Genomic DNA, 110,193 nt, shown 5'->3' with positions numbered 1-110,193 from the left:
CCGAAAATTTCACAAAAACTGGTTGAAACGATATGATAGTATTCGTAACAATTTCATGAAACTGTTTCTTAAAAATATGTATATATATACAAAATGTTGGTGAAAAATAAAGGAAATCTATCGCATAGTGGACTTGACAATTAGTTTAATGAAAACAGAGTTATTTCCCTTGGATTGAATGTTTTGAAATATATAATTGATTATTCATATATAACTTATAATAGAATTTTGAAATATTTTATGGTTAACAAGATTATTTACAATAACTATTGAAAAAAGACTCCAACAAAATTCATGTTTCTGTCATGCATAAATCTTATTAAATCATTGACTTTGCAAAATCTTATGACGTCACAGGAGGGAGGAAATACCTACTTTTAAAAAAGGCCACTCCCGAACCCTTGTCTCGTAAAGTTGCCCCCCCCCCCTTACTCCAATTTCAGGATCCATCCTTGTCTAATATATACATTTTGCTAATTTAGTCATTTTCTAAGCATATGTCATAGAAGTGAACAGATTTGTAACCTGTAATTTGGAAGAACTAGGAGATTGATTTTAATACTCGTTCGATTTACTTCGAACATGAAATGAGTAGATTCTCCCCCCATGAAAGACCAGAAATATTATTAGTTTCTTTGATCTAATAAATATCTGAAATAAAAGCAGTAAAATATTTAATGACCTCATAAATTTATTTTCTCCATGCGATTTTAATTACACCTACACCAGCAAACTTCACGAAGCGTGTAATTTGGAAGGCACAAACAATAGAATTGATTATGTTCACATACATTTCCAATGAAGTTTGCTGGCGTAAAGCATCGCCCTAATGTATTTTTAAAATGTATGAATAATTATAATAATGTAAAATTGGAATTTTACAATAATATATTGAACTAGAGCAAAGCTCGTTGCAAAGCAACGAGAGGTCTTCCGTCGGAGCTGTATGGCATAAAAACCTTGAACTTGACCATGTGTCCTTGGGTCAGGTCCTAATGCAGCCTGAGTTAACTTGAAAATCTGTTGTAAGTATGAAATCTAAATGTTTTTTCGTTACTTGATATGGCCAGGACAGGGTTTGTATTTTCTAAAAAGTGAACTTGACAATGTGACCATGGGTCAAGGCCAGGACATATTCTTTGATCATATGGAAACTTTTAATCAGCATTAATTAAAAAAAAATGCCATTAGTAAGATATATTAAGACTCTAATAAATTTTTAATTTTTAGACCTTTAGAAATGGTGCAAATGACCTTACATCAAGAATATTCATGTTATGGTCATTAATAATCTTTATGTGAAGAATGAGCTTACGGTGTATTTTTAAAAGTTGTGGTTTGGGCACATTTGCACGGATAGACGGACTTGGCGATATCTCAAACTTTATTTGCTGGGATATAATTAGTGTTCGGTAATATTGTTGTCTGTTCTTCCAGCTCGAAGAGGCAGTCTCATTTGTTAGATTGTCAGATATTACACTTTTGTAATTCGCTGTAATGGGAAGGCTTTATAAAAAGTAGTGTTTTATATTGTAGATGTCATAAAAACATTGCTTTTCCGTAAGGGGCAATGGGCAATAACGGTGACGATTTTCCATTGAATTACAATGCCTGTTTTTGGACCGATAAAATGCTGAAAATTGTAACTGATGATGTTTTTCATCCTTGTGTGGAAATATGTAACATCATCCCCCCTCCCCTCGACAAAAATGGTTATCCAGCTTTCCCATAGCATCCACAGATACAGAGCATAAGTTAATATTAGTTTATTTCAGACCATACTTCGATGCTTCGAGTCAAAGCACCTTATCCTCCTGGTATTTTTTTTTTTTTTTTTTTTTTTTTTTTTTTTTGCCCTCACTTGGACCAGGAGTTCTGAATCAATGTTTATTCAAAGTCATTGTTTTTAAACAATAAAACAACAAATCATTTGAAATGAGACTGGTCGGCCATGGGTTTCTGAATATTATATACGCATGTTTAGATTTGGTTTAATCATGATTATAAACTATTGATTTCAAAACATGTTCAGAAATAATTCGTTATTTTGTAAAATGTATCCATTTTCTTTTTCACAACGAAAAATTTGAGTAAAGCTTGTGTGTTCAATCTCCGATATTAAACACACATTCAATTAGACATGATTGAGAAACGAACTGTATATTAAATTGCAGATTTTAAAATTGATGCCTGACTCAATGCTCTAGAGTTTTGAATTTAAAACAAATCAAACGTAAGACCAGGGACGTATAAACAAGTATATACATCCCCGGAAAGACTGAATTATTCGAAAAATCCAATATGATCAAAAACATAACATTCTGTGTTATATTTAGGACGACAATGTTTACTTTGTGTACATGCCCTGGTTCACACACGATGGTTCCTCGAGGGGGTTACATAATTGTAAACCAAAACAAACCCCGCGGTGTCTGTAAGATGCCTGTAGTTAATGACTGAGTTATTTTATGCTTGAAGGTTTGTTTCTTCAATTAAATATATCGTTGTTTTAATAACAAACGTAGAAGAGATAACCTTTTCCTCTTTTTATCTTTGGAACGATTGTTTATATTAAAGCTACTAAAAAATAAAAAAGAAAGTTGTCGATAGATGATTTTTAAAGGAACCATAGATCACGTTAAAACATTATTTTAAAAGAATATTAGCATTTCATGAAGTCATGTTTATCAATTAAAACAAGTTTATTTACATGTAAGTTATACGCATATTTTCCCCCCTTCACCTACCTAATGATACGGTTACCTGTTTGCGGGTCAAGCTTTTTACTCATATATAACACAATACTCGAGCAAAATATCACGTTTATGAGATCAATAAGATGTTAAAGAACAACTTTTCCAGCCAAAGCCATATCGAAATATTTACCGTTTTAAGTTATAAAGCGAAAACTTTGAAGATCCCCAGATCCCTAATTTAAGGGGTCAGCCCCTTTTTAGGGATCTCAAAAGAAAGCTCTTAACATTTTGCACAACTTTTGTTCTACACGTCTTAACAAAATATTTTTAGTTTAAAAGATACAAAGGAAAATATGTGTAATTTTTTGTTCCTTTAGGCGTCCTAATTTTTAAATCCTGTTAACCACCATTTCGAACGTTGTAATCAAAAAACAAAAAAACGATGTGCACAACTACAATGCTCCTACTTTTCATTTTCAATGCATTTTCTGCTCAAGCTTATACAGTCTCGGAGCCTTTGTCTGGAAACCAAAGCTCCCAAAATTTCATTCAAAGGGGAATAACTCGTGAACAGAAGGGGTTTTCTGAAATGTAGTACATGATTTTAAAATTGTTCTGTAAAGTTTATAAACCCTGAAAATTTGAGCAAAATCCATGCAGAAATGAGCGAGATATGAGGCTTCAAAGTTAGCGTCTAGGAAAAAAAAGGGGGGGGAGAGAATAATAAGAATAATCTTAACCAGCACAATCAGTAGAAGGTCTTCCGTTGTTACGGAAGACCTTAATAAACTACTAACAATAATAAGGAAAAGGACTTATGCTAATTAGAAAAGGCAGAATGCGAAACGAGATTTTCCAGATGTTCAAACACAAGATAAACTGGTCTACTTTTTCTGAATAGGACTTTGTTTTACATTATCACTCATTTAGATGTGGCGAGGGAACGCACTGTATGATATCCCTACGTAGGGCTAGTCAAGATGTTCGTGCAATTTCATAGCACTATCTCGCCACTACGATATTTAACACAGCCCATGTAGGAATAGCCTAGTCTAGCTAGCAGCTATAGGCTAGGTCTATTAAACGCGCTGTATGAAATAACGTTATATCTACGTAGGGCTAGCCAAGATGTGCGTACAATTTCATAGCCCTATCTAGCCATTACGTAACCGCTATACGATCGTTAACGCAGCCCAGGGCTCAGGCTAGCCGCTACGATCTTGAACGCAGTCCAGCTGTAGGTGAAGTGCTATAAATTTAGACCTATACTTAGCACTCATGACCGTAGCAGGGAGAGTTTTTCTTAACGTGCTAACGCTTGCCGCGACACACCGTGTAGATTTTCTTCCTTCTAACGGAAACACACGAGCGTCAAATCAGAAAAAGGTTTCTTATCAGTTGTTGAATGATTGATTGATTGTATCTTGTTTTACGTCTCTCTCGAGAATTTTTCACTCATAGGGGAAACATCGCCAAGACTGGTGAAGGGCTTCAAATCTAGGAGCTGTGAGGGTTCTTTATAGTAGGTGTATGCCACATGCACCCACTGTGACACGGGGCATCCGTTTTTAAGGTCATCTCCCAGGACCCGTGACATTCACACCTGATGCCGAACGTTTGACGATGGAACTGTCACTCATTACTTTAACGACTCAAGTCTGTCGCGGCCGGGATTCGAACCCCGGCCTTCCGCATGCGGGCCGGGGCGAACGCTCTAACCTCTAGACCACCATGGGGAATGTGCTACGTAACAAATGTGCCCAGGAGCCTTGTCATTGAAATTAGCATCGTGGCCAAATGAAATAAAAGTGTTAGGAGAAAATGGTGATTGGTTTGATTTTTAAAAATGTTAAGGAAATTTTTTACAAATCATGAAGATTTTAATGAAGATTCATCTGACCCAGAGGATGAAGATTTGTTGCTGTTGAACCAGAGAACTCTCCCTTAATAGCTATTTGAGCCTTGCACATCTTTTGATGATGAAGATTTATCTAACAATGCAGAAATTGCCCAGTCAGACAGAATACACAGCACAGATTGGTGAAGAATAGTTTAATTCTCTTACAATTGGTATTTTAATGGATAATAGGAATCGTGGAAATAAAATTCACGGACCAGAGTGTCAGGAGGGCCCCTCAGACCATTTTCTCTTGAATCTAATAAAGACACTTACATTTTGGTACAAGATTTGTTTGGGTTTTTTTCTTTAATGGAGGGACACTCCATCTAATCTTCTACCTCTCTTTGTTTCACTGTGATCACCAGCTGATGACATGTTTACTTGCATGCAGTGTAAAGCGACAGAGACTGCCGCTGCAGTTATTCACATTTGTGACATCACACAGCCGACAGTTGATCACATTTGTGACATCACACAGCCGACAGTTGATCACAATTGTGACATCACACAGCCGACAGTTGTTCACATTTGTGACATCACACAGCCGACAGTTGTTTACATTTGTGACATCACACAGCCGACAGTTGATCACAATTGTGACATCACACAGCCGACAGTTGTTCACATTTGTGACATCACACAGCCGACAGTTGATCACAATTGTGACATCACACAGCCGACAGTTGATCACAATTGTGACATCACACAGCCGATAGTTGTTCACATTTGTGACATCACACAGTCGACAGTTGATCACAATTGTGACATCACACAGCCGACTGACAGTTGATCACAATTGTGACATCACACAGCCGACAGTTGATCACATTTGTGACATCACACAGCTAACAGTTGATCAAATTTGTGACATCACACATCCGGTAACAGCGGAAACTACCGAGCATCAAGTTGCTTGCACTGGGGTTTAACATTTTAATTAATTTTAGCTTAACCACGAATCGAACAAACTTGATTTGTACAGGACTGGATTTTTCATGATTAGATAAGTATTTTTAAAAAATTATCCAATACAAAGGATTTCTTATTGGAATACAAATAAACAAATTAATTACTACAAATAAAACATTACAAAATACAAATAAAAAATATGTATTACAAATGATGATTTATACAATACAAAACAGTGGCGGATTTAGACGGCGCCCCCGCACCCCCCCCCCCTAAAATTTTCAAATTTAAGGTAAATCGCGGTATCTTGTTTCGGAAAATGTACTAAACGATAAAACAAACAATAATTTCTCCCACTCCCGGAGAAATCACAGGGGCTAAGCCCATTTTGACCCGAAACTCATTGTAACCATAAATATAGATGGTTACAATGAGTTTCGGGTCAAAACGGGCTTTGCCCCTGTGGGAGAAATAAATGACAAAATCTTTTGATTTCTTGAATTACTTTATTGGGAGAACTTAATTTTTTCCAAAAAAAAACAAAACACCCTTAATATTTGGGTCATTTTATTAATTTCACTTTATTAGAATGATAGAAAATAGTACAAATGACTAAATAGGAGAAATATTTCAAGCCCCATAAAATCTGTAAAATCCAGGAGCTTTCGGGGGCTTCGCCCTGGACCCACTGCCTCATAAAGTGGCGCCCCCGTAACCGCAATTCCTGAATCCGCCCCTGCAAAAGAAAATATACTACACAAAATTTTTTACAATATAAATAATTTTTTATAATTCAAAGTAACAATTATAAATACAAATTGAAAAAAATATATACAATACAGGGGGGGGGGGGGGGTGTGGGGATAAAATACTACAAGGAAATAAAATGGAGTTGAGAAAACAGAAAGTTAGAATTGATAGATTAATAAATTCTTGATTAATAATATCAAGAAATAAAAATATTGAAATAAAACTGGGAAAATAAGACGTAAGAATGAAAATAAGAAAAAAATAGAAATGTTAAAATCAAACTATGGCACTAATATCCCTCCATATTGGCTTGCGTTGTACCGAATACATTTATCGGGAGGCAGGAAAGGACATTCTAGAAATGGCGAAGCCACTTGTTTTCGTAACGCGAGTCCCTCCTCCACAGGGAATGAAATTAATAGAGGACAGCTGCACGACGCGAGCAATGAGGGAGGATCGATTCATTACGCGGGAGGAGATGTTGGAAGGCGTGGTTGGTGTGGAGGGCATTTTGTGTCATCCTCCCGACAAAGTTGACAAAGTAGTGCTTGACGCTGCAGGTATGATTACACATTTATATTTACATTTATGTATGGCACGCCATTATGTACAAAAATGAATGAAAGTCTAGTTTAGAGGTCCATCATCTCTGACGCATATTGCTAACTAGTATATAATACGTTGTCGCTCTGTCTCTGTCTCTCTCTCTCTCTCTCTCTCTCTCTCTCTCGTCAGGAAAGCTATGTAGAAGCATAGATGACTGATAAAACATTTGTATTGTACGTATAGTATTGTTACTCATTACAAACAAGTTGCTATCCTAGTTGTTTGGTCCGAATTAAAAAAATAATTCCCACCATTTACAAACGCTGCAACATCATCGCACACATATATTTCCGAGACTGTTTTCAAAATGCAATAGTCACTCGGCCAAATCTAATGCATGAATCCCGTATCTAGAGACGTATCCAGGCTTTCAGAGAAAAGAGAGCGGCATCGGTGACATTATCTGCTGATCTGTGGAAAACTGTATATTTTGTTGCTACGGTACCCGCGCTTAAAGTTAAAGAGAAATAAAAATATCAAATACATTAATTAATTTGCACCTATTAGTAATTCGTTGTTGTACGCTCTTTCACAACTGATTAAAATCAGCTCCTCGATCCATTCCTTTCTCTCTTTTTTAGCTCACTTGGCTTTCGATGACGTCAAAACCATTATCGTGAGGAATGAGGAGTACTTGTGTTATTTTAGTAATAATTATAGAATATAGTACAGACTATGTGTATATGTACATGTATTTTATAAAATGCATTCTTTTTTCAACCCAGGACCATCTTTAAAAGGTGTCAGTACCATGTCCGTCGGTCTCGAGCATATCGATCTGACTGAGTGCAGAAAGCGAGGTATTAGTGTTGGTTACACGCCCAATGTACTGACAGATGCAACGGCGGAGACGACCGTCTCTCTTCTGCTGGCTACATCACGTCGATTGAAAGAGGGTAGGTTCAGTTTTATTTTAAAAACTACAAAAAGTGAGAGAGAAATAAAAACATTGAAACTTCTAAAATAAATTCTCAAAATTTTGTGATTGTAGCTTGATATCAATAAACCCCAAAGAATATCTAGATATACCCTTGATATGAAAGGTATGCAGACGTTCGGAGGGTCTGCTGAGGTGCGGGGAGGGATGGGTAGGTATGAGACCAAAACAGGAAACTTTCCCTCATGTTATGTGTCTTGGTTTGAAAAAGCCGTGCATGACTGCATGTGTATTTCTTTTGTAACAGTAGAGGCAATTTTAAAGAAAACTTGAACAAGTTTAATTATACCCGCACTTTCTAAAAAAAAGTTCGGGTATATTGTTGTTACCCTCGTCTGTCTGTCACATTTTTTACATCAAACTCCTCTTAAATTATTTCAAGCAGTAGCCGATTAATCTTTTGTAATATGATAGGTGGTGTCCTGTATATGGACAATAAGATTTTCAAATTTTCAATTTTACCCTTGGGGCAAAATTGGGGTCGAGAAACCTTTTTTTTTTTCAAAAATGGTTCACAGAACTCCTCATATATTACTCCGTAGCTAAATCTTGGTTTGGAAGGTAATTTGTGGTGTCCTGTGGATGTCAAATAGGGTTTCAGAATTTTCATTTTCACCCGGGAAGGGGGGGGGGGACTGGCAATTGGGGTTTCAAAAACGATATTTTTCTAAAGAAAAGCCTAGTTCCCAGAACTCCTCTTACATTTTATGCAGAAGCCAAATCACCTTTTGGGGATGATTAATGGTGTTCTTCAGATTAGGTGTGAATAAGTTTTGGGAATTTTCTTTTTCACCTTGAGAGGCAAATACGGTGGAATTCGACGAACAAAGACCTGGTCCCAGGATCATGAAACATCTTAAGCTTAAGTCAAAATCTGAATATTGTGATGAAATGATTGAGAAGTCAATCATTCCAAAATAAAATTGCTATTAAATATTGTTTCATTGAATTTCTAGTGTCTGCAAATTGAGAGTTTCAGTTTAAAAGTAATGGATATTTTACAGGTGATTGGAATTTTGACTTAAGTCTGAGTTTGTTACATGATCCTGGGGCCTAGTGTTCAGTGTATTATGTCATGTGCAACAAGAATATATTTGTGGTGGTAGAAGGGGCTAAAATCTTCCTTCCACAACTCCAGTTTAAACATAATTTATTATTTATTAAGTTATGACTATATTATTTATTAAATTCTGAATTAATTAAGAGTCCAGGTTGCACTAAATTACCAATATATTTTCAAAATTACCTCCACATTCTCATTACCACTTCTAAATAGTATCGCTGCCGTTAGCCAGCGCCTTGTGTGTTTACATGTATAAAGTACATCTGAAATCGAGAGGAAAAATGTAATTTCTGGCGATGTAGCGGTAATGTATTCCTCCCAGATGCCCGGATGTCATATTTTCCCCATATCATTTTAATTATATTCAAGTAAATTATAAAATAACTATTGCGACCTTTTAATACAACGAAATAGGACGAAAACAGTGTTTTGTTTTCTAAATATACACACATTTTAATAATTTTAAATTACTCTTTGGTACAGTTGTTTGTCTTTTATACGAGTGATAAGTTTCATCTTCTATAAACTTTCAGCATTTTCTGCGGTTGTTGATGGTGGATGGGGATCTTGGGAGAACGGATTGTATTTGTGCGGGAAGACTTTGCTCGAATCAACTGTGGGCATCGTTGGACTGGGAAGAATCGGATTGGCCATTGCAAAGCGACTGCAGCCATTTGGCGTGAAGAAATTGTTATACAGTGGGAACTCAAGGAAAGAATGGGAAGAAGAAGTGGGGGCTGAATTCGTGAGCTTTGAACGTCTGTTACAAGAATCGGACTTCGTCATAGCATGCTGTTCAATCAATAAGGAAAATGTCGGTTTGTTTAATAAATCTGCCTTTAGTAAAATGAAGAAAAGCGCCATTTTCATCAACACGAGTCGTGGAGTGTTGGTCCACCAAGATGACCTCTATGACGCGTTAAAGTCAGGAACTATTATGGCGGCAGGATTAGATGTTACAAGTCCGGAGCCCCTTCCTCGCGATCACCCTCTGCACTCCTTGAAGAACTGTGTGATTACGCCCCATATAGGTAGTGCGACAGTTTATGCACGGAATGCAATGGCGGACCTTGCTGCTAGAAACCTGATAGCAGGATTGAAGGGGGAGGTACTACCATCACCAGTACCCCAATGAACTCCATTACTCCGCCTTTTAGTTTGGAATTCAATCATGATTTCGTATTTCTGAATTCCACAATGTACTAAACAGATATTTCTTTTCGTCGTGTATTAGAGACACTTTTTAATTATATGTAGATCTTACAGATTTGTTTTGTTGGTTTTTTCCCCACAGAATTGATCCTAGTAACTCACCCCCGCCACCTCGGACATGATTAAAAGCTCAAAGGAAATATGTACACTTAAAATATAGTTTTTTTTATTAATACAAACACTTGGGAAAAATATGAATTTAGAATTTAACATTTGTAAACTTCTTTTAATACACAACACATTGACAACTGCAAATGATCTGTGACAGAGTAGTTTTGGATGAAAACATAGAAGAAACAGCAACATACTTATACTGTGAGAAGTGGAGTTTTCAGGTGGCGAATTTCCAATGTTGTTTTCAGTGGGGTATTAAAATAAATCCCGAGATTAAAACGAATCCTAATTTGAAGCACAAACAGTAATGATATGTATGTTATATAAACATAAGAAAGTCATAATACTGAACTGGTATATGTCATCACGCCAAAACAGAGAGCATCACCGATTGTAAAGCGTAAGCACCACACGAATAATGGGAGAATCCTTGAAGCGTAGATTATTTTTGATGATCAGAGCCTGAAATAAAAGACAAATGGTGGTGGTAGCTAACTGGTTTTGACAGTCGTGGTGGACTAGAAGTTCCTCGTGACAAGAAGCCAGATATTAGCGAGGTGTTGGCTGCACGGGGCGAATTTTACAAGTGGCTTTCACAACCCCATTGTCCTTCCACATACACTTTTTGCAGTCCGCGTATAAATCCATTTTGGCCCATGAATGTCGCCCAGTTTCCATGAAGGTGTTTTCCAGCTTCCAGGCCTGGCTGAGTTTGGCTTGCGAGGATCGTGTCGGGCGACCCACCCGCTTGGTAATTTGATCCACCTCTTCCTCTGTCATGTTGCTAGGGGAACGCGTCTGTGCTGCGGAGGCTAGGTGAGGAGGAAGTTGTGGGTTCCTCTGGTAAAACCAAGGCGACGTTAGTGCTGGCATATTTCCCCGGTTTCCTCTCGGTACTCAAGATGTTCTCTTCGTTGTTAAATAGTGCAGTCTGAAGTTCAAATAAAATATCTGTTTGGGAGAAGTTTGGCCAAAACACTCGAGTAAACACTGCAGAATTAATCCAAATAAATTTAACCACTCGCTACCAAGTGACGATGACGCTGTGAAAACTTTCGCAAAGTAAGGCTAACGTTGACTCAATGTTTGGTATTAAATGGCTAATCCTCCACGCCGGGGTTCATCGATTCATTAGTAAAGCTGTTTTTGGTACGAGTTCAAATATCCGACACGCTTAAAAGGTTTAATCTTGTAATTAAACGAACAATAATTCAGAATGGTCGAACAAAGTCGAATTTGGAATTAAGATCAATTGAAGAGAAGCTCTTGATAATGTCAAAATCTCTTCAATCCGTTTAAAAATCACCTTGTATTAGTGCCTGTCAGGTTAAATACACAGACTACTCTGATGTGAGGTAATAGAATATTCAATGCAATTTATTAGTGCGGAGTATGAATACAGTCACGTGATTTAAAAGACGTTATCCATGCTGTCTCAAAATTTGATAAGTCTGTCAAAATTTCTGAAGATAAAGAAATAATAACTCAAGAGATTTATTGTTATCTTGTCAAGAAAACAAAAGAACATTGATGTTGTCCAAAAGTGTTGGCATTGTAGATAAAGCTGTACAGGGGTGAACAGATGTCTCAGACGTGTAGAGTTTTTTGGTCCGATATAAAAGCACAGTGTTCGGATCTTGTGCTTAATTTGGACCGCATGCAATATGTAAATATGGTGTGAATGAAATATTTGCATTTGCTGCATAGTTCTGAATAATCAATAGATATAAACTGAATGGTACAGACATAAAACGGGGTTTAATACTTGAGAAGAAAGGTCTGAACAAAAACGAAATGGTTCCGTTATATAAGTTCTTTTGTAACAAGCGACGAAAGTCCCCCCTGCCGAGACTAAAAAATGCATGAATTATTGGAGAAAAACAAAGAATAACTGAAAACGTAAAGGGCACTGACAGCTCGAATCAATCAACCATTGATACAAACTCTAAAAAGATAAGACCCAGGCTTGCAACATGATAACATTGAAAAGTTAAACGTAGACAAACCTGCTGTAAGAGTTTTCGCTTCGTTTCATTTTCGCCTTTTTTTTTTTAACAGGAACAAATTTTAAACCGGACGAATCTTCTTATTACAAATGGTTGATTCGTTTTGGAAGCGAAAATAACACGGAGGAAAATTTCCCATTGTACAGAATTGCGTCTGCAGTTTTAACACGTAAGCTACATGTGTTTGACATTGAGGTGTATATGGCGATTAGTCAACGTAGTATTAGTGTCAAGGGCTTTTAGTGATTTTTCAGACTTTTGTTGGTATCCGTTCATGAACTAATTCAGCTTTTATGTACAATTCAAGATGGTTTTGATACAAAGGGAAATGCTGTCCTTTTCCTTTTATATAGGACAAAATCTAAAATAATAATAATAATAAAAAATCTTGTTATCTTAGCTTCTCTCCTCCAAATGCTCTAACTCAATATTTTAATGTTATCATTGTAAAGACGTTTTAGCTTACCTGAGCTGAAAGCTTAAGTGAGCTTTTCTGATCACGTTTTGTCCGGCGTCCATCCGAAAACTTTTAACATAACATCGGGGGATCAAAGTATAGGGCCTATAGGGGAAACTTTTAAAATTCTTCTTAAGACCAACAAGGTAATGCTTTTAAATCATATCAATTTGCAAGCATCCTTAGTGCACATGCAAGCTTGTTTAAATCTTGGGTCCATTGGGTATCAAAGTTTTATATGAAATATACAGTAAAAAAATCTTAGCTAGGTCATGATTATTAATTTGCAAGCAGCCTCAGGAAGTGGAGATACCACACACCACAATAGGGAATTAGAGTTTTACGTAGGGATATATAGGAAAAACATTCTTCTTAAAAAGAACAGGGCCATGATGAGTCATATTAATATGCAAGCATCCTCTGATAGTGTAGATTCAAGTTTGTTCAAATTATGGCCTCCCTCATCTTCGCTAGCCAAGGGTGACGATACACGGTGTTCCTCTTTCACCGTGTATCGTCGCCCTTGGCTAGCGATGATGGGCCTCCCTAGGGTAGAGTGAAACAAAGTTTAATATTGGGATATATATTTTTAAAAAATCTTTTGAGCAACATGTCACATTTTAAAATATGCAAACATCCACAGGTAGTGCTTTGTTCAAATCTGTGGACCCGTAGTGTAAGATAAGGACTCGGGTGTGTGTGTCAAAGTTTTACATGGTAATGAATAGGGGGGAAAATTCAAGGATGTTCTGAAGATCAGCATGACCATGATTAGTCATAATGATATGCAAATGTACGGCTAAGGTGACTCGGGTTAGCGTTGTCAACCATGGGCCTCTGGTTATGTTCATGATTCTTTCACGTAGGTCACTGCATAAAAGTCGTTATTGTAATATTTCTCTTGTTGAATTTTTACGCTGTATGTAAAAGCTTGGTTAGTTAGATTTGCTAATTAAATGATTCCCCATTAAAATATTTTTCCTATCTACCTACCCATTTGCCATATATATGTCGAGAGAAATAAAGATCAAAGAACTCAGTTCTCGAGAAATATTCTTCATTTACGAATAAAGTATATGGATGAATAACAATGACCTATATTTTGCACGTCAAACGTCATTGGACCACGTTGCATACATTAAAGACCCCCCCCCCCCCCAAAAAAAAAAAAAAACACCGTACGGTATTAAAAGGAAATGGGATATATTTGAGAAGAGGAATAAGCAAATTCCTTGAAATTTACAATGTATATCAAACCAATATCAAAATACGCTGTTTTATATTTTCTGACCTACTTTCAAGATCTTTCGTCAAGAGATTTTGAACTAGCATCCACTCTTAATTATTAAACAAGAGGCCCATGGGCCACATCGCTCACCCGAGACACCTTGGCCATATCTAAAGATTTCCCCTACATGTTTGCATGTAATCTTTGATCCCTTTGCGGCCCCAACCTACCCCCAGGGGCCATGATTTTAACGAACTTAAATCTGCACTTATGTCAGGGAGCTTTCGTGTTCATGTAAACTGCTTTGGCCCAATAGTTCTTGAGAAGAACATTTTCAAAGATTTTCCTAATATATTTGTATTTAAAAGTTTGATCCCCTATGGTGGACCCATCCTACCCCCGGGGGCCATTATTTGAACAAATTTGAATCTGCACTATGTCAGGAAGCTTTCATGTCAATTAGTATTTTCCTAGCCAAGTGGGTCTTGCGAAGAAGATTTTCAAAGACTTTCCCTATATATTCATATGTAAAACTTTGATCCCCGGTGCAGTAGCCAAATCTAATCTGACTAAAACACACACACACACACACACACAATCACACACACACACACACACACACACTATATATATATATATATATATATATATATATATATATATATATCGTTCACTGACCAGTTTCGCTGACCTTAGTGATAAACCGCGATTTTCTCATTAATCACTTGGATTAAATAAATAAACAATACACCTAACTATAAAGTAATTAAATTCCCTTACTTTCATCCAAAAATTCCACTTTCATTGGTACGTTCATTGAATATATTTTAGTAACAAAAAACATTTCACTTTGTGATCCTAAAACGGTGACGTCACCTATTTCGGTGACCATTGTTAATATAAGTTTGCCAAGAGTTTGTTACTATAAAAACGTATATACAGGAGGAATGTGCAACTAAACATCAATGAATAAAATAACATAGTGTAAATTTCTAGACTTTTGTTATACTTTAAATTAATTTGAAGGTTTGCTTGAAAAAGTATTAAGTAAATGGGCTTATTTTTTGGGTGCCCATGTTGATTTTTTGCATACTCTCCTTCTAGTAGTTCATTTTGGAGAAAAATTGAAGACGTGGTCTGTGTATGTTTGAAAACAATACGGCGAAATTGATGATGTAATCAACACCCGAAAAGACAACGCGGACACGTAAACAAAAGGTCACCGATTCTGGTCAGTCACCGAAATAGGGCAGTCGACTATATATATATATATATATATATATATATATATATATATATATAATCCAAATAGAAAGAGTTGATATCACACAGTCAAAATAATTCAATAAAAAAAGCAGGAAAATATACAGTTCCAAAATATATTTAAATCACTAGCGCTTTCTGGATTTTAACATCCATCCTCAGGTGAATACAAATTTTAAATAATGATTCATTATTATTATTTAAAATTTGTATTCACCTGAGGATGGATGTTAAAATCCAGAAAGCGCTAGTGATTTAAATATATTTTGGAACTGTATATTTTCCTGCTTTTTTTATTGAATTATATATATATATATATATATATATATATATATATATATATATACATATATATATATATATATATATATATATATAAGTTCTGTACTTTAGTCAGATTGTAGCCCAATCATACCACCGGGGGTCATGATTTTAATAAACTGATTCTGCACTGTCAGGAAGCTTTTATGTAAATGTAAACTTCTTTGGTCCAATGGTTCTTGAGAAGAAGATTTTTAAAGAGTTTCCCTATATATTTGTATGTAAAACTTTGATCCCCTATTGTGGCCCCATCCTACTCCTCGGGGTCATGATTTTAACAAACTTGAATCTGCACTACGTCAGGAAGTTTTCATGTCAATGTCAGCTCTTCTGGCCCAGTGGTTCTTGAGAAGATTTTTAAATGGCCCCACCCTATTTTTGCATTGTTATGATTATTTCCCCTTTAAAGGGGGAGAGCATGATCTTTCCTTTGAACAAATTTGAATCCTCTTCACTCGAGGATGATTTGTACCAAGTTTGGTTGAAATTGACTCAGTGGTTCTGGAGAAGAAGTCGAAAGTATGAAAGTTTACAGACAGGTGGACGGACAGACGACGGACAACGAATGATCAGTTATGCTCACTTGAGCTTTCAGCTCAGGTGAGCTAAAAACTATACAAATATAAATATATCGATCGATATTTTCTTTTTAAAAAACTCACTACTCTATTCACTGATTTATTGAAATATGCCAGTATTTACATTCATAGAAAGCAACCAAAATTACAAATAATCATTCTTATACACAGCAAAGACTTGTTTATTAAGTGTGGTTATCATGGTCACTAAGGAGTATGTACAAGGATTCCAGAAAACGTTGATTGGTAGTTATTTCCTTCAGAACTGCTGGCACCATAGACATGTTCTGAAGAACCGTACAGTTGTATCCAGACGTGGTCCTCTTCACTGATGTTCAATATTACCATCGCTGAACTGGAATCTGCCCCGCCTGGATAAGGAACGTAATTGGAAGCATGAACAGTACCCCCTACCATCAGCTGAGTGGAGAACGCACTGCCCCCCGTGGCGATAGTCCAGTGGAACAGGTATACGCCGGTTTTGGGAGCGATGAAGATTCCGTCCTCTGTATGGTAGTGATTTCCTAGGTTGATGTAGGTCTTGTCAAACCTGATGGTGACCCTAGAGCTTATTCCACCGGTAGATGAGGACTTGTAAGCAGAAAACAGAACAGGCTCTGAGGGACTGGCTAGCATACCTATTTTAGAAAAAGAGAAAATTATGTTCATGGATGTTAGTTCCTAGATAGTGTTTGTGTGTAAGTATCTGTGGTGTATATAACTAATTATTTGTACTTCCTATGTGTTTAGTAAATGGTAAAAATGAAAAGGTGAACAGTGATCAATCTCATAACTCCTATGATGAATACAAAATTACGAGTAGGGCAAACACGGACCCCCGGACATACCAGAGGTGGGATCAGGTGGTGGTCTCTGGACGTCCTCTTTGTAACTATGATTCAGTTTGTGAAAATTGCATCTAAATTAACAAAATCTGCAGTCTTAGTGTGCAAGAAAAAAACCCTGTTACTACACTTATTTATACGGGTTAGGACGGTCACCAGTATTTTTAAAGAACATTTATTGATGCGTATGTAATTTCTAATATTCGAAATAAATGTACCGTGGCTTCATCATTTTTCCTATATACCAATTTCCGTTACCAGACCACGAATGTAGGTTACCATGAAGTACATGTATATTTTGCTCATAGAAGAATATTTTGTTCATAAAAGAGTAGTAATTATTTTTTTCTACAAATCAGTAGGAACTTTGTCTTACCAGATCTAAGAGCAAGTACATTCAGAGCCGATATATCGGCATCATCTCTCCCTGTCAGCAACTGTCCTAGCACGCGCTCTGTGGCGTTTATACGACGTTCGAGAGTTTTCTCCAGATAGGAAAGTCGCTCTTCCATACTGGTCAGATTTCGGCCTTTGTGAAGCGTGGTCAACTCAGCCAAGGATACGGCGGCACAGAGGAAGGGTAAAAGAACCAACACCATTTTGTCTGTCCTTTCTCGAACTTCTCAATCAGCGTGCTGATACTGACTATGAAATAATGTAACATGAAAAGGGGTTTATATATACAAGTACTACCGAGAAATACTCTGACAATTTAGCTCACATGGTTACCACGTTTATACATTAATTCTATTTTACAGCTACCACACAACATTCTATCATTATGGATATATTTTGAAAAAGAGATGGAAATGTCCTGTATGTGTGTTTTAAGGATATAAACTCTTTAACTTATTATGAACGTTCACATTTTGAGGTAGGGTAGGTAACTTCTGGACTCAGTAAGCGTGACAAGCGACGATGAAGATCATAAAAGCTTCAGGCTGGTCAGATTCCGGCCGGTCACTGGCCAGCTCGGTTGAGAAAACAAGTGCAATAATAAAAAGAACTAGAGTGACGAAATTCATGTTGTTGCAAGGTCTTGAACGATTGAAAATAAGGCGCTAATTAAAGACTGCAAATCATATTTACAGAGATGTACTGGTTTCAAACTCTGTTTTACAAGAAGTTTAGGTCTCCAACAATGTTAAGAAAACGGATAGTGTGTGCCTGCCAGCTGATGAAATTTCAAAATGAACAAAGGTGTCGTCTGCAAAATGGACCTTCACATTGTGAAAGCAGTATCGTTATCCTCAGACAGATGATTCCAGTGAAAGTGAAGAAGGGAGGAGGGGGTATATTAGCTGCATTCCGTCCATTGCACTATGTTCTGTTCTGTGTTTTTCAGGTATTAACATCCACTAAAATAAGGCAGCGAAAGGAAGAAAATATAAACAAGCAGACAGGAAATGAATTTGTAATAACATTGGATCACATACATTTGTGGTCAAATGAGAATTTGAAAGGCAATTGTAAGAATTTAAAAAGTGTGTCACAGAAAGTCTTTGATAGACCATTATCATTACACTTAAACTGAGGTCTGCTAAGGGTGGTCTAGGTGGTCTAGGTGTTAGCCATTGGTTTGTTTTAGAAGTCATTGGATGATGGGTGAAAATGTTAAAGTGCAATTTTAATTTTGACAAAATTATTGGAAAATGTATTTTATGCAAAAATAAAACCCAGTAAGAACTTCCGTTTTAAGTGAACAATTAAATTCGGTAAAAATGTAACCAAAGGTGATATAAGCCTATAAAGTGTGATCAATCTGGTGATATATCAACCCAAAATTCAACAGGGAACTTTAAGATATAACTAATCTGAAAATGTAGCCCCTCCCCCCACCCCCGAGACATATTATACATGTGCTTAAATAATACAATGGACAGTCCTTAATTAGTACGACACCATATTATAAATCAAGACGTGGTACTCTAGATCTGGGAAAATAAGAAGTTATTTTGTTTGTTGGTCGATTTTTTTAAAATCCGCCTTTTAAAAAAAAAAAAACGATGCCATGTGTCCGGGGGATATTAACCTAAAATGTAAACAAGAATGGGGATATAGGAACCTGTTCTATTTAGCCAGAAATTTAATATCTTTCACGTACACTGCGAGTTGAGTTTTACAGATGAGCTACATGCACCTGTCATTCTCCGCAAATGTGAGCAGTGGTCACTGAATCACTTCAGTCTTTTTTCCAAAAATCAACTTACCATGTTCAACGTTTGAGGGGGTTCCAGAACTTTTATATGTCAAGTGTTTACAGATGTCTGCGCTATTTTTCATTAATAACACATTTCCCCAAGTACGTTCTCTCTCTCTCTCTCTCTCTCTCTCTCTCTCTCTCTCTCTCTTTCTCTCTCATATTTCTGCACAACGACTTTGATTAAACATCTTGAAAAGTGGATTTAAAAATCACATTTTTAGGAATTTTTATAAAGAAGAAATTGGTAACAACTAAACGGTAAATCAAGATTGAACTATTAAATGACAATCAAACATTGAAACTATATCGAGCTTTAGTGCTGTTTCAACTTTTGATACATATATTTTTAAAGTTTGTTTTAACGTTTCGATGCTGAAATAATGTTGCATCTTCAACTTTGAAAACTCATCTTCATTAAGTTGTAACCGCCGTTAGATAAAATGTTGCATATTGAAGATTGTTTCAACATTGAAGATTTATTGATAAATCAACAGTGGATCAACATTGGATTATGTTTGTTCTACGTTTTAACCACGAATCAACGGAAACCAAAAATATCGACAGAATAAAAAGTTAAGAAAGAGAACAAATGTAAACCACTACACGAAGAGAATAGACCCGATTATTTGGTCAACGATCACGGGAAATTGGAGATATAGAGTCTATGGATTTTTCGCGTATACCTTTTTTAAAAAAACAACAACATCGAACCACTTCTGTATCCGTTATGTAACAACTTAAACATTTCCTTGGCGCTCTACTTGATCAATTATTAACGATAATTAATCTTTCCGGGTATTCCCCCGCTATGGTTTGGAACGTTAATCTCAGGCCTAATATTATTTAGCGACATCAGCAAGAATGTTTCTAATTTCATTTCAGAAGAACAAGGACAAATCCGTCTATGCACTTCTCAATGATTGTATACAAGGGTCAGCACGAAAGCGAGATGTACCTCCACTACACACACTTTTGGTTGGAAAATGTTGACAGAAAAGTGATCTAAGGCATAAAGGGGAAATACAATCCCACTTTGGGGCAGAAAAAGTACAATCGAGGTGCAACACCTACTCCCTCCTTTGAGTTATTTCTAGATTCACTTCTGCAGTCGTGGATCGAGGATATCAGAAGTCTTAAATTGTCCCTAGTTGCTGAGAATTCAGCTAAATCAAACTTTAATTCTTATTTTGTATATAAAAAAGTGAATTTGAAGAGAGAGGGAGGGGGAAAAGCAAATTCATGGTTGGCTGCTGGACATAGCTCACTTACTTCGAACCTATGCATGTTAGGATTAGGTTTTTTAAAGCTTGGGATACCATAACCGTCAACTGACTGCATTACAATAGCATTAAACGATATAGTACTTAAGATTTACTGTGTTTTAGCACATAGGAACTACAACACTTATTTTGTCTTGTTTTATCACTATACTAACGTTCCCGCGTGTTGTTGAAAAATTATTTACATGAAAAACAAAGAATAAACTAGAACAATGCTTCCTGCTAAAACAGGAAGTAAATCATTCTTTTCGTTCTTGAGACGGGATATAAATTTTATGTTAAGAGCAAGTTCTGAAGCCCCCTATTAAAAACCACTTCAGTTATACATAGCAAAATATTTGTACGGAGCAAGATGTAAAATTTTAAAAATCGAGAGAATTGGTCTCTTTTGAAAATATAAATATGAGCAATATTTGTCTATTCATTTCAAATATCATTACCTAGCTGAGTACCTCAATAGGTTAGCATGATATTGACTGATATAAGGGGGAGGGGGTATGTCGACTGCTGAACAGTAAATCACTGGTTAAAATCCAGCAGTGGTTTTAATTTTTTTTTTTCAAATTGCTTTCTATTAAAACTCCATTTTTGACTAAATAAAGAAAATTTGAAACTTTTCAATTTCAAAATATTGTTGTACATACCCTCCACTTTTCATCCATATCAAATTTCTCTGCTGCACAAAACATTTTCTGAAATAAAACGCTTTCCAATGTTTAGAGATTTTGCTTCTTAAAATCAAAGATACAATACATGTATATTCAATTTAAGGGTCAGTCCCACAACCTTTGGAAGAGACTTCAGAGGGTCAAACCAATCTCTTTTCATCACAAGATTCACTTTCAGGTGAGTGACTGGTGTTCAACTTAAAAGACTAGCTCCAAAGTATTTATTTATTTATTTTTTGGTCATGTACATGGAAGTAAGTTCACTTTCGTGCCAGACCTCTAATGGGGTCTCATCAAGGGGAAAGCACTGGGTTTTTTGTTTTTTTTTAAATAAAGCACGTGTACTTTCAGTATGTTTTCCTACATCAAATATCCTCGATATATACTCCCCTAAAACAGAAATTTACAATTAAGACGATTGATGACCCCCGACTCCAAGATCTATTTTATCAGTTTTTCTACATTCAGATGATAAATTTCCCTTATCTAGTTGAACCAGGAACAGATTCCGTACACTTTCACTGCATGCTGAACAAAAGATTAGTAATCAGACAATAAGTGGAGCTGACTACTTAAGTACCCCGTTCCTTATGGAGCGCCAAATTAACATAAACTCAAATAATTGAAGATATCTTCAATTATTTGAAGATATCATCAATTCATTTGATGCGCGCAACAATTTAATTAAAGATCTCTTCAAATAATTAATGATATCTTCAATTCTGAATTATTGCGCGCATTAAATGAATTGATGATAGCATTAATTCTTTAGCTGAATTGATGCGCGCTTTAATTGAATTAATGATCTCTTCAAATGAATTAATGATATCAAGAATTGAATTGATGCGCGCTACAATTCAATTGAAGAGAGCAATAATTGATATAATGCGCGCATTAAATCAATTGATGAGAGCAATAATTGAATTGATGCGCGCATTAATTCATTTGATGAGAGCAATAATGGATTTAATGCGCGCATTAATTCAATTATTGCTCTCTTCAATTGATTTAATGATATCTTTAATTCATTTGAAGAGAGCAATAACTCTTTTAGAGAAAGCAACTAAATAATTAAAGATATCTTCAATTCAACATATCCACAATTGAATTAATGATCTCTTTAATTGAATTGTTGCTCTCTTTAAAAGAATTGATGCGCGCATTAATTCCTTATACAAAAGCATTGTAAATAATTAAAGATATCTTCAATTGAATTAAAGAGATCATCAAATTATTTATACCGAGCTCTAAATCAATTATTGCGAGCAATATTTCTACGAAATTAATGCTCTCATCAATTGAATTGAAGAGAGCAATATTTTAATTAATGCGCGGATTAAATCAATTATTGCTCTCATTAATCCAATTGATGCGCGCATTAATTCAATTGATGAGAGCAATAATTGAATTGAAGCGCGCATTAATTCATTTGATGAGAGCAATAATTGATTTAATGCGCGCATTAATTCAATTAAAGACAGCAATAATTGAATTGATGATATCTTCAAATAATTGAAGATATCATCAATTATTTGAGTTTATGTTAATTTGGCGCTCCATAGTTCCTATCAGTTCATAAACATTAGTAATCAGACAATAAGTGGAGCTGACTATCCAAGTATCCTGCTCCTATCAGTTCATATTTCGATTGTTGAGTCCTGAAAACATTATTTAAAGGGACTGTTATGTTTTTTTTAAAAACTCATTGTTTATTCTGTAAATACACATCATTTTTGCCTGCTACTTTCTCCTTTTCTTTTCTCCCTCCTCTCTTCCTACCCCCCCCCCCCCTCCTGACCGCCCAATATATACATATGATAAATAACTCGTAACATATCTATAACTCTTTCAGTATTGGGTCTTACACATAGGTTTTGCTTTTCTGTAGTTCAGGATCAATGGTTGAAATTCATAATCAAGTCACAATGTCCAAAAATAGAACGTAACACTGAAACAAGATTTATACGACATAAAAAATTAATTTGATAAAATGTTGTGAACATAATCTATCAGTAGAACCAATTCAGTTCGACTAGATTAGAGACATATGCTTTTTTAGATAGCTCCTGTTTCCCCCAAATTAATATACTTCATAACATGAATACTGGATTAGACCCTGGCTAATTGTATCTTCTGTTCATATGTATAACTTATCTACCTACCCATTTGCCATTTATATGTCGATAGAAGTACAGATTAAAGAACTCAGTTCTCGAGGAATATTCTTCATTTACGAATAAAGTATATGGATGAATAACAATGACCTATATTTTGCACGTTAAACATCATTGGACCACTTTGCATATATCAAATGTATTAAAAGGAAATGGGATATAAAAGCTGATCAAATGTAAACACTTTTTTGAGAAGAGGAATAAGCAAATTCCTTGAAATTTACAATGTATATCAAACCAATATCAAAATACGCTGTTTTATATTTTCTGACCTACTTTCAAGATCTTTCGTCAAGAGATTTTGAACTAGCATTAATTGATTATTATAATTAATTAATAATTAATTATGCTCTTAATTATTAAACAAGAGGTCCATGGGCCACATCGCTCACCTGAGTCACCTTGGCCATATCTAAAGATTTTCCCTATATGTTTGCATGTAAAACTTTGATCCCTATTGTGGCCCCAACTTACACCCGGGGGCCATGATTTTTAAAAGCTTGAATCTGCACTATGTCAGGAAGCTTTCATGTACACGTAAACTTCTTTGGCCCAATAGTTCTTGAGAAGAACATTTTCAAAGATGTTCCTAATATATTTGTATGTAAATTTTTGATCCCCTATGGTGGACCCATCCTCCCATGGGGGCCATGATTTGAACAAACTTGAATCTGCACTCTATCAGGAAGCTTTCATGTCAATTATTACATTTCTAGCCCAGTGGGTCTTGAGAAGAAGATTTTCAAATAGATATTTCTATGTAAAACTTTGATCCCCTGTAGAAGGCAAATCCATATTAATCTGACTAAAATACAAACATATATATATATATATATATATATATATATATATATATGGGTATCCACATATATGTGGGTATCCACATAAAGTGAAATTTTCTGTGCTTTATATTAATTATTTCTTCACTCAGGGCAGTTATGTTCATTTAAGAGTTCATTGCTATTTCTGTGCTTTATATATATATATATATATATATATATATATATATATATATAAAAGCACTACGTTCCAAGAACACCCAATACCTAAAAGTCTCGGATCCACAACATGGATACAAGGTCAAATACAAAAAATTATACAAAGCACTAAAATGACCAACGACACGAACAACCAGATTGTCAAACGAAAAGAATTACATAATGTGATCAATATCAACGAATAACAAAAAACTACATATAAATATATCTAGCACTACAACTACACTAATCTACAAACGTATTTACAACACAGACTACATGCTGTTGTTTTGTTGGGTTTTTTTTGGGGGGGGGGGGTTGGGGGGGGGGTTGATCAGCTTTTTGGCCGAATAAGGCATGTACTAATTCGCTCCGCTTTTAACATTGATTGGCAAGCCTAAAAACCAAAAAAAAAAAAACAAAAACAAAAACAAAAAAACAACATGTAGTCTGTGTTGTAAATACGTTTGTAGGTTAGTGTAGTTGTAGTGCTAGATATATTTATATGTAGTTTTTGTTATTCGTTGATATGATCACATTATGTAATTCTTTTCGTTTGCCCCGAAGAAGGGACGGGTCGTCCCGAAAATTTGACAATCTGGTTGTTCGTGTCGTTGGTCCTTTTAGTGCTATAGATAGATAGATAGATAATGACTTTTCGCAATGATTGGTAAAAGTATAGGTAAAAAATAAAAAAGGTACACGAAGACGTTTAGTAAAGCTTTAGCGCTTTCATTTGAAATCTTCAGAAGCTTTACATTTAGTAATCTAAAGCTTCTGAAGATTTGAAATGAAAGCGCTAAAGCTTTACTAAACGTCTTCGTGTATCTTTTTAATTATATATATATATATATATATATATATATATATATATATATATATATATCTGTACTTTAGTCAGATTGTAGCCCAATCCTACCACCGGGGGTCATGATTTTAACAAACTGATTCTGCACTGTCAGGAAACTTTCATGTAAATGTAAACTTCTTTGGCCCAATGGATCTTGAGAAGGATATTTTTAAAGAATTTCCGTATATAAAGTTTGATCCCTTATTCTGGCCCCATCCTACCCCCCACCTCCCCCGGGTCATGATTTTAACAAATTTGAATCTACACTACGTCAGGAAGTTTTCACGTTAATGCAAGGTGAAGATAACGAACAGTGATCAATCTCATAACTCCTACAAGCAATACAAAATAGATAGTTGGGCAAACACGGACCCCTGGACACACCAGAGGTGGGATCAGGTGCCTAGGAGGAGTAAGCATCCCCTGTTGACCGGTCACACCCGCCGTGAGCCCCATATCCTGATCAGGTAAACGGAGTTATCCGCAGTCAAAATAAGTGTGCCAAGAACGGCTTAACAATCGGTATGAAGCACATCAGACAGCATTTGACCCAATGCGAGGTTGTATTGACGAACTAGATCGTTATAACGACCATAGAATTTGCGAAATGCTGACTTCAATCGAGACTGTTGAAATCCCTGTACCATCAACTTGTTTGTCAGTAGCTTACCTCGATTTAAAAACTGACTATACCCAGAACAAGCTCTTGCATATCGAATCAGTTGAGATACATAAACACCATATGCAGGTGATAATGGAACATTGCTACATAAATGTGGGAAGTTGACGATGGAGAAGCTGAAATCATCCCGTTTGTCATACAGTTGAGTTGTTAGTTTGCCGTTAATGTCTATTTTCAATAAAATATCTAAGTATGAAGCAGAAGTGGACGACTCTGTGGTGTCCTTTATTTCGAGCTCACAGGGATACATCAAATCGACATATGAATGAAAGCTATCATTGTTAATAGACAAAACGTCATCGATATATCTAAAAGTCGAATTGAAGGTCACAGCGAGAGATTTTTTCTTCTCACGTACAAGTTTTTGAATAAATTCTGCTTCATATGAATATAAAAACAGGTCAGCTAACAAAGGAGCACAATTCGTGCCCATGGGAATTCCAACAGACTGTTGGAAGACCTGATCACCAAAGACCACGAAGATATTATCAATGAGGAACTCTAGCATATTTTTTATTTCAACTTCAGAGTACTTGTGCGTGGAATCAGAGTGGTGTTTAACAAAGTACGTTTTTGAATGACTGATCACTAGATATGAATATTTCCGCAATGTCAGCTCTTCTGGCCCAGTGGTTCTTGAGAAGATTTTTAAATGGCCCCACCCTATTTTTGCATTGTATTATTTTTCCTTTGAAGGGGCATGATCCTTCCTTTGAACAAACATGGATCCTCTTCACTCGAGAATGATTTGTACCAAGTTTGGTTGAAATTGGCTCATTGGTTCTGGAGAAGAAATCGAAAGTATGAAAAGTTTAAAGACAGACGGACGGACAGACGACGAACAATGAATGATCAGCAATGCTCACTTGAGCTTTCAGCTCAGGTGAGCTAAAAACTATACAAATATAAATATTTCGATTGATGTTTTCGTTTAAAAAAAACACTACTCTATTCATTGATTTATTGAAATATGCCAGTATTTACATTCATAGAAAGCAACCAAAATTACAAATAATCATTCTTATACACAGAAAAGACTTGTTTATTAAGTGTGGTTATCATGGTCACTAAGGAGTATGTACAAGGATTCCAGAAAACGTTGATTGGTAGTTATTTCCTATAGAACTGCTGGCACCATAGACATGTTCTGAAGAACCGTACAGTTGTATCCAGACGTGGTCCTCTTCACTGATGTTCAATATTACCATCGCTGAACTGGAATCTACCCCGCCTGGATAAGGAACGAGATTGGAAGCGCGAACAGTACCCCCTACCATCAGCTGAGAGGAGAACGCACTGCTCCCTGTAGCGATAGTCCAGTGGAACAGGTATACGCCGGTTTTGGGAGCGATGAAGATTCCGTTCTCTGTATGGTAGTGATTTCCTAGGTTGATGTAGGTCTTGTCAAACCTAATGGTGACCTTAGTGCTTATTCCACCGGTAGATGAGGACTTGTAAGCAGAAAACAGAACAGGCTCTGAGGGACTGGCTAACATACCTATTTTAGTAAAAGAGAAAATTATGTTCATGGATGTTAGTTCCTAGATAGTGTTTGTGTGTAAGTGTGAGCGATGTATATAACTAATTATCCGTTCTTCCTATGTATTTGGTAAATTGCAAAATGAAAAGATGAATAGTGTTCAATCGATCTCATAACTCCTAAGAAGAATACAAAATTACGAGCAGGACTAACATGGACCCCTGGACATATCAGAGGAGTCACCAGGTGTCTAGCAGGAGGGAGAAGCGATGACAGCGGTCTTTGGACGTCCTCTTTGTAGCTGTGACTTAGTTTGTAAAATTAACAGTACATGTACCTAAATTTTTAACGTGTAAGAACAAAAATATAAGACGGTGACCAGGATTTTAGGAACAGTAATTGGTGCGAGCGTACTAGTATTTAAAATTCCCGTACTGTGGCTTTATCATATTTCATGCTTATGGCAGACCACGAATATAAGTGACCATGAAGTACACATCTTTCTCATGAAAGAATAGTTTTCCACGAAATTACGAACTAGTGAAAATACTTTTGAAATTTGTTCTACACGAAAACTATATTAAAAGGAGCAGCTATGATCTGACAATATCCCAAGCAAAAGAGTATTATATAATTATATATATATATATATATATATATATATATATATATATATATATATATGTATGTATGTATGTATGTATGTATATATATATATCATGGATGGTAGTAGTAGGAACTTTGTCTTACCAGATCTAAGAGCAAGTACATTCAGAGCCGATATATCGGCATCATCTCTCCCTGTCAGCAACTGTCCTAGAACGCGCTCTGTGGCGTTTATTCGACGTACGATAGTTTTCTCCAGATAGGAAAGTCGCTCTTCCATACTGGTCAGATTTCGGCCTTTATGGAGAGTGGTCAACTCAGCCAAGGATACGGCGGCACAGAGGAAGGGTAAAAGAACGATCATCATTTCCTCGGACTTCTCAATCAGCGTGCTGATATTGACTATGAAATAATGTACCATGAAAAGGGGTTCCTATATACACAAGTACTACCGAGAGATACTTTGACAATTTAGCTCACATAGTCACCACTTTTATACATTCATACTATTTTACAGTTTCCACGCAACATATTGTCATTATGATATTATGAAAAAGAAATGCTCTGTGTGTGTGTTTTAAGGATATAAACTTCGCTGTAACCTTTATGAACGTTCACATTTTGAGGTAGGGTAGGTAACTTCTGAACTCAGTAAGCATGACAAGCGACGATGAAGATCATAAAAGCTTCAGGCTGGTCAGATTCCGGCCGGTAACTGGCCAGCTCGGTCGAGAAAACAAGTGCAATAATAAAGAGAACTAGAGTGACGAAATGCATATTGCTGCACGACTGTTGCTGCACGACTGAAAATAAGGCGCTAATTAAAGACTGCAAATCATATATATATATATATATATATATATATATATATACACACACACACATAGATGAACTGGTTTCGAACTCTGTTTTTAGAAGTAACCCAGGTCTCCAACAATGTAAAGAAAACCATAGATCTTTGTATATCGGATATTGTGTGCTGCCAGCTGATGAAATTTCAAAATGAACAAAGGTGTCGTCTGCAAAATGGACCCTCACATTGTGAAAACAGTATCCTTATACTCAGACAGATGATTCCAGTGAAAGTGAAGAGGGGGGGGGGGTATATTATCTGCATTCCTTCCATTGCACTATGTTTTATTCTCTGTTTTTCAGGTATTAACATCCACTAAAATATGGCAGCGAAAGGAAGAAAATATAAACAAGCAGGCAGGAAATGCATTTGTAATAACATTTGATCACATAAATGTGTGGTCAAATGAGAATTTGAAAGGTAATTGTAAGATTTTAAAAAGTGTGTATTTTATGCAAAAATAAAATCCAGTAAGAACTTTCGTTTTAAAGATTCGGTAAAAATGTAACAAAGGGTAATGTAAGCCTAAAGTGTGATCAATCTGGAGATATATTAACCCAAAATGCATCAAGGAACTTTAGATGTAACTAATCTGAAAATGTAACACCCCCCCCCCCCTTTGTGACATATTATACATGTGCCTAAATAATACAATGGACAATCCGAGACCATATAAACCAAGACGTGGAACTCTAGATCTGAGAAAAATAAGAGATCCTTTTGCTTGCTAGTCGATTTTTTTTAATCCCCCCCCCCTCCTTTTTTGGGTTTTTTTTTTTTTTTTTTGAAAAACGATGCTATGTGTCCGGGGGTATATTAACCTAAAATGTAAACAAGAAGGGGATATAGTAACCTCTTCTGTTTAGCCACACATTCAATATTCAGCATCTCATTCACGTACATTTTACAGATGAGCTACGTGCGCCTGTCCCTCTCCTGGAATGTGCGCAGTGTTGACTAAATCACTTCAGTCTCTTCCGAAATCAACTTGCCATGTTTGACGTTTGAGGGGGTTCCAGAACTTTTATATGTCAAGTGTTTACATTTGTTTGCGCTATTTTTCATTTATATCCTATTTCCCCAAGTACGTTTCATTGTTCTCTCTCTCTCTCTCTCTCTCTCTCTCTCTCTCTCTCTCTCTCTCTCTCATATTTTTGCACAACAATGTTGATTAAACATAAATTAACAACGTTGAAAAATAAATTTAAAATAACACTTTTATGAATTTTTTATAAAGAAACAGAAAACGGTAATAACTAAACGTTAAATCAAGATTGAACTATCAAATGACAATCAAACATTAAAACTATATGGAGCTTTAGTGCTGTTTCAACTTTTGATACATATATTTTTAAAGTTTGTTTCAACGTTTCGATGCTGAAATAATGTTGCATCTTCAACTTTGAAAACTCGTCTTGATTAAGTTGTAACCGCCGTTAGATAAAATGTTGCAAATTCAAGATTGTTTCAACATTGAAGATTTATTGATAAATCAACAGTGGATCAACATTGGATTATGTTTGTTCTACGTTTTAACCATGAATTAACGGAATCCAAAAATATCGACAGAATAAAAAGTTAAGAAAGAGAACAAATGTAAACCACTACACAAAGAGAATAGACCCGATTATTCACGGGAAACTGGAGAAATACAGTCTATGGATTTTTCGCGTATACCTTTTAAAAAAAACTAACATCGAACCACTTCTGTATCCGTTATGTAACAACTTAAACATTTCCTTGGCGCTCCACTTGATCAATTATTAACGATAATTAAGCTTTCCGGGTATTCCCCCGCTATGGTTTGGAACGTTAATCTCAGGCCAAGTATTATTTAGCGACATCAGCAAGAATGTTTCTAATTTCATTTCAGAAGAACAAGGACAAATCCGTCTATGCACTTCTCAATGATTGTATACAAGGGTCAGCACGAAAGCGAGATGTAACTGCACTACACACACTTTTGGTTGGAAAATGTTGACAGAAAAGTGATCTAAGGCATAAAGGGGAAGTACAATCCCACTTTGGGGCAGAAAAAGTACAATCGAGGTGCAACACCTACTCCCTCCTTTGAGTTATTTCTAGATTCACTTCTGCAGTCGTGGATCGAGGATATCAGAAGTCTTAAATTGTCCCTAGTTGCTGAGAATTCAGCTAAATCAAACTTTAATTCTTATTTTGTATATAAAAAAGTGAATTTGAAGAGAGAGGGAGGGGGGAAAGCAAATTCATGGTTGGTTGCTGGACATAGCTCACCTACTTCGAACCTATGCATGTTAGGATTAGGTTTTTTAAAGCTTGGGATACCATAACCGTCAACTGACTGCATTACAATAGCATTAAACGATATAGTACTTAAGATTTACTGTGTTTTAGCACATAGGAACTACAAAACTTATTTTGTCTTGTTTTATCACTATACTAACGTTCCCGCGTGTTGTTGAAAAATTATTTACATGAAAAACAAAGAATAAACTAGAACAATGCTTCCTGCTAAAACAGGAAGTAAATCATTCTTTTCGTTCTTGGGGCGGGATATAAATTTTATGTTAAGAGCAAGTTCTGTAGCTCCCTAAAGAGCACTTCAGTTATTACATCAAAAAATATGTGTACGGAGCAAGATGTAAAGTTTTAAAAATCGAGAGAATTGGCCTCTTATGAAAATATAAATATGAGCAATATTTGTCTATTCATTTCAAATATCATTACCTAGCTGAGTACCTCAATAGGTTAGCATGATATTGACTGATATAAGGGGGAGGGGGTATGTCGACTGCTGAACAGTAAATCACTGGTTAAAATCCAGCAGTGGTTTTAATTTTTTTTTTCCAAATTGCTTTCTACTAAAACTCCATTTTTGACTAAATAAAGAAAATTTGAAACTTTTCAATTTCAAAATATTGTTGTACATACCCTACATTTTTCATCCATATCAAATTTCTCTACTGCACAAAATATTTTCTGAAATGAAACGCTTTCCAATGTTTAGAGATTTAACTTCTTAAAATCAAAGATACAATACATGTATATTCAATTTTGGGGGTCAGTCCCACAACCTTTGGAAAAGACTTCAGAGGGTCAAACCAATCTCTTTTCATCACAAGGTTCACTTTCAGGTGAGTGACTGGTGTTCAACTTAAAAGACTAGCTCCAAAGTATTTTTATTTTTTTTTGGTCATGTACATGTAAGTAAGTTCACTTTCGAGCCAGACCTTTAATGGGGTCTCATCAAGGGGAAAGCACTGGGGTTTTTTCTTTTGAAATAAAGCACGTGAACTTTCAGTATGTTTTCCTACATCAAATATCCTCGATATATACTCCCCTAAAACAGAAATTTACAATTAGGATGATTGATGACCCCCGACTCCAAGATCTTAATTAATCTATTTTATCAGTTTTTCTACATTCAGATGTTAACTTTCCCTATCTAGTTGAACTGAACAGTACCGAGCCAGGAACAGATTCAGTACACTTTCACTGCATGCTGAACAAAAGATTAGTAATCAGACAATAAGTGGAGCTGACTATTAAGTACCCTTTTCCTATCAGTTCATATTTCGATTGTTGAGTCCTGAAAACATTCCTTACAGTGACTGTTATGGGTTGTTTTGTTTTTTAAAAAATTCATTGTTTATTCTGTAAATGCACATCATTTTTGCCTGCCTATTTCTCCCTCCTCTCTTCCTACACCCCCCCCCTCCTCATCCTGACCGCCCAATATATACATATGATAAATAACTCGTAGCATATCTATAACTCTTTCAGTATTGGGTCTTACACATAGGTTTTGCTTTTCTGTAGTTCAGGATCAATGGCTGAAATTCATAATCAAGTCACAATGTCCAAAAATAGAACGTAACACTGAAACAAGATTTATACGACATAAAAAATTAATTTGATAAAATGTTGTGAACATAATCTATCAGTAGAACCAATTCAGTTCGACTTGATTAGAGACATATGATTTTTTAGATAGCTCCTGTTTCCCCCAAATTAATATACTTCATATTCATGAATATTGGATTAAACCCTGACTAATTGTATCTTCTGTTCATATGTATAACTTATCTACCTACCCATTTGCCATTTATATGTCGATAGAAGTACAGATTAAAGAACTCAGTTCTCGAGGAATATTCTTCATTTACGAATAAAGTATATGGATGAATAACAATGACCTATATTTTGCACGTTAATCATCATTTGCATATATCAAATGTATTAAAAGGAAATGGAATATAAAAGCTGATCAAATGTAAACACTTTTTTGAGAAGAGGAATAAGCAAATTCCTTGAAATTTACAATGTATATCAAACCAATATCAAAATACGCTGTTTTATATTTTCTCACCTACTTTCAAGATCTTTCGTCAAGAGATTTTGAACTACCATTAATTGATTATTATAATTAATTAATAATTAATCATAATTAATTATACTCTTAATTATTAAACAAGAGGCCCATGGGCCACATCGCTCACCTGAGTCACCTTGACTATAACTAAAGATTTTCCCTACATGTTTGCATGTAAAACTTTGATCCCTATTGTGGCCCCAAACTACACCCGGGGGCCATGATTTTTAAAAGCTTGAATCTGCACTATGTCAGGAAGCTTTCATGTACACGTAAACTTCTTTGGCCCAATAGTTTTTGAGAAGAACATTTTCAAAGATGTTCCTAATATATTTGTATGTAAATCTTTGATCCCCTATGGTGGACCCATCCTACCCACGGGGGCCATGATTTGAACAAACTTGAATCTGCACTCTATCAGGAAGCTTTCATGTCAATTATTACATTTCTAGCCCAGTGGGTCTTGAGAAGAAGATTTTCAAAGACTTTCCCTATATATTTCTATGTAAAACTTTGATCCCCTGTAGAAGGCAAATCCATATCAATGTGACTAAAATACAGACATATACATATGTATATATATATATATATATATATATATATATATATATATGGATATAAAAGCACTAAGTTCCAAGAACACCCAATACCTAAAAGTCTCGGATCCACAACATGGATACAAGGTCAAATACAAAAAATTATACAAAGCACTAAAATGACCAACGACACGAACAACCAGATTGTCAAATTTTCGGGGTCCCTTCTTAAGGACAAACGAAAAGAATTACATAATGTGGTCGATATCAACAAATAACAAAACACTACATATAAATATATCTAGCACTACAACTACACTAATCTACAAACGTATTTACTACACAGACCACATGTTGTTGTTGTTTTGTTGGTTTTTTGGGGGGTTGGGGGGGGGGGGGTGATCAGCTTTTTGGCCGAATAAGGCATGTCCTAATTCGCTCCGCTTTTAACATTGATTGGCAAGACTAAAAACCAAAAAACATGTAGTCTGTGTTGTAAATACATTTGTAGGTTAGTGTAGTTGTAGTGCTAGATATATTTATATGTAGGTTTTGTTATTCCTTGATATTGATCACATTATGTAATTCTTTTCGTTTGCCCCGAAGAAGGGACGGGTCGTCCCGAAAATTTGACAATCTGGTTGTTCGTGTCGTTGGTCATTTTAGTGCTCTATATATATAGATAGATAGATAGATAATGACTTTTTGCAATGATTGGTAAAAGATTTAAAGTATAGGTAAAAAATAAAAAAGATACACGAAGACGTTTAGTAAAGCTTTAGCGCTTTCATTTCATATCTTCAGAAGCTTTACATTTAGTAATCTAAACAAAGTAATGTAAAGCTTCTGAAGATTTGAAATGAAAGTGCTAAAGCTTTACTAAACGTCTTCGTGTATCTTTTTAATTATATATATATAGATATGTGTGTGTGTGTGTGTGTGTGTGTGTGTGTGTGTGTGTGTGTACTTTAGTCAGATTGTAGCCCAATCCTACCACCGGGGGTAATAATAATGATAATAATAATGATTGGTTTTATATAGCGCTTTATCCAGCGTGTGCTGCTCCTAGGAAGCATACAGTGCTGGCTGCCATTACAAGCGCTAGAGCACTAACATTCTAACAATATCTTTCACTGTCTATAGCCAGGTACCCCTTTTACACTTGGGTGGGTCATGATTTTAACAAACTGATTCTACAGTGTCAGGACACTTTCATGTAAATGTAAACTTCTTTGGCCCAATGGATCTTGAGAAGGAGATTTTTAAAGAATTTCCGTATATAAAGTTTGATCCCTTATTGTGGCCCCATCCTACCCCCCTACCCCGGGTCATGATTTTAACAAACTTGAATCTGCACTACGTCAGGAAGTTTTCATGTCAATGTCAGCTCTTCTGGCCCAGTGGTTCTTGAGAAGATTTTTAAATGGCCCCACTCTATTTTTGCATTGTATTATTTTCCCTTTGAAGGGGCATGATCCTTCCTTTGAACAAACATGGATCCTCTTCACTCGAGGATGATTTGTACCAAGTTTGGTTGAAATTGGCTCAATGGTTCTGGAGAAGAAATCGAAAGTATGAAAAGTTTACAGACAGACGGACGGACAGACGACGAACAATGAATGATCAGCAATGCTCACTTGAGCTTTCAGCTCAGGTGAGCTAAAAACAATACAAATATAAATATTTCGATTGATGTTTTCTTTTTAAAAAACCACTACTCTATTCATTGATTTATTGAAATATGCCAGTATTTACATTCATAGAAAGCAACTAAAATTACAAATAATCATTCTTATACACAGCAAAGACTTGTTTATTAAGTGTGGTTATCATGGTCACTAAGGAGTATGTACAAGGATTCCAGAAAACGTTGATTGGTAATTTCCTTCAGAATTGCTACCACCATAGACCTGTTCTGAAGAACCGTACAGTTGTATCCAGACGTGGTCCTCTTCACTGATGTTCAATATTACCATCGCTGAACTGGAATCTACCCCGCCTGGATAAGGAACGAGATTGGAAGCGCGAACAGTACCCCCTACCATCAGCTGAGAGGAGAACGCACTGCCCCCCGTAGCGATAGTCCAGTGGAACAGGTATACGCCGGTTTTGGGAGCGATGAAGATTCCGTCCTCTGTATGGTAGTGATTTCCTAGGTTGATGTAGGTCCTGTCAAACCTAATGGTGACCTTAGAGCTTATTCCACCGGTAGATGAGGACTTGTAAGCAGAAAACAGAACAGGCTCTGAGGGACTGGCTAACATACCTATTTCAGAAAAAGAGAAAATTATGTTCATGGATGTTAGTTCCTAGATAGTGTTTGTGTGCAAGTATGTGTGGTGTATATAACTAATTATCTGTTCTTCCTATGTATTTGGTAAATTGTAAAATGAAAAGATGAATAGTGTTCAATCGATCTCATAACTCCTAAGAAGAATACAAAATTACGAGCAGGGCTAACATGGACCCCTGGACATATCAGAGGAGTCACCAGGTGTCTAGCAGGAGGGAGAAGCGATGACAGCGGTCTTTGGACGTCCTCTTTGTAGCTGTGACTTAGTTTGTAAAATTAACAGTACATGTACCTAAATTTTTAACGTGCCAGAACAAAAATATTTACACGGGATAGGACGGTGACCAGGATTTTAGGAACAGTAATTGGTGCGCGCGTACTAGTATTCAAAATTCCCGTACTGTGGCTTCATCATTTTTCATGCTTATGGCAGACCACGAATACAGGTGACCATGAAGTACACATCTTTCTCATGAAAGAATAGCTTTCCACGAAGTTTACGAACCAGCGAAAATATTTTTGAAATTTGCTATTCACGAAAACTATACCAAAAGAAGCAGCTATGATTTGACAATACCCCAAGCAAAAGAATATATTAATAAATTAATAAATATGATAATATATATATCATATATAATGGATGGTCAGTAGCGGGTTTAAGGGGGCGAAGCCGGGGCGCCCCCCCCCCCCACCCCCATAAAATTTTCAAATTTAAGGTAAATCGTGGTACATGCTTCTTGTTTAGAAAAAAGTACTAAACGATAAAAGAAGCAATAATTTCTACTACTCCCGGAGAAATAAATGACAAAATATTTTGATTTCTTGAATAACTTTATTGGGAGAACTTAATTTTTTCCAAAACGCTTAAAATTTGCGTCATTTTACTAATTTCACCTTATTAAAAATAATAGAAAATAGTACAAATGACTTATATAGGAGACCTATTTCAAGCCCTATAAAATCTGTAAAATCCAGGAGCTTCCGGGGGCTTCGCCCCCTGGGCCCCCATTGGAAATAAGCAAGATTTATAAATTGCTTTCATGGGTTATCCTAGGCAAAGATTTATTTTAAAGTATATGATTTATATTGTTTGTGATAAGACCTGGTACTGTGATAAGCATGTATTTTGATAATGATGTTGTTGGTGGCTATAGCTGTGATGATATCTGGAGTGCTATTGCGTACATATGATAGCAATGTGCCAAAAATTCATTTGTGATCCCTAATTGACATTATTAATGTATTTTACAATGTATATGATTAAGATTTGTAATTTATCTTATGCTTTCCTTGAATAAATATAATAATAATAGTCCATTTAGTGTGTTGTTATATTACTGATCTTATATCAGAAATTAATGGGTTTTAAAGGAGAATTTGTCTTACCAGATCTAAGAGCAAGTACATTCAGAGCCGATATATCGGCATCATCTCTCCCTGTCAGCAACTGTCCTAGCACGCGCTCTGTGGCGTTTATACGACGTACGATAGTTTTCTCCAGATAGGAAAGTCGCTCTTCCATACTGGTCAGATTTCGGCCTTTGTGGAGAGTGGTCAACTCAGCCAATGATACGGCGGCACAGAGGAATGGTAAAAGAACGAACATAATTTTCTCTGTCCTTCCTCGGACTTCTCAATCAGCGTGTTGATACTGACTATGAAATAATGTACCATGAAAAGGGGTTTATATATACAAGTACTACCGAGAAATACTTTGACAATTTAGCTCACATGGTCACCACTTTTATACATTCATACTATTTTACAGTTTCCACGCAACATATTGTCATTATGATATTATGAAAAAGAAATGCCCTGTGTGTGTTTTAAGGATATAACCTCGTCGTAACCTTTATGAACGTTCACATTTTGAGGTAGGGTAGGTAACTTCTGGACTCAGTAAGTGTGACTAGCGACGATGAAGATCATTTTAAAATGTTCCTCCACAGCTCCAGGCTGGTCAGATTCCGGTCGGTCACTGGCCAGCTCGGTCGAGAAAACAAGTGCAATAATAAAGAGAACTAGAGTGACGAAATGCATGTTGCTGTACGACTGAAAATTAGGCGTTAATTAAAGACTGCAAATCATATATATATATATATATATATATATATATATATATATATATATATTAAAAGAAATAGAATAAACAGTACACAAAGTTAAAAATTTAACGCAAGCGCTTTCATTTTATAATCCTCAGGCGTTACATTTTAAAATAGTTTTGAAATGGTTTGACGTCATAAAGGCGTCCTAACATTTCACGTACATAACATAAATTTATGACGTCGTTATGTACGTGAAATGTTAGGACGCCTTTATGACGTCAAACCATTTCAAAACTATTTTAAAATGTAACGCCTGAGGATTATAAAATGAAAGCGCTTGCGTTAAATTTTTAACTTTGTGTACTGTTTATTCTATTTCTTTTAATATTTTATACCGGACACTGTGATTTTTTTTAAAAACACAATTTGGATATATATATATATATATATATATATATATATATATATATATATATATACACTCACAGATGAACTGGTTTCGAATTCTGTTTTAGAAGTAACCCAGGTCTCCAACAATGTAGAGAAAACCATAGATCTTTGTATATCGGATAGTGTGTGCTGTCAACTGATGAAATTTCAAAATGAACAAAGGTGTCGTCTGCAAAATGGACCTTCACATTGTGAAAGCAGTATCGTTATACTCAGATGATTCCAGTGAAAGTGAAGAAGGGGGGAGGTATATTATCTGCATTCCTTCCATTGCACTATATTTTATTCTGAAACTAAAATAAGGCAGCGAAAGGAAGAAAATATAAACAAGCGGGCAGGAAATGAATTTGTAATAACATTAGATCACATACATTTGTGGTCAAATGAGAATTTGAAAGGCAATTGTAAGAATTTAACAAGTGTGTCACAGAAAGTCTTTGATAGACAGGGCCGTAAGTAGGGTTCTAAATCAGGGGAGGCAGGGGATTGGGGGCCGCCGATTGACTTTACGACTGAAAATGACACTTTTTAAATCCCAATTTATCATGTTTGTGTTTCATTTGTACTATGTAAAGAATCGTAATATGGTGTCAAAGACAAAGGTGCTTGTCTTCATTTTAAACATATATCCTATAATATAACATTTATATAATTTTATTTTCTTTTTTGCCAAAAAATCAGACGAGGCAGTTGCCTCGTCTGCCTCATCGGCAGTTACGGCCCTGATAGACCATTATCATTAGACTTAAACTGAGGTCTGCTAAGGGTGGTCTAGGTGTTAGCCATTGATTTGTTTTAGAAGTCATCGGATGATGGGTGAAAATGTTTAAGTGCAATTTTGATTTTGACAAAATTATTCGAAAATGTATTTTATGCAAAAATAAAACCCAGTAAGAACTTCCGTTTTAAAGATTTGGTAAAAATGTAACAAAGGGTAATATAAGCCTAAAGTGTGATCAATCTGGAGATATCTTAACCCAAAATGCAACAAGGAACTTTAGATGTAACTAATATGAAAATGTACCCCCCCCCCCCTTGCGACATATTATACATGTGCCTAAATAATACAATGGACAGTCCGAGACCATATAAACCAAGACGTGGAACTCTAGATCTGAGCTTGCTAGTCGACTTTTTTAAAATCCGCCCCCCCCCACCTTTTTTTTTTTTTGAAAAACGATGCTATGTGCCCGGGGTTATATTAACTTAAAATGTAAACAAGAAGGGGATATAGTAACCTGTTCTATTTAGCCAGAAATTCAATATTCAGCATCTTTCACGTACATTTTACAGATGAGCTACGTGCGCCTCTCCCTCTCCTGAAATGTGCGCAGTGTTGACTAAATCACTTCAGTCTTTTCCGAAAATCAACTAATTGTCATGTTTGACGTTTGAGGGGGTTCCAGAATTTTTATATCTCAAGTGTGTACATATGTTTGCGCTATTTTTCATTTATATCTTATTTCCCTAAGTACGTTTCATTGTTCTCTCTCTCTCTCTCTCTCTCTCTCTCTCTCTCTCATATTTCTACACAACATTGTTGATTAAACATAGATTAACAACGTTGAAAAATACATTTAAAATCACACTTTTATGAATTTTGATAAAGAAACAGAAAACGGTAATAACTAAACTTTAAATCAAGATTGAATTAACAAATGACAATCAAACATTAAAACTATGTGCAGCTTTGGTGCTGTTTCAACGTTTGAAACATATATTTTTAAAGTTTGTTTCAACGTTTCGATGCTGAATTAATGTTGCATCTTCAACTTTGAAAACTAGCCTTGATTAAGTTATAACCGCCTTTAGATAAAATGTTGCATATTCAATATTGTTTCAACATTGAAGATTTATTGATAAATCAACAGTGGATCAACATTGGATTATGTTTGTTCTACGTTTTAACCATGAATCAACGGAAACCAAAAATATCGACAGAATAAAAAGTTAAGAAAGGGAACAAATGTAAACAATTACACACAAAGAATAGACCCGATTATTTGGTCAACGATCACGGGAAACTGGAGATATAGAGTCTATGGATTTTTCGCGTATATACCTTTAAAAAAAAAACAACATCGAACCAATTCTGTATTCGTTAAAACTTAAACATTTCCTTAGCGCTTTACTTCATCAATTATTAACGATAATTAACTTTTCCGGGTATTCCCCCGATATGGTTTGGAACTTTACTCTCAAGTCTAGTATTATTTAGCGACATCAGCTAGAAATGTTTCTAATTTCAGGACAAATCCTTCTACGCACTTCGAATTTCTCGATGACGATGATTGTATACAATGTTCGGCACTAAAGTGTGATGCACCTCGACTATACATACTTTTGTTGGGAAATTTCGACAGAAGTGATTTAATGCACAATGGGGAACTACAATCCCACTTTGGGGCAGAAAAAGTACAATCGAGGTGCAACACCCCCTCCGTCCTTTGAATTATTTCTAGATTCACTTCTGCAGTAGTAAATCTAGGATATCACAAGTCTTAAATTGTCCCTAGTTGCGAAGAGTTTAACTAAAACCACACTTTAATTCTAAATTTGTATATCATTTAAAAAGTGAATTTGAAGAGAGGGGGATGGGGGGCAAATTCTAGCCTGGTGCCCTGGCCTTCCCATAATGCTTCGTTTGCGGAGCATTATGGGAAGGCCAGGGCACCAGGCTAGGACAAATTCATGGTTGGCTGCTAGATATAGCTCATTTACTTCCGACCTATGCATATTAGGATTTTTTAAAAGTTGGAATACCTTCACCGTGAACAGAATGTATTACAAGAAGCATTAAACGATTTTTAAAATAATTCAGATTTATTGTGTTTTAGCACATATGAACTACAACACTTAGTTTGTATTGTTTTCTCACTATACTAACGTTCCTGCGTGTTGTTGAAAAATTATTTACATGATAAACAAAGAATAAACTAGAATATTAATGCTTCCTGCTAAAACAGGAAGTAAATCATTCTTTTCGTTCTTGAGGCGGGATATAAATTTCATGTTAAGAGCAAGTTCTGAAGCCCCCTATTAAAAAGCATTTCAGTTATACGTTGCAAAATATTTGTACAGAGCAAGATGTCAAGTTTTAAAAATCGAGAGAATAGTGACCTCTTATGAAAAAATAAATATGAGCAATATTTGTCTATTCATTTCAAATATCATTACCTAGCTGAGAAGTTCGGTAGGTTAGCACGTCGACTGCTGAACTGTAAATCGCTGGCTCGAGTCCAGGATTAGTTTTATTTAAATTTTTTTTCAAATTGCTTTCTACTAAAAATGAATATTTTTTTACTACATAAAGAACATTTGAATCTTTTCAAAATATTGTACATATCCTCCACTTTTCATCCATATCAAACTCTGGAATTCTTCCTTAAATCACCTTGATCATGCGATCGCGATTTTATTTACTTGAAAACACCCACACAACTTTAATTCTTCTGCAGTGTATTACAAAATTCTTGACTTTTTGAGACGTTTAGAACCCCCAGATTCCCAAATTCAGGGACCAGTCCCTTTTTCTAGATATAACATGTCAAAGAACTATAACATAACTGTTTGACATTTATTAAAGTCTACAACAGGGGCCATTCCTACAGTTCCCTACAGGGTTTTCATCTGAGCACTCTTGATACACACATACACTTGTAGAATCACATCATAGGTCAATATACCACGTACTTCATAATATGCTGCACAAAATATTTTATGAAATAAACGCTTTCCAATGTTTAGAGATTTAGCTTCTTAAAATACAAGGTACAATACATGTATATTCAATTTAAGGGTCAGTCCCACAACCTTTGGAAGAGACTTCAGAGGGTCAAACCAATCTCTTTTCATCACAAGGTTCACTTTCAGGTGAGTGACTGGTGTTCAACTTAAAAGACTAGCTCCAAAGTATTTTTTTTTTTTTGGTCATGTACATGCAAGTAAGTTCACTTTCGAGCCAGACCTCTAATGGGGTCTCATCAAAGGGAAAGCACTGGGGTTTTTTCTTTTGAAATAAAGCATGTGTACTTTCAGCATGTTTTCCTACATCAAATACTCTCAATATATACTCCCCTAAAACAGAAAATTACAATTAAGACGATTGATAACCCCCAACTCCAAAATCTGAATTAATCTATTTTATCAGTTTTTCTACATTCAGATGTTAAATTTCCCTATCTAGTTGAACTGAACAGTACCGAGACAGGAACAGATTCAGTACACTTTCACTGCATGCTGAACAAAAGATTAGTAATCAGACAATGAGTGGAGCTGACTACTTAAGTATCCTGTTCCTATCAGTTCATAAACATTAGTAATCAGACAATGAGTGGAGCTGACTACTTAAGTACCCTGTTCCTATCAGTTCACATTTCGATTGGTGAATCCTGAAAACATTATTTACAGGGATTGTTATGTTTTTAAAAAAATCCATTGTACATTCTGTAAATGCACACCATTTTGGCCTGGTTTCTTTCTCCTTTTCTTTTCTCCCTCCTCTCTTCTTACCCCCCCCCCCCCCCCCCCCCCCCCCCCCCCCCCCATATCATGACCACCCCATATATACACATGATAAATAACTCACAACATATCTAAAACTCTTTCAGTATTGGGTATTACATTTAGGTTTTGCTTATCTGTAATTCAGGATCAATGGTTGAAATTCAATATCAAGTCACAATGTCCAAAAATAGAACATAACACTGAAACAAGATTTATACGTCATGAAAAATTAATTTGATAAAATGTTGTGAACATAATCTATCAGTAGAACCAATTCAGTTCGACTAGATTAGAGACATATGCTTTTTTAGATAGCTCCTGTTTTCCCCAAATTAATATACTTCATAGCATATACATGATTACTGGAGAAGAATAGTATTCATATGTATGGTACACAGGAAATCTACACTAGATTGCTTACATGGCAACTGATGGTGAATTGGTTTTAGCTTTCATAGTTACTAGAAATCATGACTACCACACACCAGTACATATCAGTTTTAACTTCATAGTTCTTTTTTTATAACTAAAAATAAACAAAAGCATAACCATTCATTTCCAAGTGTATTCAAATGTTTTAATATCTTAATACATTGTGCATGTACTTGCAATGTAATGTCAACAGGCTGTGAAAATATTCAGGTGAACTATCATGCTTTAGATTTAATCGAAGCACAACTTATGCCCTTAATCACATGATGCTATAAAAACACAATCAAACACTGATAGCAAATAACTTATTCATCAGCTTGGTAAAGTTCTAGAACTGTGAAATATGTTTAATCTGTTTCTCAGTAGTCTGATTTCCACAGGAACTGCCTCAAACTGTTCACCATCAATGTAAAACCACTCCTTTTTCTCCTGAAAGAAGACATTTTTTTTTATAAAGAACCAAATGTCATGTAACAAGATCATGCATATAAGTATTTACAAGTCAGACAAGAGATGTTTGTAAAACATATAAGTATTTACAAGTCAGACAAGAGATGTTTGTAAAACATATATGCCCCCCATAGTGCAAAATTGAAAATGGTTGTACACAGGCATAATTTGATTGATAGTAGTATCACCAATATCGAAATATTGAGCAGACAATATCTTCCAATGTCAGGAGTGGATTGACCAAATGACCTCAAAATCAAAAGGGGTCATCTTCTCCTGAAGATGTACCAGTGTACCAAATTTGATGTCTGTCAAGTAAAGGGTTCTCAAGATATTGAGTGGATAGTATATTCCTATGTCCAGTTTGACCCTTGACCTTTGACCATATGACCTAAAAATCAATGGGGGTCATCTTCTCCTGAAGATGTACCAGTGTACCAAGTTTGATGTCTGTCAAGCAAAGGGTTCTCTAGACATTAAGTGGTTAGTAAATTCCTATGTCCAGTTTGACCCTTGATTTTTGACCATGTGACTTCAAAATCAATAGGGGTCATCTACTCCTTGGGATGTACTAGTGTACGAAGTTTGATGTTTGTGAAGCAAAGGGTTCTCAAGATATTGAGCGGACAAGGTCTTCCTATGTCCAGAGTAGATTACTAGATTGACCCTTGACCTTTGACCTGAAAAACAATAGGGGTCCTCTTCTTCTCATAACCAACCCACATATGAAATATCATTACGATCAAGTGATCAGTTCTTAAGATATTGAGCGGACAACATGTGGTCTACCGACCGACAGACTGACTGACGCAAACCAAAATGCCTCTCATCTTCGAAAGGGGGCATAAATATGGCCGATTTAACTCTTTCACAAAGAAACATTTTCAATGTCAAAAACCTACATGCACATTATTGTTACATAACATACTGAGTGGTGAGTACAGGATTTTGTATGTGTGATACAATTGACATCACCGTTCCCATATTGAGTTTAATCATTGAGTGGTGAGTACATTGTACAGGATTTTGTATGTGTGATACAATTGACATCACCGTTCCCATATCAAGTTTAATCATTGTGAATCAATAATTTGTTGATCGACGATACAATCATGATGATGTCACAATCACTGTGAAGAGAAAGCAAAGTACTGTAGACGTATAGTCTTTTGGATCTTACAATACATTGTTAGCGTCATGGTAAAATGATGTACAATAAATGTATCTTTTATGTGTTTTATAAACTTGAACCATAACCTGAATGCAAGATGATTGTCTTTCATTCTTTTGCTTGTTTGCTGAGAATGTAATAAAGACAACATGCCCTTATCCATAACACACTCTATATGAACCTTCCACTAATATAACCCCCACCCCCACCCCCCAGCTCATATTGGGACCTTTGGTTGATATGTAGTGTTTTACAGAAAAGAGAATTTATGATTATCCAATTCACATCATTCATGCAAGAAAAAAAACCCCAAACTTTAAAATAAATTCAGTTTGCATTTCGGTAAATGTATCATAAATTTTGGAGTACAGATTTACTATCTCTACAGACCTACATGCACTGAATAGGATTATCTGTGAAGGATTGCAATTATTTCAAGTCCCAAAGTCAATATTATCTACTTACTGTGTCTTCTGGCAAGTCTGGAATAAATTTGACTTTTTTCACAAGTGAATGTCTACTGTCTGCTGAACTGTACACTGGTGTTTGCGATTTTTCTCTCCTAAGTCTGAAATACATGTAAATTCCTTTGAAAAATTAAATACCGGGTAGTCCTGCAGTGCATTTAATACCATATTTCTATCAGAATTTATTTTAGTTTTGAACATCATTGTAATGAATTCTTTGAGATTACCGAGAATCTCCATAATTTTACCAAATAAATATCATATATCATTATGTCAATTTTAAGTAATGTTATTAAAAGAAAGTAATAGGTAAGGGGATGGGGCATGCAGATAAAAATATCCCTGCATCAGTATTCTCTTTGTAGCATATGACCAAATATCTTTAATTCTGTTTCAATAACTTCAAAACAAATTCAAACAACATGGACATCCTCATTTGGTGATTTGATGAGTACAACAGATTACCCTTCACTGATGAAATTTTTCCTTTCCACTTGACTTGGACCAATATCTAATTCTGGTGCTATGACTTTCTGTAAACATTAACAAAGTAAATCTACATAAACAGGTGTCAGACAAACATTCTGATGCTGAACTATAAAATTGCACGAAAAGATTTATATAGTAAACATGTACTTTATGATTAAGAAATAAAGTTTGCGTTTTTGCGGATGTTGCAGGATAACCTCCTCAGTTTAAAACTTGTTTTGAAATATAAAAGCTGAGGCGTTGTTAGCCGAGGCTTTTATATTTCAAACAAAATTTCAAGATCTAGGAAGTATCCTGCATCATCCACGAAAACAAGAACTTTATTTCTATTCTGCTGCTGCTCAGAAATATACAGCCGATCATTTACCTATAAGTGTACATCTACGAATTAGGCACTTTGTGACATCATAGCAATTTCCGAAACTGACTAGGCCTACATGTTTTTTGCTGACAAAAATGTTCTCAAGATGGTAAGATATATTAGACCTATTTTGAAAAATATTTCAAGTATTTAATTTGATGTTGACGGATTATATCAAATGCTATGAATACACAGTCCAAGAAAACTACACATACGTGGAAGAGGTTTAACTTGTCTGTGCATCGACATGTTTGTTTACATGTGTATCAATCTCAGAATGCAGACAATTGATTCATATTTAATAACAAATATTCTTCAGTCATTTATAAATTTGCTTTGCAACATATCTTGATTAATTTTTATGGTTAAAATATTGAATTATCAGTTATCGACTTTATTGTTGCATTAGCAAAACTTGAAGTGCAAGCGAGATGTGTATCAATTTTCTTATAATCAGTTAATACGTATGAAGGTATATTGTAGAATAATGAACACTGCATTCCTTTTATCTTTGCAATAACCGTGGTATATCGCAGAATAAAGACCGCAGCATTCCTTCAATCTTTGCAATAACCATTAGTGATGAAACGATTGTCGCTGACAATCGATTGTCGATCGTTTTTGGCTCTTTGATTCCGATTATCGATTCTATTTTTCATAATCAATTGTCGCTTGTACACTAATTAATATCTAATCCGAGATTCATCTGACTGTTACTCCCGCTTTTATATCGAGACATGTGTGGGGGAGAGTCAGAGTGGACTCCACATTGAAAATTGGGAATTCAGTGACACCAGCTAGTGTGTATACTGCACATATCCGTAAAACTAAATAGAAATAACTCCTAAAATAATAAACATTATTAACTACATCTAGATACCGATTATATAGATCATTGAAAGAAACAGTTCTTTCGATTATGACCGATTATCGATTATGAAATTTTCCTGATTTTTCAACACTAATAATCATGGTATATTGCAGAATAAAGGTCGCAAAATTCCTTTGATCAATAACCATAGTAGAATAACATGCATATAAATTGGCAGATAAAGAGATTAGTAATACACATGCAAACTGTTAAGTAGTATGCACAGTTTGCATTAACCATTGTCAAACTTCATGGTTTGATTTGTGTGTCTATTTGTGCTTATTTTTGGTGTTGACTGCCATTAATGCGATATTTGTCTAAGAATTGAATAACTCCAATACAGACCTGCTTTTGACTCTGAACAATGGGAGCCAAGACAGATAACTCTACAGTGGTTAAATCCTCTGAGGCCACTTCCTCTTCCTCATTATCCTCAGCCTCCATCTCCTCAATGATATCTATAATTACCAGTAAACACACGCACTGTAAAAATACCTCAGCACTATTGTTTTATTGATACCTTGTTTCTGTTAGATTCTATCAAGGGTACCAGGGCTTTTACTGAGCCATACAATCCCACATCATAAATATTAACTGGGAACGACTTTAACTCAAATGTGATGTCACTTCTCGCTCTAGGGCCATAAAACTTACACAAGCTCACTTTTAATATAAGTCTCACTTTTTCACTATTTGTTCCTTTTATAAAAGCAAGACTTAGACCAAAAGCAAGCACTTTAAAGTTTTATAGCCTGGGAATTGCTTAATACATAATTCTCTGATCGTGATGTTGTATTGTTTACAATTAATCTGGACTTAAAACACTTTTCATCTGTTACTGAAAATGCACATATATGTGCACTTATAAAATTAGAAGTGCATTTAATTTGAAAAATATGGAATAAAAAGGTTACTGACTGCAAATTGGGAAATATGTCTGCCTTATGTCATTGAGCTGAAGAAGATTTTGCAAGCGCAATATTCCATTTATTGAACAATAACCTTGAGGAGGCATATTTTCCCAATATTTAGTCAATAACCTATAATTAAACATACATACTCCAAATATACCTAGACACTGATGCTTGGCTTCATTTGGAAGACTTCGTTTCTTTGAGTAAGTTAATGCCATGATATTAAACAATCTTATTATAGTATAACAAAGAAGTTTATTTGCAGTATTGAACCATAACCTTCATATTATGTAATGCATTAATAGCCATATATTTTATAACCATCAAATGGGGAAAAGTTTTCATTCCATATAAACAAACTGTAATTCTGAATCCTTTATCTTCAGATATAAACATATTTCAGTAACTTTAAGATTTAAGACAAGTAAACATATATACTTTATGATACATTACAGCCTTACCCTGAGAGTTTTGTGGTTTGGGCTTGTAGAAAACATGAAGTATGTTCCACCAGCTTCGTTTGACTTCTGGTGCTGCTTGCTTGATGACTATCTTCTGAAGTTTCGTGTTTTCCTCTGTTGCTGGTACGTAACTTAATTTTCCTGAGATGACAGATGGCCACTGGGTCAGTGTGGATCGGATGTAGGTCCACTTAGACTTCAAAGGGCCAAAATACCAGTACCTGTTCAATCAAAATGCTTAATTCAATGAATTCTATTTTGTCTCTATCTTTAAAATAACATTTTATCTATCTAAACTAAAATTGAAAGATATTAGATTCGAAGCTATTTTTTCATGTAATCTATCTATATAGTCTGCTATTTTTTTTTTTTATTGTTGATGGTCTAATCAGTAACTTGGCGAGTTGTATATACATATCTGTGATTGATATTAGTGTTAATGCAACATATCTGTGATTGATATTGGTGTTAATGCAACATATCTGTGATTGATATTAGTGTTAATGCAACATATCTGTGATTGATATTAGTGTTAATGCAACATATCTGTGATTGATATTAGTGTTAATGCAACATATCTGTGATTGATATTGGTGTTAATGCAACATATCTGTGATTGATATTGGTGTTAATGCAACATATCTGTGATTGATATTAGTGTTAATGCAACATATCTGTGATTGATATTAGTGTTAATGCAACATATCTGTGATTGATATTAGTGTTAATGCAACATATCTGTGATTGATATTAGTGTTAATGCAACATATCTGTGATTGATATTGGTGTTAATGCAACATATCTGTGATTGATATTAGTGTTAATGCAACATATCTGAAATTGATATTGGTGTTAATGCAACATATCTGTGATTGATATTAGTGTTAATGCAACATATCTGTGATTGATATTGGTGTTAATGCAACATATCTGTGATTGATATTAGTGTTAATGCAACATATCTGTGATTGATATTGGTGTTAATGCAACATATCTGTGATTGATATTAGTGTTAATGCAACATATCTGTGATTGATATTGGTGTTACTGCAACATATCTGTGATTGATATTGGTGTTAATGCAACATATCTGTGATTGATATTAGTGTTAATGCAACATATCTGAAATTGATATTGGTGTTAATGCAACATATCTGTGATTGATATTAGTGTTAATGCAACATATCTGTGATTGATATTAGTGTTAATGCAACATATCTGTGATTGATATTAGTGTTAATGCAACATATCTGAAATTGATATTGGTGTTAATGCAACATATCTGTGATTGATATTAGTGTTAATGCAACATATCTGTAGTTGATATTAGTGTTAATGCAACATATCTGTAATTGATATTGGTGTTAATGCAACATATCTGTAATTGATATTGGTGTTAATGCAACATATCTGTGATTGATATTGGTGTTAATGCAACATATCTGTGATTGATATTAGTGTTAATGCAACATATCTGTGATTGATATTGGTGTTAATGCAACATATCTGTGATTGATATTGGTGTTAATGCAACATATCTGTAACTGATATTGGTGTTAATGCAACATATCCGTGATTGATATTAGTGTTAATGCAACATATCATTTCAAAGCTTCACAATTCCTTACAGCAGCAATTTGCTTTGCAAAGAAAGGATAGGAATATTCAATATCTACATTAATGAAACTTATTGAAATGAATTAAATGTAATCTAAAAATGATTCCTTGAGAAAATAACACAAACTTCTGCATTTTCTTTTCGGCATTAACATACGCCCCTGCAGTGAGTCCCATCATTGAATATGTGCTTCTTCCATCTTCACTCTGAAAATCCATCAAGAAATAAATGAACATTCACTTCAGAGAAAATCTTAGATCAACAATCTGAAAGCATTAAAATATCCAGATGACCAGGACTTTATGAGAGAGAAAAACATCTGGATGCCACAAAATGGATGACTGCCTCATCAGTCATAAACATCAGTTTTCAAAAATCTGCTTCATTGCATACTTAAAACATACTGAAGGTCATGTGATGGGATTTAGCAGTTGAGCATAATACAGAAGTCTTTATTGCATCATACTGTACATTTATTGAATTCCGTCACTGCTATAGGACATAATTACTATTAAAAGATCAAACCAAAAAGAATACCATATATTCTACCACATCCATTTTCTTGGAAAATCCATCCACAACAGCCAAAGTGGAATCCAGGATAAATCTGAAAATACAGAAAATACACACCATCTCTTCCACTAACATAAATGTTGTCAAGGATTGTAGACATATCACAATTAGCCAAATCTTCTTTGTAGCAGCTCTGATCAATATTCCATTACTCTCAATGTTACTGTAAACCAACTTTTATTCACGTGTGAGAAAATTTCACAAGATTCGCGAGAACTTCATCGTCGTGAACCAGTCATAGGCTCAAACGCGAAAATTACTCACCGTGAACCAGTTTACCACAGGTGAATCGTGAAATAAAATAGATGCAAATAAAAGTTGGTTTACAGTATTTCTGTGGTGTTTCATTTTTTACATACCATAGAATAGTCATGGTACAAGATTAATTTGTGAGAAGCCTTGTGAATTCAAAACTTTTACATACATGTAGTTCTAATACGCTATTTGTTTAACAAAGCCTAGTTCTGATACGCGACTCTCCTTACCAACATCATACATTCATATGACCAACTGCTTTATGTATTTACTGAATAAAAAACCCTCATAAAATATTCTCTTTTGCTACCTCACTTGTTCTTTATCTGATCCAAACAGTATCTTGGCAAACAGGTTTGTTTTTCCAAGTGGGATAACTCCTACTGGAATACGTTTTGCAAAGTCCTGTATGAGCAGAAAGAATGATTTTAAAAGACTTATCTATCAACAGATACATTATACCGACATAATTTTTTTTTTTAGTTTTTAAGTTTAAATCTGTTACAGTTTAATGAACTCTCTTTAAAGATAATTTTCTTTATTTCAATTTTTAAAGAAAAATATATCCAGCATTTTTCTTTTTTTCTTGGTGCCCCATCTCCCCCAATTCAGCATGGATTCTTCATCTAGTACAGATGATGGCTAGTTGAAGAAGCAATATCTGCACCTGTTCACTTCACTTACTCTTATTACAGTTGTCTGTACCTTACCTTCACTTCACTTACTCTTATTACAGTTGTCTGTACCTTACCTTCACTTCACTTACTCTTATTACAGTTGTCTGTACCTTACCTTCACTTCACTTACTCTCATTACAGTTGTCTGTACCTTACCTTCACTTCACTTACTCTTATTACAGTTGTCTGTACCTTCACTTCACTTACTCTTATTACAGTTGTCTGTACCTTACCTTCACTTCACTTACTCTTATTACAGTTGTCTGTACCTTACCTTCACTTCACTTACTCTTATTACAGTTGTCTGTACCGTACCTTAACTTCACTTACTCTCATTACAGTTGTCTGTACCTTACCTTCACTTCACTTACTCTTATTACAGTTGTCTGTACCTTACCTTCACTTACTCTCATTACAGTTGTCTGTACCTTCACTTCACTTACTCTTATTACAGTTGTCTGTACCGTACCTTCACTTCACTTACTCTTATTACAGTTGTCTGTACCGTACCTTCACTTCACTTACTCTTATTACAGTTGTCTGTACCTTACCTTCACTTCACTTACTCTTATTACAGTTGTCTGTACCTTACCTTCACTTCACTTACTCTTATTACAGTTGTCTGTACCTTCACTTCACTTACTCTCATTACAGTTGTCTGTACCGTACCTTCACTTACTCTTATTACAGTTGTCTGTACCGTACCTTCACTTCACTTACTCTTATTACAGTTGTCTGTACCTTACCTTCACTTCACTTACTCTTATTACAGTTGTCTGTACCTTACCTTCACTTCACGTACTCTTATTACAGTTGTCTGTACCTTACCTTCACTTACTCTTATTACAGTTGTCTGTACCGTACCTTCACTTACTCTTTTTACAGTTGTCTGTACCGTACCTTCACTTCACTTACTCTTATTACAGTTGTCTGTACCTTACCTTCACTTCACTTACTCTTATTACAGTTGTCTGTACCTTACCTTCACTTTACTCTTATTACAGTTGTCTGTACCTTACCTTCACTTCACTTACTCTTATTACAGTTGTCTGTACTTTACCTTCACTTCACTTACTCTTATTACAGTTGTCTGTACCTTCACTTCACTTACTCTTATTACAGTTGTCTGTACCTTACCTTCACTTCACTTACTCTTATTACAGTTGTCTGTACCTTCACTTCACTTACTCTTATTACAGTTGTCTGTACCGTACCTTCACTTCACTTACTCTTATTACAGTTGTCTGTACCTTCACTTCACTTACTCTTATTACAGTTGTCTGTACCTTCACTTCACTTACTCTTATTACAGTTGTCTGTACCTTACCGTCACTTCACTTACTCTTATTACAGTTGTCTGTACCTTACCTTCACTTCACTTACTCTTATTACAGTTGTCTGTACCTTACCTTCACTTCACTTACTCTTATTACAGTTGTCTGTACCTTACCTTCACTTCACTTACTCTTATTACAGTTGTCTGTACCTTACCTTCACTTCACTTACTCTTATTACAGTTGTCTGTACCTTACCTTGTCATTTTTCTTCATGACACCAGTCACAGTCTACAGAAAAGAAAAATAAATTTGTGATTCAGATCTGTGACTAACACATTTAAAAATATTCTAACCTTACATCTTCTGCATCCTTTGACTGTTATTATGTCACCATACACAGATTAACTGTTAGTTGTACATGACATCATTGCCCTTAGTAGTGCAAGCAAAAGTTGGGTTTTTTTTAATATATTCACTAAAAAGTTGCCTTAAGACAAATGTAAAATTCTGTTTTTCCCCACTTATTCACATAGTACTAAAACATAGAGCATTTTTTACCTCACGGAAATAAAGACAGCATTACAATTGTTATATTGCAGAGTGGACAATTAGAAGTGCAACAGAGGTCTTTGGTGTTTTACATATCTTTATGATACAGTGATATAATATTATGGTGGATGAATTTTCAACAAAGTTGACAGGTTTTCTTCTGAGTACCTATTTACACATACATGTAGTTACTTTTTCTAAATTTTCTGAATGTGCCACACACAATATTTTTTTCAAGGTTTGCAAACAGCTTGCATAGTCATAGATAGAAAAAAAATAGCTAAAATTTATCTTTACAACCTGCTCTTGAAATCAAAATTTCTAAGTTTCCTTTACGAAATATAAATAAACTTCTCGACATTAATAACTTGTCATTTAGTTACTGGATATTAGCGATGAAATGATTATCGCCGACAATCGATGGTCGATCATTTTTGGCTCTTCGATTCCGATTATCGATTCTATTTTTCATAATCGATTGTTTCCTGTACACTAATTAATATCTTAATCCGAGATTCATCTGACTGTTACTCCCGCTTTTATATCGAGACATGTGTGGGGGAGAGTCAGAGTGGACTCCACATTGAAAAGTGGGAATTCAGTGACACCAGCAAGAGTGTATGCTGCACATATCCATAAAACTAAATAAAAATAACCCCAAAAAATAATAAACATTTATTAACTACATGTAAATACCGATTATATCGGTCATTGATCGATAGAGTTCTTCCGATTATGACAGATTATCGATTATAAAATTTTCCCGATTTTTCAACACTGCTGGATATCTATAAACACTACTGGGTATTCTAAATTGAACTAGAGATTGTTTTTATGGAAAACAAATGTCTCCCCAGCTCCCCAAATTGGAAGTGCTCTAAATTAAACCTCCTCCCTTTAATGTACTGCATGGTATGGAGGAGAAAGCATGAGCAGGAACATAAAGTAAACAATATGAACTCTGATAAACCACATAGGAGAAGTGCTCACAAACTATTTTACACCCTCCACCCCTCAGATCCACTATAACTTTAATTAAGGACAACAATTGGATCGTCCTGTTCCTGCAAAATGCACATCTGCAAATGGTATTGGAGGAGAAGTGTTCACAAGCTATTTTACATCCTCCACCCTTCTTAGATCCACTATAACTTTTAGGAAAATAATTGGTATGCACATCTACAAATGGCAATAAAGCATTGTACAAAGTTCAAGTCTATCTGATAAGCCATATAGGAGGAGAAACGTTCACAAGATTTTGTGAGACAGACAGACAGACAAAAATTACAAAAACAATATGTCTAACCCTGCAAGAGGGGAGACATAAATATTCAATTCTACCCCCAATGGTTTACACACAAATCCAATCTCTACCCAAAGTTATTGTCCTTACACTCACATATACCTCTGTCAACGTCTCAAAATAAGCAATGTTATTCCACGTGTAATTCCACTTTTTTACGGCTAATAAAACTAACAACTACTTTATAAAATATCAAGAAAATGTAGGACAAGCAACTATTTGTAGTCTTTTTCCCATTACTACATGTATGCATTCTTCATGTACCTATGTATAGGCCTGGTGCAATATCCGTGTTTCAACCCAAATCAATGCTTCTTGTGTCACAAAAAGACTTGACATCTGCTGAATGTTTTTAATTATGAATATTTTTGTAACTGAAATTGAAACTATACTTTATTAGAGCATATGTGCCATTTTACAAGAATCTTGTAAAAACCCTCGAGATGCTAACAGAGGTGTGTGTGAGAGCAAGGACAACTCTGGGTAGAGATTGACACGAATCATGTAAACGCCTGTTCTACTGACCTCCAGGAGAGTTCCCCCTCCTCCAGCAGCGATTACTCCATCTGTGTCTTTCCTATCCAATACTTCCATGAACTTCTTTACTTGTCCTTCATATTCTGTCTAATATGTCAAGCACTGATTTAAAACATTAAATGTAATTATACCTGTTCTAGTACACTGTTGTCCAAACTTTGTGCATGGCACACATACATGTATATCATAGTAGAGAGTTAAAAGTAAAAAGATACTGGTGAATTGTCAGCTATTTTCAGTATATGTCAGAGACACTTAATATGTACAATCCGATGATTTAATCTACCATTGAAATTTTATCTCATTCAAAAATATCCAATTCAAATTGGTTTTAAAATCCTGAATACTGATGTATATAATTTCTAGCATCTCTTGCAATATGCACCTCAGCTTAAGACTTACACAATATGCACCTCAGCTTAAGATTTACACAATATGCACCTCAGCTTAAGACTTACACAATATGCACCTCAGTTTAAGACTTACACAATATGCACCTCAGCTTCAGACTTACACAATATGCACCTCAGCTTAAGACTTACAGCATAGATTGAATGCTTGCAATTTCTGTGTTGTCACAGCCATTTCTTTGGGACAATTGTCATATGAAAATTCTATCCCTTGGGAAGTTTCGTTTATCATCTTTGAAATATTGCACAATAACTGTTGCTACTGTTCTCTGTAAAATCCAGAGCAAGAATCTCAACCCACCTTTACAAGATTGACCTCAAGACCAGCCAAGTGTAGCAAAGGTGCTGCATTCTTTTCAAACAGTTTTGAAGCTTTCCTGCAATGCAAAATTGGTACCGCTATTTAGAATGCCATGATTGATTTCTTAGTTTGATATACCCTCTGCTACAAAGTACTGGAATCGGGATGTCTGTCTCTGTCCGTCTGTCTGTATAGACGCAATGGTTTCCGGGCTCTAAAACGTTACCCTTTCCACCTAGTCACCATAGCATACATATGGACTACCAATGGGATGAAGATGTTCCCTATCGATTTTGGGGTCAAAAGGTCAAAGATGTATAATTACCTGTGAAGGATGTGTCAAAACGATCCCAGGATGTTGTAAATATGCAATCTGGTCACTATGAAATTTGAACCTTTAATTTCGGGATTGACTTGACCTGCGAACTCTTAAAGGTTTATCGAGGTCCCTTGAACATTATGTTATTGAGAGTCGTCTGAATATAGCCCAGGCTGGATCTAATACGATTGAGTTAATTAATAATTTCACAACAGAGCATTTCTGTCATCGTTATTCTAAAAGAGCTTGTTTGTATCTAAATGTGCATTTGAAAATTGAAAGTAAAAGGAGGACTCAATCAAAGTTGAACAGTGTGAGGAATTTTGAATGGGATACAGACTCACAAGTAGGCCTTGCTAATAGTGATGCTGTGAATCTATAATAAATATAAATAATATTATTGCAAAAATGAAGAGCTAGCCTTCCCTTTGAGCTACAAATAGATTCTTTTTTCCTCCTGACCATGTTTTCATCAGATCGATGTCCCTCCTTTGAACTAGTATTGTCTAAGTTTTGTTTTGGCATATTTTTATAACATTAATATATACATGTACTATATTTGCATATATTAATTTTTTAATGATTTCAGTTACAAACCCAGATGATGCTGCTGGATTCAAAAACACAGTTATCTTTCTTGGTCGCTCTCCAAATTTGATCTTTACTTCACCATATTTCTGCAATATTTAAGTTAATGTAATGTGAATTTATTCTTACTAAAAATTTCCATTTACTAGTAACATAGTACTATCTTTTAAAAGATAATCTTTATCACAAACAAAACACATACAATTCCCTTAAACAATGTATTTTGTTCACAAGTTACTTCAATGTATATCTTAATATTGCAAAAAAAAAAAAAATCAAACAAACAAAACAAGAAATTTTTAGAAACAGATGCCCAGTGAAAAATATGGGCTATCTACTAGTCAGGGGCAACCACAATAATAAGTTTGATCTCTCAATATACAGTGAGCAGACAGTTCTAAATAACCAGTAAATTTGGGTTATGACCTTTAACCTTGTAACTTGAAAAACCAATGGAGGCTATTTACTCTTTAAGGGACATCAGTGTACCAAGCTTGATGTCTGTCAAGCAAAGGATTCTCAAGATATTGAGCGAATAATATCTTAAGTCCCGAGTAGTTTGACCATTGACCTTTGGACCTCAAAATCAATAGGGGTCATCTGGAACCAGTATACCAAGTTTGATGTCTGTCAAGCAAATGGTTCTCAAAATATTAAGTGGACAATTTTTTTTATCATGTCCAGTTTGACCTTTGATCTTTGACCTTGTGATCTCAAAATCAATAGGGGTCATCTACTCCTTTGGTAGAACCAGTGTACCAAGTTTGATGTGAATGATGTCTGTCAATATTTCACAATCCAGTTTGATCCATGACCTTTGACCTTGTGACTTGAAAAACAATTGGGGGTCATTTACTTTCTGGGGGTACCCACTATACCAAATTTAGTAAATGTCAAGCAATAGGTTCTTTTCATATTGAGCAGACAAGACTTAGTCTTTAGATAGATATACTGACCCTTGACCTTTAATCTTGTGACCTGAAAATCAATAGAGGTCATCTACTCTCTAAAGGCAACCACTGTATCAAGTTTGGTACCTGTCAAGCAAAGGGTTCATTAGATATTGAGTGGAGAAAATTTGGTCTACAGATTGACAGACATACTGACCAACAGGTGCAGACTTATATGCCCCTCTTTTTTCAAAAGGGAGCATAAAAATATTCATATGTGGCAATTTTTTTGTGTTTTAAGGACACTTGATATAAATAAAACAATGTGTGCATGGGTTGATATTGTTTTCTTTCAAACAACCTTAACATAGACTTGGACATGCTTCTTATTCATGACAGAGATTTGACCTTTTCAATAACCCTAAATGACAGGAACTTTTTCTTTGTTTTATCCTCTACTCATATGTTTTTTGAAAGAAAAACATTCCTACAAATTGATCACTGAATTTGAGTAAAATTGTGTCTCTCATGATGCTATCTATATCAAATGACTTTTAGTAAATATTAATTATAAATTACTTGAAACCTTTAATTGGGCACATTTTTTCTTTTGTGAAATAAAACAGGATTTTGTCTTTCTTTAAATTTATATTAAAACCGTTTCATTTAACAGACCCCGTATCAGAAAGGCTTTTCTCAAAATATAAAATAAGCGTTTTATAACATACCTTTGCTTCTTTACAGTACTCTCTTCTTAAAAGGTCTTCCCTGAACAGAAAAGTGCAGACCATTAATGTTTCTAAATTGCATACAATTTATACCTTGCATTCAAACAGTTGACCATGAGGTGGTCATCATCAGAACAATCAGAGGTAAAATTTACTGAGGTAAAAATTGCGGCTGACGTTGCCATAAACAAACAAAAAAATGTGGAAAGTTTACATTCAGCTCTGCTTAACATCAAGATAAGATTAGTTTATAGTGCCTTTCAATATGTATATAAAAGTATAGTGTGTAATTAATCAAAGTCCATAAGTCCATGAAGTGTAACTGATCCATGATCGAAACCGGTGAACCAAATAAATTTAGTAGTTCATTTTCACGATTTGTTGTTGATCTGTCTTATTTCTTCCAGTTTATACTCTGGATTCACATCCTGTTGATACCATGTGGTATCCACTCATGAGAATCTTCTGCAATTTAAACCTTATGGTGTTGGTTTCCAGATTTGACCTTTTTTTTTTTGTTGTTGTTGTTTGTATTTTCAGTATTTTCCCCATTTTCTTAATCAAATATCTTAATTTCATTGGTATATGCTGTGCTAGGCACACATAATATAGTCATGTGGGTTCAAAACAACCAACCCTAGGCTAGGTAGAAAATAATATATTTGCCTGTTTGAATGCAGTTCCAGTTGTAAAATACTCAATATTACTGAGTAAAGCTCAGACGGGCCGAAGGTCCGTCCGCGAAGCATGGCTCTAAAGGTAACACGCATGTAATAGAAAAAATCAGCAAATGAATGGAGATAATCTTACATACGTTCACTGAAAATTTTGTGATCCATATGGGTACCTCCATTTTGTTTTGTTCATTAGTTGCTTCTACAGTTATTCGACCATGTTTTAATTTTGAATACCAAAAATACAAGACTGACGTGAAATTTGTAATTCAAACACCCAATTTGTTGAAAATGATTGGTATTATTATTATTGTTACAGTTTTTAGCCAATCTGAATCATCAAATAGAAAAACAGTAATACAACTAAATAGATGAACAAGTTCATGAGTTTCTTTAAATAAAAATATAAGATAGTTACGCTCACTTTTTTACCACTTTGAATTTCTTAATTAATTTTGTTTAGTTTTAACTGTCTTTTAAATTGCAGACAGGACGTATTGTTGTTGTTTAAAATTGTTTAATTTGGAACAGAAAAAAAAAAGTCAAGGCTAAATTTTATGTGAAGTCACAATGCACAGTTTACCTCGGCTGGTGTTATACATGTATTCCCTGTGTTATATGAAGAGGCAGATCCTGTTGTTATCCTCATATATTCTCCTTTAATATCTAAATGTTACTGGTCATTTATTGCAAGGGGAATTCCATAAATAATATATATATATTTGATATATTTTTAAATAAATCATAATTCACTGTACTTAACGGAATAATAATTATCACTTGGGACACGTCAATGACCATTTCATGCTTCGCTCGGGCCAACGGTCACACTGCACCGTATATACATATTATTGTTAATCATAGTTTCAATTAGAGCCCCTAAAAATTGCATGGGGGTGGAGCCTATGCAAGTTTATATCTAGGGGAAAATTTTGGATCCGCTCATGTACCTGTAGCTGCGCTTGCTTTAACGGTAGTTCCGATATTACGTAATGATCTTATACACTTCTCTGGTGGTATATTTTGGCAAGGTAAATTTATTTATCACAATGCAAACGACTTTTGTTCTCGTAAAAAAATCAATGAATTCGATGTTTACAAGTACGTACTCAAATTTTCTGTTCACGAATTTGACACCATATCCTGCTACAACAACAGCAAAGATAGATTTCTTCCAGTTGTCTCTAACAGTTTGTAAAATTTTAACAACTTTAGCCATTTTCAATGTCAACAAACATTTTCTTTTGCACACATGCTTAGCCAAATTCAGTGTTATTGTGATTCTTTTCAGCTTTTGTCATGAGATCCCCTAATCAAAAACATTTGAAAGACACAGATGATGAGTATAGTAAAATTAAAAGTATGTTACTTAAATTTCCGGAATGGTATAAACCGCACCTGTGGCTATTGTGATTTAGATTTCAGTGTTGTAAATATGCAATACTATATTTCATATTATAACATACCCTTTTCTGTTGGCATACCTTTTCTGTTAGAATTCTATTGAAAAAATCGGGTCCGATTAAACAAAAATTTCCCGCTGTATCTACTAGTCTAGAAAAATTCCGAATTTTGAGACATTTGATGTAAGTAAGATACATATCTCAAATGATTACCTATTGTCAAAATATAGGGAAAAAAACCATTATGATTAAAAGAAAAACCTAATAGTCTATCTTATTAAATAAAAATTTCCGAATTTTCCGATAAATTTTCCTATCTAGCCTATATTATAAGCAGTAAAGAGCCCCAAAACTGTAATGAAAACCCTGAAATATGCAGAGTTATTCTTTGAAAAGATTTATTTTCATTATTAGACTAATATTCGAAAGAGTAGAATCTTCATTTTCCAGTTGAGCCTTGACCCAAGGGCCAATGTAAGAATTTTAAAATTATTAATTTATTGTTATATAGATCTAGTTGCATGCTCTCTCTAAAAGAATACTTAAGTTACATACTAGTTTCCTATTTACGTGAACCACGATGCAATGAAGCAAATTAACTTTAGATTTGTTCCTTTTTTGTTACAGATGTAACTAAATTCTGTACATGCATCTGACTCGGTGTAACACAATGATTTAAAACACCTGTATTTTTAAATATTGCTATCTTAATTAGCATATAAGGTTCATGTGTTTTTCTTTCAGCTGACGTGTTGCATTTATAGTTGCATCAATAACGTAGAAATATCACGGCACTACGTATTGAAGATTTGATGTAAAATTACTTAAAATGCAGTAATATAGGTCTTGGAGAAGGAGTAAAGTGATAAAACTTTGATTTTTAGAAATTCTACCCCTTATCTACAAAATCCTGTAAAAAATCAAAATATGTAAAAATTTAAGCACCCTTTTCTCATGGGCACAATCGTTTGGGTTGGTTAGTTGAATATTGTTTAACGTCCTGCTCAAGAATTTTTCACTCATATGAAGACGTCACCATTGCCGGTAAAGGGCTGTAAAATTTAAACCTATGTTGGGCGCTTACGTCCTTTGAGCAGGCATGGGTCTTCATCGTGCCACACCTTCTGTGATACGGCCGGTCGCCCAGGGCATTGGTTTTTGCAGTCTCATCTGTAGGACCGCCCCATTTAGTCACTTTTAATTCAAGCAAGGGGGTACCGAGGACCTATTCTGACCCTGATCGTTTGGGAACAATATATTGTACGAAATAAAATTGAAAATAATTTAAATGTAGCATTTCACACTTCCTAGTCAAAGCACTTTTGTGAAAAGTAAAGTAAAGTAAATTTTATTTAAAGTCGGCACTATATACATTCAACATGTCAACACAAGCTCTGTAGAGCTTTTTAACCGACTATCACATTCAAGTATATCAAGGACAAAGACACATAGCATGCATGTACACATATACACAGATTAACAAAAGAATACAAAATAAAAGAAAACTTTCATGCAAGAATATACAGATACGAAAGCACAAGACTACGAGGAAGAAATAAAATACTACAAGCAAGAGTATATGTATAAAAACCATCATTAAATTTCAAGCCAATTTAAAGTGAAAACTTTGTATGATATGATCTATGTTTCAATGAAATATATATCAATTTCAATAGATTTACAAAATGCTAATGATACTATAATACTATGGCAAAAACTGCCCAAAAATGACAAATTTTCAAAAATCTTTATCTCAAGAACCACACACTTGTAAGAAAAACTAAAGATTCATGGAGGGTGATTTTAAGGAGAAAATTTTCTATTGGCTTAAATGCAAGAGATAAAAACTTTCCCGCATTTAATACAAAGTTCATGGATACATATATGTGAATGTGCAATAGTTGTACAAATTTCACAAACAGATGACTTCTCTGGCAGTAGAACATTTAAATATAATTTTTTTCTTACAAAGTTCTTCAAAAGGAGGGCAAATTAAAGAAAAGACATATTACCAAAGTCATTTAAATACATAATGTACGCGTTTGATATTTTCACAAGATTTAATACTCATTAGGTGTCATGTATTTTGCTTTTCTAACCATAAATAATTAATCTCCTACTCCTATTCAGGTGGTGACACACATTTCTCTACACAACCTTTTGCTGAGACTAGCCTCCTGCATTTAATTTGTGCTCAGAGAGTTTACCAATTAATTCATGTTGAGAATGTTTCATACATAATTTCTTCCTCATCATCAATGCAAACATTCGTAAATAAAGTAATTAAATGTTCATCTTTTGATCTTCTGGAATGTGTATTTCAACACAGTGAATCCTGATAATCAAATTACAAATGATTAATGGGACAGGGCTTATGGAGATAGTTAAAACCTTGTGTTCTCAACAAATTTAGATTATTATGAAAAGGATTTAGAAAGTTAGGCTCAAACTTTATAATACACAAAGGCACTGTATCTGATGATGAAAAATGAATTGTTATCTAAGTGCTATAATGTGGTGGGATGGGGGTAAATGATAATCACTATAGTTTTAAACAATTAGGGAAGGGGGTGTGTGTGAAAAACACTACATTTCGAAACAATCAGGAAGAAATATTATCATTACAATGCTCCTAAATGTCTTGAGCAATATTATTTTAGTGTCCAATTCAGGTACCTTACATGTTACATCATTTAATCTCTGACCATGGATTTATTGATAGATAAAATCTTAATACTTTAGTTCAAAGAGATCTAACTTGTGACCAATGTTATGTATTTATTAGCAGTAATTCATTGATTTATGTAGTGTTTTTTTTACACCCTCCAGAAATAAACTTCGAAATAGAGGAAGTTGATAGTACAAGATTTTAATATCATTGTGATTACCCTGATTACTTTTATTGTCTTTTAAAATTGTAATTCGTGTGATGATTATCAAAACTTTAATAGCAATAATTTTTGGAAATTTTATTTTCAATCATTAACTAGATAACGTTTTTTTATGTTTCAATTTCAACCACATGAATGAATCATTTTCATTGTGATTTACTTTGTGATAAATTTGTACTAAGTAGTTTCAAATATTAAAAAACAAATTTATCAGTAGCAGTGTTCACATCTAAGCACTTGAACTCACTGGACAACCGGACCAGTATAACCATGCAAACTGAGTTACTGGTCCTTTACTAGATCTGGCCGTCATTCTGGTGACTCAAAATAACATACCAAAGTTTGTATAACTTTTAATATTAAAAGATATCAAAATCCAAGTTTTGATAATTGATATTGATTTATTCAGAAATATTGTGATAAATCAGAGTCATGATTGGAGAAAACAGAGACATCATCCCGAGTTACTTTCTCTAAATTTTCTACATCAGTAACATTAGACTGGTCACGTAAAACATCATCAAGTATAAGGTGGGCATCTTGGGATGTATATAGACCTCCTAACTAAAACAAGGATTTCTATTTATTTATGTTGTCCTATAGCATTGTCTTTTGCTATCTTTTGTATAATATAATAACTAACAAAACAAGATATTGTGTTACATACTTGTTTTCATTTCAGCTGAGTCTGCAATCAGCACATGACACCCCCATATTCATGATGAGTATTGAGTATGTCCATTGCATATATGAACATTATATTTGTGTACTGGAACTCAGTCCTGTATTGTATTTGTGATTTAAATCGTTGTAGCGGGCAGCTGGGTTTGATCACCTGTGGCCAGATAGCTCGGTAGAGCACCTAGCTGACTAGAGATTCAGGGGCCCGAGTTCAAATCCCGGTCTGGTCGGTTGCATTTTCTCCCTTCCTGTTACATTTGGTGCCATAGACCACCCCTGGAACTGACAGGTGAAAATGCCTGCCGGGGGGATAAAGATCCTGGGTTGATGTCTTCAAATGTGAAGATATTTAATGAGGGAGGAATGTATGTACATGTAGTGCTCAGTTGGTAGAGCACCTGACTAGAGAATTCAGGGACCCGGGTTCGAATCCTGGTCTGGTCCGTTGCATTTTCACCCTGTTATATCATATATGTCCAGTATTATGCCCTTTTGGGCCCTATACTGGAATGAATAATTATTCAAAATTGAATATTAAACTTGACTATTATGAATGAAGGGTCTTGTATTTTCATGGAACAAGCACGATTTATTTTTACCAGTACAACAGACGGGCTATTGTTTTAAATTTATCAATCCTCCTGATTCTTTGTCCATCAGACGGAGAGATGTCATAATGATGATAATTTCAAATACAGCATGTCATAAGGTCGAATGTTGCCTTGATGTAATTCATACCAATTATTGTAATGCCATTTTTTAGATACTGATTTGACTTTGTTAACCTCACCAAAATGGAGAGCTCATGGGAGGAGGGGTGTGACTGGTTCACAGGGGATACTGAATACTCCTCCTATTCACCTGACCCCACTCTGGTGTTACCAGGAGTCTGTGTTTTTGTCTGTTCTTGATTTTGCATTCTTTATAGGACCTATGAGATTGACCATGCACTTTTTTTTAATTATCAAATTGAAATTTGGTTTAAAATTTACTTATATTTGCTCTTCTTGTATACATTGTGTAAACATATGTTGAATTGTACTGTACTGGGTGAGACTTTAAATTTCTAATTCACACTTCCTCCATTAAACTTTCCATCTGGTGTACCTTTGATCTTTTAACAATGTTAATTATGAACAGTCAGGGAAATAGTATGGTACCTTGCTTTAGTAAAGACAGTGTGAAATTTTAAAAGATTCTAGGCCACATGCAGGTGAGTGCTGCTCTAATTAATTGAATTATTGATGCCTCTTTAATCAGATAATCACCTTTATCATAGTCTGACAATAGCAACTCAGGGAGGGGGCAATTAAATCATTTAAGTGGTGGTTATATACAATTGATCTATAGCTGTAGTCCAGCTTAGATGTCCAAAAAATGAAATCACATGACCACACTTACTAGTTTATTTATCACACACTGCTTGTTTAGATTTTCAAGAGATACTCTCTTTGAAGTTTTGGGAGATGATTTGGAGACTTTAATGATGAGACCCAACTTTATATGAGGAAACACCAGAAAAATTCAGCATTCTGCTTGCATTCCACTGGGATTCGTAAGTAAAACTATGTCTCAGCCTTGGACAGGTAGGCCATCTTATTCTTTTTTATTTCCTCCCCTCTCTATGGGCTCTCCAGAACTATAGAACCAGTAAGGTAATTTTCGCTTAGAATGATACTACTTTATCGTAATTAGTGTAAAATCATTGAATGGTAACTTAAACTGTTGAATGTAATTGCAAGGTGTTTAAAGCTTTAACATTGAATGTTTTAATGACTAGAATTTGATGGTTAGTATAACAGTATAAAAAATTGTTTGAGCTCCATTTGTATTTAAAGAAGTTAACTGAGTGAAATAATTTGGATCACAAGGGAAAATATATAGAGTTAGCTATATCATATTTATATCACGTTTATATCATATTTATATTACATTTATATCATATATAACATATATATTTATGACAGAATTTTGCATTATGTTATATATTGATTCCCAAACTTTGCCCAGACTACAACCACTTCTTTTGTAATTTTTTATTATTAGACATACAATATAGAGAAATATCAGTGTAGGAGTTATTGCCCTTGACTACTTTTTTTTATAGTATAGACAATTACTCATAGAAAATGTATACCTTTTCAATATCAAATTATTTACCTTTTTTATACCTAGTGAATGAAATTCCCCCAAAATATATATAATCTATCATGCACAAATTTTAATGAAATTGCAAAAATCTATGACTTCACAGGAGGATGAACCTAGCATATGGTAGTCCAGGTTAATATTTTTCATATTCACCACTGGTCAAATATTGATTATATTGTCATAACCATAGATGAAATGGGAACTAATTGTGGATTCTGTATAGTCATTAAGGGTAGAGGTTTTGCACATGGCTTAATTAGGGACAGGTGATCTGTTAATCATATGGAAGGGATTTAAAATTTCATTTTACCTATCACTTATTTTTTTCACAGGTGCTCTTATTCTTAAATTTTTCCTTCTGGTAAATTTTTATGAGATAGACAATTAAGATACATTTCATTACCAGGTAAAAGAACACCGGAAAAATGATACGTGATGTTACAGTTATGCAATATATATAAAGATTTTGTCAGGATGTCATATTAAGGAAAGAAACATATCAATGATATTATAAGTTAGAATTGTAAGTAGTGATATTAATAGAATAATAGAAGGAAAGGTAAAAGATTATATAAATATCTGAAGAACATATAACTTCTGGTTAAATATCCTTTTTAGAAATGTAGATAGTTTTCTGCAGTGTTACAGATCGACTTAGTTGAAAACAGTATATTCTATGATTTATCAACGATGATTAAACAACATTTACTATGCAATAATTTTTTTCTTTAGTAAGGTAATTCCAAAACATAATTAAACTTGTCGCCAATATTTTTGTACACAATCTACATATTCTTAGATTTCTGTCTATAATACGGTAGATAGAGCCTCAGTTTTTACAAAATCTTTATTGAATTTTAAATTGCGTATGATAGAAATAAATCTTTCGGAGGGATTTTATTTACTGGATAAAATGAAAAAATTTGGGTAAACTATTGATAGTGAAAAAGTTACATTTTCCATAGATACTTTAAAAAATGCTGTCAAGGGCAATAACTCCTGTACTGGTAGGTCTATCATACAAGATTCACAATTAATTTATACATATTTATGAATTAACAGTTTTTTCAAACTGTTGACATTAAAAAACTGTCAAGATTTTATCTTCTTTTTTTTAAATTCTGATTTTTACAAAAATGTGGGTTTTTCTGATGTTGACCTGTAGATTATGTCTGTTTTGTATGTCCGACTTCTTTAAAAAAAAAGTTAGCAACATACACTTTTTTTGGTTCTTAATAAAATCAAACTATATTAAGTGGAAATTAATGCATTTTTTCCACTTTCAACTATCAATCACATAAGTCACATGAGGGTGGAGCTACCTAAGTTAAATCATTGTCTAACTTCAATTGGTGAATGGTTGTTTTGTATTTAGAAAACAGAATTCTGAGATCTTTTGGACGTGAGAGGAGAAAGTTCTCAAAAGTCAAACCGTTTTAAAAAATTTGTAATTAATACATTTTGAAAATTCTTCTAGTTTTCTCCTGGCATACCTGGGTATATAGATTGACAAGTATTATCTTTGATATAATATGACTTCAACCAATTATTTGACCAAAACAGAACACGAAATGTGCATTGTAATCACATAATGAAGTTTTATCAGTGTTATCAATTGATAATTTATGGCAAACTCACTTACACTAGAACATAAGTAATACATGTATATTAAAATATTCCTATGATACAATTATGCATGCAAATTTGCCAATTTGTAATGAAAGTGGAGTCCAATTTCCAGTTAACTTAATTGTTGAGAAAATGGGTTAGCTATGAATAACTTACAATACTTACATAATAATTCACAATCCTCTTTCAAATTATTGCAGTAGAGGACCATATTTCATTTGGGGTAGCTGTGACATTTCTAAAATCTTTTGTTCTTTAATATCTTGCAAAGAAATAGTCTGTCCTTTAAGGAGGTACTCTACATCGTCAGAATGGCTGACTTCCTTTTAAAACATGGATGAAAGTATATTTCTATTCATTAAAAAATTTATCGCCTAGCTGAGTAGGATAGCTTGTCAACTGCTGAAGTGTATATCGGGGGTTCGAGTCCAGCAGGGTTTTTCAATTTTTTTCAGATTGCTTTCTACTAAAATTGCATTTTTTGAATAAATAAAGTAAATATGAAAGTTTTCAATTTCAAAATATTGTCGTATATATCCTCCACTTTTCATCCATATTAAATTTATCTGGTGTAGCATACCTCCTTAATAATTAGTTAGAAAATATTCTTACTTTATTCTTGATACCAACACTTGATCTTAGATGCTCATCACTGACATCTGAATTACAATTTTTTTTCTCATTATTGGAAAGGAAAATACTTCCTAATCTTCTTTAACAATATGAGTTTGTATATAATTTTTTAAAAAGTGTTTCTAGGCTAAATCTGGATGAGTAACATGAAATGTCAAGATAAATATTTAATATATAATTAAAGGAGCAAAGGGTGATCATTCCAAATGCACTCCTAATGTTGAGTGATGCGGATATTTCAAATTCAGTATTGATTAGTTTGATTGGAGCATAACCATCAAAAATGGATGCTAATCATTTCAACATTAATCAAATATCTGGACAAATTTTCCCTGCAACAGTTATATTTGTTTAAATGGTAAACTACAAATAGTGAGGAGCTGCTTTGGCTATAGTGTGCCTGTTTAGCAAGCGAGCTACCCCGTGTTCGAATCCACAATTAAGCATATTATTTTTCTGAATATATGGAGTTATATGTGAAAAGTTTGAAGAAGACTAAAAAGTAATTACACAGAAGAATGTATTGAATATTGTAGGAAGGAAAAAAAGGGAAGCATAATGATATATATCTTAACTTGCATGTAAATTAAAGAAGGTTAAATTACTATAACAACAGTCATGTACAAACTATGTTTGAAACTTTTAAAAAAAATCATCACCCTTGACAATAATACAATTAATTAAATTTGAAGTAGGGTGTTGTCAGTATCAAGAAAATAGTTTGATTATACGCAACCATGAAATGGGTTGTTTCTAATAACATACCATACATATTTTATTCAAATAAATTCATTGTGATTGGCAAGAGTTATGCCCGTTATCAACAGAAGCATTTGAAATCATGCCGTCTCCTCATCCAATTATGGCAAAATTACAAGTTATACTTTGTGTAACAGTAAAGCCTTATTAGTACAATATATTCTATTGCAGTTAATTTTAGGTTAAATGTTTATTGTCAAAAGGGGAAAGGTACCATTTACCACTTGATAAATTCCCCAATTTCCACAATTTCAAAGAAAAAATAAAGCTGTTTTAGGCTTTGACTCAACCTTTTAGCACTGGGTGCCAAACTTGCTGGCTGTTACTATTGTGTTGCTAATGTAGCTAGATATCAGAACACATCAGATATGGACTTACATTTCCCTGAAAAATGAATTAAATATTAATCAACATGATAAAATGTCTGATAAACTCCTACATTGAATTACCATGAGGGTAATACCAAGCGAGAGATGTGATGAAAAAAAACCAATCGAAGTATGACACCCTTATACATCATGCACTTGAACAATTAAAAGTGTCCATAATAAACTTCAAAACATGCCAGAAGTTGCATTTTGATTCTCCATCATGTGAGCTGTATCTGGTGTTGACATCATTCAAGGTTTTCCTATTTGCTATGGTTCAGAGACAATTGCAGCATATTGGGAGGTGTTATTTAGCAACTATCACAAAAATTGTTTTTATTGCAGTAAATGTATAAAAATTTCTGTTTGTACAAAAACACCTACAATGTACAGAGTGCGTGCAAATTTGAAGAGCAAAAGTTGACTTCATGTGCAACTGACATAAAAGTAACCAAAGGGACCTTACGATGGAAACATTGTAACAGCCTTTTACAGGGACACAGCCAATTGATAATCAATTTCAAATTTTCCTTCACTTAGACAATCATAGATCGCAACAAGAAATTATCAAAAATTGTAGGAGAAAGGGCAAAATGAAGGCTCAAAATGCAAAAATTGTAGGAGAGAGGAAAATATTTTCAAAATAGTAAAGTTTTGAAATTTGTAATAATATTAATAGAGATTTTCTTTTTTATTTCTGTTTGAAAAGTAAGAAAAAGTAAAAGTTTAGTTTAGGTTTTAACTTTAATACAGTCTCAAGAAGTCTCAGGGCTTTGTTGTAAAACTTGTATGAGGTTAAGGACTTAATATTTTGTGTTATTGCAAACTTCACAGAATGTAGATAACCTGAGAAGGTTAATCACAGCAATCACCCTCAGCTGTGTCTGATGTTGCTCATTGACTTCTGTCTTTAAACTTCCTGTCTGCATGAGACACCTTAATTTTTATGCCATGAAATTGTTAATGTCCTGTAATTAAATGTTTAAAGAAATAAACCAAGGAGAGTATTTTGATGGTTGTAAACTTACAATAAAAAATTTTAATTATGCAATAAATGTAAAAAAGGTATAATTTTATTTTGGATGAAAATAAAATCCCACATTTTTCCCTCCTCGGGGACCATCAGGAGCACATAAGATCAAGCTGGGTGAGCATAAAATTCTAACCCCTGGTTATGTCACACAAGATAATCACTGTAGCACAATTTTAAAAATGTCAAATGAAAATAAAACAATCTGTTCTACAGATTGGATACTTCCAGAAGAACAATTTCAAATGAAATTTTATTTGAATGTCAGTAAGTTTGATAAAATTTGTGAAAGATTAATTGGTCAAAATGTCAGAAGTGTTGTTTGACACAAATTTTATGGATGTAAGCTTGTTCCTTGTGCATTCATTTTCAAAATAAAAATGTGTAATTAAGCATGTAAGCATTATTAAATGAAAAATGTATGCATGAAATTAAAAAATTACAAATTTAAAAAAATTAATTGAATACAAAATACTGATGGTCATCAATTCATAAACACATCAAACTGTTTTGTATGTATTGATAAACAATATTTCATTATATGTAAATTAAAAATATTATAAAGATTAAGGCAGTTAGGAGGTTGAGCCTACTCCTTTTTAAGATGAAAGGTGATGTCCACATATTGATACATGCAAAAATGAGAAATTACAACATATATAATAATTGATAATAATTTGTCAACTTATTTACATTTCCAATGTTTTTACCTTCGATATCTTTACCATGTAAAGTATGATTGCCATTTCCTCTTGAAATTGTGAACAATGTGTGGATGAATCTTGAGAAATACAGTCAGATTATTGTAATGAGTGGGGAAATTCTGACAGAAAAATGTAAATATAAAAAATAAATTTCAGTTTTGAAAATACATGAGGGTATGAACAGCAATGCTTCACGCCAGCATACATGAGATTGTAAAGCATCACTGTTCATGCCCTCATAATTGCAAAGTCGAAATTCATTTCTTAAATATATGAAGTACTGGAAAGACTATCAAGAAGAGTACTGTGCATTTCATGAATAGCGGATTTTAATTGTATTTTTGGTAAGTAAAAATAAAATACAAGTCATTTTAATCAAATTCTTTATCAGCTTTGAGCATTATACATGTAATTGTAGCTCATTGGAATCGTACATTATAAACATATTTATACAAATGCAATATCTGTAAAACGCCACATAAAATGAAGACATGCAAATATGTATGTTTATAATATGCCATATATATATTTCTATATATACAGTTTGTATATATATTTCTATATATACAGTTTGTATATATATGTATATATATATATTGGATAATTTTAGGTATTCATTTTAATTTAATTGTAATCTTGTTTTAAAAATGTATTCAGAATCTAAACAGATCATAAGACTTTTCTGAAGTAAAAATGTTGACGTATAAGGTTAGTAAAGGATGTGGTGTAGGTAAAGCATTTTCATATTTCAGAAAAATCAATTGTAACAAGACTGGAATAAGCCTGGGTTTTGTAAGTTTCAAATTGTTGTTTGTACAATAGCTCGTCTTTATCGGTATCAAACATCTGCGCTATTAGGCCGATGAAATTTCAACACTAATTTCCCATTTCTAGAATTATTGATTTTTGTCGATGGAGGGATTTTTGTTTCCTTGATATTCTATTTTTCTTCCTTGCTCCTGTAAAATCACTCATGCATGAAACACCTTTATAGACAGGTGATGTATAGTCATGTGACCTTGACTGCCATAAACAATGCTTTGTAATCCCTATCAGAAATTAGAAAGTGAAGATAACTTGAGCTGTCAACATTGAAAAATAGTACTTAGGCAGTATAGTAATCAGCTAATCACTTTTAATACTTTAGTGAAGTCTAGACAATGTTTAATCATTAAAAGGACTTGTGTGGAATTTTTTGAGAAGAAGTGCCTCTGATTTTGACAGTCATTGGATTTGTGAATCTCATTTAAGACTCTTGGTTTCTCTGGCCATTTGGAACTAATTTACTGAAATGGACCAGAAGCTGCCAGAGGAGGTGTGAAATTTACACTGTGATGTGATGTTGATAAGTAACCAATTGAATTAAAGCATCTGAAGATGGTCTGGTGATGTAGTAATCAAACTGAATTATCTATCTAAGAATTAGTCATTGAATTATCGGCTGCATTAATGAAATCATCCCTGACATAGCTCCGAGCCCCCTGTGAAGTTTTAAAGTGATGGTGGAGAGGCTGGATCAGTGTATTGGTTAATTTATTCAGAGCAATGTTGGTCACTAGCTGCAAATCTACAATGGATAAAGATGAAAAGAATCAGAATCGTAAGTTTTTAAATAAAAATCATTCAGTTAGTGTGAAAATAGAATAAAGGTACCGATGATAAAATTGTAATTATATCAAGAAAATGAGATAATTATGCATTTTTTGGTCTTTAATTTCCAAATCTTCAACAACTAGCTGATTGAAATCTCCTTTTCTAGACAGATTTTTAATCATTGTAAAAGCATTAAATTTTTATAATACGGAATCATGATTTCAAACGGATGACAAGTAATCTAAAACAAGAAATTTCTATTGATACATCGACGGAATCCTTGGCAATTTGAGATAATGAAGTGTTTGTGATATAAGATACCCTAGAATTTCTTCATGATTGTGCTACCATAGTAACTATACCAAAGTACCTGAGGTTCCATCTAACAATATGTGTATCAATTAGCTGACACCATGGGTGTCCAAGAAGGAGCTGTTTTTAATTAGTTTAACATTTCAGTGACATGTAGGTTGAGTGGTTTTGGAACTGTATGAGATATACAAGTGGTTTCACTAACAGTAACCCACAAAGTGTGTATTTTGTCATTTTTGTAATTAAAATTAAAATTAAAAACTTAACAGTTAGTCCCAGTCCAACAGGAAATCTTATAATTCCTCTGACATTTATTTACTTATATTAAAGAAATAATAAGAAAATTTGCCACCGAAATTGCATATGGATGATGTTGTATTAATTTGTAATATTGAATATCGCACTGTGACAAGACCCATCAATTTCAGATCTGTCATGTTATCGAACAGTTACTCAATCCATCAAAGTTAGATACAGGCCTTATAGCACTTTTTGTAGCTGTCAATATACATATAACAGAAACCGCAGAAAATTTATGAAAGACTTTAGCTATAAACTCTTGGTAATTGTACAGTTCTTGTTTTAAATCAATTGGTTTGACAGTTTCCACGGATTTTGTGTTCTGAACAGCTAACTGCCACTGAAATACTTAGGTTAGTTGACAGATTGTGCTTGAAGTATATGACAGTTTTCACATTGAGTAAAGATTTTGACTTGTTTATGGAACAATCAATGTTGTTCTACACCTATAGAACAAGTGATTTTGTTTTTACTGTAAATTTCATTGGAGTAAGAAAGTAATTGTTTAGTGTAGTGACATTGTGAATCTTCAATTACTTGCAATTTCAAAAGGATTCAATGATGACATGCATTTTGCGTGGAGGCTTAATGTTGGAGCTGACTATTACAATAAATATAATTCATACACAAAATGTGTGTGTGATATATATTGCATGCTTTAATGGGACAAGAACACTTAATTTAACATACAAATAATATACCTTGCATTTCTTTGGATTGAAATAACATTTTAAATTACATCTTTGATCATAAATTACATAAGAAAAATATGTTTCAGATAATCACACCTTTTTTGATTTTTTTCATATATCCTCAAGATGTTTTCATTTGATGGCATGCTTTTGGATGTTTCTTCACACTAAACATGTCAAACTTCACAAGCTTGACCTGAAGGAGAGTGCAGATCAAAGGGAGAATACTCTATAAAATTGCATGTCTCATTGTTAAAGATAAAAAGATGTTATCAGATGATCACACCATAATCTAGTTGTTATTTTAGTGGTTTAAAAGATTATCCATTGTATTGTTCAAGGATTATTTAGGCTCAATGGTAATTATGAGGGCTGGCCAGTAGTTCACAGTCCCTCTGTAGGGGGATATAGACATTTATAGAGCGTTTTCACCATTAAAAAAAAGTAACTTTAATTAAGGTAATTAAAAACAAATTTGATTATATTATATCAGAGAGGTATTTCATATGAATGAATTATATTTACACAATTCAGAATCTCCCCCTCAGTTCAAGATATTTATTAAGATGTCGGCAGTCCAATGAATGTTCTATTCCAGATTTTAATGATAATTACAACTCTCTCTCTCTCTCTTTCTCTCTCCTGATTAGGAAATATACCTCCTGAAATCTCAAGAAATCCTGTTGTGTAAATGTAAAGATGATTGACACATTACTGACACTAAACCACCATGAAGGTACAATACTGTCATGGTCAGAGAAACCTGCAAATCTTTCCAGGTGTAGATATTCTCACCTGAACATTTTGACACAAGATGTCACGTCAATCTGCCACAAAAAGGCAACAGGTTCTTGTTAGACGAATTTTTTAAACCCGAAAATAAAGCTAATAACCATTGTAATGAATTCAAAGCACAGCTAATAAAAAACTGTTCAGTGATGTGCATTGTCAAAAGGGAAATGAAAAATGTGTCAGTTGTTAACATATTTAGTAATTGTCAAATCCTTTTTTTTTTTTCTTTTTTTTTTTTGTACTATATATAAAGTTAAATTTCTGTCAAATCTGATAAAAATACCCTGCTTTTTATACCTGTATACCTGTTCCCAAGGTTAGTTATGATTACATGGGTCAGTACCCACATACTCCTGTTAAACTGGCAGTATGGCAGAATTTATTAATGAATCCATTACAACTGGCAAGGGCCTGAGGTCCAGGATAATATCTAATATTGAAAATAATGAATTACACAAGGTCTATATTAATTAATTTTCATATGTTATGATCTCAGTGTCAAGGAAATGTAAGGGTTCAATGAAGATGTCCAGGTAGCATAGTGGTTAACGCTCTTGCTTCTCACCGCTGCAACCTGAGTTCGTTCCCCGTGGTCAACGATGGTTGTGTGTGAGAGGGTATGGTGGTCGTTCACTCAGACACGTGGGTTTCCTCCGGATAATCCAGTTTCCTCCCACAAAATGACCCCCTAGCGTCAACATTGGTGGAAATCGGTAAAATAGCTAGTATATAGCTAATGTTCATTGTTGTTATGTATGTGCGACTTTAAAAGTAAATATTATTTATTTATATTTATTATAATACAATGGAAGGTTTTTTTAAATGAGAACTACAAAATGATTTCAGTCAGCTAAATGAATACTTTAAACAATATTTTATCATGTAAATCATAATAGATTACACAGCAAGCTGGGAACATTTTTATCAATTTATCATTATGTAGACATCAGCTGGAAGGAGACTAAAAATATATATATTAAGTGAAAAAATTTAACACAAAAAGTACAAAAATAATACAGGGAGTTTTGAGATCATTACTTCATGTATACATTGTACCGTGGGTTGAAGCACAGAGAAGTTGAGGGGGGGGGGGGGGGAATAGAGGGTGTAATAGGAAGAAAAAGAATAATGATCAAATAAAAATGGAGGAGGGGTACTAATTCAATAGGAAAAATCAGGCATGATTATACTTCCTATAGAAGTGATGTTCAAAACATTTTGGTTTCCAAAATTAACATTGTCTTTTAAAATCTCCATTTAGAAATGATTACTTCATAATGATAGAGAACTCACAGTTACATTACATTGATCCCCGTAATTTCTATGTTCTAAAAACTACACTTTCAAAGAAAAAAATTACAGCATTTTCAGTATGATGACTACACATTTCACGAGTAGCATTGTCTCGTAAAGAATGTAAATCAAAATTTACAATGCAAGAATTCTGCTTATTCTTATAAAAGACGACAATCTACCTCTTAATGATGCACAGTATTTTAGATTAAAGGTCAAAGTATCTTGAATTTTTTTTTCTTTTTTAACAAATCTTATTATTGTTGGGAAAATGAAAACAATATAGTTAAATGAATTGCTATGAAATTTACAGACCACTGTTTAGTCCATGAATCTATAGTCCATGAATCAAATGAAAAAATTGATTAGATTAGGAGGAAAATGGTGTCATTAGAAATCACCTTTCTCCCGATTTGTCAAGGAATTGGAACTCTGGTTTCCCTGAGACAATTGGAAGAGTCTGATTTATGCAGCTGCAGTGTCATTTTCACCTGCCCTCCTTGTGTCACAGGTCTGTTCCTGTGAAAGCTTCTCTAGATAACTACTGGTAATTATCTTGATAAGGACAATAGGCATGACAGTCATTTCATCATGAAATAAAGAGGGAGAACAGAAGGGAGCATGTGATGAAATAGGGGGAGGCTGTGATTTGTCATCAGTACTTCTCATTAACTGAGCACTTTAATGAGGCAAATTAATCAGAAAATTATCAAGTTTATAGGACTTAATCTCATTTTAATGCATTCCATTCCACTTTCTGAAGATAAATGCATGTTAATCTCAAATGCCAAGGATTTATTTTTCTTCTCTGAAATGTTTCTTTGATTTCATTCCTCCAATCCATAATGTGTCGTATTTTCTCCCCCCCAAAAATTCACCTGACTTTGATACCTGAAATGGGGTAATTAGTCAAGTAGCGTGGCTACTGATGTCTGCCATGCGACCTGATGGATTGTTCAGTGTTCATGCCTTATTCAAATAATTTTAAATACAACTCTCTTTGTGTTCACTTATTGATTTTTAAATAAATCTCTTGAGTTTTAAAATCAGATTTACTTTCATCTTAACAAAGGCCTTTAAAATCAATTGCAGAAAAAATGATTCATTTTGAAAGGCTTTCAGAAAAACATTGGGTCAAAGAAATGTGTAATGATGCAAAAGTTATCTTCAATAGGCTAGAAAATTATGCAAAAATTACCACTTCATAACTTTAAATGATGGGGGATATTTGTTGAAATCAGTTCAAAAGATTAAACAATGAAGTTACTCCATCAGAGAAGTCCCTCGTGACTGTATAATATTGGAGAGAGCAGATGGCCCCAAATCAATGCAAGACTAGTCTAAACTGAGGCTGTAGCTGTCCTGCTCTCAGAGTTCAATGTTATCAGGAGCTGAGTCTGCTGATACCTACAACTCTGTAACTGTACTCCCGCTTTTATATTTCAATGTGTTCGAGATACTGTGAAATGGATTAAAAGTATGGAAGATAACAAGACTTTGAAGACGATCTTTTAATTACTGGGTTTAATTCCCGGGTCCTGTTGGGTAAGGTTTAGATAACTGGATCTGAGTGTGTAAGAATATGTGTTCAAATCCACCTTTTGTCTCAAAGATGATATCACAAAGTGTTGGGATTTATGTTAACTACAGGGCTTAGGGAATTTTGACTATCAAGATAAATGATCTATGGGCTGACCATACTTTTTGACTGCAGGGCTTGAATGATGAATTGTGTAATTGCAGATTCTGCATTGTAGTGTACTTTTTAATGGCTGATAGGAGTATAGATTAAGTTTTTATGGTCTAGGGAAAACTGCTTTGATCTATCAAGGTCTATCAAAAATGACCACTGTATGGGTTAGTATTGAGAGTGATGACTTAATTTTGACAAGGGCTAAGAATATTGATGGATTTGTAGACCATAGTGCTAAATAATTTTCATCTTTATGAACTATTGTATGGTTCATGTCTGACTTGTGTCATCAAGATTCCAAATTATGCAGAGCAAATGTTTGAATGAACATATGAAATGGATGCATACAAATACCATTACCCTAGTCAAAATGGACGAATCAATTTTCTACAACTGGATACCCGGGGTAAGATTCTTTGAAAAGATCTTTATATTCTACTCCCATACAGTTCATCATTTTTAAAGTGACCTTTAAGAATGTATGTTTTCTATAATCTACTATATTGAGATATTATTTTTTCAATTTTGTAACAACACATAAGGATCCTCAGTGACACAATTTTATGATAGTGTTATAGACCTCAAAATTTGTGTGGACACAACAGAGGCCAGGTTAAGCAACAAATGTACAAATTATCAAACACTATGTGGTACTTTACACCAAATAGATAATAACAAAACAAAATCTCAAAACCACACAACACACTCCTATGGAGATAATTTACATTTATTAGTTGTGAATTAGCTGTGTAACAATTTTCTTAATTGAAATCTTTAAAGTCTCTGTTTTTTTCTGTCTGTTTGGCAAATTACCCCAGCTGGTGCTCCCATCACCACATGGAGTGCACCCTTCAAGGAACACAAACTTGCCAAAGGGCTTCCTCCTATTTGCCTCCAAACAAACTGTTATTTGAGTCTATTTGCTATTTAACATATTCGTCTATGAAATGCGTGGACAACATAAATATTGAGATTTGATAGGTTTTGCATTTTCTTTGTTGCATGCGTGCGAAAATGACAGGAAGTGTGAATTAAAGGAGGTACCCTGAATAGCAAGAAGAAAAAACACCCCCCAAGAAATAAACATGAGTTCATTGAAAACCTGGTAGGGTGTGGACAGACTTATGCAAGGGGCAGGAAACAGACACGCTCAGGAAATTTAATTGAAAGTTTAACTTGGGATTATCACCTGTTTTCCAACAAAAAGCAGGATGTTGGTCAGAAAGTATTTAAAAATTCATGCTATTTTTGCCCATCTAGTAATTAAGCATCATCTTTTGATGCCCCTTGTAGATAAAATCCCCTTTCATCTAACAGCTTAATGTAATTATCAATTGAAGAACTTGTATGTAAGCTGGCTTTTATACACCAGGCACAATGACAATGACAAGAAATGGCTTATTGATAAATAACATGTAGCTCTTCATACACCACATACAGCAATTGGAACAATGTATATATGTAACTAATCCTGGCGTGAAGCTCCAGCTGTCTCTAATGGTATTGTTTGTAGCTTAATCACCACATAGGATGAAGAAAATGCATATGGCTAACTTTTCTACACTTGGTACAAAAATGGCTACCGGTAGTTGTAATATAACTTACACAGTATCTTAAAAAAAACCAAAGCTGAATTTAAGTGGTTTAAGTTTAATTATGTTCATCTAATTTAAATGCAATATAAACTCCAAATATGAGTGTATTTTGTATATGATATTTATTAATTATGAAATTGATCACTGTTCATGATCTTCACCTTTTATTCACCAATCAAGGGCCTTCAGGGAGCATATACAATTTTAACAATTAAACATTTTAGGTACATGACACTACATACACATGTATACCATATACACATGTTAAGGATTTCTACATTGACATTGGTCTGGAATTGGCTCATAACAATACAGATTGAAAATGCACTGTATAACAAGGATGCTATATGGGTTGTAAAGTGAATCATTAGTGTAAAATGTTGTCCCCGAACACAGGGTACCAAGGGACCGTGCCTGTGCCTTAATCAGAATGTCAGTCTTCTTCCCTAAGTATTTATAGATAAAGAGTAAATTATACATACAAGTAGTTATAAACCTTTAATATTCTATATTCCTGTTTTTAAAATCATTTTATTGATTTGTTCGAATATTTGCAATTTCATTTTGTAAGTAGCTGGTGGGTCTATTGAGCTAACTTTTCTGCAGACAGTAAAAGTAAAAAATTACGTTGGGGTTAAGTATGCATTTTTCCATGTTCAACATTTCGCATCACGCCATGGGGGGAAAATACATGGTAGCTGAATATGATACATATTATATCCAATATTTATAACTATACCCATGGAGGACATTACATGACCGCAAAATGAGTGGAAATTTCCCCCATACGTAAATAACCACCTTTATAGTGTTATCATTGCTACATGAAATGACAGGGTGCATTAATATCATATGTAAATTGGACTGCATATATGTCTTTTTACTTCAATGACTGTGTGCTAGTATTTTAATGGTTCCTTTTTGACAATTTGTTCACCCTTTGTTGTGAATCATGCTGTCTTATCAATTTTTTTTTTGCCCATCTTATCAATTTTTAATTTAAGGACATCTGCAACGTTTTTCAGTAATATATAATTTTTTGTGATATTGTTTCTACAAAAAAAAACCTGGCTTATATCACCAGGTTTGTTTTAGAGTTTGCATATTCAGATAGTTCCTGGTTGTGGCAAGTGAAAATGTAAAGTCAGCTCTTTGGTTGTATGTACATGGACATTGCTAAGTTATTGCATCTAAGATTGATTGATTGTTTGTTTCCCTGAGACATTTGTAGCAAAGAAGGGAGACAAATCTTTGGATCAATCAGAAATCTAACCCGGGACCCTTGCATTAGTAGTTTGGTGATCTATATATCCACTGAGCTAACCGGGCAGATTTATGAAGTATGATAATGTTACTGCAACATAAAATTTAAACCTATTTCAGAAATCATACACAAGAACTTTTCATATAGAGGAGGGGAAAATATAATATTAGAAAAATGTCCGAAGCATCGCTTATGACCTTACGAAAAAAAATTCACCATTTTTGAAAATGAACTGTGATGCTTCATGCTGGCATTGCAGTTCATCCCCTCATTAATTTTGAAAAATGAGAAATTCATATTTTCTTATATTTACAATTTTACACCATACTTTCATTTACATTGGAATTCCCAGTCATTAGAATGGACGAATATTTTAGAAAACTATCAAAAACATTGGAAATGTAAATATAAAGATATATTCTTCATATAAAGGGAAATAACTCATGATATACTTTTAGATCCAAGAAGTAATGGCATTCTTTGCCTTTCAAATGATTACAAAAGTGAGAGTGCATAGTCGGTTTTAGGTTATTAAAGGTCCATGTAGCATAAACCAATCCACTTTTTACAGGTATGAAATATGACATATATGATAAAAATGGTGAATTTTCATAATTTTGCAAACTATTTAGAAAATGGGGGGGGGGGGGGGTGTCATCAGAATTTTTGATACCTAATATAGTCTGCATGAACCCGCCATCACAATTTTGAAGTATATGCAGAATGGCAGAAGTGATAATTATATATGTGAAAATAATGGTGGTGATATGATGTGGAGCTCTAATTTTCAAAGCCATTTTATCAAAAAACTATAGCTGCATATTATCCAGATATTTGTAGAAATTATTTACAATATTATGACATCATAATTAGAATCCTATGACATGTGAGATATTCATTAATCTCATTTATTGTGCACATAAATTTATATCACAGTGGAGTCACTGCATACTGTTTTTGACATTTCTAGAAAAACATGGCCAGAATTTGATAATCATTTCACTTTGTCCTTTATGTAAAAACCATAAATATGCATGAGAATTCAAATAATCAGATATTTATTGAGTAAGAAAGAGAAAGAAGTCCAGTAATGATCTAATGATGGGCAAGGGAACCCTGATGTGATTAATCCTATCCCAAGAGAGACAGCTGGCATTAGCTCTTCGCCACGTATGTTGTTTCTGACTCTCCCTCCCACTGATTTCAAAATACTCCTAGATTAGATATACTTGCAGTATCTTTTATATCTGACAGCTAATGTTTCTCTGAAGATGAGAAATGACCATTTCATGCTTTTAAGGGTCCAGTCAATTGTTATTAGTTGCATTACGTTATTGGGCCATTTTGTTTATCCTTTAAATACCATTAATGATGTCCCCTTTGAAGGGGGATCACACAGGTCATTTATCATTCTTTATCCCTGTTTTCCCTCCTTTCTGGGCCATTACATTTTGAATTTAAAGTTTGATAAATGGGTAAACAATCTGTTGTGAGTTAATGACAAAATAAAATGGTAAACTTATTGGATAAAATGGTAAACTTATTGGATAAGATGGTAAACTTATGGGTCAGTTAGATTCTCAGTAAATGGTTAATGGACTGAAATTGGAATTTTTCTTTCATTCATGCTTAGCTAAATGTGGCTAAAGGAACACAAAGGCAAATGTCTCTTTCAAATACTTTTGTCAAATTGAACGAAAAGTGTTAGTACAGTACGTATTATCATCACGATATAGAAACATGATGGTCAGTTCCCATTGCATCACAGGTTATATGATTATAGACTTAGGTGTAACTACTGATTTGTGTTTATAAGATTAACACATCTAGTAAATAGCTACTGAAGACACACAAGTTATATACATATCAGACTGGTTTTTTGTTAGGTCAATAAGGTGACAATGTCGACAGAGCTTATGAGGTCAATCTTGACCATGCCTTGAAGTCCCACAATTATCATATATAATCACACGAACCTAATATTTATGAAAGTAGATGTCCTTGATATATATATATATATATATATAGTGTGTGTGTGTGATAAATTACACAGTTTTATCCAGTTTTTAGATAATGTATAACTACCCATTTCATATTTAAGGGGGACTTTTGAAAATGCAGTTATGAACTTCCAGAAGAGAGGGTAGGGTGGGGTGGGGGCATCCTCAGATTACAATATTCCAAAACAGAAATGACTGATTACTATGGTAAGTTGTATACATTGTAAGTCTTTGGTGATTATAGAAAATGACTTGGAATTTATATAAAAATTATTTTTATTAAAATTCTCATTCAATTTTGTGAATTTTTTTTTTTTTTTAAAATGAAAGAAAAAATTTTTATTGTGGAAGGTGAAATATATTTTTTTAAAAAATTTTTATCAGAAGGGGAAAGGTACCCTTTGTAGTCAGAACCTTGATAAATCTCTGAATTCTATTTTATAGATGTGACATATTATTACACTATGATAATCTGTTTGTGTAAGACCGTTCATGTTCTGTCAGCACAGCTCGACATCACTTTGTACTGACATGATAGGCATGTCAATATTACCATTGGACACACATCATGTATGTGACACATCTTGATCCAATAAAAATTATCGACACATTTTACTTACATGCAAAAATGTGACTTATGAGTAAAATTGATTTGTAATAACACAAAAGAGAGATATGATTTGTGGGGGGAAAGACATTTTGAACTATGACAAAATGAGTCATTTGAAGTTGTAAAACTTTTAAAAACACCAAATTTTTTTTATAGAGTTTATGGGACAACAAAAAAAAGCTTGAGGATTTCTGTTGTATTCACCACCTGTCACACCCTGTACTATCAGATAATTTATGTCATGAAAAATTCATGGTCAGGTTTTTTAAACCTTGTCTCCATTTCATGGGGTGGATTTTAAAATTCTTCATTCATATTTAATGAGATAATTACTACTTAATTTTTAGTAAACAGATGAAACGGAAAATAATGGGGCTATTATGTAGCTTTTCTGTTACATTTTGGGATAAATGATTAAGCAAGACAAATTAAAAATACATGATGAAGTTTGTTTTGGAATTAATTTAAAACTTTAGCCAAATAGAAGCTTCCTTTGTCTCTGATAAAGATGCAACAACTCATTGAATAGAAGATATATTCCCTTTGAGGAAGGAAATTGCACCTTGAAGGAAATCTTCAATACTGAGTGGATGTGAAGGCATCAAAGGGAGGATGAAATGTAGGACACATCCCCAAGTTGTACATTCCTTGGCGTGCACTGATAACAAGTAGCAAACATGGGGTCAGTTACATATGAGTGGCCGGTCAGTTACGTATGAGTGGCTGTTTATCATTGTTCTGATGCAAGATCTCTATGTGCAGATAAATCAATCCCACACCTTTTTGACATTAGTCTGTTAGTTGCATTTAATTGTTCTCTAATGTATATACATTAAAAAAGTGTAATGTAAGGTTGAGTGGAACTTGTCTCTTCAGGGTTTTTTTCCTCCATTATAAAACATATAATGAGATAAATAGTTTATATTGCATTTACCAACAAAGACAAAGAGATGCTGCATTTTTTTTATTTTTAAATCATACACCATCTGGACCTCATTTCAGTTTGACACATGACTAAGAAATGATGGGATATTTATATTTTCTTGGAGATACATAAACAAAAAGACATTAAATCACTCTAATTGCTGTAACAGTTAAAATGACCAGTGGCTACACATCTCATGAAACAGTCATGTTAACCTCAGTTAGGAAATTGGCAGTTAAAGGGGCTCACAGTGGGTCAGAATCAGACACATCTGTAAATAAAGATTATATGATAAGAAATTTAACCAAAATATCATATGTATATTACTGAAAAAGAAAACCTTTTTAATCATATAATGAAAGAGTAAAACTTGATATTTACTATATTTCAAACTATTTAGTTTTGATTAAACTATCAGTAGATTAAGTTGTTGAATAAAATTTCTAATCCTTGGCATGTTCTAATTGTGCAAACAGGTTTCAATAAAAGCCAAACTAGTTTACTAGATACCAGAATTCAATAAAGCCTTGATATAATTATATCCCAGAGACACTAATGGTTGTGTAATAGGGATTTGTGAAGTCTCTGTCTCTGTAGAAACAGGACATTATCTGGTTGTGTGTCTCCCCATGGGCCCCTTGTCCTTAACTCTTGGTCACTCTCATTAGAAGTGCATTATTCAGTTTGCATCTTGCTGTGTGTATCAGACAAGCTGCTTAAGTTTTAAGGGCTGATTAACCTTGAAAAAGAAACTGTTTTCTGTTTAACACCACACTGATTTTATGGACAGCAGTGGACCTTTTCAGATATTTGGTGTTTTGATCTTGGTGTGATAAAAAGGGGACATTAATCCAAGTGGAACAGCTCTTATGACTGTAGTTTGAATTGGGATGATGACCCTGTGATGATAAATATCAGATATGAGTGCCTGTGACAGGTTTTAGTGCTGTGTTCTCTACCGGACTTTTGAAACCACTTTTGAAGACATCTTGGTTTGATCAGTTTGATGGGTACTTTGTAACCTGTATTGCAGAAGTCTGTATCTCATCTCCAATAACTGAATACCACCTTGACATTCTTGTGAAAGTTGGTAACATTATTGATACTGTGCAGGAATTTTGATGAACATTGATGGATTTCAATTACCTGTAATAGACACATGATTGGGTCAACTTAACTTTTTAGGAATGTGTATAACCAGAAATCAACATGCAGGACCGGGGTGAGCTAACAAGCTTTTTTTTAATATATATATATATAAATCACTCTATTTACAAAAAAATCATTTGAATAGGAATATGAGTCGCAATATGAAAGGACAAACTACAGGCAAACTACAGGCAATTTGGAGCAGGTTGAACCAGATTCTAAGTTCTGGTGTTGATGTTTGTAATGACAGGTTTATGAACTTGTCGTATTATTTCCTACAGGTACACACACTCCGGGTAACAGACATGTAACTGTTGATAAATCCTACAGATAACTGTACCTACAGCCTCTGGGAAGAATGTCTCTTTCAGAATGATGAATATATGTATTCCATTGTTTTCATAGAGTATATCCCCTTCATCAACAGGTTTCTCTTGAGATCTGTACCAAAACATAGGTGCTTGGGACTGAAATCTAATCAAAAAGGATCACTTGGGGTTTTATTGTGATGTTTTTATTGCATTCATGTATACTGTCACTGATAAGTGATTGATGCTAAAATTCTTTCTGCAGTAATGTTGTATAATTGCACAAAAGTACAAAGTATGAAGATTATATATGTTCAGAGAGAGAGAGAAGGAGATCATTATAAATAAACATGCAAAGAAAACTTGGACTGGCCAGGTTCATTGTCTAATAGTAAGGGGTAGATTTTCAGCTATTATGGAACACGGTTGGATACTTTAGTGTTTCCCAGTGGGGTACACTCTGATTCACAACTTCCTAATTTATGTTATATTGTTTCCATTGGGGTGGAGACTCAGTGAGCCCAGGGGAGATGGCTTACAACCCACATTAAATCGACATATTTCCAGTTGTCCTGTTGTAACAGAAATGATAAAGAAAATTTCAGCAAGCCAAGGAATTCTGAATCTTCAGGCAAAATGAGAATATAACTTTTGGATATTATTGAAAATGGAGAGGTAATTAATGTTAATTTTACTTTATTGTGATTATCTAGGGGAGGTTGATTGATAAGTAAACATGAAGGGCTTTCTGTCAACATATACTTGGCTTATCTTGCTCAATAGGATTTTCCTAAAGTGCTGAAAAATCTTTAAATGTTTGTAAATAGATGGGGGATAACTTATGGGGAAGTTATATTTACATTAGCATATGTGTTACTTTGAAATCTTTTGTTAAATATCTGCTGAAATTTATTGGTGTTGAAACAATTTTATGACAGTGTTTGCTTGTATTTGTGGACACTTTGACATGTTGACATTCTTATAATCTGATACAACAGATATCAAATTTTATCTGGTCGGAAAGAGAATGTGAAGTGCATTTTAAGCTCGAGTGATCCCTTAGGTGTAATAGTTTTAGAAGTATTCTTGAATATCTTTGTGATACTTGAAAAACCAAATTATTGAACTTAAGTGCTGATAATGCATACATACATTAAAAGGGAATATCCAAAAGGATAAAATAAAAGTTTCAAGGAATTAATATAAAGTGTGTATACTGCAGGTTTATAAAACATTTACAGAATGGAAGTACATGCTTATCATCCATAATAAAAGTTATCTTACTACTGTACATATCAGTTACTATAGAAATTGGTAATTACATGCACATGGCTTTCTTCTAGAATTTCATTTCTGACACCTCTGAAAGCAATCTTCACATAATCTTATAATTTTCTGCATATCAACCTTAATTATCACCCTGGCTAATTATGCCAACTTCACCTCTAATTAGCTGGATTTGGGCACTTCTGGGAGGGAGGGGGGACTCTTAAGACTATCTCTGGTATAATTTCATGTAAGCTGCTGTAATTAACTGTATCAAACATTATTTCATTAGCCTAGAATTAATTACAAGGATAATAAATCAAAATTACTGGCTATATATCCAATTAAGCCCTTTGATAGCTTATGGTGTAGTTATAATGGACAAGGTTAATTCCCAAAGGAGTTTTAAAAAAAAGAATTCAAAATTGATCATGATCATCTTCACTTTTTGGATTTAAACAATATCTATTTCAATTGTTTATTGACCAAAGGAGCCCTGTGGCTCATAGGTACACTGTGTACAATACAGGCAAAATGGCAGAGGATTCAGAATTATTACAATATGTAAACATATATTATCAGACAAATAAATTTAGAAACTAATAAATCTAAGCAATGAAAAAAGAAACATCATTAATGACAGTTAACAGTACTTGCTTCTCTAAATACTGACAAAGCTTATGAATAGTTTTAAAGTTATATATACACTAAAAAGTTCTACAAGTTTGAAAAAGGAAGGTTTTTTGTAGTAATAAGGTTTGAAATATTTTTCACATAAACCAAAAAATGCTGGGCATATCAAAACGAAATGAAATTTGTCTTCTATTGATGAGATTAGGCAGCAGACTTTAAAGGAGCTTAGCTGTGATAGTGATGACTACCCATTTTAGTTGTCAAAATCTCTCAATGGCCTGAGAATATGTATTAATAAAAACTTTTATTTTGTACAAAAAGAAGAGAAACCTAATAAAACTAAATTAGATAACCGCTTTTAGTGTAAAAAAAAATATGGAAGAATTATTGTTTGCAAGACAGTAATTATTCAATCACCACTGCAAAATCACATATGGAACAGTGCCTGTTTTGAGGGTAAAAAGTAAAAAATGTTTGAAACCATTAAATACTGGTTTTATTACTGAAATATATAAAATGGTGCAATTTTCATTGAATTAAATTTTTGGGGACTAAATGACAGTTAATGCCCCTTAAGCCTGCACGAGCCCTCCCCTAATGATCAAACGGGGATATTTACATGCCCAAAATTATATAACATATGTAATTTTTCTGGAGTCTACACTTTTTTGCATAATAGAAACATTTAGAGAGTGCATTGCAAGTCTTGTGACTAAAGATCTATGTTTACAGTTTCACTTTACAAAGTCATCATTTCAAACATTTTTGTCAAATTATCCATAAATGAACTCTATTGAAAAAATGTTTTATAGTTTAAATTTAAGAAATAAATTTTCAAGTTTAAATTTAACTAATAAATTAAACTTTCCCTTTATAGTTAGAATTATGCATATGTGGACATTTTCTTGAATTGGAAAACAATAAGGCCATTTTATGCATGAAATGGGCCTTTAATGTTTTAGTTTTCTTATTTTGGCTGCCTTTTAATCATATCTATTTTTTATGAAATCATGATAAATTCATTCAAGCTCATCTAAAATGTTCATCACAATATTTAGAAAAAAAATCATTAATTAAACATTTGTGGCAATCAACAGATTTAATGATAGATGTTGTCAGGATAATAAGAAAACAGACCCATGATGTGATTCCAGTCATGAAACAAATTATTACAGTCGAACCTAGTCTGTGAACATTATCTTCTTATTCAAGTAAATCAGCATTTGCTTATTTTTGTTTGCTTAGCCAATGATAGTTCTATAATCTAATAAACTTGTGTTTGCCTAAATCATTTTATACATACAAAACTCAACCTGGCAATTTTAGGTAGAGGTCAGTCGTGCTTGCTTTCTTGGTGAGGTTAGTTTCTTGGTCATACCAGCAATTCAGTGGGAAATGTTTCAAATAATGGAAATTTATCAAGGTAAAAAAATACTTCTAAGAATTTGGTGTATAATAATTCAATTAAGTTAACCTTTTCCATTTTTTTTTCACATTGAGACAAATCTGATAAGTATACATGTACCTTATGATCAAAGGGCCAGCTGTTTCAAGAGTGGTCATCCTTGTTTATTGGACTGTGACCAACATCAAAGGGCCTTTGTATATTCCATGTGTATTCTATGCTTATTGGGAGGTTTTTTGTCTTGACACTCTTCTATTGTTCTAAGTTCCCCCTCTGCTTCTGAAGGGCTTCCAAGTTCACTCTCAGTCAGACTTTCAGAGCTACTGGTTCATCTGAACACATTCACTTCCACATTTTGTGACATCTATTGAGTTGAGAAGAGTTTTTGACAGACACTGAACAAAATTCGACAGCAGATTCATCTAGTCATCAGGCTTGTTCTATGCAGTCATTGGTGAGAAAATACATTGATGTGTTAATTGATCATTAATTATCTAGTGTTCTGCCATAAGATAGGGAGATATATAGTTCAGGTTTCATTTGCTCCTTGTCTTAAGTGTGGAAAGTTCTGAATATTTTCTAGTGAATTTTTGACTTCTGTACTTTGATATACAAAGATGGATGGACAATGGAGAGTAGAAAGTAAGGTGTTTTTTTTTTTTATTATTTTTAAGTTGCATTGGTTTAATTAATTACTAATTGGATCTTCTTTTATGGTAGTTTTAATTTTTCTTACTGTTGGATATTATGAGTGTGAAATTGGTATGTGTTATTGTAAGAAAATCTTGTTTTATCCCCCTGAGGTGTATAGCATATTGCTTTTGAATGAAAGGAAAATTGATATGTATTTAAATAAGATGGTGTGAAAACATTGCTTACAGCTGTAATCAAAAAACATGTGAAACTTGCACACTTCACAGTTTTCAAAGCAATTTTCAATACACTCGCTGGCGAAAAAATTTAAAAATTATTGAGATGGAATTATTAGGCCTAAAGGTAAACTAAATAATTTATTGCATGAGAAAGAGTGAAATCTTTGTTGAAGTCATTTTACTTTGGAAAACCAACACGAAAGGTATTTGTATTTCTTAAACTATAAGATTCTATGAATTAATATTAACATATAAAAAGATTTGAAAAAAAAAACCCACAAAGTCCTGGCCCCAAGACCATAAACTGAGAATAGACTTAAAGCAAAATTTTGATCACTTATATCTTAAGATAATATCTAGCACAGAGGTTTAAAAAATCATGTAGTTTTTTTTTAAAAATCAAATACACAAATATACTGAAAATTTTATTTGTTTATGAAAATTATTTCAAAAGTTAGCTGGATTTGAAATTTAGACTTGAGAAGTGTATTCTCAGTTTATGATCTTGAGGCCAGGTGTAATTATTTTAACGCTTACTGTAAATAATCACCAGATGCTGTACTGAACATTGGAACCCTTATGTAGTAATCCCTCTCTGAGACTTATGTCAAATTTCACCAGGACTTCATGGGTTTTTTTCTTTCAAATCTTTTTTATTTTAATTTACTGATTACTGTACTTGTGTGGGCATTTTGTTATTTAAAATGACAACAAATGGGTTTAAAGGTCATACAAGACTTTTGTTTCAAGTTAATTACATATCCTTTCAGTAAGGTCCTATACATATTGTTAGTTATAAGTTCCCTTTGTGTCCAAACACATCAATTATTATGGTCATTTTCTTTAATTATCAACCCTAATAAGGAGGATTACCCTTTTGATGTTGGAATTAATTTGTGCTAGGATATAAGAAGTGTTCAAATTATTAAGTAAACTCAAAGCCCTCTTATCACAACAGGGGAGGCAGGTAATTCTAAGGGGGTGGTGCTGTATAAAGATTATGGAAAAGTTTTATAGCACTAGGTAAAATGTACACTAATTTAATTTTGAATTTAAAATTTAATAATTTACTCTAGAAAATATGTCTTCTTTTTTAATTTGGGTTCTTTTATATTTGTATTAGCCATATGTTCATAAATTTAGAATGTAACTTATAATAGGATAGGGAAATTGAACAACCTAAACTTGTCACTTTTAAAACTTTGTATAAAGTAGACCATCTGCTTATTGTTTTCAGAAAGTGACCAGTAGTAAAATTTTTGCTTTAATTTCTAATCTGTAGAAAGGTTTTAGGGGATAGGTGGTGTAAACTATTTTACAATTTTAATAAGAAGGAAATACAGCTCAAACAAAGAACCCATCTGCTGAACAGAAATTGTTGACAGTTCACGTTTACGTAGGTGAAAAGATTCTAAAATGTTGATTTCATCCATGTGTGATGTCAATCAGAGCCCAGGCTTTGTTCAAGTGTTATAGTACATTTTTATTTAACACCAGTGAAGTGAAATACAACCTTGAAGATGTTAAGTTTGTAGAACACCTTAATTAGACTGTCACTTTCTACAATTACAATTTTACTACCTTTCTTAACATGTGGAACTATGTAAGATGCCCCCAAGCCAAGGATTGAAGATTCAATCAACTATTGCATGTTTTTACTCCAGCGTGAATATGTTAGCTGAAATTGTTCCTGGGGGCTACAGGGCAGCTTAATCCTAAAAAAAAGCTTTTTTGGTCAGCTGGAAAATTAAGATTTTGGAAAAGGGAGGATGTTTTTTATCGCACCTCCTATACTAAGAGAAAATTGTTAGACAAACTTATGCTTGCTTTGAAGTTGTACATCTCTGAGCTTGGCCCAGGCAGGTGGTCCATTGCAGAGAAAAGAAAGTGGTAAAATTTATTTTGATTTTTGAAGAGGTGGTGATTAATCCACTCAGAAATTGGTGTGTGGATTGTTTCATATGTCTGGGAAAGTTTGGGAATTTTTTTGTAGCATTTGTTTAATGTGTTAAGCATGTGACCATCCTTGAGAGCCAGTGCTTATGTAAATAACACAGTCTGCTTCTCTTATTTCTTAGTAAGGAAACTGAACATGATTTCATGTACTTGTATGTATTATACCACCAATATTTTAGATGTGATGTATTTTTATGTCAGGTGTTCAACAGTATATGCTGATGAAGAATTCATTTCATCATTCATTTACAGTTGTCTTTAGATGAGTGAAATTTATGTTTCTCTAATCAGTCTAAATTTTTTTTCAGATTGGATAGAATCTGGTATGGAATCGGATGTTGCCCCAGACGAAATGTATCTTATGCTACAAGCAGATATGGTAAGAGACTTTTCATTGATACCATTTTATCATATACCTTAATGTAATGTTTGTTGCTCAAACATTTTCATTTACTTTTGAGTTAATGTCTTTATATTTATTAGAATATACATGCGTTGTTCAAGCTAAATTAATGAAATTACCCAGTAGTATTGAGCAGTTAATTATTTTAAAGTGTAAATTGTTTGATAAGTGAAGTGAGCTTAACTCTCCCCCCCCCCCCCCCCCCCCCCCCCCCTCTTGAGATGATTGTCAATATTTTTAAAGTTCAGTTTATGCACTTCTTCCTTGGTTGCAACCCAGACAAGTGCAGGAAATAATGTGTCATTAGGGATGATTGATTTATTCTTTTCCTAAGCTCAAAAATCCGAAATTTTAATGTAAACACAGTTTCTAAGCTTTTAATGAGCTTCCTGAATATGATCACAAGAGTGGTCATTTGTCATGATACACCATACTTCAGTGCTTATTCTTCCAAAAGAGTGGTTACTGGCGACATCCAATAATCAATGGATTTAGCACCTGTTTATTATTAGCTTATTGGCTATGATCAACAGAAAACTGATTTCACTGACCTTCTCAAATTTTCTTTCTGGAATTTGAATGAAAAAGATATTTTTTAATTCATTTTGGACTTCTGGAGACAAATTTAGACATAAGTAAGTAACCATTGTCCGATCTAGCGTTTTCCTAGTTCCAGCTACAGTCGATGTGCACCCAGAAACTTTTCTCGGGGATGTAGAAGGCGGTGCACTTCATATGATACTTATTTGCAGAGATTGTAGCCCCTTCATTGGATGCGTACCCATTTTTAGGTCACATTTGCCTACCCCTGGGACTTGATTGTGATGACCTGAGTCACTCCAGACTGACCTATTGCTATTTGTCTGCATCTGTCGTCCAATTAACAATTGAGCATATTTAACTACCATTCAAATTCTTTTAAAATTGAGTATGAAGCATCTTTGGGAGGGGGGGGGCATAAATTGTAAATTTTAGGATGCCAGGGTCATAGTAGGGGCGAGACAATAATTGACAATTTTTTAAAAATCTTCTCTACAACCTCACATCTATAAAAAAAAACAAAAAAAACAACTAAAATAAACTGCATAGGCATGTAGAGCAGGAAGGCCACCGCCAGGATTATATATTTCATGATTCACAGGGTAGAGGTTCAACTTCAGGATGGAGACAAATTAATGGCATATCCTGTTTATGTGTAAACCATTTAAATAACATCTTCTTTGATACTATACTGAAATTGAATGCTAATGGATATTTAGAAGGACTAGGTAGCCCTTTACCAAAATTGTAAATTTCATGATCCCAGGGGTAGTGGTTTAGGTGCCAGGGTAGGGCCAAAATTATCATAGTGATTAAATGTCTTTATCATTTGGAAGACTTTAATTTTGCTGATGCTATATAAAAACTAAATGCATATTTAGGAGAGGCGGACTGGGATGTAACAAAATTGTGAATTTTGCAACCCCAGGCCATTGACTGTATGGCAGGTCCAAAATAAGTCAATTAGTAAAAAAAAAATTGCCTTTTGGGACATTTGCTATTTCTACTGGATAACACTAGCCGTGAAATAGTTTCTGAACTATCTCACCCTAGGGGGATGCCTTGCATCAGTATGGACACTCTTTTGGGACATTAGTATACCTTCTGCTGAATATTAGAATTTAGCTTAAATATGCAGGGACATTAGTATACCTTCTGCTGAATATTAGAATTTAGCTTAAATATGCAGAACAGGAAAAATATTATAGATTTCATATCACTTTGGGTTAATAACTGATACTTTTAACTACTTCTCGGGTGACCCGTAGGGCTTGTGGGCCTCTTATTAAGTCAATTTAAAGCAAGAGGGAGAATATAATGCCCATGACCCTCTCAGACCCTTCACTGCACTCTACAATTGTAGAGAAATTCAAAAGACAGAAATTTTGAAGAATTTTCTTCGAAGTTTTTGGACGTGCCTATACCTTAATGTCTAATAATCATGTTTTGGGCCTTCACCATATAATTATATTGTTATACCTCAGAATGTTTTGGCTATATAAATGTTAGGTGAATAAATTTGCTATTTCTACTGGATAACACTAGCCGTGAAATAGTTTCTGAACTATCTCACCCTAGGGGAAAATAGTCTCGAAACGATTTACAGAATGCTATATTTTCCTGCGTTTTCTTTTCTGTGACATCAAAGTCTGATAACTCTAATTAGTTTACCACTCAGATCACCTCAGTCGATTCCATGTAGGCTAATGCCGAATGTTAGTTTACTTCACTTTGGTATGTCTGACACAAGTAAAGTCTACTTCGGTATAATAAAACACCTAACTGACTATTCGGACAATAGCAAGAATTAGTTTATTGTCCCCCTCAACAGCAACTATTTCCCTCGACTGTGCCTCAGGAAATAATTGCTGTCTTGGGGGACAATAAACTTGCTATTGTCCTCATAGCCAGTAAATAGATGTATACTATTTCTTTTTCACATTTTTAATACTTTTGATTAAATCAAATGTCCCAAAATAAAGAAAGTAGAATAATTTATGTCATGAACAAGAAATATTTACTATTTGATAATGATTTTTCAACATTTTGTAGATGAGCATCAAGAAGCAGGAGAGGGCCCTTCAGAGCGAGATTGCTGAAATCAAGACCAAGTTCCTCAACCTAGTGGAGACATGTGGGATTCAGCGTTCTGACTACCCAGTGCAGGAGAGCTCCAGTGTTTTGTCACCTTCATTCCTCCACAACAACACATCGCCCAACCTTCCTCGACTGCAGCCACCAGAGCAGGATGAAGAGTTTCTTCTTCAGCAACTTCTTCAGGGATCTATTGGCACCAGTAGTAGTGACAGTTTGTATGGTGATTCGGAGATGACACTCATTATTGACGATAACTCCAACTACAAGTCCTCACCTTTCCGTCAGCAGGAGAAGACCTTGGTCGGCCTTACCAGTGTGATCATGCCAAACGTCACTGGACCTCTCTCCTCATCAGACATCAGCAATGGTTCCAGCAGGGTAACCACTTCATCAGATGGTTACCCTAGATCAACAGAAACCTCATCCGATGTGGACAACCAATGTGTGCCTTGTCTTGACTTTGAGGAGGAACTTGCATCTCGTACCAAGTATTATTCGGACTTCACGATTGATCGCCAGAGGAAGATCAACAACATGTTTCCCCCACTGTCCAATGACAATGAATCTTCCAAAGAGAGTGACAATAGTGAAGATGCTTGTGAGGAATTAATCACTCGGGAGGTTGAGGGATGTGAAGCTGAAGACTTGCCAGCATTCCGTGCACCTCCGCTTGGTGTTTCCACTGTGAATGACTCTAGAGTAATTGCGCATTCTCGTGCTAGCTCCCATTCCTCAGGAACAGACAGTTCATCAGTGTCTTCCAGATCAGGTCATCGCAAGAGCAGATCTCGTCGTTCCTATGCAAGCAACAGATCTACATCTTCATCGGCTAGCCGAAAAAGCACAACCATGCCACAGGCATCATCCACCATGATTGAGGATTTCTCTCCACAATCTTCTTCCAGCAGTGGCAGCAGCAGACACAAGTCTTCTAACTCAATTCCAGTGGCTTCATCCACCATGATTGAGGATCTTCCATCTTCAAAAGGCAGCAGTAGGTGTTCCAGCAATGAAGACTTTGTTAGTGTGTATACCTGGTCTATCAATGACACTTCAGAGGAAGTGAACCTAGAAGATTCCTACCTCAGGAACATTGGACACAAAGTGAATGCTCGTACTGCCAGATCGAGTCGTAGCAGCAGTGCCAGCAGTAGCGCATCAAGGAAATCAACAAAGCGTGACAGAAACTCTAACCACATTCATCATGTGTTGACGGAGCCTGACTCACAACTTGGAAATTCCATGTCTGTAATCGAGCAAGTAAGTGACATTCAAGAAGCCTTCCTTGGAGCTGATTCTTTGTATGAAGATGAGGAGATCCACTACAAGGCCAGCACCTTGCCTCGCACCAGCACACGCATCTACTTAGTGGGGAACAAGTCCAGTGCCAGTTCTTCATTGGAAGCACGTCGATCTTCCATGCCCGATATACAAAGTGTTTGCACACCTAGTGACTTTCATAGTGTACCCACTTCAGATGATGAAGAGGATGATTCCTCACCCCTCCAGGAACGCATTGAGGTACCAGGAAAGTCTAGTTCCAGTGGCTGCACCTCAAGCCCACCAGAGAATTCAACCAACACTGATGCTGCTGCACCTAACAACACACAAGCTTTATTGGACTCCATTTTAACAGACAGCCCAGTTAGTGCCTGCAGTAGTGGAATAGCAGCTCCATACAATTCCTACAACTCGCCAGCAGAGAGTCAGCCAACATCTCGTACCAGCCAGTCAAACACCAGCGACAACAAATCAGAATCGTCCATCGGTCAACCTAGTGCTCCTCCATCATCAATTGCATCTTCACCAGCTGTTCAGACAAAAGCTCCAGTGACTGATGATTTTGTCTTCAAGAAACCTCTCAACACTCAGCCACTAAGGAAGCTGTTCAAGTTCAAGAAGAATAAAGGGAAAAGTGCAGAGAAGATACCCACCACATCTACTCCAAACCAAGTGTATCAATCCTCACTTCCATCCTCAGTTCGCAGTGATCCACTCTCTAGGAGGAAACTCTTCTTGGGCAGTGATCAGAAGATGCACGAAGTTCAGCTGATGGACAAGAAAGCTGTTCTGAAGAAATTCCGCAGGTTCAGCGAAAGTTTTCACAAGCGTGATGGTACAGGACTAAAGAGGATTCAGACCCTTGCAAACCTGTAAAACATTAACTTGTGTGATGCAGATACCATATTGTGTTCAAATTCACTGACATTGCCAAAAGACAATCTTTTTATGTTTTGTAAATATTCTTTTTTGTTTGTAACTTAATTTTGCAAGATTTTGTTTCTTTTGTTACTGCATGAACGTATTTTGCTCCAGAAAGGGACTAAAGTTGAAAACTTTTCAGTGAGTTCAGTTTGAGAATGTTAGGGGAGTTTTGTTAATGTTACGTTTCTGAGATTTTATAGACTTTTAGGTCTGTCGCAGCAGTATTGTAACAGTGCAATATGATATGACAATCAAACATAGTTATAGGAGATACTGTTCCCACTTCAATGACTGTCTTGCCAAGAACTTGAACTGTGTGTGTTTAGCAGTTTGTAAGTTTTGTAAGAAATCCTAATTTATTTCATCATAATTTATCGTGCAGTGCTAGATATGTACATAAATAAAAACATGACATTTAGTATTTTGCCCTTGTTCTGATTGCTTACCAGGAATGAAAATGGGATTTTGGATGATTCATCATTTTGATGTAAAGGAGTTACAGAAAAAAAAGTATCGATGCAAGTGCCACTGTGCTGCAGATTTTTTTCTTATGTGGGAGGCACAAAAAGAGTGTAAGCCTGGGACACTTTCATCTTGGAACATCTTGTTGATGTACATGATGAAAGGGAAGCGTCATTTACTTTATAAGATGTTTCGTCTGAAATGGGTTTACTATTTCGCCCCCAAGACAACTCGCCCCCTCTCTTGCGATAACTCGCCCCTTCATATCATAAATGTTTACAATTATTATTTTTGGTCAAAATCCAAGAGGTGTATTAGCAAAAATTGATAAATTTCTTATAGATAGTATATACATCACAAAGACATGTTCACATAAACACCGAACTTCGTGTCTTTTTTTGCAAGACAAAATATTTTAGTGAAAATCCAGTGTTAGGGTTCAAATTCATCATCACTATTATGTACATGTAAAATATATAATTTCAGCGGAAGCAAGTTAGTGTCTGGTAGGGAGAGTATTAGCTTGGTCTACAGCTGACGGAGTATAATTATCTCTAATCTGCGTCTGTTGTTTGATTTCCCCCAAGCTGTTAAAAATTTACTTCAATCATTAAGGTACTCATCATCAGAGTTCTTTTCACTTTGAAATCGCCGCGTAAAAAGAATCAGTAAAGCAAAGCCGTTTTAAAATTTCTATTTAAAATGGGAATTTTATGATTTTTCAACGGGAATTAGTTGAGATACGCATTAACTGTATCGATAAAACACACACACACCCCACACACACTCAAAAAAAATTCTCAGTTTTGGAGACATTAAATCAATTACCTGAAGATCAGTAAATATAATTTTCTTTTCGGAATAAATTATCAGTGGCGGATTTAAGGGGGGGCGCAGCCGGCGCCCCCCCCCCCCCTAAAATTTTCAAACTTAACGTAAATCGTGGTATCTTGTTTAGAAAAATGTACAAAACAATGTAAGAAGCAATAATTTCTTCCACTCTCGGAGAAATAAATGACAAAATCTATTGATTTCTTGAATTACTTTATTGGGAGAACTTAATTTTTTCCAAAAACCCTTAAAATATGCGTCATTTCATTAATTTTACCTCATAAAAAATGATAGAAAATAGTACAAAAGACTAAATAGGAGATATATTTCAAGCCCTATAAAATCTAGGAGCTTCCGGGGGCTTGGCCCCCACCATGGCTTCGCCCCACACCCCCTACCTTTTAAAGTTGCGCCCCCGTAACCGCAATTCCTGGATCCGCCCCTGATTATGAAATATATAATTTATACTGAAATGCAATAATAAAATCTGTAATAATTCAATTATAATTTACCATTCGTGTTAAAGTATGAAATAAAAAGACGTATCTTTATAGGGTTAATTGTAAATTTTTGTACAATTACACACACACAATGAAAATAAAATGTGATAATGCATTTATATATAATATTGGGTGCGAGTTGTCTCAAGGAAAGGGGCGAGTTGTCCAGCATTCTATATAAGTTGTATTAGACAATCCAGTTTTAAAACAAAAATGAAAAATAAAATTGCATATGAAATGTTCAATAATTTTTTTTCTTTTTATCTGAAATTAATTCATGAAATCAGGAGCTGCACTAAATTATTTGATAACTGAAAATGAGGGCTATATGGATAGTAAACTCTTACATACGAGTAAACTATTGGGGAAGTAATATGACCATAAATGAATATCGGTAAAAGTTTCTTCTCAGGACTGCATAGACAGGTATGCCGTTTGGCTTTGGTATTTAAGGTATCCAGTGTGTAACGAAAGGATAAAGAACAATTTTGAAGTGGTAAATGATTAATTTTATTTCATATTTTCATAAAGATATTGTCTATGAAACTTTCTACCAAGAGATTTGTTTGAGATTTCTTTTTTAAAAATTGTAATAAAACATGCTCTTCCCATACACTTCACTGTTTAAATTTAGAGGAGAAAAATTATGGTGGATAATTTTTTTTTTTTTTGATGAACTCTTCAAAATGATACGATGATTACAAAAATTTCACTATCCATTTATTAGATATAAAATATAGTCGTTATACATTGAATACCTTAAATGGTTTGTTCAGTCGGCTTATTGAGATGAACAAGTAGCGAATATCACTTTATATTATTGATATACTTCTCCTATGACTTGCTGTCCCTAAAGTTATTTATTGATACTTTGAATTCGAATATCAAACAATCACTATATTTTAAACAAAAATGAGTCCGCTCTGACTCTCCCCCGCATATGTCAGAGTATAATGGCGGGAGAAAAGTTAGAGGGTTAGTTATCAATTTCATGATTGTTGATTGATTTCAATATCCAAGGATGATATCGGAACCCTTTTCAAATATATTAATTAAATGACATGCGTAGTGGTTTCGGGCGACAGTCGATTATGACGAATTGACAAGCTGAACACGATCGATTGTCGGCGACAACTATCGCTACTGAATGGTGTTTAGTGTGGCTCTGGACCACCCTTTAAAAAAACTTCAAGGTGAATAGATCTCCAGACGACAATTAAGTGATTTGATCTCTTCAAAAGGCATAAGTGATTTCAATGGTTTAATTAATAGCACGTAATGGACTGAGCATGTGATTTTACGTACACAATTAAATGCTCACCTCCCTTTAATCTTGATAGTGATAATGATTTTGAATGGGATGATATAGTGATAATTTGAAAACAATTATAAGAACGATGGATTGAACCATCCAAATGGCTTCACTCGCGCAATTTGAATGTTGTTGGCTTGGCCTCGGTTATTACCATATGTTTTATAATTTTAATTCATTCAATAATATATTTCTTGGATTGATAATTCCGGGTGTCAACAAATTGATATCAATATGTAAATATATGTTTCACTGAATGTTCAAACCTCCGTTAAGGTACAATATGTATCTAGTGTAGGAACACAAATGAAAAGTCCAATTTTGCCAGATTCACAACATTAAAGTATGGCAGCATGACTGCATTTTAATTATAATCAAATATTTTCATTTTGAATCATAGTCAAATATTCTTAGCATATAAATCATCATTTGTACGATATTGCATTTTGCCATAGCCAGTCACAGTAGACCCAATAGCCAGACGAGTTCAAACGCACTAAGGGATATGGAATGATATCCCTCGATATATTTTCTTAAATTTGGGGAGTCTTAAATTTACCCAATCTTGCCTGTTTTTTGCATTGGTAATGCTTAAGGTAGCTCCATCCTCATGTGACTTATCAATATTAATGAACTTTATTAATTTCCACTCAGTATAGTTTAATTCAATTAATAACCAATGAAGATGTATATGTCACCACCTTTTTAAAGATGTCGGAAATGTATCCAAAAACAGAAGTATACATCAACATCAGAAATCACGTTAAACAAAATAATAAAAATAGATTAAAAAAAATCCACTATCCATTTATTAGATATAAAATATAGTCATTATACATTGAATACCTTAAATGGTTTGTTCAGTCGGCTTATTGAGATGAACAAGTAGCGAATATCACTTTATATTATTGATATACTTCTCCTATGACTTGCTGTCCCTAAAGTTATTTATTGATACTTTGAATTCGAATATCAAACAATCACTATATTTTAAACAAATATGAGTCCGCTCTGACTCTCCCCCATATATGTCAGAGTATAATGGCGGAAGAAAAGTTAGAGGGTTGGTTGTCAATTTCATGATTGTTGATTGCATGATTTCAATATCCAAGGATGATATCGGAACCCTTAGATAGATAAAATCTTGTTGAAATGACAAAATTTAAATATCAACAGTTTTAAACACTGCTAATTCATAAATATGTATAGATTAATTGTGGATATTAGGGAAACCAATGTATAATAGACATCCAGAAGAGGAAATTTCAGCATGGGAGTTATTGCCCTTGACAACATTATTTTAATCATAAAGAATTGATTATCTATGGGCAAAGTTTAAATATATTAAGATTTTTGCAAAAACTTATGGCATCACATGAGGTTCGATCAACCTTAATGCTTAATTCAGAGCAGGATTTTTACTGTCTCTAACTATTCCCACATAGAAATTATATCGATCTATGGCCAGATGCCTCTATTTGATGTGGACTACTAGCATCATGCAGAAATCTGAGTACAAATGCATGCACTAATTTGTTGAATGATTGATCATAGTCCAAAGTGTACTCTGGTTCAGCGTGATTGTGTGCATTAACATATGCTTATTCCGATCACTGGAGATTTGTAAACACAGACATATATGAGTAAGCCACAAATTCTATGTCAACATCTGTTGAAAATCAAATTAATTAATCCTAAACGATTGATGTAATTTGGTTGATACAAAGGATGCTGGGTGGGGGACGGAGAATACGTGTAGTGAGAGGGAGGGGGTGTGTGATGGAATTCGTGAAAAATGCAGAACAAGAGAAATTTCAAATTTGGATGTTGATATAATTTAACGTATTTAATCATGGTAAAGAGACCGCCCGCTGGAACTTAAAACAATCTTTATTAATTATCGAATCTTTTAGACTAAACACCCTTCATGTCTATTCTTATGGCTTCTGTACCACTTTTATTGTTACAGGTTAGAAAAAGAGCAATATTTATGAAAATGAGAAGTGACGTAAAAAAAAAAAAAACTGAATGCAAAAGATATCTATTTTCAGCGGACACTTAGAAAACGTTAATTAGATTTAGAACTACTGGTCATTGTTTGGTCAGTGGGTAGTTACGTGTATTTCTGATCTAATATGCAAGTTATCTGGTAAATACGCTGAAGACGAATTCCATTCAGTTATGTTCAAAACTAAACATCATGACATTTTGAGTGAACGTGTTCAAATGATGACGCTGAGGAAATGAAATCTGTCGTATGTTTAACGATCTTAACGTAACTATACCCGTCATTTAATCTTCTAAAGACTGTCATTTATGTATGAAAATATGTTCTTGTGCAATATTAACCATATCACGATTTTGAGTTGATAATCAAAAACAACTTAATGCCTTACATGGTGTCTGATATGTGTGATATTGAATAAAACACAAATATACCTAAAATTTACGAGGGTTCATCAATTTTCCATGGTAATAACTTATCTTTACAGAAATCTGGAATAACATACAAATTCATACTTTTAGTTTAATTTATTGAAACTTTGAGAGACATCTTGGTATAATTTTAAATAATTTGCCATCTGATAATTAAAATAAGGGGAGGAGACTCAGTCGTGAACTTTGTTATTGACAAGATAATTGGTCATAACGAGAGGTGTTAATGAAACAGTGACGTATAATTACCCATACGCCACCGTTTGATTGGTCAATGGTCACTATACGTAATTACTAGATACTGACCACTATAGTTAAATAACTGAGGTGGACCTTTTCTTGGCATTGAGAACGGAGACTCTTGACTGTGTGCTTCAGGAGAAACTGAGACGCTAATTTCTATATTCCGGTATAAAAACCAGGACTTACTAGCAGGACTACGATTCTCGGTGCAGGAATAAGACAAGAGACACATTCGAAGCGAAAGAATCATTTACAAGTGGTTACTGTTACAAGTGTCTACTGTTAACTGTTTATTGTTGTCAATTTGCCGGACAGTGTTGAAAATCAAAGAAGATGGCTTCCTATGCTCCGTCATTCCACATCTCTAGTTACGAAGAGAACTGCGACATCTTAGAACGAGTGGTGGAAGGCTGCGAAAGCGAGATCCCTGACAGTCTGCCAGACTCCCGATACTCCCCGGAGCCCTTAGCATCATCCACCACGATTCAGGGATCCACCAGGCATAGGAGTCGCGACAAAGAACCACTGGCCTCCTCCACAATGATAGAAGTACCGAACTACAGCAGTGACGAGGACTCCGGGTGCGGATCTAGCGTCTGCACGTTTTCCATCTCAGAAGATCTGGAAGACTCTTTGATTACTGAACAATACCTATATAGTTTGGACTTCATGGCATGTGGTAGAAATTATTATAGACCGAACTTAAGGCGCACCAGTACCCGGGTGGACCTATTCATGGAACCCTGTCTGACAACAACCAACTCCATCACCGTCACGGCGTCCTGTTGCGGGAAGGTGGGCTTCAAGAACCCGGTGAAAGCCATCAAGAAGATCTTCAAGACGAAGAAAAGCAAGTAACATTTAGTGTGGTGTTATGGGATGTTCATGCTTGTTTACCAGACACTTGACAATAGTGCTATTGACTGGATTTGTGCTTGTATATTTATTTATTTATTTTTGATAGTGCATGTAGAAAATAAACCAATGAAATTGAAACACATTTTTTAAGTTGTTCACAGGGAAGGATGGCTCACATGTCTCTCAGATGAAATATGCATGAATTCCATGTGAATATTCTGTATGCAAAGTAACATCCATGATATTCGCATGAAATATTCACATTGTTTTCAGGCAAAACATTTCGCAGGGAAATTAGCTGGTTATGATCAGTCTTGTAATGCATTAACTGATGTGTTGGTTTTACTGAAAACGATAATCCAAGATATAGAAAGTAACTTCGAGCAGGATTAGGATAGTAAAAATTTTTAAAAGAAACTGATAGAATAATTCATGAAAGGGATGTTGGCTTGACGTTTTGCAATCCATAGCCTCATGTATTCTAAAGAGTATTATTTTTATATTTAAATTTTACTTTTAATTCTCTCGGAATATCCCCCGACGTTTAAAACAGTGGTAACATATAGTTATCAAGGAAATGCCTATCGTAGGGGCGTGGACACGAATATTTTTAATGTTTAGAATGCCTAAGGTATTTCTAATGGTCAGCAAAAAATTAAATACAGAGTTCACAATTCTTTGTGATGTAAACATGGCTCGTGTCGTGTTTTTGTTTACATAGGGAAATATACTAAAGTTTTTGTTTCAAGCAGATTTGATTTCAATTTATAAGTTCATTCTGAACACATGTTATTTTTTATTAAGCAATCTATATGCAAACGAAACATGGCACGAGCCTAAAACATGACACGAACCTTGTTTACATAGCTAAGAATTGCGAGCGCTATCTCATTTGGTAACTCAACAATTGATATTCAAATTTTGGTTGATCATTAACAAGACTTTAGTTCAGCATTGTAGAATAAAAATGGAAAATTACAATTTGAAAATTTTCAGCTCAAATCGTGACTATATCCCTTTAAAACATGCAATTATTATGTGTCGAATAGAATATCATACGATAATATTTTGCATGAAAATCGCACGATTTTAAGAAATTTTTGAAAATACATGAACTGCAACGCTTCACGCTGACCTACCATTAAAAAGATCCTATATCTATATTTATCAAGTTGTTAGGTATTCATACGCGCATTGTTTAACACTGCAACGCACCATATCTAAGGCAAAACAATTCAATTCAATTTATTTTTCACTCAAACCATGTTAAACGGTACATGAGATAAAAGAAATATAATACATGTAAGAAAATTCGTCAGAGGTTCATATCTGGAACAATACAACTTTCTTAGATACCAGAGGGGAACATAATATACAATGTATGTATAAATAAACATAATATACACTGTATGTATAAATAAACATAATATACACTGTATGTATAAATAAACATAATAGTAATACGTTTAAGAGGCAGCAGAAGAACAACAGACAATCTCAAAAATATGAGAAATTAAAACAGAGATGTCTTCATATTTTCATATCTTGAGTTGACAGTAGCTTAGAAAACTTCTGAACATCAATATGAGAAAATGTTGTTTGAATAAATGAAAAAATTATCAATATGTTTTGTAAATGATAATTATTAGCGTGACATTTATGATGACTTTTGTTTGAACCGAAAGTTGCATGTAGTCTATTGTACTTAATGAACCCAAGCGAACTCTGCACCAATAATTATCTCTATAATTACGGACACGCCGTCAAAAATACCTAAACGGCCAAGCCCATCTACTATGGCGGCACTTAGTACTATATAATCGTAGGGAAGCTATTCAATTATTGTGACACTTCAAAGTACGTACAACTCATCATCGACAGGGATGACAACGAGGCTAGGAAGATCAAAGCAGCGACAGGTCTGTCCGCCGTGGTAGAACTGTTCGCACACCCACACATGCCCCCCCCCCCCCCAAATAAAAAAAAAACTACGGTTCTGCAGTTAGTTTTCAATTTCCTTGTCCAAAAGTCATTGACTGATACATGAACAGTTTCTGTGATGAGATTTACGGGAATTTAACACCCACCCACCCCCACCCCCTAATGGTGGAACAATTGGTAATTTGCAGCCATTTTAGGATCTTTACACCCCTTTTGGTACGGAAAAGGTACTAACTTGGGTTACACCCCTTTGAAAATTTTTTGGATCCACCACTAAATCTAGACTATCACAACTTCATTCATCATTAGAAATTTTACGAAAAGAAATTGTACAATCGTTTATGGGGCAGGGAAATTTACCGAAGACTATTTCTTTCATTCAAATCTCTTTGGCAAAATAAACAACCTCATATTAGTACCAGAAAACATCTGTACATGACAAAAATTGTTGTATCCAAACATAGTTTAAAAATATCAAATTCCAGTAAGTGTCATGGAAATATTTCAGCTTCCAGTCCCCTTATGTATTGTTTAATTGATCATTGATCCATGCATGATGTTCATTGTAAAGGGGGGGGGGGGTTATCTTGTCAAAATTCTTGTCGGTGACCAGGGGGCGGATCCAGGAATTGAAATTAGGGGTCCAGTATGAAACCGGGGGGGGGGGGGCTCCTGGATTTTAAAGGGTTTGAAATATATATTCTATGAAGCCATTTTTACTATTTATTGTCCAATTTTAAAACTTATATGTATGTGAAATTAATATAATTACACCCTTTTTGGAATGAAATATAAGTTTCCTCAATATAAGTAACACTAAATCACAACATCTTATCATTTATTTAATATCATATTGGGAAAATGACTGCTTCTTCTATTATTTCGTTACCTTGTATTAGATCACTTTAGGGAGGTTGGGGTGCCCCCCCCCCCCCCCCCCTTAAATCCGCTGATGATAACATATTATCGATAATATGTTTCAAAACATTAACGTAATGATTAGTAATAAGATTAACGTAATGATTAGTAATAAGATTAACGTAATGATTAGTAATAAGATAGTCTACTGTTTTCTTGATTGCATGTCACTAAGGTGTGTGTAATTGAATGAAATAATTTTGTTTTAATATAGAGCTATGTACACTGTCATTTCAGTATATTGCCATTCGTGTATACCGTCACCCCCGCATACCGCCATTGAATTGTGTGGTATGCTGTATAGCATAAAATAATAATGAATTGTAGAACAGATGTTCATACACTTAAAAACAACAACAAAAACACCATTTTAATGACACACTCGCTTATTGCCATCCCCTACCCGTTTGCAAGTACAAAAGGTCAAATTATTTTTACTTCCCCGATTACATTGTCAACACACTGGAGTCAAACTCCATAATTATTCGTGGTAGGTATTGGCGCGTGCACTGTGCTGTGAATCGTGACGAACTTCAACTTAGCGCGTGTCATGTAACTATAATAGATAATTGCGATAAGAGAGTGAATAAAATTCATCTCAAAATTAATGAACATTAGAATGGCCAAGCCTCACCTATAGATGAATATGAAGATGGCATGGTTCATGAACAAATATTGACATTGCCTATGATAGCCTGGTCCTCATGAATGCATGAACGAATTATGATAGATATGATACGTCAATCTATACAGTACGTTTGGGAATTTCAAAAGAAAATATATATAAAAAAAATATATTTCATATTTGAAGATATATGAGGGTATGAACAGCAGCGCTTCGTGTCAGTGTAACAGTAAATGGTAAAAAAAACCAAAAAATCATTTAACCCCCCCTCCCAACCCCCCAACCCCCCCCAAAGAAATAAACAAACAACAACAAAAAACACCAAACAAACAAAAATAATATTTTTACTGTTTTCTTTCACATGCAAATACTTTGATGCATGTAATTAAGGCAAAATTGAAACTTTAAGAACTTATTCATCTCCTTTAAAGTAATTCCGTACAAAAAATTATATATATTGATGAACATCGGACCAAACAGCTTTAACCTTTTGTTTGCTATTCGTGCCAATTTAACCTAGCAGAAAATTAAAATTAAATCATTTGTACGATGAACGTAGTTCTAAACGATTTAAAAAGTCGTTTGTACAATTTAGGAAACCGTTTGTATACATGTACAAACCGGTTTACTAAGTCGTTTGTACAATTTAGTAAATCGTAGAAACGATTTTAAAAAATCGCACATACGGATTTTAAAAATAGTACAAATCAACGACTTTTGAAAGAGAACGTAGTATTAACTTGCTTTAGATAATGATACATTACTAAAGCTGATCGATTTGTTTGTCTATCATCGTAGCTCGGTGGTTAAAGCATTGGGCTGGTGAACTGCAGATCTCGAGTTAAAATCCACCAGAGTCTTTTATTCATATGTATCGAAATATTTTTATTTTTTTTTTGAAAATCATGTTTTTATCCAAAGTCTATTTGTTGCCGTTTTTGGCATATATACTTATTGTAAATCATCATATCTTTTATGATTAAATCGATTCGTACTGCTTTGAGAAACTATTTCTGGGTGTAGTGAGCCACCTTAACAAGAGTCCTTATCCAGGGTAGAGAATCCCTATCTTAATACCAATGTTATAATATTTATGCCCCCTTGTGAAGAAAAAAAAGAAGACTTTTTATGCTAAAGGTCAAGAAAATGTTATTGGGGGGGGGGGGGGGGGGGGTAGATGTGTGTGTGTGTGTGGGGGGGGGGGGGGGGTAGATGTTTTTCTAGCATTTCTTGTCTTGATTGATTATAATCTGTTTTCTGATTTTTAGTGTGAATTAAAGAAGAGGCATAATGTTGATTTAGACTTGTTTATTTGTTTATATATGTGAATATGTACATATGAGTTATGATATAATGAAATCTCTGTCTTAAATAATTAATGAGACTCATGCAATCTAACTAAAATTAGACTTGTATATCCGCTCCTTTACGATAAACTTTAGGCATTAGACATTGTTTGATTTTCCAGCTTCCAGCCATATGACGTGGGGCGAAAAACCGTCAATACACCCATGAATTGCTATACCAAACGGTTTCAACTTGTCATTTCCATTAATATGCCAAATATAATTTGAAATATAATTTGGACCTTTGCTGCTGTAAACTCTTCTCTTTAATATGCCCCTTTTCCGTATATGCATGGACGCCTTCTGGGTGGCAGATTTAGGGGGGGGGGGCAACTTCGCAAAAATTAGATTTGCATTTTTGTCGGAAAAGGCCTAAAGTTGCAGTTGCAAAGATCTTTGTAATAAGTTTTTTTACTAATAATAATGCGGTGCTTGTGAGCTAATAGCACAGTCCCTTAAATTCTCAAAATATCGTTTAACTACATGTAGTTCCTCTTGCTTTACCATTATCATCAAGGTCAAATTCTACGATATAGACAAGAGGCCCACATACCTTATCGGTCACCCGAGTACCAGTTAAAAGTATCACTGTAGTCTCAAGGGCTATGAAATTTAGAAATTATTTCCTGTTCTGAATATATAAGCTAAATTCTAATTTTTCAGCAACAGTATGAAACAACATGTGTTGTTTTAAAATCCCCAATGCCCTCAAAAGTGCATATACAGATGAAAGGCTTTAATACAATATATATCAACATTAAACGATATGACTAATTTGAACCCATACTAGAGTCAAAACCCTGGGGTTGCAAAATTAACCATTTTTTGTACATCCTTTTCTGCTATTCTCAAACATGCATTTAGATTTTATACGGGTAAAAATCGTACAAACAATTCTCTAAATTGTACAAACGACTTTCTAAATCGCACAAACGACTTTTTAAATCGTACCAACGATTTAATAAATCGTACAAAAAACTTTCTAAATTGTACAAACGACTTTCTAAATCCGAGATTTTTTTTTCGATAGAAAGTGAAGAGTATATACACAAACGCCTGGATGATCGAGACCATGTGAAGTGTAGCGGAATGATCTGAGGGTTTGGGGGCAGAAACGACTAGCCTTGGTTCTCGAGGCCCTCCGATGTGGAAGGCTTCGGGAACCAGGCTACCGAAACGACCTGTTACCTCCTAGATCTCGTGTGTGTTTGAATGATATGTCGGGGGAAAAATACGATCTGATTTTTTTGGACAAGCGGTCAAATACCAGGAAATAATCATAATTTTAATCTCTTGTCAATAGATCAAGCGAATCGGACGGAGTCGAAAAAAAAGTCCGGACAACTATAGGCCCTACCATATACTAAAGTCCCACACATCTCGTAAAAATCATTCAACTAAGATGAAAT

The 110,193-nt window shown here is 34.3% G+C and overlaps 7 protein-coding genes and 1 long non-coding RNA gene across 13 annotated transcripts; 2 read left to right on the top strand and 6 right to left on the bottom strand.

Moving 5' to 3' along the window:
- Nucleotides 1-5,991: 5,991 nt before the first annotated feature.
- LOC130051997 (uncharacterized) lies at nt 5,992-12,372 on the bottom strand. The gene is made up of 2 exons (XR_008800300.1): nt 12,194-12,372; nt 5,992-6,241 (listed from the first exon to the last, which is right to left on the bottom strand). It is a non-coding gene; the product is annotated as an uncharacterized LOC130051997 (long non-coding RNA).
- Nucleotides 5,998-10,126, top strand: LOC125681566 (glyoxylate reductase/hydroxypyruvate reductase-like). Its single transcript, XM_048921719.2, has 3 exons — nt 5,998-6,815; nt 7,587-7,757; nt 9,395-10,126. The coding sequence occupies exons 1-3, from the start codon at nt 6,539-6,541 to the stop codon at nt 9,994-9,996; spliced, it is 1,050 nt and encodes a 349-aa protein (XP_048777676.2). The 5' UTR covers nt 5,998-6,538; the 3' UTR covers nt 9,997-10,126.
- On the bottom strand, nt 10,223-11,567 carry LOC125681567 (uncharacterized). Its single transcript, XM_048921720.2, has one exon. The coding sequence runs from the start codon at nt 11,058-11,060 to the stop codon at nt 10,737-10,739; it is 324 nt and encodes a 107-aa protein (XP_048777677.1). The 5' UTR covers nt 11,061-11,567; the 3' UTR covers nt 10,223-10,736.
- Nucleotides 12,373-16,126: 3,754 nt separating the features above from the next.
- Nucleotides 16,127-21,055, bottom strand: LOC125679696 (adiponectin-like). The gene is made up of 3 exons (XM_056155647.1): nt 21,013-21,055; nt 17,262-17,530; nt 16,127-16,678 (listed from the first exon to the last, which is right to left on the bottom strand). The coding sequence occupies exons 2-3, from the start codon at nt 17,482-17,484 to the stop codon at nt 16,248-16,250; spliced, it is 654 nt and encodes a 217-aa protein (XP_056011622.1). The 5' UTR covers nt 17,485-17,530; nt 21,013-21,055; the 3' UTR covers nt 16,127-16,247.
- Nucleotides 21,056-26,665: 5,610 nt separating this feature from the next.
- On the bottom strand, nt 26,666-28,368 carry LOC130051995 (adiponectin-like). Its single transcript, XM_056155648.1, has 2 exons — nt 27,950-28,368; nt 26,666-27,217 (listed from the first exon to the last, which is right to left on the bottom strand). Exons 1-2 carry the CDS (start codon nt 28,224-28,226, stop codon nt 26,787-26,789), a joined length of 708 nt encoding a protein of 235 aa, XP_056011623.1. The 5' UTR covers nt 28,227-28,368; the 3' UTR covers nt 26,666-26,786.
- A 6,897-nt stretch (nt 28,369-35,265) lies between these two features.
- Nucleotides 35,266-37,510, bottom strand: LOC130051996 (complement C1q tumor necrosis factor-related protein 7-like). The gene is made up of 2 exons (XM_056155649.1): nt 37,228-37,510; nt 35,266-35,814 (listed from the first exon to the last, which is right to left on the bottom strand). Exons 1-2 carry the CDS (start codon nt 37,445-37,447, stop codon nt 35,387-35,389), a joined length of 648 nt encoding a protein of 215 aa, XP_056011624.1. The 5' UTR covers nt 37,448-37,510; the 3' UTR covers nt 35,266-35,386.
- Nucleotides 37,511-43,396: 5,886 nt separating this feature from the next.
- Nucleotides 43,397-60,451, bottom strand: LOC125680738 (acylglycerol kinase, mitochondrial-like). Its single transcript, XM_048920495.2, has 14 exons — nt 60,270-60,451; nt 58,487-58,526; nt 56,878-56,957; nt 55,962-56,037; nt 55,239-55,337; nt 53,117-53,149; nt 51,218-51,312; nt 50,617-50,686; nt 50,206-50,285; nt 48,462-48,682; nt 47,432-47,544; nt 45,831-45,898; nt 45,364-45,466; nt 43,397-43,706 (listed from the first exon to the last, which is right to left on the bottom strand). Exons 1-14 carry the CDS (start codon nt 60,377-60,379, stop codon nt 43,590-43,592), a joined length of 1,305 nt encoding a protein of 434 aa, XP_048776452.2. The 5' UTR covers nt 60,380-60,451; the 3' UTR covers nt 43,397-43,589.
- Nucleotides 60,452-60,982: 531 nt separating this feature from the next.
- On the top strand, nt 60,983-97,731 carry LOC125680938 (mucin-5AC-like). Of its 6 annotated transcripts, XM_048920770.2 has the most exons (5): nt 60,983-61,037; nt 64,137-64,186; nt 64,269-64,500; nt 92,376-92,446; nt 95,063-97,731. In XM_048920770.2, the coding sequence occupies exons 3-5, from the start codon at nt 64,488-64,490 to the stop codon at nt 97,262-97,264; spliced, it is 2,286 nt and encodes a 761-aa protein (XP_048776727.2). In that variant the 5' UTR covers nt 60,983-61,037; nt 64,137-64,186; nt 64,269-64,487; the 3' UTR covers nt 97,265-97,731. The 6 variants fall into 6 exon arrangements, with proteins under 6 accessions (XP_048776727.2, XP_048776728.2, XP_048776724.2 ...); XM_048920771.2 differs by lacking the exon at nt 60,983-61,037 and having other exon boundaries at nt 63,832-64,424; XM_048920767.2 differs by lacking the exons at nt 60,983-61,037; nt 64,137-64,186; nt 64,269-64,500 and adding an exon at nt 64,531-65,690.
- The last annotated feature ends 12,462 nt before the right edge of the window (nt 97,732-110,193 follow it).

Source organism: Ostrea edulis, chromosome 2 (genome assembly GCF_947568905.1).
Source record: "Ostrea edulis chromosome 2, xbOstEdul1.1, whole genome shotgun sequence".
In the NCBI taxonomy this organism is placed as follows: domain Eukaryota; kingdom Metazoa; phylum Mollusca; class Bivalvia; order Ostreida; family Ostreidae; genus Ostrea; species Ostrea edulis.
The sequence above is the reverse complement of the archived record's forward strand: the minus strand, read 5'-3'. Positions and strand labels throughout refer to the sequence as shown.

Excerpts from the sequence above, each read along its gene's own strand:
- LOC125681566 (XM_048921719.2), top strand. The coding sequence starts at position 6,539 with ATGGCACTAATATCCCTCCATATTGGCTTGCGTTGTACCGAATACATT. Across the intron at positions 6,816-7,586 it reads AGTAGTGCTTGACGCTGCAG|GACCATCTTTAAAAGGTGTC; the intron begins GTATGATTACAC and ends TTTTCAACCCAG. Across the intron at positions 7,758-9,394 it reads ATCACGTCGATTGAAAGAGG|CATTTTCTGCGGTTGTTGAT; the intron begins GTAGGTTCAGTT and ends ATAAACTTTCAG.
- LOC125681567 (XM_048921720.2), bottom strand. The coding sequence starts at position 11,060 with ATGCCAGCACTAACGTCGCCTTGGTTTTACCAGAGGAACCCACAACTT.
- LOC125679696 (XM_056155647.1), bottom strand. The coding sequence starts at position 17,484 with ATGGTGTTGGTTCTTTTACCCTTCCTCTGTGCCGCCGTATCCTTGGCT. Across the intron at positions 16,679-17,261 it reads TGTACTTGCTCTTAGATCTG|GTATGCTAGCCAGTCCCTCA; the intron begins GTAAGACAAAGT and ends TTTCTAAAATAG.
- LOC130051995 (XM_056155648.1), bottom strand. The coding sequence starts at position 28,226 with ATGGTACATTATTTCATAGTCAATATCAGCACGCTGATTGAGAAGTCC. Across the intron at positions 27,218-27,949 it reads TGTACTTGCTCTTAGATCTG|GTATGTTAGCCAGTCCCTCA; the intron begins GTAAGACAAAGT and ends TTACTAAAATAG.
- LOC130051996 (XM_056155649.1), bottom strand. The coding sequence starts at position 37,447 with ATGTTCGTTCTTTTACCATTCCTCTGTGCCGCCGTATCATTGGCTGAG. Across the intron at positions 35,815-37,227 it reads TGTACTTGCTCTTAGATCTG|GTATGTTAGCCAGTCCCTCA; the intron begins GTAAGACAAATT and ends TTTCTGAAATAG.
- LOC125680738 (XM_048920495.2), bottom strand. The coding sequence starts at position 60,379 with ATGGCTAAAGTTGTTAAAATTTTACAAACTGTTAGAGACAACTGGAAG. Across the intron at positions 50,687-51,217 it reads TCAGATAAAGAACAAGTGAG|ATTTATCCTGGATTCCACTT; the intron begins GTAGCAAAAGAG and ends CTGTATTTTCAG. Across the intron at positions 45,467-45,830 it reads AAAAATTTCATCAGTGAAGG|ACTTAGGAGAGAAAAATCGC; the intron begins GTAATCTGTTGT and ends CATGTATTTCAG.
- LOC125680938 (XM_048920766.2), top strand. The coding sequence starts at position 72,955 with ATGTTGGTCACTAGCTGCAAATCTACAATGGATAAAGATGAAAAGAAT. Across the intron at positions 73,010-92,375 it reads AGATGAAAAGAATCAGAATC|ATTGGATAGAATCTGGTATG; the intron begins GTAAGTTTTTAA and ends ATTTTTTTTCAG. Across the intron at positions 92,447-95,062 it reads TTATGCTACAAGCAGATATG|ATGAGCATCAAGAAGCAGGA; the intron begins GTAAGAGACTTT and ends AACATTTTGTAG.